Genomic DNA, 144,179 nt, shown 5'->3' with positions numbered 1-144,179 from the left:
TAATTCAGTACATAATGAGAAGCTGTTGTGAACTTTAAAGATCAATTGGATCCAGAGGCCAGCCTTAGAGAGCTCACAGCCTAGTGAAGAAACGAGGTCAGCAAGTGCCCAGGTCAGACGCTCATCCTCACTCATCCCACACCCAGATCCATCTCACCTGTCCTTCTATTGCTTACTCAGAAAAGGGATAAGAAATCCCGTTACATCTTGTTCCCATCGGTTTACCTTCCCTTCCTTTTGGTCCTATTCATATTCTCCCTCATGTAGGACTGAGAAAGATTCTGGTAAAAAGTTTCCTTTCATTCTCTCAACAGAATAGAAGTTTCAAAATTCCATAATTGCAGGAAATAAATAAAGCAGGAATGTGAGAAAACAGGACGCACAGAGAATGATAAATTAGAAGAATTGGAGTCAGAAGTGAGGCCACCAAGATCTAAACAAATGCTGATTCGAGGACCTCTTAAAGCAATGCCAGAGGGCAGGGCTAAAATAAATTTTCACGGGTCAGCCTAGCCACATCTCATGGCCTTTTCTCCATCACAATTCTTTCAGGAAGAAATCAAGTGTGGACAGCATCTTGTTTCAAGGTCAATTCACTGCTTTGCTAAATCAGCAAAAGCATGCTCTACACCGTACTCCCCCTATTGTTACCCTGGAAATGTTTCCTCTGTGTCCTCTTTAAACTTGCGTTTCTGAATTTCATTTCACCTCTTAGTTTGCAACAACTAGATGATGAATCAAGGAGAGGAGTTGCAGAATTTCAGATCTCTTCCATGGCAAGGAGATTTTTCTCTCAGCAAACCCTCTTTGCAAAGATTGCTTTTCTTATCTCAAGGATTCCAAAGCACATGAACGTCTACTTCAAATAAATGAAGTTATTTGACTATGATTGAGAAGTACCAGAGACCAGGGCATTGACAGGCACAGATCTGAATGCAACTTTTGGAACATATCTTCTTAGTGGTTTTCAGATCTCGGTGCAGACATCCAAACACCAGTCAGCTCTGGAAGAACCACTTGAAAAATTGCATTATGAACAGAATGTTCCTTCAAACACTGTCTTACATAATGACTTCTCTATCTCTTTTATCCATTTCATGGATACAGTAATTTAGAAGCACAAAACTATAAAGGTCTATTCCAATGCTTTGTTTAAAAACATAAACAATTTACTTGCCCAACAGTCACACAGCCATTTGAGTGTCAGTGTCAGAACCAAACTGAGCTTTCCAGATTTGACTTTTATTCTCAGAGGACAAGAATGATTGAATCCCACTGATTCGTCTCTCCCACTTTTTTTCATTTCCTCTGCTTCGGTTATCACAAGCAATCTATTCCCCCAAGTTCAGGGTGGTGGAGGGAGGCAGAAGTAACGCTAAGTCGATGAGGTTGAACCAATAGTTTTTGAAATAACATTGTGTAATTGTGTGTGTGTGTGTGTGTGTGTGTGTGTGTGTGTGTGGTGTACCCCATGGTATGACATTCCAGCCATTAAGCTTAGAGCTCTTTGTGTACTCTCATTTAATCCATAAAACAGTGTTCCAAGTTGGGTTTTATAATCCCTAATTGGATCACTGAGAAATATGAGGCTCAGAAGTTTAAATAACTTGTGAAATGTCACACAAAAGTAGGTGGCAGAGCCAGAATCCAAATCAAGGCTTTCTTATTCCAAAGCCCACATCCCTTAGCCAGAGGGGTATTTCCCTTCCACAGAGCCTTTCCTCAGAATCCCAGCCAGCCTACTCGATGACTGTCCCAGGAGGTAGAAGGGTGTGCAGAGAACACCACCATGGAGTGGAGTTGCAGGATGCTCGCTTTCCTAATTTTTATTGTTGTTTTGGTTTGGTTTGATTCAAGAGGGCAATTGAAGAATAAGTGAAATGCCTCAAGTTGGAGCACAGGAGGAATTTGGTAGATCTGATTCATGCAGCTACCAGATTTTCTTCTAGTTAATCTATTACCTGAAGTTCAAGTCACCTTAAGAAAGATTAAAATTTTCATTTAAAAAGTACCCTTGGATGAGACATAAGGTCCTTTTAGATACGTACTTGTGGCTAAAGTATTTCAAGAATATTTTCTTATTTCAATGTTAAAAGTGACCTTTTTTACCTTCTTTTAATAATTATTTTTTTTCATTATTATATTTACTTAAATTTTCTTCAATTACTTGCTGTTGTTCAGAGTGTCATTTCTGTCATCCCTAAAATGACTTCTTGCAACTTACAACTGTACTCTCAAGCTTTTGTGTACCGTGCTCTGGTAGCAAAGCTGTCATCCTCTTCCATTCCTTCAGGTCTTTACAAAGGGCAAGCATGCTCTCACTCTGCCTCCAGCTCACTCATGGATATATCACACCATGCTTCTCACATCCCACCTCCTCACCAATCCTACTCTTAAGATACCCATCTCTAGCCCCCACCAGTATCTCCCTCAATTCCTACAGGTTACTTCGCTCCATTTCTTGGTATTGCATATTTTTTAATAAAGGAAGAACAATTTTGATCTTAGTGAATTTGAATAGTAAAAGCAGACTACAAACAAGTGGCAGAGTGTGAAATGAAGGTAAAACAGATATAAAAGGATTCCTTCCTCTCCTACTAAGACATTGGTATTATGGGAGAAATTACCCAGACTCTAACTTCAGTGCATCTCATCCAGAAAAAGCAGCCAGAATCTGATGAATAAATAGCCAGGCTTTCCAAGCCAAGACTGGAGACACAGAACTTGCTCTCTGTTTTGCTTTGAGTTGGAGGAGTATTTTGTAAAGTGAGCCTAGATTTCCAATTTTTCTTGAGATATAAGTAACTACAGAAATTGGCTTTATAGACACGAGGAGATGGCATTTTCTATACCAATACAGAATTAGTGTCAGGTGACAGTCAGACTTGGTGATTCTAAGTAAGCTAAAAGTTTTTTGAAAAGTAACTTATTTTGGGCAGACACTTCAGTATACAGAGAATAGGATAGAGATGGGGGCTGTAGGATCCAATAATAAACTTATCTCTGTCTCTGTTTTTACATGTCATTTAACTTTCTGGGCTTCAGTGGCAATATGTAAGTCTTTAATTCCTGTTGTCCTGTTTTAAAGGACATTGAAGAAATTATCACTTCAAATATGCATATCTCTGTATAACTTTTATCTTTTTTTTTTGGTTCCAGGACTGAACCCAGGGGTGCTTAACCATGAGCCACATCCCCAGCCCATTTTAATATTTTACTTATAAACGGGTCTCACTGAGTTGCTCACTGAATTGCTGAGGCTGGCTTTGAACTTACAATCCTACCTCAGTCTCCCAAGCCACTGAGATTACAGGTGTATGCCACCATGCCTGGCTGTATAATTTTATCTTTAACTCTGAAACTAGGGACTCAAGGAAACCTATAGACATAATCACAAAATAACTCACACAGGTGTCAGACCTTGGGAAACATTTCATGGTTATATCAATGACTAAAAGCATATTCTTTGGCATCAATCAGCCCTCTGTGTTTGAACTGCCTTTGCCATTTAGTTTCTATGTGTACTACTGAACCTCTTTGAGCCTCTATTTCCTTATATAGAAGATGTAAGTAATTATGATCAGTTTATAGGATTATTATGAGAAATAAATAATACAATGAGTAAGAAGCTATTATCAGAGTAACTAGTATACAGCAAACACTTGGTGTGTGATAACAGTACTTGAATAGTTGTATAATTCTGATTTGATATTTAATATCTGTATTAGCTACTCATCACTCTAACAAAATGCATGAGATAACAAATTTATAAAGAGAAAAGGTTTATTTTGATTCACAGTAGGTTCTAATCCATGATCAGTTAGCCCTTTTACTTTGGGCCTATGGGAAGACAGCACATCACAGCAGAAATAGATGGTGGAACAAAACTATTCACATCACAAGCCAGGGAGTAAAGAGGTAGAGGAAGGGGGGGGGGATCCCACCATCCCCTCCAAGGACATGCTCCCAGTGACCTAAGGCCTCCTACTAGGCCCCACCTCTTAGAGGTTCCACCACCTCCCAATAATGCTACTCTGAGAATCAAGCCTTTTGCAAGTGGGTCTTACTATACCACTATCCAAATATAGCACTATCTTTTTAAAAAATTGAAACTTTCAATAAAAATGTTGGAAAAGGGTGATGAAATAATCTACATAAAAAGAAAAATCACAGCTGTCCCCAACCAAGAACTCTATTAATTTAACCTTTCCCTAGAAGTTTCTGTCTGTGATTCTCCAGATATCCCATCCACGCCTGAGTTGGACAAGCGTTTATTTTCACCTAGTTTATTTAAAACAAATTAAGAAAAGGAATGAGAGATCTTAGATGTCTGGGAAACTATGTCAATTAAGAAATTGGAGACAGAACCCATTCAAGGAGCTTCCCTTAAAAGAATAGACTGGAAAGGTCATCACTGTCCCATGAAGCTGGCCAGATTTCTCTCTTTCCATTCATTGTCCTGTGGTATCCTAGACAGTGGTTTCTGTTTTTATCTTCAGGGAGCCTGCTTCCTAACTCTTATTTGCCTTTTTCCTTTATTGGCAAGGGTAAAAAATTAGGGGTTTTAGGTTATAAAAATAAATAAATAAATATGAACTCATAAAACCAACATTCTGTAAATAAAGTTGAATCTCATGAAACATGGTGGGGCGAGGGTAAAGAAAAGAAAAAACAACCAACCAAACAAAAAAGTGACAGGAACCAGGAAAATTCCTCAAAGAGACAAAATGCTCAGCCACCTGAAAAAGAGTTGTTTAGAAAAAGGATGAGCAAGGATAGAGAGAAGAGGTAGAATTGGAAGGGAAATATATTAACCTTATTATACCTGTGCTATTATTTTAGACACAGAAATCTTGTAGAAATGGGATGACTCTTTTGGTTGATCCTCCAACAAATGTATTTTTCTGAGAAGTTTCACCCCACAGTGATTCCTGGAAGCTCGCCAACTTTTCTTCTCTTCCATTCTCTCCCTGAATTCAGAATTATCTCAGTTTGTCATGTATGTCTTTCTGAATGGCCTGGAAACAGCGGTGCTCCTGAATCCCCCTGGGCAAGGTTAGCCCAATAAAAAAGCATATCCCTTGATCCTCTCTAAGGCCAGCTGGTTGCCTAAACAAAATTTTAAATAAGAGGAGCCACCAATTCAATCTGTATCCTAAAAGCAAACTAAATGCATGGGGTAGGACCCACATTTGTGTTTTTTTCCACTGTATTTCCAGCCTAGAATTGGCTCACAGTAAGTGCTCAATTGAACAGATAGAGGCATGGACAGGTGGATGGTTGGATGATTAAAACCATGGGCTACTTCTGGTCTTGGCAAACATGGCTAGGCTCCTCTTTTCCTCCTGAGAGCAAATGGAATAGGAGATCCTGAATTGTTCTGTAACTTCTATTGCCTAGGTTTCTGCATTGCCAATCTCATTTGAGTAGACTCCTATAAAATTTGTGAAACTGACAATCATATAACTGTGTCATATCTTTGCTTTCACTTCTAGAAGGGTCTTCAATTATCCTCTCAGCTAATTAATACTTTACTAAGGGAAAATGTTATAGAAATGTTTTTAATTATCTAAAATCCAAACGTAAGTAAGAGTTTCATGTGGTCTACTCTTTACAAGACATTCCCATTAAGAAAGTGAATTTTATAAATAAAAATTTATTTTTAAGATTCTAATATTTCCTGATAATTTTCAGTGTTTTATAATCTTAGATAATCCTTTCACAACCAATGTAGTTCTTAATTGTCTTTTCCTGTGTCTCATTTTAAATATCTTTCACATTCTAAAACTCTCTCAACTTTTTCCTCTTTATAACTCGAACTCTACCTAAAACTCATCCAGCAAACTAAATCTGCAAGGCTCTTCTCATTTTGCACCTTTTATTTTTATTCTATGTTCACTCTTTTCTTCTTTGTTCATCCAAATGAATCTGTCTTGGCCACTTCCATTGGAAAGTGCCATCCCTGATTCATTAGTAGTCCCAGCCCTCTTGATAAAAACATACGGCCAACTTGACTGGGGATGTAGATCCCCAGTGGTAGAGCACTTGTCTAGCATATATGAAGTCCTGGATTCAATTCTCAGCACCACTACAAAAAAAAAAAAAAGGCATATGAATGAAGTCAGCATCTACAACATTGTCTTTGAGATAGGGAGTGACATGAGGAAGAGAAAAAGAAGGGCGCTGAATTCTTCTATACATTAATAATTTTTATAAGTCATATATAAATGGGATTGCCCATAAAAAGAGCTCAGGAACAGATGAAGAACAGTGAAAAGCAAAGACAAGAACTGGTGAGGGGCAGTTCACAAAAGAAAATGTGAGTCTTACAAAAACCAAGATGGTAAAGAGAAATGTTTATAAGCCCAGGAATACAGTGGAAGCAGTAATAAAACAACTGTGATAAAAGATGAAAATCTTAGTTGGGAAAAGAAGTGTAAGATTTTTAGGTTTGGTTCATAGAGTGTAAAAATAATCATGATGTCAGAAAACTGATAGGGCACAGTTGCATTTGAACTTGAGAATAGAGGAAACATCTGGAAACTGGCTGGAATGAGTGAGCTAATGTGCATGCAGTGAAGGATACACCAATTATCGTGATGTGATCATTATACATTTGTTTATATGTATTGAAATATCACACTACATTTGTATTGATTAAAATTTTACTTTATTAAGTTGGGCACAGTGGCTCAGGAGGTTGAGGCAAGAGGATCGCAAGTTCAAGGCCAGACTTAGCAACTTAGCAAGTCCTAAGCAGCCTAGACCAAAAAACTTTTTTTTTTAAACTTTTTTTAAAATCACTTGTTTATAGCTGGGAAAAGGAAAGAATTCTCCTTAATTCTAGAAATAGGATTAGGTCATGAAAAACTTTCTATGTTAAGGGTGAAACATTGGACCTGTACTTGTGTAATATTATATTAACTGAGCTGATTTTATATACAATGCTTATCTATGGATAGTTGTTCCTCCAAAACCATGCAATGTGGGAAAATGGCTCCTGCACTTTAAATTATTTATTGATAACATAGTTATTTGAGTGGTTCATATTGGAAAAGGGACCCAGGAGCAACCCTGAAAGAAAGTTTGTGATTTAAAGAGAGAAATGACCACAATCTTGTTAGTGGACATTGTGATGGTTGAATTTGTCAGGGATAGACATACATTGTCTTCCTTTGAGATCATCTTGAAGATTTTATCACAAAGAATTTGTCTTAATGTGAAAAAAAAATTGGGGGGAAAACCTGAATTTTATGAGTCCCTCAGAACTCACTAATCTTCCAGATTACAGTTAAACTATTTTGCTTTAACAGGGAACCCTTTAGTATTTGTAAAAGCTCTTCACAAGATGGGAGACTCTGTCCAGTGGTCCATCACTGCTCCTTGAAATAAATCGGTTCTGATTTATTTCAAGGCAGCTCAGCCCTTTTGCCATTCCACTCAAGAGTTGGAGATCCCCAAGCTGCTCTGAGACTCAGGTCTGTTTGTCTGCAAAGATAACTCCTGGGTTACCAAGGGACAGAGATATATCAGGTAGAAAAGAAGGAAAGAGAAAGAAAAATCTACAAGATACCCACAAGCACCAAGTAGAAATCCTCCTTAAGAAAAGTCATAGCACCCCAGGACCCTCAGTGTATTGTAAAAGTGAAGACTTGTATGTGAAGATACACTATAGCCAAAGAGCAAAGCCTATAGTGAGGAGCTACTACTTACTAAGGGGTGTGTCTTGTTTGTAGCCCCCACACAGCATCTAACCAAGTACTTTGCACCTTCTCTGCCACTCACTAAAAGCCTCTTGAATTAATTAGCAACACATTGTTTTCAGAAAATGAGACCCCTCTTCTCCTTGTTGCACTTTCTCCATCAATATTAGCCTAAGAGAACATTACCTCACAGGTTTGGACTAACATCACAAAACTAGATAAGTTACAAGGGAGCTAATTTAACAAACAGAACTGATGAGATCTCTGGCTAGCCAGCTGAGCCCTTGGAAAAATGCAAAAGGTGCATGGGGTCTAGGATTGGTAATTCAGCCCTACTGTGAAGATGTCTAAGTTGTAGCCAGTTAGGAAGTGAAGTTCTTTTCCCCCCAGGGACCTGTCCTACTCCTCCGTCTAGGGAACAAACAGAACACTGTGGCTCTGTGAATCAAGCCCCAAAGGCCAGCAGTCAGGGCCAGGAGGGTAGATCAGAGAAGAAATTAGAAAAGCAAACATTTGTTTGTGGCAACTCCCCTCTTTGTGGATCTTTGCCCAGGCCTGGCCCCAAACATAGGGTGTCCACAACTTCTGCACCAGGGCAGCATCCTGCTGCAGCACAGCCAGGACCAGGAGTGAGGGAAAACTGCCCACTCTGAGTAGATAATATCTGGAAGGAATGAATATTTGGGAAAAGTCCCAATGTTAGTTTAGTGCCAACCCGCCTCCACCTTTTCCAGCCCCCTCCCACTGGTTCCTCCCCTTTCAGCTGCTCCAATTCTTATAAAAACCCTCAGGCTTTCCCTAACAGCCTGTAGGAGCCTCTGCCTACTGCTGCTGTGCAAGACAGAGACCCACCCACAGCACGCCCAAGAGACCATGAAGAGCCTGCTGCTTCTCACCATTGTGGCTGCCTTAGCGGTGGCAACTTTGTGTTATGGTGAGAAACCCTCCCTGCTGTCTCTCTTTTTCCTTTCTGCCTCTGACTTCTGTTTACTTCCACTTTTCCTCTCCTTTTCTCTCTGAATCTCGGGGGATACCAATCAGTTCCAACAAGTCTATTTTATATTGTAAAATATCCAGGCATTTATAAGAACTTAACAATTAAATCCTTTCAATGGTACCCTAGAGAGTTAGATATTTTAGGAAGAAGATATCAAATTCCCAGCCCCTGCGCTCTCATTTTTAAGACTATGGATTTAGACTTTGGCATTGATAGGCTTAAAGATATTGGTTGAATTTTTTACCTTTAGGAAAACCAGTTTGCACAGGAAATACTAAGTACAGCCCTTTCTGGGGACAGGACAATGTCATGAAGTTGCTACATTTGTTCGGTGAATTAATTTTAAAGCAGTTTTACATTTAAAGTATTCCGGGGGGTGGGGGGGGATCTATTTTGTAACTTTTCTTGTCAAAAAATGAATAATTTTTTTCTGGTTTCTATGTTGTTATATATCTGTGTTTATGCAAAAAGTATAGAAGGAAATTTCAAGTGAAACTGTTTACATAATTCTGCTTCAATTACCTGGATCTTTTAGCAGGTTTAAGCCTAAATTGCATTAACAATGCTAAGCATTCTGCTCCTCACCCTTGAAATTATTCACAAATTTTCTGCATAAAGAGATTTATTTTGTCACCCCCTTTTTAAGTTTTCAAGAAAACTAATTTGCGCATATATAGAGATGTATATATTTATGCATTTTATTGTCTGATTTACCTGCTGTGCTCAGGAGAGCAGTAGAAAGAAGAATCTTCTGCTTTGACATCCTCTGCATTGGCATTGTGCCCCGTACAAGTTTTCTCTGGATCCAGTGGTTTCTGCAGCTGCCAATTTAACACACGTTCCTATGAGGCTTACAGAACCTCTTAGAAACTTGTCCTGGTAAAGCCCAGCAGAGCAAGGGCCCTGGTGCTCTCCTGCCTGGAGAGGCCTGGCTGTTTTCTATATCCCCTCTAACTTCCTTGACCCAATTCTCAAACAGGCTCTGAATAAATCAGAAGAGAAAGCACTCTGGAGACTTCTGTATAGCACCTAACATGTCTTACTTTACTTAAGACCTCATAGAACTTGGGAAATCTTAGCCAAGACAGGCTACTACCTCTTTCAATATCAGATAAACAAGGGTAGAGATGTCCACAGCAAGGACAGAGCTAGGGAAACAGCTCATAAATCCTAGATTCCTGAAATTTGTATTAACCACATGGCTAAATATATTCTTCATATTTTTTTATTCTTTCCTCTCCATCTATCCTTAATTTAGAAAACTAATTATATAATGAAACCTTTTTTTTTTAATTCCAGAATCCCATGAAAGCATGGAATCCTACGAAATTAGTAAGTGAATACTTGACTTCCTTATTTTAAATTTCCTGCATTAAAGAATCTCTCCCTGTTTTTAAATAAACGAACTGGTAAGACATAACAAGGAGGACAAAGAGGGCCTCCTTTGGAAAACTAAAGAAAATATAAAAATCCAATGACTTTAAAAACCACCAAATGAGCAATATTTAAAGCTTGGAATAGTATAATATGACATTTAAACTGCATTCAACATGCTTAGGAGCCATACGATCTCATTTGGAAATTTTAAGTCGGCACCACATCCACCACACAAATTGAAAACTAGGACAAATGACAAATGGTGAAGTACAGAGTGGAAGGCCAAGTCCGCTGAGAGACTATGGTGTCAGCTTTAAGCTGAGTGCTGTTGAATATCTGGACTTACAAAGACTGAGTGTGATATTTGTTCATTATTTTTAGTGTTTAAACTGCTCAGTAATGGTAATCTAAGTTATGTTTTCTAAGTCCTGAGGACAGAGAAAATTTCTCCTCAAATAAATTGAAAACACAGAGAGTAGGATTTACCAAAAGCAAGAAAGGCAAAGTCATTGCCCAAAGACGAACCAAAGAAAAATTCTGTGGCCTGTGTCACAAGTCTCTAAGACACTTAAATGAGTTATTTATTTGGCTCAGGCAGTTTATGGAATAAGCTTTATCCTCTGCTTTGATTTTGGCCTATCTCTGATGACATAAAGTTCAATGAATTTATGAGAAATAAGAAGTTTATTGGGAGCATGGGAGGAATAGATGAACTCTAGATAGGGCAGAGGGGTGGGAGGGGAAGGGAAGGGACATGGGGTTATTAATGATGCTGGAATGTGATGATCATTATTATCCAAAGTACAGTTATAAAGACATAAATTGGTGTGAATATACTGTGTATACAACCAGAGATATGGAAAATTTTGCTCTATATGTGTAATAAGAATTATAATGTATTCTGCTGTCATATATAAAGAAAAAACATATATTAAAAAAGAAATGTATTTCCTTTCAAATAAATTTGTACGGGATATTCATAAAAATATTTTCAGCTACTGTTTTCCTAAAGTTTTATTCATTTATTTTTCTGTTTTCAGATCCCTTCATTAACAGAAGGAACGCTAACACCTTTATGTCCCCACAGGAGAGATGGAGAGCTAAAGCCCAAGAGAGGTGGGTAACAGGACTTGTTGAGGGTCTCCACAAGTATGTTGTATATTTTACAGCGTAGCATCACCTGTCTGAATGGAGTGAGAAAAAGGGTTTTATCACAGAGTTCATCATAGATATTTAATTATGTCTTAAAATTCTTTGATTTCAAGCCAGTCTACAGAAAACAACTGAATAGCTAGAAGACTCTTATGAAAGATGGAGAGAAGGAGGAGGGAAAGGACAGAGAGAATAGTTCTGTTTTCATTTAAAATATGCAAATAAATAAAACTGTTCTGCCTTCCCTCCCTGTTCTGCAAATGCCTCTTCACATTGGGGGAAATGGCTCTCTCCAATATTCCCTGTACTTTCTTTTTTTCACTTTTCCTCTTTCTTATTTCCTGGCGCTCTTTGTGCCTCTCAATTTGGGCCTCTTTCTGCTTTTCCAGGGTCCGAGAGCGCAGCAAGCCTGCCTATGAGATCAATCGGGAAGCCTGTGATGACTTCAGACTGTGCGAACGCTATGCCATGATGTACGGATACAATGCTGCCTACAATCGCTACTTTAGACAGCGTCGAGGGACCAAATGAGATGGGGAAAAAATGTCTCTTTTGTTCTGGAGTCTGAAGCCTGGTTTTATATCCCCCTGCAGTAGCATTACTGAAATACAAAGACACATACACGATGCTCATTTTCTATATAATCTCTTGTCTGGCTGCACCCCTCCTTCCTGTCCCCAGAGTTGTCAGTCGTGAAAGTGCAGTGTGTTAACATGTGTAGTTTTACATAATAAACTTCTGATTTGATAAGTTTCATTTTGTGAATCTGATTTCTTCTGAGAAAATGCTGAGATAGTTGAACCATGGTCCACCTCACCCAGAATAAGGAGATTCTCTTAATCTTGCCTCTAGTGTTGGTTAGAAGCACAATTATATAGAAAAAATAAATAAATAAAACCTAGAAGGCACTGACCCAACCACAATTTACTAGACCCTCTTTACATTGGGATTAGTGAACGACTGTTTCCTATTTTGTGTTTTACAGGATTTTCTAACTGTTCATGTGACAATTATAGGGTTCACTCCATTTGTTGTTTGTCTTTTATACAACAAGGTAAAAAAAAAAAATGTGCCCTCTGTATCAGTAAACTAGAAAGATGTAAAATGAAGAAAAATGATAAAATGGAAAACAAATGGCAAGATGATAGACTTAAACTTACTTTATCAATAATCATATCATATTTACGTAGCCTAAATACCCCACTTTTTTTTTGCTTTGATGTATGCTGTACATTTTATAGTACATTCTTATAATCTTGCTTTAAACAGCCAATTATTTTTAAAACATTTAGATAAACAGAAAAATATCACATACATGTATCTGTGTAGTTTCTACTTCTAGTATACATTCAGATTTCTATCTGGGGTCATTTCCCTTCTGTCTGAAGAACTTCCTTTAACATATCTTGTGATGCAGTTCTGCTGAATTCTTTTTTGTTGTTGTTGTGGTTAGTTTGCCTTCATTTTTGAAAAATATTTTTCACTGTATATCAAATTCAAAGTTGCCAACTTTTTCTTTCAGTTCTTTAAAATGTTATTCCACTGTTTTCTACTTTGCATTGTTTCTGATGTAAAATCTATTGTCATTTATACCTTCGTTCCTCAGTACTACCATGTTTTTTTTTTATCTCTGGCTGCTTTAAGATTTTTTGTATTATTATTGGCTTTAATAAAATTGATCATGAGGCACTTTGGTGTGGTTTTACTTCTTTTTCTTGTTCTTGAGGCTTATTAGATTGTACTAAATTTAGAAACTTTTTAGCAATTATTTCTTCAAATATTTCCCCTTTTTCTCCTTTGGAGGCTTCAGTGACTTGTATATTTGGCCATTTGAAGTAATCCCATAACTCCCTGATGCTATTTTTATTTTGTGATATTTTACTCTCCATTTCATTTTTGGCACTTTCTATTAACATGCTATGAGGTTCTTTAAACTACTCTTCAGCAATGTCTAATTTACTATTCTCCTCTAAGGTCTATTAATCTTAGACACTATTTTTCATCACTATAAGATTGACTTGAATATTTTTATATCTTCCATATTTCTACTTGTCTTTTTAAATATCTTTGATATAGTTATAATAACTATTTTAATGTCCTCATATGCTAATTCTAATATCTGTGTCAGTTCTGAACTGATTCTGATTAATTATTCTACTTCCATGGATCGCAATTTTCTACTTGTCTGAATTATTGGTCATCTTTTACTTGATGCTAGACATTGGTAAGTTTACATTTTTGTGTGCTGGATGGGCTTGTTTTCTTAAATTTTGCTCTAGGATTCAGTCAAATTGCTTAGGAAAAGCTTGATTCTTTTAAGTCTTGCTTTTAAATGAGACCAGAGCAGTATTTAATATAGAGATAATTATTTCCCCACACTAACGTAACACCCTCTCAGTATAGCACCCATGATTGGATGGTAGGAACAGGCAATAATCCTAGACCTAAATTCATGCCAGCCAATTTTCCCACTATTTAATAAAAGATGACACCAGACCAGAACTTACTTTTGAATTTCTTATCTCACATAGGCTCATCCTTCATTGCTTGATGTCAGGGTCTTGAAAACTATTTTTCCATATGTACTTTCTGTTTTATCAGTTGTTTCTGGGGGAGGGTAAATTTCATCCCTGAGATCCTACGTTGGCTAAAAAGCCTATTAATTCAGGCAGGATTATTTTAAATGGTTATCCCAGTTACAGAGTTTCCCCATTAAAAAAAATGGATGAAACATTTATTACAATTACATCAGAGTTCAAATGCCCACTCTACTCAGCCTACTTCTCAAACTCTCTTCTTATGTTGTTCCCCAATAAACCACCTGCACACAAATCTCTTAGAGTCTGTTTCTCAGGGAACCAACTCTATGATGGTCATTCAAGTAGTAAGCAGTGAGACCAAGGTTTTCTATCTCCACATCTCTTTATTTTTATCATCACACAGTGCTAGAGTTACAGTTTTTGAGTTGGAACATAGTTCAGAAATAGTCTAATTCAGCCTCCTCATTTTACAATTGAGGACTTAGAGGCAAACTGACCCTTCAAGGAGCATGCAATATTCTTAAGAAATTTGTTTGTATGGGCCTAATAAAATCTAATTCCTATATTAGAGGATAGTAAAGGTAGCAGAATACAACAGTCACTAATATGGCAGTATGTAAAAATGTGATGTGTAGCCGATGTGATTCTGCAATCTGTATTTGGGGTAAAAATGGGAGTTCATAACCCAATTGATTCTAATCTATGAAATATGATTTGTCATGAGCTTTGTAATGTTGTGAACATCCAATAAAAAAAAAATAAAAAAATAAAAAATAAAAAATAAAATATTTTGCTGATAAAAAAAAAATAAAAAAATAAAATAAAATAAAATAAAATCTAATTCCTTAGATTTTTAATCCAACTTTTTAAAGGGATATGTACAAAGATCTCATATATTTTTACCCATCTCCCAGTGGCACACTTTCCAATCTTATGAAGCTTCACTTAATGCAGTTCCCACCTCAGTCAAAATTTTTCTGTCTTGTCAGTACTATGATTTTATTTTCTATATCCTAGTTTTTCAGAATGAAAACACATGAAATGATAAGTCATAAATCTTTTTTTTTCTAATCCTTTCACCATCTTGGTAAGGCTTTTCCTGGAGTACTTCACTCTGAAAAACCATAGCGTGTTTAAACACGGTACTCTACTACTACCCATAAAAGCAATTTAGCTTCTTAGGAAAGAATTTGAGAATAAAGCTTTGGGAGGTAGTTTTTACCCAAGATTTACTACTTAGAACTGTGTCAATTAGGGCATGCTAATAAATTTTACTGGGCCTTAGTTTTCTTTTTTTAATTTGTTTTACTGTATTATACATGACAGCAGGAATGCATTTCAATTCATTGTACACAACTGAAGCACAACATTTCAATTCTCTGGTTGTACACAGTGTAGAGTTGTACCTCTTGTGCAATCATACATGTACCTAGGGTAATGATGCCAGTCTCATTCCACCATCTTTCCTGCCCTCTCCCTTTCCCACCCTCCCCTTTGCCCAATCCGAAGTTCCTCCATTCTTCCAATGCCCCCCATCTCCTTCATTATGGATCAGCATCCACTAATAAAAGAAAACATTCAGCTTTTAGTTTTGGGGGATTAGCTTACTTCATTTAACGTGATATTCTGCAACTCCATCCATTTATCTGCAAATGCCATAATTTTATTCTCTTTTAATGCTGAGTAATATTCCATTGTGTATATACACCACAGTTTCTTTGTCCATTCATCTATTGAAGGGCATCTAGGTTGCTTCTATAGTTTAAAGCTATTGTGAATCGAGCTGCTATAGACATTGATGTGGCTGCATCACTATAGTATAACTGATTTTAAGTCCTTTGGGTAAAGACTGAAGAGTGGGATAACTTGATAAAATAGTGATTCCATCCCAAGTTTTCTAAAGAATCTCCATACTGCTTTCTAGATTGGTTGTACCAATTTGCGGTGCCTCTAGCAATGTATGAGTGTACCTTTCTCTCCATATCCTCACCAACACTTATTATTGCTTGTATTCTTGATAACTGCAATTCTGACTGGAGTAAGATTAAATCTTAGAGTAGTTTGATTTGCAATTCTCTAATTACTAAAGGTGTTGAACACTTTTTCAAATATTTGTTGATCACTTATATATCTTCTTCTGAGAAGTGTCTATTCAGTTCCTTAGCCATTTATTGATTGGGTTATTTGTTTGTTTGTGGGTTTTTTTTGGGGGGGAGTTAAATTTTTTGAGTTCTTTATATAACCTAGAGATTAGTGCTCTATCTGATGTGCATGTGGTAAAGATATTCTTCCACTATTCAGGATCTTTTTTTCACATCACTGATTATTCCTTCTGCTTAGAAGAAGCTTTTTAGTTTTAATCCATCCTATTTGTTGATTCTTGATTTTATTTCTTGTACTTTAAAAGTCTTGTTTAGGAAGTCAGGGCCTAATCTGACATGATGAAGATTTGGGCCTACTTTTCCTTCTATTATAGGCCTTAGTTTTCTTATGTTTTTTAATCTGCAAAATAAGATTATTCTAGTACCTTATTCATAGTTGTTGCCAATATTAAATAAATTAATACATGTAAATGCATGAAACACTGCCTGGCACAGAGTAAATGCTCAATAAATGTTAGCTATTTCTTTTGTCACTTTCTATCATAATGTACCATTATTATATCTCTGAATATTTAGAAATACAAGAAATCTCTCTTTGGGGATTTCTATTTATACCCTGAGCAACTATCATTGACTATAAAGAGCTGACAGCTGGACTTAGAGCCAACCAGAACCCACAGCATGGGCCAATTTGTACCTGCTCTACTCTTCCTCTCTCCACTACTGGGCCATGTCTAACTATGCTGACCAAGTATCTGTTTTCATAAAAGACTGGGCCAAGAAAGTGTATTTTGGTTTAAGAAAATTCATGACTTAGTTTTATACTCAACTGGATTTGGAATTCTTGCAGCCAAAGTAATCCACATGAGAATGAAGCTTAACCTAAATTCTTATTTGGTAGCAGTGGCAGTAGTATTCTTGAGCACCATTTTCATCCTTACCCTTAACTTTTTAATGAATGAAAACTTTTAAGTAATCTATTGCTTTATCTGACTTTTTTTTCTTTTTTCTTTTTCTTTCTTTTTTTTTCTTGCTCAATAAGTTTATTTATTGTCTTTATCTGAAAAATCTTCACAGAAAAACCTGTTTGGTTTAGCTCACAGCAGCCCATTCCTGACCTCTGAGGAAGCTCACCTTCTTTTGGGCCATCTGATCTTTCTTCTATGGAAAGGACATTTGGGAATGTTTCCACCTCTTCTTATTAACTTCTCTTGGGTTTCTTCTCATAGACTGGATTCTCTCATATAGTAGAAGGAGCTTTCTTGTAAATCTCCTTCATTGTGTCTGGAGTAACTTTGTTTTTTATGTACTGAGAGAATTGTTTCTTGTAAACATCTTCACCTTCTTCCATTAGATAATGCATATCATCTGCAACATTCTGACCCCTGACGTGTTTCTGGTGTACTTCTGCACTGAACTCCTTGTTTTCAGAATCATACCCAGGGAATTGTTTGGTACTGTGAGGGATAGACTAGCCCCTTAGGGCCCCAAAAACTTTATTGCCAGTTGTAGTTCTGGGAAGGCCTGAATCCAAATAGCAGGTGAAGGCACCAGGTTGACCAGCATTGCTTTCCACATTTCCAGTCACCTCCAAGTGACCTTCATAGATCTTATCCATGCCAAACCTATTGAGAAGCCTGCGGGCCAGCAACAGGCCAATACAATATCCTACAGCATAATCTGTTAGACCAACTTTCACACGATATTTTGGTAGTTCACGTGCATATGCTGTGCAGGCTATCATATCCCCTCCTATATGGTCATAAGTAATCTGACAAATGATATTTCTGTTAGTTACAAGAACAGTCATCCTGTTTTTGAGCATGTACTTATTTTTCCCTGAATCACCAAGTGTCTGTAGTATAGTAACAAGTTTTTTCCTCTTATCTTCTTCTAAATTTCACTTGATATCTCTTTCAGTAGGCCTTATTCTTGACAACTTCAACAAACTCCATTCTGCAGAATAGGGACTCATGTCTGTGGCTCAATAAAGACCTGCTGGCCAAGCACAGCTAAAAGGGAGAAAAGCTATTCTGACTTCTTGAGTGCCTTAATTACCAATCATTACTAGCCTTTCCTTCAATTCTTCAATCTTAATACTTCTATTCTAGGTTGCCATAATACAGAACTTGTCATAATACAGAACTCTAATGAAAGCTAGAATATGTGGGTCTGAGAACTAAGGTGTAGAAGCAGAAATTATTCACTTATCATCATTTTAATGCACATGAATAATCTATATTTTTATATCTCTGCAATTCTATTCTGTTGGTGTATATATACCAGTTCATACAGAAGAAACATATTCACCATGGGAAATAGGACAATTCTCATTTAAGCCCTAGAAGCTGCCCACTAACTTCAGGCCCTTCACTCTAGGAAAACAGCAGATAAATAAAGGGGTCATCTTCTCAACAAGAGTAGTTGAGCACGTTCATCAGAAGAACACTTCTGTAGTACCATATAAGCATGGTAAATGCATTTGGAGCCGAGATAATCAACTGGAGCCTCTCTTGATACTTCTCAGCCCAATCATGAAAATAAATGAACAAGTCTATCAGCCATGATCTAAAAAGGGCATAGTGACCAGGAACTCACACAGTCAGAAATGAGACTCTATCTCTTTTATCAAGTTAGGCACCAGGGCCACCAGATGTGCTAAGAGGGAGAGACGTCAGAATGGGTAGATTTCAGAGTGAAACAACATATATTGGTAATGGCCTTGCAGCCAGAGGCAGCAGCAGGGCCACAAATGTTCTGGCTATCCCCTAGGCATGAAGTAGACCTCCAACTTGAGACTCTACCAAAGGTGAAGTCATACAACCAGGAAAGAGGAAATCATTTTTACACTAACACTGGGAAATACATTTCCATGAAACAACCACAATATCCAGAAAGTGTCTCCAGAACCTCTCCATTAGGAATGTTTTTCCAGAGCTGGGGATGTGGGTCAGTGATAATGTGCTTGCCTGGCATGCATAAGGCCCTAGGTTCAAATCCCCAAGCACACATACACACACACACACACACACGCACACACACACACACAAAAAGATTCCAGGAGAAGAGACCAAACAGAAACCCGGAGAAACTGTTTCTGGAACATTTTGAATAAAGGTAATCCAGTGTAGACTGTAATGGACATTGTGTCGCACTGCCCAGATCCCTGCTCCAAGGCTAATATGCTCCTTCCCTCAGAGGCCAAAAACTGGTGGCTCTCCGCTGCCTCAGTCCCTTTCCTTAAACTGTCCTTAGCTGAAGAGAGTCACTTTGCTGCAGTTGCTCTTTCCTTTCCAGAAGCAGCCCATATCCTAACACTGGTCAACATGGGGGTATAAAGACCCTGATACTAGCATTTTCCAGTCTTGCAGTTGCCTCTTCTTTTCTCTACTCACCTTGCTAGCTTCACATTCCAAATTTTGTCAGAATATGTCATGGCTTAATTGCTCAATTTGTGACTCCATATATTTTGAGTAATAGAAAGCAGAAGTAAGATATGGGAACCTCGCTCTTTTTATTTATTTTTTAAATTATTTATTTATTTGTATGTGGTGCTGAGACTTGAACCCAGTGCCTCTCACATGCTAGGCAAGCGCTCTACCACTGAGCCCCAGCCCCAGCCCCTGGGAACCTCTCTTGATAGGCTTCAAATTCATCCTAGGGCCGGAATTGAACTCAAAATCTCTGATTTGAAGATGGAGTCCCCTACCCCTCCTTAAGTACATTGACATATGCAGTGATTACATTATGAGGTTCACATGCTAATTTCTTTAAGTAAATGAACTGGTTGACCTGTTGGGGGATTTTTCCATCTCTCATTTTTCTCAATTCAGTTATTGAAAGCTAACCAGCAAACAAGAAAGCCAGAAACCTGAGTCATCTGGGGTTGTTAAAACATGAGGTTAAGCTTTGAAAAATACTGTTCAAGAACTGTGCTCTTTTCTCATTTAGTTAATGCAGGAGATTTTTATGGTATTTGCCTAGAAACCCTCTGATTCCTTTACTTTGGGTAGAGCAATACACAAAATTTGTCTCTACTCCTTTTATCTAAGGATAATGACAACTCCTTCTGACCACAAATAAAGTAGGAAAATAATCTGTATACATTTAGATAGATGTTTATAAACAGTCTTCGGGGGGAATTTTCCTCATTACAAGGAGGCTTGGAAAGGTTCCTAAAGGATAATGATTTGGGATTATAAAATTATTTGAAGAAAGTTCTGAGTGCTATGACTTACTCCTACAAGTAAATTAGACCTCAAGCATGAGAGTATACCCAAAAAAGAAATTATAGAGCTGAGAAAGAGGCGATAATTTATTCATTATACTAGTAAATACACTTCTACAGAATGGCCACATTATCTAGGAAAATGGAACTAGAACTACGCAGTTCAGTAGAAGCACACAGGCAATTTGCATTTATCTCTTTGGAAATATAAAAGAGAATTAGGAATTGGAAGAAAAGATAGAAAAAATTTAGGTCAGTGCTTTCCAAATAAGTATTCTAAGGAACAGTGTTCCACTCAGTGGTCTGACAGAAGTTGTCCTACCCTCAAATTTTATTGTCTGTCTGTATCTCCTGGTGGAGGGGAAGGGAAGCAGAGGGGGCAAGGGAGTGGGGAGGGGCAGACATAGATCTTGAACACTCTGTGTGGTCCGTCAGTAAAGGAATCTGTTTGAGTCTTATTTACACAGGTTTACCAGATAATTTGGCAATAGAATGTTCTTTTCAAAAGGTATCATCGATCACCATCTTGCAGAACACTATTTAAAACCACTAGCATTTCTAGCAGGTATGTAGCATTTAATAAATATTTAACTTATACCTCCTCTGTGCCATACAATGTGGCCAACATAGCAGATGGTCATTCAGTATTTTTCTTACAAATTCTATATTACAAATTCTATGTTCTGTCTTTAAATAATATTTTTGTTTTCTTACATTGAATTAATTTAAACATTTTGAACTTAATTCTCTCTCAAAACAGAATGAGTCTATTCTACTGACTCATTTCTATTCTTTTCAATCCTCCACCGTTGCTGTGTTGCTTGGTCACCTTCCTACTCCCATGCCTCCTCTTCTGAATATCATCTGTTTATCAGTATCTATCCTACAGGACCCAATTTAAAGCACAACCCATTGTCTGATCATCTCAGAGTGCAACTAGCTGTGATTTTTCATGACCCAAATCTCATTGCGTCCATTGAGAGTCTAAGCTTGCATTTGGTTCTCTTGTGATTGTTCTCACTAGTGGTCTGTGAAAGCCTCCAGGCACTTATAACATAAACTGCTAGTAAGTCATATCTTCCTCCATTCTGACCCTGGAGCCACATTTCATAATATAAATACAAAGTATATTTTATCCCTTTCTAAATGTCAGCTTGTTGAATTCAATAGTCGAGATAATTTTATCGTTCATTTTATTAGCTGTCAGGGATATGAATCATTCCAAGTTTAACGAGAATGACTTCAGTTCTGCCTTGGAGTAAAATATGCTGACCAACATGTATACAGATGTATGTATCAACAGATACATCGGGAAGACAGAGCCAAAAGAGGCAGAGTGAGGGAAGGCCTTGGAAGGCAAGGCCAAGGAGGAATTTTAATGCTTGACATCATTACCTTAGATTAGGTAGAGGGAAGTGATGGGAGGGGAGGGGAGGAAATGTGGGGATAGGAAAGATAGTAGAATAAAACAGACACTATTACTGTATGTATATATGTGAATACATGACCAATATGATTCTGCAACATGTATACTCAGAAAAATGAGAAATTATATCCCATCTATGTATAATATATCAAAGTGAATAAATGCATTCTACTGTCATGTATAACATGTTAATTAAAACAAATTTAAAAATAAAAAATAAAAAAATCCACTTCAAAGTTAACTGTATTCACTACTGTTGAGCATGCATCTTTATTAGTCTAATCTGTTATTCAGAGATCCCAATGCAGAATTAGGAAGCCAATAAACTCATTGCTTGTGTATTCTGAGGTCAGTCACTTGGCCTTGCTCACTCTGTTCCCTTATCATTCAAATGCCTGAGTTACCAGGTGCTACAGAATTAGCTAATACATAATCCAGTACAAACTTCATGAGAACAGAAGGTAGAGGAAAGTTCATTAAAAGTTTATAATGAATCAGATATAGTCTCCTTTATGAAATGCTATTTGTAGAGCACACCATAGGCCAGGCCACACCCAGAGCTTTGAGTCCATGTTAGGCAGATATTTACAGTACTTTGGTAGAAAGAAAATAAGAAGACCCAATCAATCTGATTCCAGAACGATGACAGCAACAGAAATCTTGTCTAAAGAATCCACAGCTTTATTTGTAGTTTGTCTGTGTCTCTTTACTCTCTGCCCACTTATTGTTCCAAACAAGTTACTGTAGTCTTCCCAAGGAGATGTCTTAATTTTTTAACTAAAATTTGGAGAGGCCCGTGTTGACAAAAAGATATTAGTCTTAAATAGTAACCATAAGGGCAGCAAAGCAAGCTTCTGAACAAGATATTCTGGGGCACGGCTCCCCCAAACCCCTTTCAAATCACATTATAAAGTAGGACCTGGGTTAGCAATGTGGAAAAAAGCCTCTTCTTTGCCAGTTGACCAGTCTGCCAGGCTTCCCAAGATGGGAACAAGTGGAGGGAAAAACAGACCCAGACCAACCTGTTCTCTGAGGGATCTCTAGATGAGGAGAAGCTTGAAGTTGATCTGAACCCCTCAGAAGTACTCATTTCTGAGGCCCTTGCCATTTTACAATATTGATAAGAAATCAAAATTGGTTTGAGGGAAAAGCATGGTAGACCCAGCCTCTAGAATGTCAGCTGCAGATGTGGAATAGAAATTGTGTGTGTGTGTGTGTGTGTGTGTGTGTGTGTGTGTGTGTGATGATAAAAGAGGACACCCAATCTCAGTGCAGTATGACCCTCCTATGACCCAATTCGAGATCTCTCCACCCAATCTGCCCTTACTCCTGCCCTAGCAGCCCTAAATGTATGGTATTAATTTTCCATTTTTACAAATGTATCTATTGAAATTGCTGTCACATACACTATTTCCTCTCATTCTAACAACATCTGTAGGGAATAAGAAAAACAAGTATTATTATGCATCATCAAAAGGTGTGGAAACAGAAATTCAGGTAAGTCATGGCAAGATGAAAGCAAACCAGCTCTGAAATTAACTGAACACCCCCTTGCCCACTAATGGGGGGAAGCTTAGAGGGTTATTTTACAAAGGGAAGACTGAAAATGGACAGAGTACACACAGAGTAATCAGACTCTCAACAGAGTAGGAAAGAGAAGACACACTCTAATGCTAGAAAAGTTGTTGGGAGTGGAAACTCTCTGCAACCATCTTTCACTTCCTTGGGAATCACAGAGTTGAAATCAGTGTGAAGAGCGTTTTCCAGTGATGGGGTATCAGTGTCTTATCTAGAACAAATTATATCCTTTGGATAATATCAAATAATTTTGCAAAAGGGAAAAATAAACCTGTTCTTCAAAAATATTTACAGTATTTTTTTTCCTCTTTGCACTCGGTGACCTGGAATATGAAAAGACAGCCCTGAGCCAAACCAAAATATGTCCCATGGTTTTCCACAAGCTGAACTGAGTTTGTAAATGCTGCAGTTAGAGAGCTTCAAAGTCATAACTCAGGACTGTGCCTGCCTAGTGTACACACTCTTATAATTTTGAACAATGGCTTGATTTATTTCCTTCATGTTAAAAGCAAACAGATATTACTTGTAGAGGCTAAGAGCTTGACAGGATAAACTAAGGTCTTTTAGATATCCAAGCACTAGATTTGGCCCTGTATATTCAACAAAATTGTTCCAGTATCCATATTCATAAGCCTCTAGGTTCCCAAAATCTTTTATGACACCCCACTCCACAGTGTTATCTATCAAAGAAGCTTTCCCAGTTCTGCTAATGCTGGTACCCATAAATCAGGCCTTTCAAAGAGAACTGCAAAAATGCCTTCTTTGTGGCCTCAATTGCAAAATGAACTGCAAAATAAGTTGGGATATGGGTGGATGCAATAAACTGAAGGCTTTTGGATGGTCCCCATTTGGTGGCCACACTCTTTGCTTCATTTCCACAATTTATCACCGACTGATATTTTAGGACACGCAGTTCTTCGGGATGGGTGTATTGGAAGGCTTTTATTCCTGAAAGGATATAAAAATGTAAAGCATCTTCACTCCCACCTGGACTTCTCTAATCCTCATTGGGACTGTATTATTATTTTAGTATCCCTTTTATTATTATTATTTTAATGTCCCTTTCCACATCATCTTCTTTTGCCTCAGTTTCTAGAACCAAAGAAGGGCAAAATTATATGCATAGATCTCTTCATTTGTTTGACCTTTCCTCAGGCTGTAACCTCATGTGCCCTATGCTTCCCCTTCAGAAAGCTCAAGTTTTTGTATCTCTTAAGTTGAAATAATTGTCTATATCCTATTCATTTCATGATTCTACTTTATATTCATGAGATGGGCTCTAAAGATTAGGGCATTTTGTCTAGAGAACAGATACAAGAAGGAAAGGGACTTAAGACTAAGCCTGGTGACCTATGGTTAAAGAACTGAGTACTGCTTGACTGGGTGCAGAGAAATCATGCACCGCATCTAGATAGGAACATGCCAAGGTCTAACATGTTGAAAGATTTTTAAAAAATGTTTCCTAAGGGTACAACTACAAAAAAAGAGATTTAAAAAGACAGTAGGAGATATTAGAGATATTATTGACTCAATGAATGTGAAATCTAAACAAGAAGTTCAAATTTGAAAAGGTCTGTAGGAGTAAGCATCTCATCACAAGATAGGTTTCAACAGGGAACAAGACAAACAAATGGAATTCTTGAATTGTCAAACCAGAAGAATCTTAAGTCCTATGATTCTTTTCTATGCTCAAAGGGAAGAAATAGATGGAGCCAATGCTTCCATTTATAAAGCCAGCTGTCAGCTCCCTTCCACTCAGAAGAGGGAAAGAGTCACACAGTATATTAAGCCGCAAAAATAAGCTGAAGAAAGTTAAAAAATCAGGACAGACAGAATAGCCATGTGAGGGTGGGCAAATATGGAGGTGATCGTTACTAAGCTCTAATTGTTTCTGAATTTTAGGCCCACACTTTTATTCTTCTTTAGTGTGCATGGATGACATTATTTACTTATTTATAAAATAAAAGCGGCCCTGAACCCAGGGGCGCTTAACCACTGAGCCACATCCCAGCCTGTTTTATTTTTTTTACTTTGAGATGGGGTCTCAATAAGTTGCTTGGGACCTCACTAAGATGCTAAGGCTGGCCTTGAGCTTGTGATCCTCCTGCCTCAGCCTCCCAAGCCACTGGGAATATAGCCACGTGCCATTACACCCAGTCACATATTCTTTTTAGATAACTGATATAACTCTTTAGTTCTCATTATAACCATAATCCCGGGCTGTAAATTAAATGTGACCAAAAGCTGGTAGGCAACTGCTACATTTTGGAAACTTTAGTATCCTCCAAAGCTCCATATGGTAAGGCTTTCTCCCCGGTGTGGTGTTACTGGGAGGTGATGGGCTTTTAGGAGTCAAGGCTTCAGGTTGTAGGGTTCTTGAAAAGCATAGTAGGAGTTCAGTCCTTTTTCTTTTTCTTTTCTTTTACTTACTGACCGGGAAGTGAGTAGTTCTTGATCCCCACTATGATGTGCTGCCTCACTACAGGCCCAAATGATCATGGACCAATAGAACCAACCAATCATGCACTGAAACATCCAAAATTGTGAGACAAAATAAATATTTTTCTATTTATAAGTTGATTGTCTCTAGTATTTGTTACAGTAATGGAAAGTTACCAATACAATAAACAAGTATTTGATTAAGAAAAAAAGAAAAATTTTCTATTACTCTCTAAGTATCTCTGTGTTTAAACTAACATAAGCACATTTATGCATTTCATTCCGCTGTGATTTGTGTGATGTAGTAGAAATTAAACTGGACTTAAAGACTCTAGACGTAGATATAAATCTCATGCCTTGTCTTGACAAACTAGTTAACAAACTTGCTAAGTATTACTTAGCAAAATCACTTAGCCTGTCTATATTCAGTTTCCTTACCTGAAAAATAAGGATAATACATCCATCCTAACTACCATATAAGTTATTATGAGGAGGGGGGATAGGAAGGGCAGCACAATACAACAGACACTAGTGGCTCTATGTATAAATGTAACCAATGTAATCCTGCAATCTGTACACATGAAAAAATAAGATTAAGATTACATACCCCATTTGAATCAAATATATGATATGTCAAGATCATTGTAATGTTTTGAGCAACTAATAAAAAATATTTTTAAAAAGTTATTATGATGATTAAATTGAATAATTAGAATATTTTAATTACTAAGTGCACATTTAGTATATGAGGGAGGTAAACATGCATAAAGAGTTCCTGAGCTAGGTTAGATATTTTTACAGACACTACTATATACTTCTTGATATAGAACTTACAAAAATAAACACATGTCAACCATTTGTTAGCAAATCAAAAATCTCTTCTTTTTTTTATTTTGTTTTAACTTTTAGTACCAATCCTTAAAATAGCAGCTTCCTATATGTTATATACAGAAATGTGAAAATATATTAATTTATGTATCTCTGCATTTTTTATAAAGCCAACACTTTTTAACTAAATCTGATAGATATCTTTATCAAATAAAAGACCAATTCAAGATAGAATAATAAAATTGCTTGGGTTTCTTCAGTGTCTCTCATTTCCCTTCCCTTGATCTTTCGCTACTACTTTTTACCTCTAAGATAAATGCCACCCTATATCAGCCCCCTCAATTCAAACGCCTTTAAAAACCTCCCTTTGGTAAATAATTGCAATCAGTTTCATGTACTCTGATACATGAAAATCAGTGTAGGAACTTTTCCATAGATAATTGCTTTTTAAGATTTATCTACCAATGTGGCCTGAAAGCTGAGTCTCTGTTTAATTTAAGGAAATTGAGGAAGGTTAGGCAACAGTGAGCAAGTAGAGAAGATCATGCATATAGTTGCTCCCTCCTCTGTCCCTGTTGGCTCTAGAACTTCATAATCTGCACCACTGAGAGAATTATAGTAAGCTGTTCTACTAGGCCAATATGTGAACAATGCTGAAGCTGAACTTTTTGGTGTGAGTAGCTGTTTTCCTGGCCATTAGTCACAAAATGTCAATGTTTATGTAACTACAGTCAAAATCCAGAGGCACCAGTTTGACCAAAACTTTCCTCTCTCAATATTACACTACAGTTTTGTACACAACTTACATGAATGTAGAACTGTGTGGTTATAGCACATTGGCTGGAAAATTATGTTTTCCTTGACAGCAATTAGGGTTTTACCCAAAGATGGCCCAGCCTGAAACAACATTTAAAGGCATATTTTTAAAATTAAGGAAAAAAAATACTGCTAATGAAGCAAGGAAACCATACACCAGATCCAGAACACCTACACTACATTTCAGCCATCATTCTAACTCTTCTCTACAGTTGCAAAATAATTAACACTTTTACATTTATACATATTAAACATGCATTGAATTCATAAATCCGCTGTTTGCAAAATGTTCAAAATATCTTGTAGGTATTTTTCTCTGTAAGAAAAAACAATAGTCTTAAAACATCCATGATTACTTAAAAAAAAGAATTGTCAATAAAAAATATTGAGCAATTGCAGCCTTCAGGAATTATGTAATTTTAAATTGAAAAGAACCCTACCCATTCTGATATTAAATAACTTTTCCTTCTACTCTCCTCTCCAAGTTCTTTGTTAAGCAGTCATCAACTGAAAACAATGTCAAATGAAAAGTGAGGTCCATTTGTCAGGGAACTGAAGTGTAGATAGATGATTGTGATTAGTTTGAACAAATAATTAGCCTATAGGGCTAAGACATTAAACATATCAATTTGAGTCTAGTAAACCTCCTTCTAAGCAATAATAATCATAGTAATAAAAACAATAGTAATAATTGCCATTTACTGAACACTACCAATGTATTAGACACTGTTCTAAACCCTGTACAAACTTTGTCCATTCTGTCCTAATAATGACCATCTGGGATGAACAGTAATTATCTCTGTTTTCCAAAGTATGTGAGGTAAAGAAGTATGCTCAAGATCAACAGACTAGAAGAAGTACAAACAGAATTGAAGCCCAGATCTGCGCCCAGATCTGCCTGTCTCTTGCACAGTTGTGTCCTTTGGTCATGCAGGGACTTGAAAGAGGTGTTGCCATGGAGAATAAAGTCTAAAGGGTTGGCCAAAAGATGCTAAAACCGTGTCTGGAATTCATATAGACTGAAGTAGACGAAAATCATAAAACCTACATACGAGAGTTTGTGAGCTTGGAAAACCCTGTCAAGTTCAAAGAAGTAGCAGAGCCATAAAGAAGCAACTAAGCATTACCATTTCAAATGGCCAAGAATTGAACATGAAGAAGATTGCTAAATGAGAAACAGGCCTGTGACAGCTATTCAGGAAAATATATTCAGAGTGCAAAAGGTCATGAACACAAGTCGGGGATGGGGACAAAGCCAAGGTCAAACATCATCGCTATTCTCCATATCCAGTGACGGGTGTGGAGAGCAAGCCATAGGAAAGGAAGCTGTAAGTGATTTTAGCTCATCAGTAACTCTGGAGCAGTGCTTATATTATTACCAAAAAAAGTGGTGGGGAGAATGAAGGGACCCGAAACATGTATGCTAATTAGCATAATTATCTGACATACAGAAAATATTCGATATAGATTAGTTGCTATTTTAGTATTATTGTTTTAGAGGATCACTTACAACTTTCGATTATTGTGTAGTCTAGTGCAAATAATCATTGACTGAGAGTCAGAACACCTGGTTTGAGTCTTTTGTTGACTTTGTACTGTTCCCTGAGCAGAGTTGAGCAAGGAACCTTACCTGTCTGAGCTTCAATCTGTTTGTATATAAAAATGATAATATAATATCCACTCACAAATTATGGAGAGGGTTAAGCAAGAATATGTGAGAAAATGATTAGAGCATTTGTCTCTGTAACCAAAATATATGACAAGAACAATTTAGGTGAGGGAAAGTTTATTTTCACTCACAGTTTCAGAGATTTAGTCCACGGCTGGCCAACTCCATCGTCCTGGACCCAAGGTGAAGTGGAACAACATGGCAAGAGGACATGGCAGAGAAGGGAAGGGGCCACAGAGAAGATGAACCCTTCCAGAGGATGCCCCCAGTGACGCACTTCCTCCAGCCAGACCCCACCTGTCTACAATCACCACCCAGACGGCCCACTCAAACTACGATGAACTGATTAGGGTTACAGCTCTCAGAATCCAATCATTTCACTTCCTGCTTTAGCACAGGAGGTTTTGGGGGGACACTTCATACCTAAACAATTACCATAGTATTTGACAGGCCTGGATTCACTCATCCACATGAAAAAATATTCAACAAAAATGTATTGAGAACCCAATTAGATGAAAAGCACTATTATAAGCACAGGTGATAGATGATGGAATAAAAGACATGGTTTCTAGCCTCACAAAGTTTACACTCTTGAGAATCCTAATGATGTATTTGTTTGGTGTGCATTACATATTGAATCAGAAGAGTAATATGATTTTCTCAGGACCATAACCCACAAGCCTGAACGTATGAATAGAAACAAGTGGGTGAGGGCTGACTGAAAACGGAAGAAAGGGGATGAGGCAACAAGACTGTCCTTCACTGTTCAGGACAGAAAACAGCACAAGAGTTTTCCTGGTTCTCAGAATCACAAAGTGCACAACTTATCAATAGCCGGTGGATCTGCAAAATTATAATTTCAAACAAGAAAACCCTAAAAAATAACAATAACAACAAAATAAACAGAAATCAATGGAAGTAACAACACCAAAACAGTAAGCACTTAAAATACTACCCATTTCCTCCAGAGCACATGCACTTGAATAAAGATATAGTTAACTTCTAACACAATGAGCTGCTGAGTGTATGAAGAATGAGGAATCCTTTGAAATCACTGGGGGAGTTCAAACACCTCATCAAAAACAAAATTCTCGTGTCTTCTCAGCTTCACAGAACCTAAGTTTTAACAATAAAATGAGGTCAAGTTATAGAGCAAGTGTATTAAAATGATGAGGCTCTAATCATTATATTTATGTAAGCAATAGTAATAGTTCCAAGATGCCTAAGTAAAAGCAACAGAAATTGGAAAAAAAATTATAGCAAAGTCTTATAGCCTAAAGAAGTTTCAGGAAGAGCTAGGAGAAAATTAAGCAAACAATGTGGCATAAGAAGACAAAGAAGTGAAAACACTGAGGTACATGTCCCTGTCTAATAGCTCCAATGTCTGGATCAGCTCTGAGGATGGTTCTGTTGGTTGCTTTCTCTCATGATGATGATGATGATAATGATGGTGATGATGATGATATGTGTGTATGAGAGAGAGAGAGAGAGAGAGAGAGAGAGAGAGAGAGAGAGAGAGAGAACTTCTGATTTACTGCTGGATGCTATTTGTAGAAAAACAGCAAAGACTGAGTAAGTGTGGCTCATGTGCTGAAATGAACACATGTCCTCTGGGGCAATCAGCGCAGGAGTTGAGTCCATCTGGCCAGCAGTTTTAGTTCCTGGGGTTTGGTTTTGTTCTCTTCAGGGCACCACTTCAAACTCCTTCAGCCATGGGCTGCTGTCACCTCGAGCTTGTGTGGGGTCTGAGGTGCTGAGGGCTCTCCACTTTATGCCCTGCTCTCAGTTCTCAGGAGGTCCTGCAACCTGCACTCCAAAAGCAAGGTCGCCTCCACAGCCTTCTCTTCCCTCTGCAGTAGTCTGGGGTTGCTTGCTGGCTCCTTGCTGTGAGTCCTGTTGAGTGGAGGGCCCCTTGTCTCCCTGCCAAACTCTGCCTAGTATCTTTGAGGGATTTGCATGGAAATTTCCCTCCTCTTCCCCCTTCTGCTTTATATCATTACAGACTCCTGATTCAGACCTATGTCCCTTCCCCACCCCCAGGGCACATGGCTTTTTCTTTAAATTGAAAGCAGAATCAGAAAACAGGGTGACAGTTTGAACCCATTTTCATCTCCAAGGAGGAGTCTCTCTGATCTCTTATCCTGTCCTCAATCTTAATGGATATCCAGCAGAACTCATGAGAAAGAGCTTGATGATGACCCAATTCTTCTTGTTCTGGGTTTCCAGCAGATTCTAAAGTATCTCATTAGCCTACCGTTGGCCTTTGGAATTTGTTAAAAATTTAACTGTGTACTTTTTACCTGCCTCTCTATCCTTTACTTCAAAAAGATGAAGACCCTCCTCAGAGGGTTTATCACTGTTTGAAATTTAGTCCACCTGGTTATTCTGTAACCTTGGCTCTTTTTATAGATTCAACAAAATTTATGATTTTGTAGATTAGTTGATTTTTTTCTGATTTTTATGGTGGGAGTTGCAAATTCATAAGGTTTCTCTAGACTAAGTGGAATGATTCAGATAGAGCTGGCAAACTCGAATGCCTAAGGAGTCCAGGTTAAAAATATATATATACATTATTAAACCAATCTAGGGGTTAAAGGTGTGTATTATGCCTCTATGAAGAATGCATGACCTACCTGAAGGCATTTGAACATTTTTAAATAATTTTAAGCATGCTAACCTGAAAATAGCTTCTGAATTAATCTGACAAGTTGTGTGATCCATAATTAAGATGTCAGCAGATTTTTCTGTGCTCAAACCTGATTGAGCAACTGGCTGAAAAGAACTTTAAATTGTATCATTTTCCACCTAAAGGATGATCTTATTGTCATGTCTGGGAATCTCTACTTAAACCTGTACTATTTTTAATATTTTTAAATAAATGTTTCAAATGAAGATATGAAAAGAATAGCATTCCAGTTGTTTTGCATGAAATTAAGCCAAGAGTAATTGTTAATGCACTTCATATTAGGATTCATGAAATCTTTGACAAGCTAAAATAAAGGCTTCATATGCATAAGTGTAAGGTTCTAAAATTGGACTTGATAAATATACTTCAAATTTACAGGTGCATAAGGTTGGAAAGACCTGACTTAATAATAAAAGTTCATCTGGGAATAATTATGATTTCTAATAGGTAAAAATTCAGTGAGTCAAAGAATGACATAATTGTCCAAAAAGAAAAAAAAACTGCTTCAACTTAGGTTATATCAGTGAAAGGAGAGAGTCAAAACAAAAGCCTTTGGTCCCATGGGTTGGTCACATGTGCAGTGTCCTGGGCCACATTTCACAAGGGTCACTGACTTGCTGGAATCCACAAAAAGGAAGATGACCATGCTGATAGTTTGGATTCAGTCTTATGAGGAGAAGCTGAGTCAGAATGTTGAGTCTGGAAAAAGAAAATTTGGAAGAACAGAACAACATCCTCAAATATTAGGAAAAAGCAGTGATGGATTATTCTAAACAACAGTGAATGAGTTGTAACTAGATGAAACTGAATAAGTTTTATTTGATAAGATATTACTTTGAGGGTAATGTGGATTGAAATATTTTCCCCTCTGTTCAGTGGGGAAAAAATGTGGTAAGTAGAGAAATGGGATTTAGGTTTGTACAATTTGTTGCTAGTCAATGCAAGATTTGTAATGTGTCTCAGAGGGAAAAGTGAAAGATCTGTTAGCATAAAACCAGGTAAGATTGTGAATAACATAAAAAGAAGATCAATATAAGTTTATGGGTGAAATCTCATCTCAAACAGATGAGTCTTTGAAAGAAACCTCATCTTTAAACTGGTAGAATGGATTTGACCTCAGATACTCGCAGAACCCAAGAGGAAAACAGCTATAGCATGAACGTAAAACTCTCCACTATTCTCTATCCCCATTCCACCCAGGAACAAAAGGGCTCACTTCCCACAGAAGGTAGGAATGAATGGTGACTTTGTCAGACTTCATCTTTATTTATGGTTTTGATATGAAGTGTTTGTCCCTCAAAGTTTGAAGAGTTAAAGTCTTGGTCCCCAGGAAAAAAAATGTTCAGAGTAGGCTTTCAGGAGATGATTGGATCATGAGGACTCTAACCTCATTAATGGATTAATCCATTTGTTGGATTAATAATTTGAATGGATTATTGGAAGGTGGTGGAAACTATAGGAGGTCGGGCCTAGTTCAAGAAAGAAGGCCACTGGGGGCAGACCCTAGGAGGGTACTTTTTGTCCTGGGTCTCTTTTGTTTCTCTCTCTCTTTCTATCTCTCTATCTCTCTCTCTATCTATATCTCTGTCTCTCTCTATCTATATCTATCTCTCTATCTCTCTTCTTCCATGAAATAAATAGTCAGTAGCTTTCTTCGGCCATGCTCTTCTGCCATGATGTTCTGCCTACCATCAGGCCCAAAGCAATGCAGCTAGCTGACCATGGACTGAAACCTCTGAAACTGACGTAAAATAAATCTCTTTTTCTCTATTTTGTTTTTCACTGGTTATCACAGTGACAAAAAGCTGACTAACCCACCTTCAGCTGATTGACATCACAGAGAAGCAGTACGTGGGTGGAGGAGAAAGGCCTGGGTGGACAGAAGCTACAAATTGTTCAATACAGTTGGTACTGAGGATATTAGAAGTATATTTCTAGGGGATGGTTTGCAACCCCAGGGAAGGAGGGGTTGGATTAAGAGCCATTAGCTTCATTGGGGAAATAGATTAAAGAAAAACTTCAATGGGCAGACTGTTGAGACACACAAAGCATTTACTCATATGATCCATCAGGAAAAGTAAGATTCATCTTCCCTGGATTATACCCCTTTGTCCAGAGTACTGGACACACACTGTGTAGAAATAAAAGAAAGGGACTTAAGACACAGGGTGTTGATATAAACGTGGTAAAAAGGCTTTCAGTTCATTATACCTTAATGAACAAACTGGAAATGCATAAAGAAGGGATTATTAAATATGAAACCATCATACCAAAACAGAAGTATCTTAGTTTCAAAGTAATTGTGCAACTAAGTGCACAACCATTAATCCATGCAATGCAGAGATCTGCTGTGGTTGGTGTCAACCTCAACCCACTCAGCAAGCTTTGTGTACATGAGAAATAACCAGGGCTTCAAAGAAAATCATTGCCAAAGTGGGGAAATGCTGGAGCACTGTGCAACAGAAAACTCTAAAGTGTGTCATATACTGTTGGCGGGACTGCAAATTGATACATCCAATATGGAAGGCAGTATGGATAGTTCTTGGAAAATTGAGAATGGGACTACCATTTGAACCAGCTGTCCCTCTCCTCAGTCTATACCCAAAGGACTTAAAAACAGCATACTACAGGGACACAGCCACATCAAGGTTTATAGCAGCACAATTCACAATAACTAAACTGTGGAGCCAACCTAGATTCCCTTCAGTAGATGAATGGATAAAAAAAAATGTGGCAAATATACACAATGGAATATTACTCAGCAGTAAAAGAGAATAAAATCATGGCATTTGCAGGTAAATCGGTAGAGTTAGAGAAGATAATGTTAAATGAAGTTAGCCAATCCCAAAAAACCAAATGCCAAATGTTTTCTCTAATATAAGGAGGCTGATTCATAGTGGGGTAGGGAGGGGGTGAATGGGAGGAATAGGCAAACTGTATTTAGGGCAGAGGGCTGGGAGGGGAAAGGAGGGGGCATGGGGTTAGAAATGATGGTGGAAAGTGATGGACATTATTATCCAAAGTACATGTATGAAGACATGAATTGGTGTGACTATACTTTATATACAACCAGAGATATGAAAAATTATGCTCTATATGTGTAATAAGAATTGTAATGCATTCCACTGTCATATATAAATTTAAAAAAATTAATGAAAAAAAAGAAAACTCTAGAGTGTGAAGAAATACTTAACTCCAGAATACTATATCATTACACATATATGTACACACACATACACACACACACTCGTTCTTTAAATCTAAAACACAGACATATAAGGAACCTCACTGGAATGAGGCTACAGGGATGTTTATGTGATAATGCTGCCTTCTCCTTGACTCATTGCCGATTTTGTCATCCTAATTCTTCCTCATTCCACCTTTGAAAGCTCAGTCCCGCCCTGAATCCAGACTGCCTCACATGCAGCTTCATGTAGGTGCCTCAGGGGGACCCAGAGCAGAGTGCCCTCATGGAAATGCTGGATCTTCAGTTGCTATTCTCTCATTCTGGAACTTGGGCTCAGACTTATCTAGACTAAGTCTTCCTAGAAATGTAACTTTCAGTACCTTCAACCCTATGTCTTGAAAATTTTAAACCTTTCATCCTCCACTAAAAATTGATGGTCTTGGTACTATACCTCACTTCTAATTGTTATCCTCTCAGTAATTAACCTCATTAATTACATCCCCCTTTGCAAAATGAAGCCTTTTGCCTGCATCTCCTCCCAACTGCAAAGCCTTTGTTACCTAGGGGCTGGACCTTAACATTGCATAGATCTGGGTTCCTGCAAGCTGGGATTATACCTGGTTGGCTACTGCTGCATCCCCAGGGCCTCACACAGAGCTCATGCTTTGCAAATACATTATTAAAAACTGCATAAATGAATGGCACTGTGGTTTGAATATGTCCCCCCCAACATTAATGTGTTAGACACTTCATCCCCAAATGTATATGCTAATGGTATTTGAAGGTGGATCCTTTGGGAGATGATTACAATGAAATGAGGTCAGGAGGAAGGGATCCCTATGATGGCATTTGTGGCTTTATAAGAAGAGGAACAGAATCCAGAGTTAGCATAATCACTCTAACAATACAATGTGATGCCCTTAAGATAACAAGAAGGCCCTCACCAGGTGCTGGCATCATGTTCTTGGATGTCTCAGCCTGGAACCATTAGCTACCTAAATCTCTATTCTTTCTAAATTACTCAATCTAAGGTATTCAATTATATCCATAGGAAACAAGTCAAAACTTATGGCTATCCATCTCTTAGTATTCTCAAATCACTCTGCTCTATCCCAGTTATGAGATTACATTGGATCTTCTAGCACCCACTGGGCCTCCAGAGCTGTGGACAAATCAGTCATAGTCCTTGGACATTTGCCAATCTGTGAGCCTGGGACTCAAAACCTCTTATGGGCCACTAAGAATTCTGTCCTATCTTTCCCAGAAAGAGTGGATGAGTCATGTCTAGTTATTGAAATTTGGAAACATTCATTCATTTGTTCATTCAACACTTTTTTAAAAGATTATTTTAGATGTCGATGGACCTTTATTTTACACATTTATTTATATTTGGTGCTGAGAATCGAACTCAGTGCCCCACACATGCTAGGCAAGTGCTCCACCACAGAGCCACAACTCCTCATTCAACACTTTTTGAATGCCAACTGTTGCATGCAGAGTCTGTGCAGCATAAGTTGTTCTGTCAACAATGTGGAAGAGGACGGTCACAGTTTATAAAAAGTAGAAAATAACTGAGGGAGCTTTGCTCATTTTCATAAGGGTGTTGAAGGTAAATGAGGGGTGACAGGTTAAAACACAAATAACTTTAAACTGTTCTGTCTACCAAACTATGGGGTTTCTATCAGATCACTTTCCTGTGAATAACAAAAATATCTGGCAGTAAAACAACCCTATAAAATTGACACAGATCTAAAGAACTTCAACAAGATCCAAATAAGAACTCAGAGGACATGCCAAGCCTAGGGGCCATGGAAAAAGATACAGTTCCTCCCTGGACAAGGCCCTCTAATGACTACTTTGAGCCATGCTCTGAAAGTAGTTTTAGAAAATTTGTCTGGGGTGTCTAGAATTTTTTTCAGGGGGAAAAGGTATTGAGGATTGAACTCAGGGGCACTCAACCACTGAACCACATCCTCAGCCCTATTTTTATTATATTTAGAGACAAGTCTCACTGAGTTGCTTAGAGCCTCACTTTAGCTGAGGCTGGCTTTGAACTCATGAACCTCCTCCTGAGCCCCTGGGATAACAGGCATGCACCACCGCACCTGGCCTAGAATTTAATCTAGAAAACATTTCCAGAAAATTAGAAAACTTATTCTTAAATAGCTACTTATAAAAAAATAAATAAAAATTTGTTCTCACTTTGTTGGCTACCCCATGAGTTGTGGGTCTTCCGAGTACCTAGCAGAGCATAAAGAGCACACTTTGAGCAACTGATAGTGCAAGTGGCATTAAGAATATTAGGAAACTGAGGAGCAGGTTAAGTAGCTTGCCCAAGGTCAAACATAAAGGAAAAAGGAAAGCCAGAAAATTGAACCACAAATTCTTTCTCAAGAGTTCATGCTTGATTCCCCAACCTGCTTCTGAAATAGTTTGGTCCATGGGCCACTCTGGTGTTTTGTAGATTATTTCAATTTCATTGCAACACAACCCTGAAACATTGGTGTTTACTATCTTCCACTTTTACTTATGGAGAAAATGAGAAAGAAAACTAATATGGCTTGTTCAAATTCACAAAAGCTAGAAAATAAAGAGGCAAAATTCTAACAGGTCTGTACAGATTAAAAGGCTATATCCTTTTACCCACCAAGATAGCACAGATTGCATTCTGAAGAATTCAGTATCATCAAGCAAATGACGAGTGTACCTCACCCGTAAATTAACTAATACCAAACTATCACATAGGAATCTTAATGAGAGGCTTGAAGGCAAAAGATGGGTTTTAATGATGCTAAATATTGTCAGAAAACATTTGCTTTTATTTTAATTCAAAAAATGTATACATACACAACATACATTGGATCTTTTCCCACCCCAGTTGGCTCTTCCTCTCTGCCTTCCTCCGGTTCTTTTTCCCTTTTAAACTTTGGACAAAGGAGTGTTATGAAAAGGTTACAAAAGTTTCTGCTGCCCTCTAGTGGTCTTATTCTGGAAGTGGTGGTCACACTAGGGAAATTAAAATCTTTAAGACAATAATAAAAAGGGGGTGGTGGAACAGCTTGTAATCCCAAACCTCAGGAGGCTATGGCAGGAGAATTGAGAGTTCAAAGCCAAACTGAGAAGGCTGCATTGTGGCTAAGTGGTAGAGCCCTCACTTAGCATATGTGAGCCTCAGCACCACATAAAAATAAAATTATTATGTCCATCTACAACTAAAAATATTTTAAAAAAAACAAAACCAGCCTCAGCAATTTAGCAAAGTCCTAAGCAACTTAGTAAGACCTGAGAGATTAAGTAGCTTGTCCAAGGTTGAATATTAAGGAAGCAGGCGAGTCAGGAATTGAACAGAGGTATCTTTCTCAGGAGTCCACGTTCTCCTTACTATCTGATTTGCTTAGAGACACTATAGTCCATGGGTCCACTGTGCTATTACATTGCCTGATAACACTTACATGATGGCATGCTGTAGTTCAAAGATAAATAAGTATGAAATTATGTGGGAACATGTTTACATTGAAATAGTAAGAGAGAAAACAGTAGGACAAACTATATACTGTACCATTTCAGTTCAGGAGTGCGAGTGTGTGTGAGTGTGTGTGTGTGTGTGTGTGTGTGTGTGTATGTATAAAATCAAAATTTAAATTTCTCCATGTAAGGGGTTATAGATGATTTTTGTTTTTTCTTTTATGCTTTTTAAAATATTCTAAACTTTTGTTAATGAGAAAGAACTGCTATGATTATCAGAAAATATACTAAAAAATACTTAGGTTGCTGAAAAAAATCAATACCAGAATTTTCAAAAACAGGATTTAGCTCTCTCAACAGATAGTGAAGCACCATACACTCTCAGTGAAATAAAACTATTATTGCTTTATATAATATTTTCAACTCTATAAAGTTAAGGAAACAGAGGATCAGCACAGATCACTCATTTTAAATTAGTTCAGCCAGCATTTGGAGAACTAGACTCATAATACAAATTTTCAAGTTCCATGATAATTTTTTTTTTATAATTCAAGTTCTCTCCATAACACCTCAATATCCTGAAGTAACATTTAATAATGAAGAATTTTGAAAGTCCGAATAGAGGTGTAATGTTTAATTTGAATTGTCAAATTAAGAGATGCTAAAGGGCTGGGGTTGTAGCTCAGTGGTAGAGTGTGAGGCACTGGATTTGATTCTCATCACCACATATAAATAAATAAAATAAAGGTCCACTGACAACTAAAAAATATTTAAAAAAAAAAAAAGAGAGATGCCAAAGATTAAAAGGCTTCTGGGTGTGTCAATGAGGACGTGTCAAGGAATGACTGGCGTGTGAGATAGCCAACTGAAGTGGAGGCCCTCCTTAAGCATGGGCAGCACCATTCAGTAGGTTGGAGGCTTGGGTGGAATAAAAGTTGGAAGAACAAGGAAGCAGCAGCAGATGCAAACCCATTCTTCTTGAACAGGTTCTTGATTGCTGCTGGGATCCCCTGAGGTCATCAGACTCTCCTTCATTCTTTCCAAGCAGACTCTGCTAGTGATTCTCCAGGGAGTTTCCAGAAGCCTTTGGTCCTGGACTGGTCCCTGTTGTTCTGGGGCTTCAGCATCATGGACTGTGCAGCTACTGGTTCCTCCCGCTCTCCAGCCTGCAGACAGCCATTGTGGACTACCCAGCTTCTGGTTGTGTAAGCCAACCTACTAAATCCCTTTTTTATAATCAGACCTCCTGTTAGTTCTGTTCCTCTAGAGAAAACTGACTAAAACAGGAGATTTTCATACGTGGCTAGTGGGAACCATCAAATCCAAACAATATGTATTCCTTTGATTTATGGTCATTGTTACGGAGCTGGGGCCTTCCAAGAAACTGAGGCAGCATGAAGACCCCCTCTTCAAACCCCGATTCTTGAGATCAAGTCAGAAAGATTTCCAACATGTTGCCCAGAATAACAGGAATGAGTTTACTAAAGGGATGGGGGAAGGGAAAGAGAACATTCTCAAGGGAGAAAGTGGGTCCTCTCAGAGAAGAGAGACACAACATGCCTCTCCTGCACTCCAGTTTTATTGGAGATCCCAGAGAATTTCCAGAGAGTCCCACCCAGATCCACCTCTTGAGTTTTGGCTCTCAGCAGGGTGATATCAGACTTTCAAGTCCCCACTGTCATGGCAACTCTAAGTCATCTTGGCTCATGCTGACCAGTTCCAATTGGATTCTTAACCATACTATTTTTTTACAGTTTTTGTGGTTAGGAGGAACTGTCCTCATTTCCCAGAGTTTCAGGATCTGGTCACAAAACTCTCCTGGATTGCTCCCACTGACATTATCTTGGGTCTGCATTTCTTTTGCAGTTAACAGGTAGTTTCCTGAGAAATGTGACCCTGTCCACTAAGGCCAGGCAGGGCTACAGGTAAATGTCTTCCTGGAAAAGAAAGCATGTGGGGGGTCTGCACAGTGGGCCCATTTTATAGAGTTATTCTTTTATCCTCAGGTTCCTATCATTCACATCTGTCCGTCCCCTAACATCATCTCTAGAACGGGGTCTTAAAAATTGTGAGAAACGCACAAAGATTTTTGTTCAAAATATATTCACAAGTTGTTGATTATAATAGCACAAAGTTGAAAACTAGCCAGATATGTTTGTCCAAAAAAAAACTGGAAGAAGTAATGATAATTGATTTTATTTATTGAGAAATCTATAAATGCCAGATACTGACTGGAAAGTTATGAACATATCACTTCAGTGAGGGAGATACTGTCATCATCACCATCTAACACAAAAAGCAGTTGGGAGATTAACTGAGAGATTAAGTAACTTGTCCAAGGTTGAATATTAAGGACGCAGATGAGTCAGGAATTGAACAGAGGTATCTTTCGCAGGAGTCCATGTTCTCCTCACTAACTGATTTGCTTAGAGACACTACAGTCCATAGGTCCACTGTGTTATTACATTGCACGGTAGCACTTTTGGAATGCTGTAGTTCAATCATAAATAAGTATGAAATTATGTGGGAACATGTTTACATTGAAATAGTAAGAGATAAAACAGCCAAACTATATACTGTACCATTTCAGTTCAGGAGTGTGAGCGTGTGTGTGTGTGTGTGTGTGTATACAATCAAAATTTAAATTTCTCCATGTGAGGGGTTATAGATGATTTTTGTTTTTTCTTTTATGCTTTTTTAAACATTCTGAACTTTTGTTAATGAGACAGAACTGCTATGATTGTCAGAAAATATACTAAAAAATATTTAGGTTGCTGGAAAAAAAAAATCAATACCAAAATTTCCAAGAACAGGATTTATCCCTCTCAACAGATAGTGAATTGGGAAGTATAAGTGGCAAATATCCACAAGAAAACCCACTGTCTGGAGGAGTTAGGAATAGATGAAGGAAGGATATTCAACGCCTGAAAGCATTGACCGCATGTCTGAGCTAGATTAGCTTTACACACTGAATTCTACCTTTGATTTTTGCCAGCTAGACACAGGCAGTTTTCTGACCATCATTAGGATTCACTGTAGATTGAAATAGAATTAATTGAAGACCTGATGTTTTTAGAAGAAAAAACAGGAAAAGCTATGGACCCCCAAATCTACAATCTCTGGATTGGGGTGTTTCAGTGTACCAAAGAAAAGCTGTGAAAAGAGCCTTCTTTGTGACAATAACCCAAAAGGCATCCCAGGCAGGGTCTATCAGCAGCAGCAGATGAGCCTGACAGAGGCCCACCTTGTATGGCTGGGCCCAGCCACCCTGCACATGCCAATCTTGTTATTCACAATGGGAGCCTGGGACTCAAGATAATGCTATTTGGCCCCATATTCAGTACAAAGAATGCCTTTTCCTGCTCTTCTGGGAAATTTGAGGCAGAACTGCAGAACCTGACCCTTAACACGTCTTTGGCATTCCCCTGAATACAGAATAGGGATTTTTTTTTTTTAATGAAACTAACTTGAGTTCTCTGGAAACCCTTATTTGGCACACACATCTGGCTGTTTCACAGAAATTTCAACTTTGCAAAAAACGCTGGAATTGATTTCTCGTCACAGGAAAGCTGTTAGTTGTTGTTGATCAACAGAAGTCTTAGCACAGACAGAAGCAGAGAAGTTTCCTGTTGAGACTTATTCAAAGAAAACCCCAAAGGAGAACTCAGAGAACTCATTTGGGGATGAAGCTGCCAGTGCAAAAGGGTACTATTTACACACATCTACTGATCAACAGATGCAAGAGGATTCTTCTCCGGACTCCTGTGGCTCCTGGGATGGGGATCTGGCTCCAAGGAGTGCAGCTGCCACTCCTGCTGCTGCTCTGTGGTCTGCAGACACACACCGGGAGTGCTGAGGTATGGAGCTCTTGAAGAGGTGGCCTCTCTAAGGTCAGTGTTCCAATAGGACATTCACCTGGAGGCAAACTCTAAATGACCCAAACCTTGGGCACTTGGGATCTAATTTCATACAGACATTTTAGCAAATGATGATAGGGAAGACTATTGAAAATAATTATTAAAAAATAAAAATTCCTTATAGTTGATAAGTTGGGCATTATGGAAGCTAGTAGTATCATGGAGTTATTTCTTAATTCTCCACCATAATTAAAATACTGCTTCCATAGGACAAATAATGCAAAACCAACCAAATCTTTATGGGTTTAAACTGTATCCTACAGACCAACTTATTTATAAGTGTTCTAACTTGAAGATCTATATGTTGAAAATAACCTCATGTTAAAAGATGACAGAGTACATATTTGAAATCTACTTTTGAAATTTATCAGATCTGACAGAACATGATACTATTGGTTTGGCTTGGCTTGGCTTGGCTTGGCTTAAATAGATTCTGTAAATTTATTTGGAAATCTGCTCTAAAGAGTTATTGGTTAAAATCATTTAACCAGTCTGAAAATTGTGTTCTAGTTTATACAACTAGAACATAAATCACATAGCAAAGGTACCAAATGATGTTTTTGAGTTCGAGTCCCAACAGCCTTGACATCAGATAGAGTCTTCCAATAAGTAGTATTTATTAGAAAAGCATCGTGGCTTTGCAAAGAAAGAAGCATCTATTTACATTTTGATAATTCATACAGGACCCTAAATTATAAACTAATGATATTTAATGAACCTCCATTCAAATCTCTGACTTCAGGTTGCACACACTAGATATCAATAAGTTTAATGTTCAATTGGCTACCCATTAAAAAAGAAAGCCTTTTTCCACTCCTGGAGTGGGAAATAGGAGAGACAAACTACTTCACTGTCAACATTAGGAAGAATAACTGGGAACACACAGTTGGGCTCTGTTCCCTTCCTCCTATTGAGAATGAGTTAGTCTGATAGCAAAGGGCATGAGTTCTGACCTCATCAACAACAAGAATCTTACCTGGGAGGCCTCGGTCCACTACTGCCTGTAACTGAGTGGGCAAGCCTGAATCCTTCTTGAATTTACTCTTCAGAAGAAGCCCACTTGCCATCACACCTACAGATGTGTGCTTCCACATGGACTTATTCAGTAAAAAGAAAGATAATTTGACCTTGATTATTTGTACCTCATTTTATTTTATTTTATTTCAGAATCCGGGTAATAACAGGGTTGTTATTACTGGACTGTCCCATAAAGAAATCAACATCACTCATCACTTAAGACTTTTATTCAATAAAATTCAAAGATTTAATATAGGTTTAGGCATTCATAAAGGAGATGTTCCTTATAACATGCATTAAAGAATACAAAGGGTGAGGAGAGGAGAGGAAACAGAAAGTATAATGAAACGATAAGGTTGAATAATTTTTCTTCCAAGTATTCAGCATGCAAAAACACTATCGTTTCAGTTCTACAAAAAGGGTTATTTCTTCCCAGTGAATTTTTTCACCTTTCAATAATATTTATGAAACTAAATTCAATTGTTGGCACAGATCACTGGTATAGAAATGATGTAGGGATCATTACACTGGATGCAGTATAATGATATTGAATAAAATTCATTTCAGCAAATATTGGTTTTGAGAAGATTTGGCTTTATAAAGTATAGTAAATCTGATTTGAATAATTAAAATCAAGGTGTTTTTTTTTTTTTTTTTTACATTTATAGGTTGCAACTGAAATTGCCTTTGATTTGGCACCAGATTCCTTTGATGATCAGTACCAAGGCTGTAGCGAACAGGTCTTGAAGGAGCTAAGTCAAGGAGATTATTTCAGAAAGGAACTAGATACCCATAAGAATTACTCCAAGGTGTGGCACAAAGCCCACTTAACCTGGCTGAACCAAGCAAAAGATCTCCCCAAGGACATGACAACAACACATGCTGTGGCTCTCCTGGTTTACACAATGAATGACAATATGCGCTCTGACTTTTCTCATGCCATGACCACGGCTGCCAGGTCTCCTCAACAGTACAGACATTCATTCCATTTCAAATACCTACACTACTACCTGACCTCAGCAATCCAGCTGCTGAGGAAAGAGATCCTTGTGAAGAATGGTACCTTGTGTTATGAGGTGCATCATAGCATGAAGGAGGTCAACTTCAAAGCCCCCATAGGTGCCACCCTTCGATTTGGCCAATTCATTTTCACCCCCTTCCTGAAAGAAGAGACACAGAAGTTTGGGAGTCAAACTCTGTTTACCATATTTACCTGCATGGGTGTACCTGTACAAGACTTCTCCCTCGAGAAGGAAGTCCTAATCCCTCCATATGAATTTTTTGAAGTGGTAAATACCAGCTACCATCCAAAAGGAAATTGGTTGCAATTGCGGTCTGCTGGAAACCTGAGCACATATAACTGCCAGCTGCTTAAAGGTAATCTTGTTTGAAATTGAACCCACTCTTGTTAGAATCCTAGAACACTTTTTTAAGATAAAAGTTATCTTAAAAGTAAGCTTGATGGGGAGCTCAAAACATGGAAATTGGTCTTCAGTAATGGTGGAACTGACTGATTAGAGAAAGGCTGCTTTGTAGCTGGTACCCCCAACCCTGACCCCCCACCTCTTTTCTCTTCAACTACCTCTAAAAAAAAAGAATTCATGCAATACCACTACATTAGGTACCTCATCCCATGAGGGACATATTCCAAGAGCCCCAATGGATTCCTGAAAACCAAAGATAGTACCAAAGCTTCTCTACTATGCTCTTCTCTATACAACATACCTATGATAAAATTCAACTTATAAATTAGGCACAGTAAGAGGTTAACAACAATAACTAATAAGAGAATAGGAAGATTATAATAATATATAATAAAATTTGTGCACATATGCTTGTTCTCTCTCTCTCTGAGAGAAATATTTCAAAATATCTTGTTGAACTGTACTCACCCTTCTTGTGATGATGCTAGATGATACAGTGCCTATGTGATAAGATGAAGTGAAGTAAATGATGTGGTCACCCATTAGTCACTAATTACTGTGGAAATGCTGGACACAGGGATGATTCACATCCTATCAGGGTTAGAGTAAGATAGTACAAGATTTCACCACACTCTTCAGAAGGGAACACAATTCAAAACTTAAAAATTTTTATCTCTGGAATTTTCCACATAAAATTTTCTGACCATGGTTGACTGAGAAAAAAAATCACATAAAGCAAAACACACACACACACACACACACACACACACACAAGGGGAAATTACTTAAATATGTGGAAAATTCTAGACAGTAAAACTTGACTGGGAAAGTTAGCATATAAATTATAGCATTTTTATCTTCTCAAGTTTTTGTGTTTGTTTGTTTTGGTTTTGTCATGGTCATTATAAGGATAAGATGTCCTAAAGCTAGGGCAGGAAGTAAAATTTACTCACTGATACTCCCTATACAACATTCTCTATTGTGAGCGGAGACCCTGACAAAACAGAATGGATAAAGCAACATAATTAGCCTGAGAGGATTTTTAGTTTGAGAAAATGAAACATGAACAAAATTATACACTTGGAAATACTACGTGATGCACAAGATGTTGAGCAAAGGATTGTGGCTGCTCCACACCAGGAGGTCTCTGGGGAAACTGAGGAAGGTTTCTCAACAGAGGACCACATGGGACTCACCGTGGAAATGGTGGTTTTTAATGAAAGAAAAGAAATATCATTTCAAGTAGAGAACAGCATATGCCAAATCCCAGGGATTTCAGACAGATTTCAGACAGATTTCAGAGATTCTTTAGGGAATCTCTGAAATTCCAGGTGGCTAGGGTGTAGGATGTGTAGGATAGAGGAGGCAGGCAGGAAAAAGGGAAAGGGGGTTTACTAGGCAGGAGAGTTCTGACTGGGCCTGATTGTACAGGGCCCTGTAATCAATGCCACAGACTCTTAAAACATCACGCTTTAGGTAATAAGAAGTCACTAGAAGTTAAAGAAGTGGAACATCAATAGATCAATATTTCAGGAACATCTGTGATGATATTATAAAAAATGACCCAAAGCAAGAGAAATTAGAACTATTACAATATATAAAAAAAACAGGTAAGTGTTAGAGTCTGTAAACAAGTCAGGATGGCACCTGGCATTTTGCCAGAGGGAGTGGTTTGTGAAGTAACGCCAGTGAGCCATTAAGTGTGGAGATTCCTTATTGGTTGACTGCTGTATCTAGTTTATGCTAATTAAGATAAGCTGTGTGGAATGTATATATACCCCTCCTGTCCTACAATAAAGGGCTCCCACTCCTGCAATATCAATGTACACAAGTTGCTCGTCAACCCCCGGTTATTTTGCTGCAGCCAGACTGGGGCAGTTAAGCTCTTGTAGAAAAATGTGGCTGAATTCATTCACACTCATAATTAATGGCAACCCAACTGCAGAATCTGCCTTTGAAATATTCTCTCAAATCTCTCTCAACTCCATCATTATTGTTACTGTTTATAATTTCAGCTCAGCATTTCTCAACAACTTAAGGCCATAGTGTTGCAAAGTCTTTAGAAAGGCATCCACACCAAGGTCTAGAGCCTGCTCACTCTGGCTTATCTCTATCTATAAACACAGACCAGGGAGAGGCAAACTGCCAATACTTTTATCTCCTCTCTTCTCTCCTCGGCAGCATCAGCAATACCAATGAAATGAGTATCTACCCCACAAACCCAAGAGACTAGGGCTTGTAGAGGATGAAAACCTACAGGAGAATGTGAAGAAAACAGTGAGACCTTGATAATAAATGAGAACATTCATAGTCAGTTTTGATGATTCCTTGGAACTGTACCATGTAGAAAACCACTACATTTTTTCTTATTGTGAATTTGGTACATATCATTTTTCTACTAGGATAATGAGCACAGCAATATATTCATTTGAAAAAAAATCATAGAACATTGATGTGGGAAGTGGGAAACTGAGGGAGAGGGGTATATAACAGAAATTATAACTCTTGTACTACCATTGTATACATATCAAAGAAAAATATTTCAGAACCACTACCTCAACACCCACCCCAAAAATAATGGTCTTTGTTTTTCTGTGGTGAAACTACCCAGGCTTAGCTGGGATAGCCATATATACTACTAGATTATTTCTTGAGTAGATACTTGAAATCAAAAAACTCACATTTAGGGAATCAGAAATCTTATATTATTCCACAAACTCTGCATGGGCAGGATGTTAACCACATAGATATTTAAGAGCTAGGCATGGAATCCAGGCAGTTTGACCCCAAATCCACCATGTCTGAATATACCACTATACCACTTATTAACTCTGTATTTTTCTCAAGGTGCTTAAACTTTAAGTTTTTTTCATCTACATAATGAGCATTATCATAGGACTTTTGTGAAAACAAAATAAAATAAAATGCTAAACTATTTAAAATGCATTTCCTAGCACATAATGAATAGTAAATTAGTGTTAGCTATTAACTTTATTCCTCTAACACAGAGAGGTTATCAGCCTATTTTATTGAATAAATGAATGAATAATGATGAATGAATGAATCGTTCTCTTTCATGTCTCTGAGCAAACTGGGTCTTATGTGAAATGGCCATATAACTCAATTGATTAAAAACAATTCCAATATTTGAAGACATAAAGAAGAAAAATACCAGAGAGTGAGGAACTTTAGTCAGTGTGAATGATCTGTAATGTGATCATTTAGAAAGTAAGCAAACATAAATAAATTTTCCTAGAAATTCATTAGTTAGAAACTTGTACAATCTTGGGAAGAGAACTTGTAAATGGCAGAATAAAAGTATCCCTGGCACCAGGGCATGGTGGCTCATGCCTAGAATCCCAGTAACTCAGGAGATTGAGACAGTAGGAGCTTAAGTTCAAGGCCAGCCTGGACAATTTAGCAAGACCTTGTCAAAGAAAAGAAAAGAAAGAGAGAGAGAAAGAAAGAGAGGGGAGGGAGGGAGGGAGGAAGGAAGAGGGAGGAAAGAAAGAAAGAAAGGGCTTGGGGTGTAGCTCAGTGGTAGAATGGCTCTGGCTTCAATCCCTGTACCAAGAAAAAGAAAAAGAAAAAATTTACTACAAGCATATAAACTGAGTAGGGAAGAGACAGAACAGAGGCATCGCATAATCAGTCAAGAGCTGAGACTGCCATGTCTTCCCAGCCACCACAGCTGTATCGCTCTAGGATAGAATGAAAGAGGGAGAGGAAAAAGCCCCCATGACAGTGAGGACTTGACTTCTTTGAACCTTGACTCAGACAGAAGGTTGTAGAAAAATCTTTGCTGATCACTTTTGCCATCTTACCTACCCAAGCCTCATTTGCCATTGGCTGGTTTTTAGCATAATCACTTTACTTGAGGACAAAAAGACTGTATATTTTTTAATTAATCACAATAATATCCACTTATCTCTATGGATTAAAAAATATATATATTTTCAGTTGTCCCTGCTGTGTTTTTTCTCAACCAGTCATCTCAGAACCATCTGGAACGGTCCGTAAGTCATTTCTGTTATTTGATAATATTCTACTTACCCCACCTTCCTGGAGCAGTATTGATTGATCCATACATGAACCCAGCAGGAGGGAGGTGACGTTTCTTCCTTATCTGAGGGTCCTTCTCTGGGAGAGAGTCAAGTCAGTGGACTCCACCTGGACCTGATGGTCTAGATTGCTGCTGTTGACCCCTTCACTTCTCCCACTAACTCCAGCCTTCAGAATTCACAGATGCTGTTCTGAAGCACTAGAGTCTAACTCCTCAGGAGAATTCTCTCAGGAGGCTGTTTCTCATTCTTTCAGGTTTATGTTTTGGTCATTCTGTTTTGTTTTCACCAGCAAAATCCATAAACTATTGTATGTTCTGTTTTGGTTTAGGTATGAGGTGTCCCCCCAGAAGCTCAAATGTGAGACAATGTAAGAATGTTGAAGTGAAATGATTGGGTTATGAGAGCCTTAACCTAATCTGTGGATTAATCCAATGATATGGATTAACTGGGTGGTAACATAGACCTGTAGGGCATGGCTGAAGGAGATAAGACAGTGCGAGTTTGCATTTGGAGTTTAACTCTCTCTCTCTCTCTCTCTCTCTCTCTCTCTCTCTCTCTCTGCTTCCTTGTTGCTACTGTTCTGAGCTGCTTTACTCTACCACACCCTTCCACCACGATGTTCTGTTGCATCTTGGGCCTAGAGCTGTGGAGTCAGCCAACCATGAACTGAACCTCTGAAACCATGAGTCAAAATAAGCTTCTCCTTCTCTATGTTGTTGTTGTCAGGTATTTTGGTCACAGTGATAGAAGGCTGACTAAAACATGTCCCCCAAAGCCCTAATAAGCCAGTGGATTATGTTTCCTCTCTTGTTCCCCCTTAATTAGAAAGACATAATAATTGAAAGCCAGCATGAAGATGCTCAAAATTAACCAGCCAGGATACTGTATGTAACTCCCCCAGTGGAGAGAGAAGTATGCTAAAGAGCATAGCTTCCCTGTCCTTGAGTTTATGTCAGACTTGGTCTTGTGCACTTGCAATTCGAGTTTGAAGAGTTCCCAGGAATCTGCTGTCTTCAGAGAGTCATGAGGTCAAATTGATGGCATAATACATTCAAGGGAGCAAATTTGCCAAAGAAATTTTGTTTTAGTCATTCTAAACTAACAGCTTTGCCCTGTAATTCTTTCATCACCCTTCAAAGGACCTATACCGGTTGCCATAGAAACATGGTTTAGTGCTTATGGGGAGACTCAAAATATGTTAACAGAATGTTAATTAGTTATTTGCCCTTAAATACTGCTTCTTTCAGCAACATAATCTGTGCCAAAAATCCGTAGACATACAAATACATGCTCTGTTCTGTATCATTGGATTTACAAAGGAGGGATTTATTTGTTAAAATGGTTCACATAATCAAAATTCTTAACATGTTTTGAAACAAATATAGCCAATTGTTTGTGTTTTACATGTAAATGTTGCCAGTTACTAGCAATGATAACATGGGCAAGTGGCTTCATCTCTCTATGCCTCTAGTTTTTTACATGTAAAATAAGAATTTTTTAAATCAACCTATAAAATGAGGAAAAAACGAATTAATATATGTAAAAGTTCTAAGAATAGCATCTGATGGTCAATGTTTTAGCTACTGTTAGTTTTTTTAATTATTTATTTGGTTATCGTACTATTGTTTTCTTGTCTTCTTTTACTCTGGGCTTCAGTTATCTTTCTTTTGTGGCATCACACTGACCTTGAAGTAGACTGTCTCAGATGAATGGATGCAAAAACAAGCAATGAATGAATCTGGAGACCACATGGCATTATAAAAAGTAGATAGATAGGAGCCAGAAAGATCTGGGTATATGTTAGTAGCTTTGTGGTATTATGTAAATGACTTGACCCCTGAACCGGTTTCTTCATTTATAAACTAGAAGCTGTGCTTGCTTTGTGGGAACATTGTGACTGCACTTGGTGCCCGCCCATCCTTTCAAACACAACTGAGAAACTGCAGAAAGTATTTTGCATATAGAAGTGGGATAATGGCTCAAAGCACCAATGTCTGCTTCAGGGAGATTGGCAGTTGAGAATAGAAATAAAAGAGACAGAAGGAATAAAGTTTACTACTTTTTGAGCATCCACTTTTTGCTAGATGGTATTCTGAAAGATTTGCACTCATTACTCTGCATTTTGACATAGAAAGGCAATAGATAACATGTGCCTCAAACACCAGATTAATTCGATACACTACATGTCGATTTTACCTTTTTACACTTTTAGAGTTCAAATATTTACTTCTGAAGCATCTGACATAATTCAGATTCAGAATTCATAAAATCAAAGTTATGATTACCATGCATTTCCCTCAGATTCTATACCCCAAGGTAGAAGTGACCAAAATTAGATTATCATACACCAATAAAATGATACTTTCACAGCAATTTAGCTTACAAAACACTTTCACACATAATATCTGTTTAATTCTCACAACCACCTGTAAGTTGAGCTATTAACCCCACTCTCCAGATGTGAATACTGAGGTTCAGAAAGGTTCAAGTGGCTTATGTAAAATTATCCATGTAATTTACAAATGGCAAATGTAAGACCCTTTTCCATGTTTTCTCACAAGAATTCCAAGACAATTTTCTCTATAGATTTGTTTCAAGAGATTCATTTGTCCTTCTAAAATCTTTCTTAAATTTTATTGAGAAACTGTTAGTAACCAGTCTATGGACTTTGTTTACATGATAACTCAGTTCATATACACATAAATGTAAAAATACACATTTTTATATGACAACAGTTATCCTTTTTTGTATGCAATGTAATGCTAGTGCTTTCTATTCTAACCTATTTTATTACACTATTAAACATTAATCATTGTGACCTCCTAAAATGATATCATAATTTATTCATGGATCACAACTGCCAATTTGAAAAATATTGTAACAGGGTAATGAGAGCAAAAAAGCTTTGACTAGTAGTCTAGTAAAAAAAAAAATGAAAGATAAATACAAAAGTAAAAATAATGTGCACTATCCTCAAATAAAAAATTTTTAGATTGTAATTTATTTAATCAGATATTTTACATGTATTCTTTCAAATATAGTATTCATGTAAAAAATAAGATGAGATAAAATAGCCATAAGAGAGGTAGAGAAAAGTATCAAGAGAGTTAGGAAGGAAAACTTAACTTTAACCTGAGAGAAATATTTTTAAAAAGATAATTTAATATCCTAATTATTATAATATATAATTATAATAGTCGGTTTTCCATTATTGTAACAAAATGTCAGTGAAAAACAATGTGTAAGGAAGAGAGGTTTATTCTGGCTGACAGTTTCAGAGCTTTCAATCTATGGTTAGTGGTTTTGAACCTGTGACAAGTCAGCATGATGTGGTAGAGGAAAACCATTCACCTCATGGTCCTCAAGAAGTAAAAGAAAGAAGAAGGAAGGTGCTGGAGTCCCAATATCCCCTTCAAAATCACACCACCCATGACCTAATTTCCTCACTAGGCCCCACTTACTAAAGGTCCCACCGCCTCCCAGTAGCTCCACAGGATGGTGACCAGGCCTTTAACATGTGAGCCTTAGGGGAACACTTATCCAGCAGGATTAAAAGTTGGGTTTTGGGGGCTGGAGATATAGCTCAGTCTCATGTGAGACATGCACAAGGCCCTGTGTTTAATCCCTAGCACCACAAAAACAAAAACAAAAAAGTTGGTTTTTGAAGGATGAATATAATTAAAGAGTAATATCTGTATGTTTGTGTCTTATTTGAACATCATCATAAGAGCAGTTATAATTCATTCATTCAATCAGTATTTATTAAGCACTTACTATGTCCTAGGCACTATTCTAGGTCTAGGGAACAAAATAGGCAAAAATTCCCGCCCTTAGGGAATTTACATTCTAGCGTGATTATCCAGACAATAAACAAAATAAGTAAATATGTATTATATTAGTAAGTGGTCTGGTACAGAGAGAAACAAAGCACAGCAAGGGAACAGGCAATTCCCTTGCTGTGGGAGGGAGTCACAATATTCAACTGAGTCATTTGCAAAAGCTTCACAGAGAAGGTGACACACAAAGATTGAAATGAGAGACCTAGTCATATGAATATCTCAGGAAAGCAACATTTCAGGAGAGGAAACAGGAGGTGCAAAAGTCCTGTTATAGCTTAGATATTAGGTGCCCCCCAAAAGCTCATGTGTGAGACAATGCAAGAAATTTTATAAGAGAAATGATTGGGTTGTGAGAGCCTTAACCCAGTCAAGGAAGTAATCCACTGACAGGGATCAACTGAGTGGTAACTGAGGCTATTATGATGCAGCTGGGGGAGGTGGGCACTGGGGGCATACTTTTGGGGTATATATTTGGTGAGCTGAGCTTAGGCTCTCTCTCTCTGCTTCCTGAATGCCATGCTCTCAGCTGCTTTCCTCCACCACAGTCTTCTGCCAAGATGTTCTGCCTCACTGAATCCCTGTGGAAGGGAGTGAGCCTTCTATAAACTGAAACCTCTGAAACCATGAGCCCCCAAATAAACTTTTTTGCTGCTGTGACCAGGTCCTTTGGTCACAGCAGCAAAAAAGCTGATTAAAACAGGCCCTAAGTCAGGAGCAATGACAAGAAAGCCAATGTATGAAAGTGAACGAGGGCAGGGCAAATAATAGAGAGTAAAGACAGAGGGATAACATGGGGCCTTGACAGCAGCTGTTAAAACCTCACATAAGCCCGGCATGGTAGCTCATGCCTATAATCCCAGTGGCTCTTGAGTTCAAACCCAGACTCAGCAAAAGTGAGGCGCTAAGCGACTCAGTGAGACCCTGTCTCTAAATAAAATACAAGACGGGGCTGGGGTTATGGCTCAGCGGTCAAGTGCCCCTGAGTTCAATCTGCGATACCACCCCCCCCCAAAAAAAAGACTTTAACACAAATTTAAATCACAATTTAAAGCCACTAGACTGGATGAGAAGATGTCCAAGGACTCAGCACACTACAAATTAAAAGTTCAAAATGAGAAGAAATAAGCAAAGAAACCTAAGAGGAATAGCAGCCAGTGAGAAAGGAGAAAATCAATAGAATTATTGTCTCAGGAACAAAGTGAAGAGTAAGAATTGAGGAGGGAGTGGTTAACTATGATCAGTGTGGCTGACAGTCAGATACAATGAGGACTGAGAATCTAAGCTCCAGGAAAGTCAACGGATGATCTCTTAAATCAGACTTTCTATCCCCAACTGGCTGGGCAACCTGAAGTCAACCTCTTTACCTCTTGACACCTGTTTTATCATCTGCAAAATAAATAGGTTGAATTCTCTTAGAAAAATCTAAGAGAATACTTTTTGAAAAATTAGCTAACTTCAAACATTTTTATTAGAAATTTTTATGTTAATGATTCAAAAAACTAATGAATCAAAGGAAATATGAACTAGTTTGTTGCTGTTGATTTTAGAAAAAAAAAAATCCCTGCTACCTAACCCATCTCTAATTTCCATTTTGTTTTTTTTTTGTTTGTTTGTTTGTTTGTTTTTACAGATTCCAGCAAGAAGTGCATCCCTGCTCCTATAGTTATTGCTTCTCTCTCCTTTTTGGCCAGTGTTATCATCTCTTCCAAAAGCAGAGTGCAAAGGAATCCTGAGGCTCTTTTTTAAATGTACATTATGTAAATGAAAACTTGTGCTGGTTTTTGCTAATAATGGGAAGTTGTTTACTGGAAAGGATGATACTCTGATGCTTCCACTGAACCAGAGCATGTTCTTCTCTTGGATAGTCCTGTTTTGTCTTCCCCATACCCATTTGCCTTTCCCATTCAGAGCACCCTGAGATCCCCTAGGGAATCACTCTGCCCACCTTTCATTTGATGCACAGCTGTTTCGGATCACTGCCTATCAGTTGGCCTATCACTCAGATCTTAGCCATTTCAGCATATTTCTTTTTCATGAAAACAGAAGTTTATGTTGGACTAGAAAATAGCCCAGGGATAGCTTATGAGGTTATCTTATGATAACCTTATGAGGTTATGAGGTACTTTTTAGACACTTGTTTTGGGAGTAGGAGAAGGACCTCTTTTTTGAATGGAGTAAGTATGAGCTTAAAGATGCTAGAAGTTATCTTACCACCAAAGAGGGGACCCCCAACTCCCTGAGAAAGCAGCTAACACAATTAAGGAAGAGCTGAGAAATGAAAAGAAAGTGAGACCAAATGAGAATGTATGACCCTCCAAATTCATCTGGGTCTGAAGCTGAGTACTGAAAGTTTTTTCTTCACATTAAATCCATAAGTAATATTTTGCTTACATAATTTGAATTACATAGTCTATCTCAAACCATTGAAAGAATTCTGATGAATACAGGTTCCCTGCCCTTTTTTAAAATTTAATGATCCTAAATAGGAACAAATCAAAGAAGACTGAGTTATGAAGCAAAGGACAAACTCATCATCAAATGGAAAAGCTTTGAGCCCCAGAGACCTAACCAAAGTGTAAATTTTCTTCAGAGGTTTTCATCAGAATTCAAAATCAAACTATTTTGGTCTCATATGGGAAGAAACACAGAATCCTGAGCAATAAAAGAGAAAGGTAATGAAATATGTTAGTGAAATGTCATTCATTGCCAGTTAACAGGGTGGTAGATACAAGCTCCTAAAATACTTAACCAAAAAAAAAAAAAAAAGTTAAAAGTTAAATTCATGTTAATTTAAGACTTCACATAAAAGTACATTTATTAGGAAAACATGAGGATATGTGTGGAGGTAAAAGAGAGAATATGAGAGAAGAAATCGATTCCCATGCAAGTACCAAAGATATATGTTTCATTACGTACAAACTACAAGATGCAAAGTCTAAAGCTGGAAATGTTCGCCAAACCTTCCCTCAGGTAGTAGTCAGTTTAGATGGGGACATGGGTGATTGTTTCACCTGAGCTCCAAAGACCCTAGTGTTGGGTCAAATGGAGTAAAGTGAGGGCTGTTATGGTTTGAATATGAGGTGTCCCCTGGAAGTTCATGTGTGGGACAAGCCAGGACATTCAGAGGTGAGACAATTGGATTATGAGGGCTGGAACCTCATCAGTAGGCTAATCCATTTGATGGCTTAATAATTTGAACAGATTAAAGTTACCCTAAATCATTTATCTCCATGAGAAATCACAGTTTTCTAAGATCATTCTCTTAAATCAGTGACTTTTGAAGTGGCAACTATGAAGTGGGAAAAAATTGTCACAGGTTATTACAGGACTTGTTTCTATTTTCCCTTATTTTATAGGAAATGGTCATGGGCTTTGTTTTGTTTTCTTTTGGTGCATTTCACCCTTTCCTCTCCACTTACGCTTCATTTGGTTAGGCCAGAGAAAAAATTAGGGCCAGGCATAACACTGAAACTAGTGAGTCTTCACTTTATTCTTCAAAACCCTATGGACTTTAGAAAAGTTAGAGGAACCCAAAACCAAAGTATTTGAGAGAAATGTTACATGAGAGCATTCAGTTTGAGAACAGTACAACTTCCCCCCAACAACCCCACAAGCTCGGAAGCAGACACAGACAAGGAAGCCAGCAGAGTGGGCAGGATGATGGTAGGGCCCAGCGGTGGGGAAATGTCTGAGAAGCACTGTGAGTGACTGCCAGCCTCACAGGAGCCACCAGTACCTAAAAACCACCCATGTTTATTAAAGTGAGCACCACCCACCGATGTTGAGAGCCACGGCCAAAGGGGCCCCAGCAAATTTCCAGCTGCCAGCTGATTGGCTCCTCTGCAGTGATGCTCATTGGGCTGTTTCCCCGCCCTTTCAGACCACGGGAGCTGCTCATTGGGGGACTCTTTTGGCTCCGCCCATGCAACCCAGTCAATTGGCCTGAAGAGAAAGAGGAGTAGGGGGGGGGGGAGGTTGAGAGGCTTGTGGGAAGCCGGTGGTGGCAGTTGGGCCCTGAGGGAATTCCTGAAGAGCTCCTGTGGTGTGGAGTGTGTTCTAAAAATAAAGTTCGTTTCTGCTTGATAAGTGGCTCGTGAATTGTGCCCAGCCAGACTATGGCACACCTCTATTATCTAGTGGCTGCCATTCCAATTGGCATCTAAGGACTTCCCTTGAATTATCACCAGTCATTCAGCCACTTCACTGAAAGGCTCTGCCCCAGGACTTTTTGAGTCTTTGTCCCATTCATGGTTCCCCTCTGCTCTCCTAACATTTTGGGAGGCACAATCCTAAAATCAGAAGGAAGGAAGGTGAAATCCTGGACACATATAGTACAGAACAAGGAGCAAAGTAAGAGACCCACCTCCACCTCCTATTTATATAAGGTGTGATGTTGCTGCTGCTGCTGCTGTTGTTTTTGAAGGTGGGGTAATGAATGAGTTCAAGATTCTCCTCAAAATGAAACAATCATTAGTAGATAGCAATTGCAAATGAATAAGCTTTTAGCATTGCTACTCAGTGAAAATGCAGAGTATTGAAATTTTATCCTTTTTCCAGAGCCTCTATGCTCTGAAATGGTTAACATCCACTTCCAAAAAATATTATGAAGTCCTGTTTATTTGCAGATGGCAGAGGGATTCTTAATTTAAAATGTAAGTGGTAACTACAATGGTGGCCTTGGTTTGGAGTTATCATTACCACTTGTTCTAAGCAAAGTTTCTATTATATATCATGTGAAATAATAGCTCCAAGGGCGATCTTGAGAGTATACACTCACAATGCATGAGAGTCAAAGACTTCATTATTGGCAAATAGACTTTCCTAACTCCTGTTCTAAACAAGCACATCTCAGAAATCCTGCTCCAACAAGTGTAATGGAATGGTCTTTTCTTTGTGAAAGGTTAGAGTACCTCCATTTTCAACTTCTAGTATCTCCTAATCCTAAAACCTCAGTAGGAGACAGATGAGAACAAATTATCTGCTCTGATCTTATTCATATAAGAATTATCATTGTTCTTATTTAGTTCTGAATAAATCATATTTATTTAGTAACTTAGAATAGTCAAAACATTGAAAGTTGGCATGAGTGACAAAAATGGAGGCAAATTATGTTCCCCCCAGGCCTGAACTAATGACAATATTTACGTTTACCTGAACTTCATAGTACAGTAACTGGAAATTGACTTGCCAAATGTGGAAATTAGTTTTGTTGTTTTAATTATGCTTCAAGATGAAATATCCTCAACTATGATTCTATGTTTTTTCAATAACACATACTCCTTAGTGAATGCCATTTCAAGTAGGCTTTCTTTGACTATTCATTTTCATTTTCATGAAGCAAAACTACAGACGACTACCTTCTGCACTTATGGTCTAATGACCTTCATATGTCTGATATCAAAGGGTCTTAGAAAGTACTATAAAAAATCATGGAATCTGAGTTTATTTGTCTAATGGAAATGAATGCAACTTTTATTGCACCCCTACTTGTCATTCACTTTCTTAAGCATAGAAATATCAGTCTCCAGGGTCTTTATGGATTTTTGGAGAACCTGTATGGTTGGTTCCATAGCCTTGATGATTTGTTCCAACTGATCGGCTGCTGACTCCATGGGATTGCTGGCATTCTCAGTTTTTAGTGCATCCTGCAACTTCTTCAGGGTATCTGTTGAGATGGATTTGCAACAATCTGGACTCAGGTTTTTCTCAGATGTGGGAGCATCTGATTTCCCTTTGGTGTCTCCTTTACAGAAATCACTTAATTGAAGACTCATGATGGGGAATGCCATCAAGTGTGAAAAAAAAGATTCCAAATTCTCAAGGATGTCACTACGGCTCAGCACAGAGACAATGGTTGGTGTCTGGATATTTTTAAACAGTTCTTTAGCTGAACGTTCCAAGTCCAGGTTGATACATTTCTCTGCCATAGAACACATAGTTGTTGCAACCTTCGAATACATAGGTTCCTTTTGCATTTTGTTGTACTTTTCTTCTATTACAGATTGCATCTCCTTAAAACTTTTAAGCATTTCTTCAAAGAAATTCTTAATTGTACTATCTTCTTTTACAACCATCAAGGAGATCTGAGTATTCATATTGTGGTTAAGAAACTCAGTAAATGTGTTTGTGAGGGAAACAAGATCTTGTACATGAAGGAAGAACATTTCAGAAGCTTGAATTAGTCTGTTATTTTCTGAGTTTGAAGACATTTTTCCAACAAAGAAGTTTCAGTACTGCAAATAAAGCAGAATCCAAAGGAAAAGTCAAAGTGGATTTAGCTACCATGAAGACACTGAGCATATAAACATAAACATTAACTCATGTCAGGGACAGGAAAGTTACACAAACTTTAAAACAATAATGATTCTGCACTTAAGTAGAAATAATAAAAAATAATTAAAAGTAGAATAGGAGTGTGTCACTGAATTTATACCACATATATATCAAATATTATGTTCTGGATCTTGAACCTATGGATATGTTGACATGTGGAATAACATTACTCTCCAAAATCTTACCCTCAAAAACTATTCAGTGTCTAGGAGAATATTGGATACAGCATTAAAAGTTAAAAATTAAAAAGAGGCTCTCATCTTAGTTAAGATAGCATAGACACACTTCATCTAATCTTTCCTGCTCATTACACCTACCAATTATGAATATCAAACAAGAAGTAAATACCAGAAAATTTGAAAGATAGATAAAGCAGGTAGAAAGTGGATAAAGCAGATAGAAAGTACAGCATTTGAAGAACAACACAATGATGAATTTCTCTGGTTGTTTTGGTTTTGGGTGACTTTGGTTTTGTTTTGATTTTTGTGTTCTGCTTTTCCTACAAACCTGAATAAATTTATATCTCTTAAAAGATTTGCATCTGCAGTTAAACACCTCCCAAAAAAGAAAACTCAGGTCCAGATGGTTTCACTGGTGAATTCAAGCAAAAATTTATAAGAGAATTATTAAGGGGCTGGAGACACATCCCTCAGGGGTACAGTGCCTGCCTGGCATGCATGATGAGTCTTGGGGTTTAATTCTCAGCGCTGATTTTTAAAAAAAGAAAAGAAGAGAAAAGAAAAGGAATTAATAACAATCCTATATAATATATTCCAAAAATAGAAAAAAAATCTTAACTCATTTTAGCAAGAAAACTACAATGTATCTATCCCTTAAGAACATAAACACAAAAATCCTCAATAAAATATTAGCTAATCCAATGCAATATGTAGAAAGACCAACACATCACAACCAATTTGATATTTATACCCAAAAATGAAAGCCTAGTTTAACATTCAAAAAAATCAGACTGATAAATATAAGGCTTTTTTAAAAATTCAACATCCATTAATGATTTTAAAAATCTCTCAGCAAACTACAAATATAAAATATATTTCTCCACCATAGAGGGCTCTTATTAAAAAAAAAAAAAATACTATAGCTGGGCTGGGGATATAGTGGTAGAACATTTGCCTAGCATGTGCAAGGTACGGTTTAATCCCCAGCACCATTTTTTTTTAATGTCAAAAGATATAACAGAAAAAAGACTAAATGCTTCTTCTCTAAGATCAGGAACTTGACCAGGATGCCCACTTTCTGGACGCCTTACAGCAAATGAAATAAGAAATGTTGTCCTAGTCAGGTTGTTTTTTGGGGGTTTGTTGTTGTTGTTATTTTGCTGCTGTGACTAAAAGACCTAATTAGAACAATTTTAGGGGAGGAAAAGTTTATTTTGAGGCTCATGGTTTCAGAGGTTTCAATCAATAGAAGACTGGCTCCACTCCTCAGGGCTCAAGGTGAGGCACAACATCATGGTGGAAAACTGTGGAGGGAAGACACTCACATGAAGATCAGAGAGCAGAAAGAGTGACTCCACTTGCCTGACACAAATATATATCCCAAAGGCCCCCGATTACCTACCTCTCCCAGCCACACCCTACCTGCCTTTAGTTACCACTCAACTAATCCTGTCAGGGAATTAATTCACTGTTGGGTCAAGGCCCTCAGAACCCAATCATTTCTCCTCTAAATCTTCTTGCATTGTCTCACACATGAGCTTTTGGGGGACACCTCACATCCAAACCATACAATTATCTACATTTTTAAAAATCCCAAGAAATCTATACGGAAACTCTTAGAGCTGTAATTAAGTTTAGCAGTTACAAGGTCAACATACAAATATAAATTGCATTTCTGTTCACTAGGGATGAACAATTGGAGCTCAATAACTTGTTGTAACTGTGATTTTCAATATGCTGTTCATGAAATACTCGGAGAATATATCCTTAGATACAAATCCGAGAAAATATATGCACAATCTATATACTAAAATTCAAAATAACCTAAAATTCTGAAGAAAAACATCAAAGAAAACCCAAATAAATGGAAGACAAACCCTGTGAACTAAAGGACTCTGTATACATAAAACATCAATTCAAGTCCTATCCATGGATTGGAAGGCTCTATATAGTTAAGATTATCACTTTTTCCCAAATTGATCCATGCAGTCACAGACAAAATACCATCAAATTCTCCAGAGATACAGAAAAGGGAATTCTAAAATATATGTATAAATGTAAAGAAACAAGAGTAGACAATTCTTTAAAGAAGAACCAATTTTAAGGACTCACACTACCTGACATTGAGATATGATATAAAACTTCAGTAAACCTGACAGTGTGATATTGGTGACGTGTAGACCAACAAAACAGAACAGAAAGTTCAGAAATAGACACACAAGTGTGGTCAATTGATTTTTAACAAAGATACAAAGGTAATTCAATAAAGTAAGTTAGGTGTTTTTCAACAAATGGTGCTGGAACAACAGAACATCCATATGAGTAAATATGAACCTGGTCCGTACACTTCATACCATATAGAAAAATTAATTCAAAATGGAACATAGATGTAAATATAAAAGTAAAACCATAAAATTCAAAGAAGAAAATACAGGAGAAAATCTTGTAACCCTTAGTTAGCCAATTAGTTCTTTGATGTGATACCAAAAATCATCCATTAAAAAAAATGGTAAGCTGAATTTCACAGAATTAAAAACTGCTGTTCTGTTCTGTAAAGATGCTCTAAACAGCCAGATGTGGTGGTGGTACATGCCTATAATCTCAGCTACTCAGAAAGCAAGGCAGGAGGATGGTAAGTTTGAAACCAGCCTCAGCGCTATCTCAAAATAATAAAAAAAAAAAAATCTTAGGATATAGCTCAGTGGTAGAGTGCCCCTGAGTTCAATGCAAAAAAAAAAAAAAAAAAATCAACACTTCTGACAGAAGACTTTTATCCAGAGACCCTTTAGGTATTAGATAGAAAAATTACTTGACAGTGGTTGTGGAAGCATAAACATACACAATGACAAAATTATATGTAACTATACACACACAAATAAGTACCTATTAACCTGGGGAAATCTCTATAGATTGGTGAATTACATCAACATTAATATTCTGGGCATTATGTTGTAGATTTTCCAGATGAGTCCGGCAAAATTACAAGAAATCCCTGTAATAGTTCTTAAAATTTATCTGTGAAAAATTGGTTTAGAAAAATTAAGACCTAATGGAAGAGTGCATTGGTAGCTCTGGACAGTGAAATACATTTTATCATGACTTTTTGAGAGAGGATAAGCCATCCACATGGAGCTGTCCAAATGGCTGGTTAGAGATATGTGCTTGGAGGACAGGAAAAATTATTGACTAGCAAAAATATATTTGGAGTACAGCCACAAACCAGCAATGATAGAATCATGAGACTGAATGAAAGCACCCAGGGAAAAAGTACAGAGTGAAAAGGAAGCTAAACATAAAAACTCAAACACCAATATTTAATAATATATGAATGATGAGACTCCAAATAGAAATTGAAGGAATGTTTGAAAAAAGAGAACCATACAACCCTGAGAAGAAAGTCAATAGGAAGGAGTAGCCAATAATTTCAAATGCTATAAGTAAGACAAACATTGTATATTATATATTCTATTACAATAGGCACTACAATGCCATTGGTGAAGCAAGGGAGCAATGTTGTAAAGCAGTGGGGATAAGTGTAGAAGCCAGATTACAAATACTGAAAAATTAATGGAGAAAATGAAGTAGAGATAATACAGGCACACTGCCAAATTGGAAAGTCTCAATGAGGTGACATAAGAGAAGGTGCAGGGTCAAAAGGAGATGATTTTCAGGTTTGTTTGATTTTTTTAATGCGATATTCATAAAAGCTGAGTTTTGAAACCATTTTTAAAGTGTTTAGTTAATTGAACCAGGAAGATTATTCAGGGATGGAGTCATGCAATTGATAGGTGTCCAATAGAGTTTTTCAGGAAAAGGGAGTGGGCTTCAGAATAAGGAGGAAAGGAAAACATTCTTAGAGAAATTATCAAAAGAGAAGGTACATACAGATACATTTGGATAGCATTGATCAATTCTACTCATTAACCACTATCCTCAACCCAAGCAAACTTGTCCAATCAGCCTTCCTGATCCCTGGCATCACCCTGACACCACTGCCTGCACTAGGAAAAGTTGCCTCCTGCTTAAGAATTGAACAACAGCAGATGAGGTAGAGAGGGATGATGGGTGGGGAGGGGAGGGGGGATAGTAGGGGATAGGAAAGGTAGCAGAATACAACAGTCACTAATATGCCATTATGTAAAAATGTGAGTGTGTAACCAATGTGATTCTGCAATTTGTATTTGGGGTAAAAATGGGAGTTCATAACCCAATTGAGTCAAATGTATGAAAGATGATATATCATGAGCTTTGTAATGTTTTGAACAACCAATAAAAAAATATAAAAAAATAATACACACAGTTAAAACTGAACTTCAGAATAAATACAAATAATTTTTCAGTAAAAAAAAAAGAACTCAAACTATCCCTATTTGCCCATGACATGATTCTATATTTAGAAGACTCAAAAAAATCCATCAGAAAGCGACTAGAATTCATAAATGAATTCAGTGAAGTAGGAGGATATAAAATTAACAACCATAAATCAATTGCATTCCTATACACCAATGACGAATCAGCTCTAAGAGAAACCAGGCAAATGGTACCATTCATAATAGCTTCAAAAACAACAACAACAAAAAAAAAACCTGGGTAATCAGTCTATCAAAAGAGATGAAAGATCTCTTTGATAAAGATTATAGAACAGTAAGAAAGAAACTGAAAAAGACCTTATAAGATAGAAAGATCTCCTATGTTCTTGGATAGGCAGAAGTAGTATTGTCAAGGTGGCCATACTACCAAAAGTGCAATCCAGATTTAATGCAATTCCTATTAAAATTCTAATGACGTTCTTCATAGAAACAGAAAAAACAGTCATGAAATTAATTTGGAAAAATAAGAGGCCCAGAATAGACAAAGCAATTCTTAGTGAGAAAAGTGAAGCAGGAGGCATCACAATACCAGACTTTTAATTATACTACAGAGCTACAGTAACAAAAACAGTGTGGTACTGACACTCAGACAGACATGAAAACCAATGGAAAAAAAAGAAGAAGACACAGAATCATACCCAGATAAATAAAGTAATCTCATACTAGTCAAGATGCCATAAAGTTATTTTGGAGAAAAGACAGCCTCTTCGACAAATGGAGCTGGGAAAACTGGAAATCCTTATATAGTAGCATGAAATTGAACCTCTATCTCACCTTACACAAAACTCAACTCAAAGTGGATTAAGGACCTAGGCATTAGACCAAAGACTGTGCCTACTTGAATAAAAGGTGGGCCCAACTCTCTACCATGTCCTCTTAGGAACTGACATCCTCAATAAGACTCCTAAAGCACAAGAAGTAAAATCTATAATCAATAAATGGAACAGTATTAAACTAAAAAGCTTCTTTACTACTAAGGAAACAATCAAGAATGTAAAGAAAGAACCTAAAGAATGGGAGAAAATCTTTTCTACAAGCACTTCAGATAGAGCATTAATCTCCAGGATATAAAAAGAACTCAAAAAACTTAACACCAAAAACAAACAACCAACAAACAAATCAATAAATAAGCAAAGGAACTGAACAGGCACTTCACAGAAGAAACAATAAGAACTGTCAAAAATATATAAAAATAATGTGCAACATCTCTAGCAATTAAGAGAAATACAAATCAAAACTATACTGAATTTCACCTCAACCCAGTTAGAATGGCAATTATCAAGAATACAAGTAATGATAAATGTTGGTAAGAATGTGGGAAAAAAGTTTCACTTATACATTGCTGGTAGGACTGCAAATTGGTACAACCATTCTGGAAAGAAGCATGGAGATTCCTCAAAAATCTTAGAATGGAACCACTATTTGACCCAGTTATCCTACTCCTTTGTTTATACCCAAAGGACTTAAAATCAGCACACTATAGTGACATGGCCACTTCAAGTTTACAGTAGCTCAATTCACAAGAGTCAAGCTAAGAGGACAATCTAGTTGCCCTACAACAGATAAACTGGATTAAGCAAATGTGGTATATATATATATATATACACAATGGAATATTACTCATCCGTAAAGAAGAATAAAATTATGGCATCTACTGGTAAATGGATGGAATTGGAGAATATCATGCTAAGTAAAATAAGCCAATCTCAAAACACCAAAGGCAGAACATTGTCTCTGATATGTGGCTGCTAACCCACAACAAGGGAGGGGAAATTAGAAGTTCTGGATTAGCCAAAGGGGAATCAAGGGAAGGGAGGAGTGGAATAGAAAAGACAACAGAATGAATTGGACATATCTTTTTATCCTTAAATATGAATATACAATCAATGTAACTTCACATCATACACAACCACAATAACAGGATCCTAACTAGAACAAGTTATACTTATTCTATGTATGTATAATATGTTAAAATATACTCTACTCTCATGTATATCTATAAAGAACACATTTTAAAAACTGGACAAAAAATACAAACAATAACAATGCTGAAGAAGATGTGGATAAAAAGGACCATTTTTACGCTTTGGTGGGATTATAAATGAGAACATCCACTATGAAAATCGGTATGGAGGTTCCTCAAAAGACTAGACATGGAACCACCATATGACCCAGACGTATCACTCTTCTGTATTTATCGTAAAAAATTAAAGTCATCATACTATAGGGATCCATGGATGTACACCCATGTTTACAGCAGCACAATTCACAATAGCCTAACTATGGATAAGAAAAAAGTGGTTTACCCACATAAGAGAGTTTTATTTAGCTATAAAGAAAAATGAAATCGTGTCATTTGTAGGAAAATGGATGGTACTAGAGACCACTATGTTAAGCAAAATAAGCCAAGGGTTATATGTTTTCTTTCAAATGTGAAAGCTAGAGAGGAAAAAGGAAAAGAAAGATGGGGGGGGAGGGCTGAAATTTCACAAAAATCAAAGGGAGATTAGTAGGAAAGGCAAATAGGAGGAAGGGGAGAAGAAAGTGTGCTGGGGGAAATATATTAGTCATATTTTTATATTGTGTGTATGTACAACTACTAAACAACAAATTCCATCATTATGTACAATTGTAATGCACCAATAAAGAATGTAGGAAAAAAAGATTCAATTCTGACTATTGATTTGATGTCAATACTAACTTTAGTCAGGAAGGATATAAAAAGTTCACGTTCTGCTGGGTGCAGTGCCACACTCCTGTAATCCTAGCAACTTGGAGGTTGCGGCAGAAGTATCACTAGTTCAAGGCCAGCAAGACCTTGTCTCAAAATAAAAATTAAAAAGGACTGGGAATGTAGCTCAATGGTTAAGCACCCTGGTTTCAATTCCCAGTACCCACCCCCAACAAAAAATAAAAGAAGTTTGAGTTGGTTATATAGGGGACTCAGTATAAAGTCAATATTTGCTTCTAGTTTTTCCTCTGAAATTCTGAAAAGGAGACTAGTAAAGTGTGCCTAACATTTTTGCATTATTATTGTTCATACCTCAATTATGGCAGCTGTGGTTTGACCTCTATGTGGTGCAGAGAAAGGGGTGTCTGAGTAGGAAGTTAACATTATGAAGAATGGAAATGGAATGTAAAGAAAGAATGGAAAACCTAACACCTTAGGTACGATCTCATTGAACATTATTCCTCAACAATATTCCCTTCCATAACAAAACACAACTGTTTTAGATAGGGCAAATGACAGACATACCTTATCCAGCTACTATAGGGACTAAGTTGGTGAACAAGGCTTTAGTTTCCATACCTACTAATCTAGTTTATATAGATTGACTTTATTTTGTTTATATACAAATATATAACAACAAATTCCATTATTATGTATAATTAAAATGCACAAATAAAATGCAATTAAAGAAAAAAGGAAAGTGAACTTCTTGAAATCCAAACTGCCACATATTATCTCATGATAAAAAAAACCATTGATAGTTCAATATTGTCTAGAGAATAAAACACAATTTCTTTGCATAGCATTTAAGTCCACCTACAAAGTGCTCTCAATTGTCCACTACTCACCTTCTCTCAACTGCTGTAATACCCTGTGCCATCAGCATAGTGGATTCATTTTGTTCCCTGAAAAATATTCTATACATTTTGGTTCAGCTCCTTTGTGCTCCTTCATTATCTCCTCCATATCCCTTACCCCACGCCTTAAGAAACCCTACTTTTCATCCATACCCAGTTCAAATACACTGGCCACACGTACATTCCTTCTTCTCCCAGGCCCCTACACAGTGAGGACCTAGGATACATCAAAGACAAATTGACCCATTGGGACAAAAGTAAAAAACACACAGCTCACTCCTCTTTAGGGCCACAGAGCAGCACCTTTACATCTCATAAGTCTCTTGTCTGAAATATTCATTCTGTGTCCTCTACCCAACATCCCCCCAACAAGGAATACTTCTGTTGATATAAGACAAGCTACCATTTAGTAAGTTTTGTCACATATTAAACCACTATGCTAAGTGCTTTATATGCATTATCTTATTTAATCTTTATGAAAATCCATAAATTATAAACACACATTACACCAATGAAAAAATTTAGAAATGTTTCCCAGGGTTACAAGCTAGTAAATGGTACTTTAGGTACATAAAACCAACTGATTCTAAAGCCTGTGGGCTCTCCACTAAGTTATACTTGTACTAGGTGATTGTCCTGTTTCTGAGATATCTTTGCTATTAAAGAATCAATGAAAATTCAGACTAAATCCAAAGGAAGAAGCATGAAAGTCTCTGATCTATGCTTTTAAGGGAAAAGAATCAAGTTGGTCTTTAAGGTTCTATGTTGACAAGATAATTCATTACAATAAGAAAAAGCAATAAATGGCAGAACTCCTAAATTAAAAGATGATCAAATTTTCTAAAAAAAAAAATACAGTAGACTATATCTGAATTTATAACTCTTAAGAGCCTAAACAAAGCAATCAGCAACAGACAAAGGTACAAATGCAACAGAAGATAAAAGAAATTTAATATCTAAAATAACTGACAAGATGAAATCCCAAAATCTCAGCTGAAACCAAAAGGCCATCTTCTCTAATGAATTGAAATAGTTCAGTTGTGCAGCACCTTTCAATAGTAGAAAGTTCATGAGAGAATAGAAAACTTATTAAGTTTACCACTTTATTGATCTTTCAAATTACATTATTTGATATGTACTGTTTATATTAACATAGGAAATAGAAGAATTCTGAGATAAGCCCTCAGATGCAGCCTATAAACCAGACAGGCAGAGGGACCCAGCAGGGACTAGAAAAGCCTATAAGTCATCACATTCCACCAGAAGCATCCAGATGAAACCAGATGGAAGAGCCCTACAACAACATTCCCCAACAACTAACTGCTGGGACTACGGGCTCAGAAACACAGCAAGGTAAATAATCTGGACATTTCTCTCGGTACTGATATGATACTTGGATCATCAGTATTACAGGGATTTTGTAATAATGATTCATTTTGAATCCTAGCCATAAACAAAGTAAGAACTGTTACAAGAAGATCCCATGGCATATTGTGTGTGTGTGTGTGCGCGCGCTTGTGCGCACGTGTGTGCGCACATGTGATTTTGTCCAAAGATACCAAGGAAGGAAGAAAATTAACATCTTCTAAGACTAAGTCACAGAAGAAGACAAGTAATGACATCAATTTCAGAAAGGATAAAGGATGAAAGGACACTTGTGTGTGTGTGTGTTGCTTACATAGATAGGGACATTTTCTTCTGTCTTAATGTTAATAGTGGCACTTGGTGTCTGTGAAAGAATGAATGTGGACTCAGACTAGTTAATGTATAGAGATTTTTATTACTCTCTAAATTAAACCATATTTTATTACTCTCTAAATTAAACCATATATTTAAACCATATACTGGACATTTTCTGTGTTCCACTTCTTGAGGGTAAGGAATATCTTCAAGACACATAGTAGAGACTTCACAAACAAACATCTGGTAAACTGATGAGTAACCCTGACATTTGCTTTCTGGTTAGGAATATTATTGCTTCCTGGTCAGAAATATTCTTTAAAAGAATTTACATCAGAAAGTATATCATACATCATGATTAATTTTTGTTTTAAATTAGAGGCCATGGTTTTAGTTTGAATCAAATAAAGCTCAGAACTAGATATTAGCTGTTATTTTCTTCTGTAAGACTTCTGTGTTTATACTCTATTTCCAAACTCCCAAGTAATCTAAACTTCCATGGTAGCAGGGCACAGTGAAGAATGGTGACAGCCTGGAGAACCGCAAAACCTCAAAAAGCACCACTGTTATATCCACAAAAGTATCCTAAAAAGTTTTATTCAAAAATATGACAATCATTTTCATCTTATAATGTGGTTCCTTTCTTGAAAATTAAATCAACTATCTACTATCACTAAGTCAACCTTATTTGTATACACAATCACCAATATACTTCTGCTAAGTCTTATATGTTTTTTAATCTTGAATGTTTACTTCTCAATTAAAAAGAAAATTGACAAGGCTGAATCCAATTTAGCACCCATTTCAAGCTAATCTTTGTTTCCATTTTAATTTCCTAAGGCACGCTGACCACAGGTTTCAGCACTATGGGACTTGTTTCCCTATAATTTTTATGAAATGAGAAGTCAAAACTTTGTTTTAGCAACAGAATTCTCTTATTAGATAAAATTTACCCACCCAGGACCCAAACGTAGAGAGCTAGAGAAAACGCAATTGCTTTAGAAGAGACTCAGGTGAAATAAGAATTCCCCCAAAACAAGAGCGCCACCTGCTGGTCAGACATTCCTCAGCCCGCTGCTCCTAGACACTAGAGAACATATTTCATGGAGGGCTTAGGTAAAATATCAGTATAAACTCTGTGCAGAAGTGATGGTAACTCCCCAAGCAGAATTTTTTTCACTGACAGAAAGCACCATCATATGAGAACTAAAATTATATAAAAGTTAAAATTTGCCATACAAAAGTGTAGTTAATCATGGCTGGGTTAAATATACCATGAGCTACCTGATAATGCCTATAACTTCAAAAGTCCCCAGGTTATGATTGAAAATCAAACAAGGTGGGGGGCAAGAACATGAGCCAGATCTCCTCTCAGGGACAGGATTACACATCATCTATAAGACATCAGTTGAAGCTTGCCTGAGTAATAATATGATCTTTAAGAAGAGTGACTTCAATTAATTTCAGGGCTTTTCCTTTGTTGAGTGGGATAATCAATCTGGGATTTAGAACTAAATTTTTTTAAAATATTTATTTTTTAGTTGTAGTTGGACACAATATCTTTATTTTATTTTTATGTGGTGCTGAAGATAGAACCCAGGGCCTCAAGCACATGCTAGGCGAGCGCTCTACCGCTCAGCCACAATCCCAAACACCTAGAATTAAATTTTTAAAGACAATAATGAAGACACTCACTGCACATTTCGAACTATGGTTCTCCATGTGGTGTCTATTAATTATCAAGCACATATTTATCAATTTGAAAGAGTACAAACTGTTAACCTTCCCTGGATGACCAAAGGTCTCTATCTAATCAATGTGTCAAGATACATTAAAGAGCAGGTTGTTTGAAATTTTAAATTTGCACAAGTCAAATACTATCTATAATTTTCTATGACACCTTACTTTCAACTGTAGTCATAAATCTATAAGACAGCAAAGATTTTCTTCTTCTTTTGCTTTATGGAGCCTAGCATACTACCTTTTTTCTTTTGTCCTTTTTATTTTTTTTTATTTGTTCTTTTTAATTATACATGACAGTACAATGTATTTTGACACATCATACATACATGGAGTATCAATAGCTTCTCATTTTTGTGGTTGTACATGATGTGAAATTACACTGGTTATGTATTCATATATGAACACGGGAAAGTTACATCTGATTTATTCTGTCTTTCGTATTCCCATCCCCCCTCCCTTTCTCCTTATTCCCCTTTGTCTAATCCAGTGAACTTCTATTTCCCCCCATCCCCAAACCCCGCTTATTGTGAGTTAGCATCTGTATATCAGAGAGAACATTTGGCTTTGGGGTTTTGGGGTGATTGGCATATTTCACTTAGCATAATAGTCTCCAGTTCCATCTATTTACAGGCAAATGCCATAATTTCATTCTTCTTATGACTAATATTCCATTATGAATATGAACCACATTATGAGTATAAACTACATTTTTTCTATCCATTCATCTGTTAAAAGGCACCTAGGTGAATTGAACTTCTATAAACATTGATGTGGTTGTATTACTGTAGTATTCTGATTTTAAGTCCTTTCGGTACATGCCAAGGAGTGGGATAACTGGGTCAAATGGTGGTTCCACTCTAAGTTTTCTGAGGAATCTCCATATTGCTTTCCAGAGGGAATGCACCAATTTGCAGTCCCACCAGCAATGTAGCATACTACTTTACACTACTCTCTGCTTTTTAGTCTTATTGTTGGAGCCTAATACAAGAGCTTATTCTAAAACAATGGCCTCCTATAATTTTAACTTACCAATTGTTACTGAATTGATAAATTGTGCAGTGTGTGTTAGCACACACCTGTAATCACAGCTACAGGGGAGGGTGATGCAGGAGGATCATTTAAGCCTGAAGTTGGAGGCCAGCCTGGACAACATAGTAAGACCCCCATATCTCAAAATAAAAAAAGGAATAAATTGCTTATAAATAAATTGCCAGGCCCTTCTAATTTCACCTGTCCAAACTCTAATTCAATATTTTCAGTATTTCAATTCCCATCTCCATTTATCTTGAGGTAGACAGATGCACACACCTTTTCTAGAAGATCTGTGTTCATATGATGGCATATGGTAGCTGCTAGAGATATTTTCCACTTTTTCAGAATAGTAAGACCCTCCGGCCTAAATATCTGAATAGGGATGCAGGGTAATCTTCTGAATTCAAAGTTGGAAACTAGAATTTTCTGCCATAAGATCTGAAAATCAAGAGCTTAAAAAAAGTTCATGGAAAATTCATAGGAAAAAAAAAGGAGAAATCAAAGTCCAAATTTGTGTTTATGGAATTGCAATTTGCAACCCATTGATAAGTTTGGGTAATATTTAATAGGTCCTCAGCCAGCAATTTTTAAAAATGGAAATGAATTAGGAAATTTTCCAGATGTTATTTAGCAGAAATTCGTGTCTAACTCACATGTGTGTGTAAAAGAGGGAGAGAGAGAATATCTAGATAAAAGTGAATTTAAGATTTATCACCATTCTACCAGGGAGCTCCTAAAGATTTTCCAAATCTTACATATAAATGGCTATTTTATATTCATAGTTTTTAAAAATGTTCCTCCTTTAAATTTTCAAATTATATCCTCATGACTTGAAAATTTAATTATTTTCATATTTACTTTCTCTAGAGGAAAAAAAATCTTCATTCCTTCATCTCACACTTCTAGGGTTCCCATGTCCACCTAAGAACCAAGTTGCTGGAATACATAGATAAGACCCAAATTAAGCAGATGTTTGCTCAAAGAAAGAATGTATCAGATCCTATACAGAGAATAAAGGGCTGCTTTTTCTTTGATTTCTCCTGAATTAAAAAAGAAATATAAAAAAAAGTGCCAAGTACATAGGAAGGTAGATTTCTCACCCAAATAATCTCAGAGGAGTATGCATTTTCCTTTTTTGTCTAAATGGTACTGTTAAGTACAAACACAAGAAGTCTCCTATTTGGTTTATATTTTTGTATAGTGTAATTGTATTACTTTAATACTTTTGTAAGAAGGCATTATCTTCTAAAACTAACTCTAGCCAATCTTACTGATAGCCAAGTACAATATGAACCACTTAAATGATTTAATCTATAAGTTTTGCAAACAGATTATCATAACTACACTGTCCTCTGCATGGTGCCCATCATCTCCCCAAATTAAATTTTAAGCCAAAGCCTTGGGTTATAATCTTATGAGGAATTCTTTTAAAAGATTATAATTTTATATGTGAGATGCCTCTAATACCCCATGTTTAAAAAATAAATTGCCCATAAAGAGATATAGAGCTTTGAATATTTTAAATGAAGATAACCAAACATAGAAACACAAAAATCATATCAGTAGCCATCTAAACAGAGATCTTAATGTTCTTTTGCCCTAGTAATTTAACCTTAAATATTAGAAAAAAAATCAACATGGAAGATACATTCATTGTAGATGCTAAAGGAGTGGGAAATTAAGAAGCCCTTATATCAAGAGCTACCATTCTGAGTTGGATTCTGTTTCAAAGAGAAGTTCTTAAATATTACCTGGAAAAATCATGTTTGTTTATTAATATCAGATGCTTGATAAACATGAATATTCTCTATCTAGAGAATACTCCCAACACCACAAAACCTAATGCCTTAATCTAAGTATTAATGGGCTATATTCTGCTGCTATATTTTCCATACACTGACTCCAAGTTTCATAAAAATTGCTTTAAAAACTCTATTGAGTTTTCTGAGGAATTCTTGAGGTAGTATATTGATACTTGGTTATGCATGAAGTAAGATTTCCTGATCAGATTCACACAGCAGATATTTTTCAAGACCTTTAGTGAAGATATGTTATTTTATTTTTTCAGAGATCATACTTGAAACATGGCTCACAGTGACTTCCTCTATCCAGAGAACCCAAGGAGGCGGCAGGAAGTAAACCGGCTTCACCAGCAGCTCCTTGACTGCTTATCTGACAGCTTCCATGCCACCAATAAGCTGATAGGGGTTCTAAATACACACTTGGGCTGCACACTGGCCTCCACCGAAATGAAGAGAGATGGGACTATCAAAGAAAATTGTGACATCATCATCCAAGCCATAATGAATATCCAAAATGAACTGCAAAAGGTTGATGAAGCACTAAAAGAAAAACTAGAACCAACCTTGTATAGAAAACTTCAGGATATTAAGGAAAGGGAAACAGAGAAGATTGCAATCGTACAAAAGGTTATTTCAGTCATTCTGGGAGAAGCTACATCTGCAGCCAGTGCAGTGGCTGTTAAACTTGTGGGCTCAAATGTGACAACTGGCATAATTAACAAGTTGGTCACTGTGTTAGCTCAAATCGGTGCTTCTCTCCTTGGTAGTATTGGAATTGCTGTTCTTGGCCTTGGCATAGATATGATCTTCCGGGCCATCCTGGGAGCAGTGGAGAAAACACAGCTTCAAGCAGCCATCAAAAGTTATGAGAAGCATCTGGTGGAATTCAAGTCAGCCTCAGAAAAATATCATCATGCCATTATTGAGGTCACAGATATTGTCAAACACCAAATGAAATGAATAACCTTTTGGTTTGCCACTGGAATATTTTTCTGCTTCCCTCTTAATAACAGCATTTGCTTCTTTGATTTTCCATATGTTTCCAATATGGATATAAATGGGATAAAGAGTTCAGAAAGGGAAACTGGAGATGTTAAAACTAGATTAATCTTGAGTTTTGCACAAATAATGAATGACTGGATCAGCTGGTGCTAGAACCTGTGAGGTAAAAGATGTATATCCCAGGATGTTTTCTCACCCTACTCTACCAGATCTACATAGGAGTAAATGTTATCTCAGAGCAGCAGGTGTAAGAATTGCTTTTTTCTTTTTTCTTTTTTACTTTCCAGTCAAAATCCTTAACATTTACATTGAATGCAGACACTTTCATGTCTACCACTAGCTTCAAACATCACTTAATACTAAGGAGGCATATTAAAGAACTTCTGGCTAGATACAAACCAAATAAAATAAAATAGAAATGCTACCATATTTTTTAACCATTAGATTTAGTCCGGTTTTCTATAGACAGGAAGAGACTGAAAATGGTTTATAATGGGCAGAGGTTATAGCTCAGTTGGTAGAGTGCTTGCCCTGTATGCATAAGGCCCTGGGTTAAATCCCTAGTACCACAAAAAATAAAAAATAAATGGTTTGTAACAATTGGTTTCAATGATGAGACAATGTATCTGTGAACTTCTACTAATTACACAATGTAATCTGGGTGGATTAAAAAAAATGAAAAAAGTTCTGTTTCTATAATTGTAATCCATGTGGACCAACTATGATGACTATGATGACAAAGTGTAATTCAGATATATATATATATATATATATATATATATATATATATATATATATATATATATATATCACCCCAGCTATATATGCATAAAATGTGCTTGGAATGCAGAAAAGGAACTCACTACTCTTTAAATATTTGTTATTTAAAAAAAGACAATTTATTATGAGTTTTCTGAAAAAAAAATAACTTTGCTTTCAATACTAGCAGAAAGCAAGCAGTTGCCTCTGCTACCTGAAACATCACTAATTACTTGATTTTACAAAAATCCAGAGGCAATAGAGGCCTACTGGGTCAGGTGAATTTCTGTAGATACAAGTGTTCTCTAAATCCTTTATTAACTAATAATTTCTATAAAGACTCTTTTAAAGTCTACTTCCAAAATTGTAACACTGTTGATTCAGGAATATGTTAGAGTTGATTCTTACATTCCACTACAAAAAAAAGTCTTGAAATAAAGAAGTCTTCTCAAAAAAATGTTAATTAGGTACGTGAAAGATTAATCTTGAAACCGTACTCCATTTTCTTTCTCTTCTATTATGACTTTTTAATAAATTAGCTGCAAAATATCACAATTTAGTTCATCTCCAAATAAAATCTTTTTGGGGGGAGGTGGTACCAGGGATTGAACTCAGGGGCACTCCACCACTGAGCCACACCCCTAGCCCTATTTTGCATTTTATTAGAGACAGGGTCTCCCTGAGTTGCTTGGCACCTCCCTAAATTGCTGAGGCTGGCTTTAAACTCCAGATCCTCCTGCCTCTACCTCCAAGCCGATGGGATTACAGGCATGAGCCATCGCCACCGCGCCTGGCCTCCAAATGTAATCTTATTTTCCTTTTTACTACTCTATAAACTTTGACTTAAAAGCTCTTGTTATTGATTTAAGACTCAAATTCAGTCTAAGATCAAATTAAGAATTACCTAAAATAAAGGCTGGGTTAGTTTCTATGTTAGGAGCACATTTGAATTTTCTGTCAAAAATAAATGGGTTTCCATCAATGTTTTGAAATATTTATAATTAGAATTTGCCTATATCTGTTTTCTGTTAGTGGACTTGGATTAAGATCACAAATAACAAAGCATGTTTCTTAACAGCAGAATTTTTAAACACTTAACCTACCTTTAAGGAGAACAGATGGAAAGGAGTCTTAAATAAAAAGGTATAGAAGGGAAGGGGGAAGTCTAGACATAAGTAATCCTGAGTTAGTGACCTCATAAAGGGCTTTCAGCTGGTGAAAAGATGAGTTCGGAAGGGAGCCGATACGTACCAATCTCATCACCTGTAAATTTAAAATTACAGCTGTATCCCTACTTGTGCACTTCGCCACTCGTAAATTTAAAACTAACTGCACGTGTGTCCCCACATTTTCTCCATCTTGTAGATTATCAATTTGAGCCGCTAATACGGGCATAGATTTATTTGTTTGAGGCGAACAAATAAACGAACGTTCTCTGTATTGATAAGACTACTGAATCCCAGATGCCCCAGGCGCCCACATGGGATAACCAGAGGCTTACAAAGCACATTAAATTCAGTGGCAAGTGTTATTCAACTCGTTTTCAAATGGCGACACTCACAAAAGATTGCGCCCGTTTACATTATAAGAAATACGAAAATCCAACAATTAACACAATTCCGTGGATAGAAAGAGGCCAAAACACCTCCGTTTTCCAAATGCACCGGAATCGCACGGCTCAACAGACTTGTGGTAATTTAGTCAGAACGCCCCCGACCCGAGAGGCAAAATAAACAGCCAATCAGATATGGACTTTCTTTTTCTTATTCCTATTGGACTATAAAGTGTCAATCGACGTGGGCGGGCTTTTAGCCTATAACCAGCCAATGGGGCATTCTTTTATAGCGGAAAAGCCTCTAGTCCTGTAGTTCTTGAGCGCTATCTACGGTTCCACTACAGAACAACGCTAAGAGATCATCGACCCTAGGGATAGGAAGTGACGTAAGGATGGCGGTGGGGCGCGAGGTTTCAAGATGGCGGTGGCTAGGTGGTTGACCGAGTGGCGGAGGTGAAGGCCCCTACGAAGTGAAAGGGGCCCGGAATCGCCCCCTTCCGGCTTCTCGCAGTCCTGGGAGCCCAGCAGTGCTGTGAGTACATGGGATTGCTTTACTCCGCTTCTTCATCTCTCCGGTCCATTCCTAGGGCCCGCGCGGTTGCCCTGGGGACACCAGGCCCCTTTACCCGGCCCTTCCTCTTCCCAGTTGGGATCTCCCGAGCAGCAGACTGGAGGATTCCTGGGCCTGGCGTTGGGTAGCATCCAGCGGCTACGTGGTTACTTCGCCAGGTGGGTATTGCCGCTTCCTAAGCACGTAGAGCGGTTGCCTCAGGTTGACGTCTTGTACCTCGAGTCCAGTATCAACCGTCGCTATGGTTTCGGCAGTTGCTGCTGTTGCCTCCTTTGGTGGACCTGGACCCCGTCCCTTGAAGCCTCTTTGACTTTTTTAATAATTCCCCACGGCTTTTCGGCCTGATTTCTCAATCGCCTCCACTTTTAGCTTTTAGGCAGAAAAGTTGTGTAGAATAAGGCTCCACGATTTTCTGTAAAAATTCTGTAATTCATATCTGCCCTGTGATCCAGTTGTGGGAGAAGAGGGTCAAAATATGAGCCTGAGGTTTAAATGAGAAAGGAAAACACAAAAACAGATAAAGGTACTCGAAGATATAAGAACTTGTACCATTGTGCTGGTTCCCCCATTATCCACTTTATATTCTCCCGCCCCTTCCCCAGGCCCCCAGTTTTTCTGAGAAGGGGACACTTAACATGGTAAAATAATTGCCGCTGGAACAACTGTGAAACATCTAGCAGAAATAGGAGCAGTTGAACACTTGGTGAAACGTATTAACTGGTCTGACAAAATCTTAAGGGGGCAAAGGGAAGGTAATCAATCCTATTATCTGCCCCAAAATTTGCCCTTTGATCTTCCCTTTCCCACTCTTTAAAAGTGTCTACTTTCAAAAAGAAAGCTAATTTGTAAGTCTTTATTTTTGGAAAGACTAAGTTTCCCAAAGTAAAACTTCATTTTGGCGCGGGGGGGGGGTGTAAAAGAGAAAAAAATGATGTTAATAAAAGGTTTAATTTAGCCGGGCACAGTGGCGCACCCCTGTAATCCCAGCGGCTCAGGAGGCTGAGACAGGAAGATAGTTCAAAACGAGCCTCAGCAACCTCGAGGTGCTAAGCAACTCAGACCCTGTCTCTAAATAAAATACACAATAGAGCTGGAGTTGTGGCTCAGTGGTTGAAGGTCCCTGAGTTAATCCCCGGTACCAAAAAAAAAGTTGTGATTTTAAAAATATTTTCCTTAAACACAGTTATTACTTTTAATTACCTTAAAAAATATAAATCCCGAGTCAAGTAGATTCCAGTAAGAAACATATATCTCAGCGGAGAAGTCTTTGGGATTTCTGTTAATATAATACAATATTGATTTTGGATATTTACATTTTTGGTTATATTTTAAGCTTTTACGAGAGTCAGTTCTATTCAGATTAGAATTAAATCTAAAGTGAATGGGCTTAAATTAATGAGTTTTTATGTCTCAGGAAATATATAGCACATATGTCAAAAAAAGTGGAGAGGGGCAAGGGGAAGATACTGTCTTTAAGCCCAGATTCATTGCCCCCATTTTTCCTTTTTATTCTTTTACCCTACATGTAAATAAAGGAAGAATGTGACAGCTTTTGTTTGTGATTTGTGTCATGTTATTAGCACATTTCTAGTTGATTTTTTTTTCAATTGACAGTGTTGTTATTTATACAGAAAATGTTAATAAGTTAATGATAAAGTAATCTTCAGACTCCTTACCTTTCTAAAGAATAATAGAGATGTAATTTTTTTGTGGTCAAGAAAGTTGAGGCCATCTTTCTTGGGTACTAAAGTCAAAACTAAGAAAAGATCACAGTCTCACAAAATTCATGATCAAAGGGAAGTTTCTTTCCAGAGATAGGAACACTAAAAAGGAAGAAATGTTATCAATATAGGAAAGGTAATCTATTTCTTTGTCTTAACAGGTTTGTTTATTTTTTTTTAAATGAATAAGTGAACCATACATATTGTCAACATGGGACGGAGATCAACATCATCCACCAAGAGTGGAAAATTTATGAACCCTACAGACCAAGCCCGTAAGTGTCTATCAGTGTGGAATGAAGTAGAGGATATCAAAAATTGCAGTTAATAAGGAACCTGTTTCATTGTGACTTATTTATAAGATCAGTGATAGGAGGAGGAAATTGTATGAAATCATCTAGTTCTTGTGGGCACATGATTAAAACTTTAAATTTGCCAATAAATTTCTACCCATATTGACTTGACAAAGTAGAATTGGCTTAAGACCTTTATGTATTCGGAGGAGTTTTGAACCAATTAGGTTTTACCAGCTCTTATTTAGTATTTATGGTAACTTTTTGTTAAGATTCATAATTGTTTTCTAAGAAACTTAATGTCCTGAAATTTTGGGTTGCCATGATTAGTGAGTTTTTCTCAACAAGATTTAAAAATTGTATCTTCTCTCCCTCTTTCCCTTTTAAGGAAAGGAAGCCCGGAAGAGAGAATTAAAAAAGGTATGACTTCAGAAGCATCTTGAATAGCTATAAGTGATTTTTGGCACATCTTTTGAGATTAGTAGATTTCAGAATAACATTTCCAATTTCCTGCCAGAAAAAAATGCTTTATGCTTTTGATAAAAACCATAAAATTTACTAACCAAGATTTGTTTATTGGTAGTAAACTGCAGATAAATTCATGATTATTTATGATGTCATTGTGTATTTTATTATCTTTCCCAATAAGTTGAAAAATGTTTTTGACATTTTTTTTTTGGTACCAAGGATTGAACCCATGGGCATTCTACCACTGAGCCACATACCCAGCTCTATTTTGTATTTAATTTAGAAACAGGGTCTCAGTTGGTTGGGGCCTCACTAAGTTGCTGAGGCTGGCTTTAAACTCATTCTTCTCCTGTCTCAGCCTCCCAAGCCACTGGGATTACAGGCATGTGCCACCGTGCCCAGCAATAATTCTTTTTTTACTGCTTATCAAAACATAATGGCTTTGTTAAAAGCTACTAGATTAGTGAATGGAAATAAATGTGATGCTAGATAGCTTTGTATATTTATTTTCATGATTAAGTTTGCAGTGAAGTACTTCAGCAGAATAGGAAGTGTATCATGTTTTAACACATTGAGGGCACTTAGTTTTTTTTTAATATTTATTTTTTAGAAGTAGTTGAACACAATACCATTATTTTATTTATTTTTATGTGATGCTGAAGATCGAACCCAAGGCCTCAAATGTGCTAGATGAGCACTCTAGAGCTGAGCCACAACCCCAGCTCTGAGGGCACTTTGATTTTTAATAATTTCCAATTGTGGGTTTTTTTTTTTTTCTTTTATGGGTTACTAATAATCTTGCAAAGCTTTTTCCTATGATTTTTTTGATTAAGCTGCAACATTTGTTTTAAGAAAAGTCTTTCTGTTATGTAACTACTAAAGATCTCACAAAGTTAAAAGCAGTATTTGTCTTAAAAAGCACAACTTTTTTACTAAAGTCTTAACATTTTTGAGAGCAAAAAAAAAATAGCTTTGTATCTGGCAATTGAAACAAGTGATCAGAAAACAAGGAGAAATTTTAAATTCTGTTTAAATGGATTCTTGAAATAAAAACTCATGGATGTTCAGTTTCTTAACATTCTGCTTTTCTTTTGTTTTTCTAAGAACAAAAAACAGCGTATGATGGTACGAGCTGCAGTTTTGAAGATGAAAGACCCCAAACAGATTATCCGGGACATGGAGAAATTGGATGAAATGGGTAAGAATTTATAAAAAGTCAAGATTTTATAGCAGCTACAGTTGTCTGATACACACAGAAAAGCAGGTAATGTGTAAAGCAGCATAAGCCTAAGAAAAACAGAATAGCATGATGTCATTTAACACAGATTTAGTTTTAGTGTTAGGGAGATGATATGGAGAGATGGAGTAGGGACTGTTGCAAACTGGAGATCCCATATCTTAAAAACAAGAGGGTAGCCATTATTTAGCTTAAGCTAATTGTGGTTATACAGTAACAAAAGTCCAGTTGGACCAGCTAATTTTTCAAGAGAAGACAAATCTGGTTTATGAAATCACCTTGGAGTTTTATTGTCTGTGACATTTGGTTTTTAATGTTGGCAATTAACCGTATAAAATCTAAATATAGGCAATTATGAATATAAGGCAGTTTCCCCTTTTTTCAATAAGAATATTCAAAGGATAGTTGACCAATCGGTAAGAATGTGGAAGAGCAATAAGATGCTTCTCAACTTATGATGGATTCACGTCCCAATAAACCATTGGGTATTTTAATGTAATCCCATTTTATTATTGGAGCTTTGTTAAAAGGTAATTAATGTCATCATTCACCAGATGACAAAGTTAAAGAGCAGAGAATAAAATTTTTAAAAATCAAGATTTCACAATTAAATGAAGGACCAGTGTAGACTATAAACCCAGATCTGTCTAGTAAAAACTGCTACAGCAGGTTTTCAGCATAGAGGAGTATAAATTGATTTCTATTATAGCGAAATGATATCTGAGAAATGAAAGTGAAATTAATGGCCATCTAAAATGGGTGGAATTTTAGACTACGGGTATAGCTCAGAGACAGAGCATGTGCTTAACATGCACAAGACCGTGAGTTTGATTCTCAGCACCAAAAAATAAAAAGTGTGAATTTTAAAAATATTATAGTTCATTGAATAAATTGAAGAGTATGGTTGTCTGTATTCAATTTTTTTCCAGAAGGTTTTTATTAAATTTTATAATCTATGAATACCTAAATGATATAACCCTTTGTTTATGATTTATAATCTTTTTTTCTTTCAGAGTTTAACCCAGTGCAACAACCACAGTTAAATGAGAAAGTACTGAAAGACAAACGTAAAAAGCTGCGTGAAACTTTTGAACGTATTCTGCGACTTTATGAAAAAGAGAATCCAGATATTTACAAAGAATTGAGGAAGCTAGAAGTAGAATATGAACAGAAGAGGGCTCAACTTAGCCAATATTTTGATGCTGTCAAGGTAATCAATTTCTCTGGAGGAAGAAGCTAAAATGTTGTACTGAAGTTTGATCTAAAACGTTAGAGGGAGAATTAATCATTTTTAAACCTCTTCATATTAGTTTCTTACAAAACTAAACAAAAACTTACTTTTTGAGCCAGAAAATCTAATCCTCTTATGTTTATAGAAATCAATTTGCTTGCCAGCACAATAATAGCCAAAAAACTGGAAATAGACTAGGTCCATAAATAATGATAATGAATAATCAAACTCTAATATACAATGGAATATACTTAGCAATATTGGAATTTTTACTTAGCAACAAAAAGGAATGATCTACTAATACACAGAATAACCCAGGATAAAGAAAGTTTTTTAAAAGAACCTGGATAAATTTCAAAAGCATGAGGTGGTTCTTTTATAGTTATTATTTCATTTGTATGAAATTCTAGCACAGGCAATACTAATCTATGGAGGAAAAACAGTGTTCACTTTGTTTGCCATAGGATGGAGTTTGAGATTGATCAGAAAGGAGTATGAAACATATGCATTTGTCAAATCTTATTGAATTTGTACCTTTCACTGTAAATTTTACTTTTAAAATTGGGAGGTGGGACTAAATGGTATAATTTTTGTAAAGTTAGGTTTGGGGGGCTTCATTTTTTTGCAGATAAGGCAACTTAAGGCAACATGGTTACCTACAGATAATGTAGGGTAGAAACTCAACAAAGCCAAACTAAGTTTAGAACCCAAGCTCTACCACTGGGTATATACCACTTGCTAATTGACATATATTATTGTCTAGAATATTAAATAGGGTAGCTTTGTTACGCTATTTACCCTGTTAGTGTTAACAGTTGAACTTCTCTAAACAGCAGCTATTTCATATCCATAAATAATTAGCTGATAATAAAGGGGAGAAAAAAAAGCCACCAACTTTGTGTTCTTTCAGAGAAAGAGATAAAATATTTCAGTTCTTTTTCTTTTATTTTTTTTTTTCTTTTAGTTGTAGGTGGACACAGTACCTTTATTTTTTATGTGGTGCTGAGAATCAAACCCAGTTCCTTACACGAGCTAGGCAAGCACTGTCCCACTAAGCTGCAACACTAGCCCAATATTTGAGTTCTTTAACACAAGCTTTGGAAGTACTGAAGCTTTTGGTTCTTGTTTTTTCATGATATTTAAGTTGGAAAACAAATTGAGGCTATGAAACAGCAGACATGAAATTTTGATATTGAATTTGTGGATTAGTTTCCTCTTCTACTATTGGAATTTTCTGTGTTTCAGAATGCTCAGCATGTGGAAGTAGAGAGTATTCCTTTGCCAGATATGCCGCATGCTCCTTCCAACATCTTGATCCAGGACATCCCACTTCCTGGGGCCCAGCCACCCTCCATCCTAAAGAAGACCTCAGCCTATGGGTATGGAAGCAGTTACCATAAACAGAGCACTTATTAAAAGCACCATTTGAGTGGGGAGTGCCAAAATTCATGCAGTGAAAAATAAAAGATGATGTGAGTGTCATCAGTGTATTGTTTGATTAAGTATGAATTCCATTTTGTGATACTACCAAATTTTCCTTACAGACCCCCAACTCGTGCAGTTTCTATCCTTCCTCTTCTCGGACATGGTGTTCCACGTTTGCCCCCTGGCAGAAAACCTCCTGGCCCTCCACCTGGTCCACCTCCTCCCCAAGTCATGCAGATGTATGGCCGTAAAGTGGGCTTTGCTCTAGATCTTCCCCCTCGTAGGCGAGATGAAGACATGTTGTATAGTCCAGAACTTGGTAAGGAGTGACTAACTATTCTTTAACTTCTATGACTTTTTCACCATTGTGTTTCATGCTGTCCCTATTTAACATGTTGTTGACCACTCTTAGAACCCTTAAGTTCTATCTACATGCCAATGTGTGTTCACATGGTTAAATCATAGGATCTACCCAAATAAAGGCATCATACTGTATCTAAAGAGGTCCCACTCTTCCTTTTTGTGTATGTGTGCTAGGGATTGAACTCAGGGCCTTATACATGCAAGGCAAGCACTCTGCCAACTGAGTTATACCCCCAACCTGAGATGTCACACTCTAACAATACCTATTTCCCTTTCAGCTGTATTGTCATCAGTTTTGAACATCATTGTATAATCACTGATAATCACTGATTGTGTAGTTATATAAGCATGATTGATTCTAAATAGGATGTATTTTCAAATTTGAACCTTTAAAAAAAAAACTTAAATGACCAAAAATAAGAAGTATTGAAAATTGTTACCTAATAAGAATAATGTCAGACTGTATGAATGACTGAGATTATATGCAGAATTTTTATCTGAGCAATTAAGTTATATTCTGAGGTACATAGCATAATTTTCTGCATTTCTGGGACCATGTAGTGGACATCTAATCATGGTACTTGTTGCTTGCTTTTTTCCCTTTTCAGCTCAACGGGGTCATGATGATGATGTGTCCAGTACTAGTGAAGATGATGGCTATCCTGAGGACATGGATCAGGATAAGCACGATGACAGTAGTGATGACAGTGACACTGACAGATCGGATGGAGAAAGTGAGGGGGATGAATTTGTGCACCGTGATGATAGTGAGAGAGACAATAATGAAGAAAAAAAGTCAGGTATGTACAGATGAACATTCTATATTATTGATCAATAAATGGCACACAGCTAAAGTTCCTAAGATCATCAAGTTATGTTCATTTTTATACTCCCACCCCCACTCCGTATATTCATATGCACTTTTTGGTGGTAGTGCTAGGGATTGAAACCAAGGAACTCTACCACTGAATTACACAGCCTTAGTGCTTTTTAATTTTTGAGTCAGGGTCTTAACTAAATTGCTTTGGCTAGCTTTGAATTTGTGATCCTCCTTGCCTCAGCCTCCTAGTATCTGAGATTATAGCCTTACGCCTACCTATATAAATATTTTGAAAATTTTTGACATGCAATAGTATGTCAATAGTATTTAACTACATACATTTTTTAAAAGTGTAGTTTTTTTGTTTTTTAAGGTATGAAATCCATTTTGAGGTAAAAAGGTAACTATACAGCAGCATAAAGATATGCTATAGGAAAGCATATTGTTGTCATTTTAAAATAAGCTTTTTGTGTGAGAGGGGGTATTGGGTAGGGATTGAACCCGGGGTGCTTCTACCACTGAGCTACATCCCTAACCCTTTTTTTTTTTTTTTAATTTTTAGTTGTAGACACAATACCTTTATTTTATTTTTATATGGTGCTGAGGATTGAACCCAGTGCCTCATGCATACCAGGCGAGCACTCTACCACTGAGCCACAGCCACAGTCCCCTTTTTTTTAATTTTATATTTTTAGACTGGTTCACATTAGTTGCTGAGGCTGGTTTTGAACTCGTAATCTTCCTGCTTTAATTTCCTGAGTCACTGAGAATACAGATGTGCACCACCACTCCTAGCTTAAAATAAGTTTATTTAAATATCTGTTTTGGAATCCCTTTGAATTTTCTATGTTCATGGTATCTTACATGAACCAGGATCATAATTATAATTCAGGTACATTTGTAAGTGGAATCAAGAACCATATTTTATCAAAACATAATATATGTTTTTTGTCAAGAAATTTTTATTATAATAGGTACTGAGCAATGCATAAAATATACTAGTTCTATCAAACCTCATTAGTTTTGGAGCTACTTTTATGGAATTGTTTTTGTAGCCTATAGCACAGTGTTCTTATACAGTATTAGTATACAATGCTAATATTATAATGATGACAAATTTTCTCCTGCTGTTTCTTTAAAAATCACAATTACAAGTGGAAAATCTAGTGAAAAAGTGTTACACCTGACATTGGAAAATAAGAAGATTCTTAGGTGGAAAGATTCTTAGGTGGGAGTTAGTACTAGAAAGTAGAAAACAATTACAACCACAGCTGCTCCCATTTTTTTCTGGAACTATGTGGTGTCTTGCCTTATTTTTCTCTTTTTCTGCCAACTGTTTTTTTCTTATATATGTTCATTAGCACATATTATGAAAGTAGCTATCCCAACTATGATTTGGTACTCTATCAGCTAATTTTTACTGAGTTTTTATTATAAGCAAGGCATTTTTCTAGTCACTAGGGATATAGGATAAACAAACTAAAGCCCTGCTTTCATGATCCTCCTCAAATGTTTACCAACTCAAAATGCTGCTGCTAGTGTACCCTTAAGTATGATGTATAACAATGTCTAGTGGATAGCCTTTGTCAAGAATTCTGTTTTCTAGTTTAAGTATTTTTTTAAATTGTTTTTTGTTTTTCTTCCTTTTTTTGGTCATATGTTTTAAGCATCTATTGGAGTGGCAAGGTGGTTTTTCATTTGTTTCTCTTTAAGTTGTTTATTGTAGTGAATTCAGTTACTAGCTTTTATACTGTTAAATCATCTTCAATTTCTGGGACCATCCCTGCTTGCTTATGATGTATTTTTCTTGTAAAACTTTTCTGGATTCATTTGCTTGTATGTTATGTTGACCAATAGGTTAGTATTGTTATCAAGGTTATGCTAGCTCCATGACTTGGATATATTAATTTATATTTTTATAGAAAATTAATGTATTTTATCCGGATGTTCAGTTTTACTGATAAGATGTTGATAGTATTCTTTAATTTTTAAAATTTTATGAATCTTAAATCATTATAGCACCATTATATACTAACCACCAATTAGCATTTTAGTATAGATATCTCTGTGCACTTATATCCTGACAAGTAATGGATTACAGTCAAATGTAGAACGTTACATGATGTTTATTACATGGTGAACATTTACTGAATGTATTATTGATCCCTATCCACCCCACTCCCACCCTCCCTTGTCCATTAGGTCTGAGTGTACGATTTGCAGATATGCCTGGAAAATCAAGGAAGAAAAAGAAGAACATGAAGGAGCTGACTCCTCTTCAAGCCATGATGCTTCGAATGGCGGGTAAGGCAGGGAAGGAAAGGTGAATCACCTTTTGGTATTTTCTTATGCCATTTGCTTTGTGTGCATTTTTCTATTTAATATCTCAGCACCTCTGAAGTAAATAGTAAATTTATCCTTCAGAAAAATTTAAGGTTTGAAGACATTAGGTAGGCTGCCCCAAGTTACATTATTGTTAAATGATTGGGCTCTGTCTTGTCCTAAAACCAGGGTTTATACCACTGTACTACACTAGCATGGATGAGCAGAAGGCTATTATTCTTCCACATCTAAGTAGTTTATTAAAGAAGACTGTTTGGTTGTTAATTTTAAGAACATATTTATTCAGTCATTGTCATTCTCTAGGCTGCAAACAATAAAAATGTGTTTTAAAAATTTCTTTCAGGTCAGGAAATCCCAGAGGAAGGACGGGAAGTAGAGGAATTTTCAGAGGATGATGAAGAAGATGATTCTGATGATTCTGAAGCAGAAAAACAATCACAAAAACAGCATAAAGAGGACCCTCATTCTGATGGCACTTCTACTGCTTCTTCACAGCAGCAGGCTCCCCCGCAGTCTGTTCCTCCTTCTCAGATACAAGCACCTCCCATGCCAGGACCACCTCCTCTTGGACCACCACCTGCTCCACCTTTACGACCTCCTGGGCCACCCACGGGCCTTCCTCCTGGACCACCTCCAGGTAAGCACTTAAATGGCGTGAATAAGTATTTAATGAGGTTAAAATGGAATCATTCAAAAAAAAACATACATCATTAATATTGATGTTTTCTTGTTTCCTCTTAATGGAATTCTCTTATGGTATGAAGGATTTGCAAAGGATAAATGCTTGTTCATTTCTAAAGTGTTTTTTGCAACTGTTTTTTAACAACCACCTGTTTTTATCGGAGCTCTTCCTTTTTCAAGGTTCTTATTTTGACAGCACAAACTTGTAACTGTGCTTTCTTTAGTATTTTTATTACATATAGTGACCTAATTCCAAATTGATAGCAGGTGGGACTGGGGCACAGTTAGTGCTATCTCATTTTCTTCTTAGGTTATGAATTACTAAATTATAGGTTTTTCAGTTATAGTTATTTCATAGATATAAAGTAATTAGTGTACCAAGTGTTGGCTTAAATGTATGAGATTTGGAACAACATAGAGAACTTCTTGTCTATTTAGAATCTTAGTTCTTCATTCTACAGTCAGTCAATTAAGTTGTCTTAAATAGAGCTAACCTTTTTCTGATTAGTATAAAACAAAATAACTTATCTCACATCCTCAGTGGTCTCTGTCTATATCTTATTGAATTTTATACGGTTTGTAAAGCATCTTGCTTATATTATAACTATAATATATTATATTATAATATATTTCCAGCCCAGCAGAGCTCTGACTACTTTTTTTGGTGGTGTTGGGAAATGAAAATAATGATCCATAACAAATCTAACCTTTTTTCTGGTGCCTTGTATATGTATTTGTTGAATGAATTGTTTCCACATATTTTCAGTGAGCTTTGTAAGTTATCTAATTTGGAGTTAAAGTGATAAGTCAAACAATATTTGAGTTGCCTTTATACCACAATTATTACTTCATGTAATGTTTGACATTAATTTATCATTTTTCTCTTTTCAGGGGCTCCTCCATTTTTGAGACCTCCTGGAATGCCAGGACTTCGAGGGCCTTTACCACGACTTTTACCTCCAGGACCACCACCAGGCCGACCCCCTGGCCCTCCCCCAGGTCCACCTCCTGGTCTGCCTCCTGGCCCTCCTCCACGGGGACCCCCACCAAGGCTACCTCCCCCTGCACCTCCAGGTGAAGCTTTCAGTTTTCTGTAACAAAAACATTCTACTGTAAATTTTATTTGCTTCTAGATATATTGTCACATTTCACTATATTGCAGTTGTTATTGCCCTAGATTGAAGTAGAGTTCTTCCCATGGGTATTTGCATTTGCTTCGGCCTATCACTTGAGGGATTTCTCTCAGCCAAAGACCACTTTAGATTTTCTATTTGAGACTTTTCTACTTTTTGATTATAGTTATAATTATGATGTTGTTCCATGTGTCTGCATGAGTACAAACTTAAAGCTTAAAATCACAGGGAAGATTTTTTTTCCCTCCCTCTACCCAGCAGCAGAATTATACCTGCAGAGTTCCTTGTGGGCTTGTATTATGTGGCAAATTTTTTTTGTTTTGGGTGGTTTGGTTTGATTTTTGTTTTGTTTACTACTCTGAATAGTCTAGTTTAATATAAAAGTCTCCTTTTGAACAGTTCAGCTTAGGCTTTTAATTTCTTTCTTAGTAGAGATAGAAAATTATGAGTTTATATAATCAATAGTATCTTAAATTTGATAAAATATGGTACAATATATTCAATCTTAAAAGTGGTATTTGAAAAAAGTTAAAATCTGCAGGTTTGGGTATGACCATTTTATGTCTAAACCATCAGTAGGACTTGAGTTCTTTTTAATGGTAATGGAATTTGATTAGTAACAGTCTATCATTCCATGATCATTTAAAAGCCTGAGTCATATTTTTATTCCCTTCCCACTTAAGTTGCCTTTTATTTTTATTTTTTTTTTAAAGAGAGAGTGAGAGAAAGAATTTTTTAATATTTATTTTTTAGTTCTCGGCAGACACAACATCTTTGTATGTGGTGCTGAGGATCGAACCCGGGCTGCACGCATGCCAGGCTAGCACGCTACCGCTTGAGCCACATCCTCAGCCCCTTAAGTTGCCTTTTAAGTAAATAATGCAAGGAACAGCAGCCCCTGACCTTGGCCATCTGCACCATATAGCCAGAATAGCATCTGGGCCATCAGATTTGAAGTAGACTTTGGAACCAGTTGGTATAATCAATTTTGCTCAATATTTTCAAGTAGATCATTAATTAGGAAAACTATAAGTACAGGGGCACAGGCTGAAAGTGAAAGTTGTTTTATTCTTTACCATCAGAATATATTCCTAACTTTCAAATAACAGTTGAGCTTATTTTCAGTAAATTGTTATCTGTTTCAAAAAAATTTTAATCCACCTGTGTTTAGTCATCCTTAATAGCATTTAAGTTATATTGGTTCTTGTGTTCATCCTGCCTGTTTTGTTTTGTTGTTTTAGGCATCCCTCCACCTCGCCCTGGCATGATGCGCCCACCTTTGGTGCCTCCACTTGGACCTGCCCCACCTGGGCTTTTCCCACCAGCTCCCTTGCCGAATCCGGGGGTGTTGAGTGCCCCACCCAACTTGATTCAGCGACCCAAGGCGGATGATACAAGTGCAGCCACCATTGAGAAGAAAGCCACAGCAACCATCAGTGCCAAGCCACAGATCACTAATCCCAAGGCAGAAATTACTCGATTTGTGCCCACTGCACTGAGGGTACGTCGGGAGAATAAAGGGGCTACTGCTACTCCCCAAAGAAAGTCAGAGGATGATTCTGCTGTGCCTCTTGCCAAAGCAGCCCCCAAATCTGGTCCTTCTGTCCCTGTTTCAGTACAAACTAAAGATGATGTTTATGAAGCTTTCATGAAAGAAATGGAAGGGCTGCTGTGACAGCTTTTGATGTCAGAACAGGCTTCTGTTCACTACAGTGGTTCGTGGAGCAAGAGGCTCTTATTAAACTTAGGTGAAAGAGCTACTTCCACTGTCAGGGTATTTTCTAATTTCAGTTCAAGGAAAATCCTAAAATACAGCCTTGTTCAGAATTTACTGCACATAAGAGGGTATTTCACTCAGAATAGATTGGCTATTGCAGCAGTGCTGCTAACATCCATTTCCTTTCACACTACCATCTTCATCCAGTTTCTTCCCCTTCTCCAGTTCTTTGGAAATTTGTGATCAGGGGAGTCTTAGTTACTTATTTGTTTTTACTCTCTTCTTGTGTGCTGTGGGCACTGGAGTAGAGATTTCTGAAAACCCAGTTTATTTCATCTTGCCTTTTGTGTTTGAGTTATTTTTAATATTTTCCTGTAAATATTTTGTAATAATTTTACTTGTAGTGAAATGGATCACAATGTCATTTCCTAATACAAAGCAGGATATGTGGGAAGAAAATGTACAATTATTTGATTAAAATTATTTCCCACTGATCTGAACTTTGAGTGTTTCATGGAAAAAAAATAAAATAAATGTTCTACACCAAGGTATCTCTGTGTTAATAGTAATGTTTAAACAATATTAGTTTTATGGGCATAAAAAAAAAACAAGTATTTAAAACTTGAGTTTAAGGAACTATTGTTTCAGGTACAGAATAAGAATCTTATTGAAATCATGGCAAAAAGTAATTTTAAAATTTTAGGGGCTAAAGAAAAAAGTTTTTCTTCAAGAGTATCATATTGGCTTTAGAAAAATTGAAGGGTATTTATTACAAATACTATGACTCACCTTTTATTGCTTTTTTTTTTTTTTTTTTTGTACCAGGAATTGAACCCAGGGGTGCTCTACCACTAAGCCACATCTCCACATCTATTTTATTTAGAGACAGGGTCTCACTGAGTTGCTTAGCACTTTGCTGTTACTGAGGCTGGCTTTGAACTCCTGCCTCAGCTACCTGAGCCATTGGAGTTACAGGCTACCTTGCCTGGCCAGCAAAGGCCATTTTAAGCCATTTCTAAGCTATTAGAAAATCAGAAAGGGTTACTATTTCCTGTTTTGAATGATGAAGTGTATGTGTTTTTAGATTAAAACATTAATTAGAATGTTTAACACTATTAATTAGCATTGATATATATATATATATATATATTTTTTTTTTTTTACAAAATACTTTTTATATACCCAGTAATCCTGGGAGATGACTCAGGTATTTTTAGTATTTCACATTTGAGAGTGTTGCAACTTGAAAAGTGTTCATGATTTATCCAGTGGCCTGGTTGTCGGGGGCTGCTGCTCCTTATATTATTTACTTATGTCCATACTACTGTTACGTCCATATCAATGTTATACACAGACATACCCAATGTATGGATTGTGTTTAGGCTAAATCCACCTTACTTTACTGTATCTTAAATGACTTTTTGTGCAAATCTCATACCATCAAAGATTGGTGGTATCCTAAAAGGTAATGCAGTGATACAATAAGGCTATTATTTTATCATAGCTGATTTCTTCTGAAGCAATCCCTGAAATCTGAACTTCTTCATTCCTGTGATTGGTGTGTGCTTAAGGACAGATAACCTTGCTTGAAATTTATATATCTGGGAGAGATTTCTGTTTCAAGTAATGTAGGAAAGCATTTGGCATTTTAAAGATATTACCTAATATTTTGCAAGTTTTTTCAAAATCATTTTAGTGGTAAAAATCCTACAAATTTAGTTTGTAAACTGCATCTGCAGAGAAGTAGAATCAACAGTTCTAATTCTGGGTAAACTTTTGTTATGGTCATAATTTATATTGTGATTTCACAAGTGTTTGATTAGATCACTGCTATGAAATAGAAGCTGGATACAAATATTTGCTCAGGTATGTGGGTAGACTTGGTACTGTTTCCTTAACAAATCACTGATTTGTTACACAATAATTGTCCCTTAAAGTCATTTTGAAATGACTAACTCTCCTGAGCTGTAAAATGTGAATTAAGGATCCCACAATAATAACTCTGCCATGGCATGAAGCAGCAGCAGACAGCCCTAGATGTTATTCAAGGTACTGTTTAGTTTTCATTCTTGAACTTGTATTTTCTAGTTTGTGCCACTTTTAAAAATAGCTTCTTATTTATTTATAGACAGAAGGGTTATTTAAAAATATTTTTAAATTGTTTTTTATTGTACCCAAGTAATTTCTTAAGACCATTAGATACCACACCAGTCACCACATCCTTCACACTACACACCTGCTTTATATCTGACTCAAATTAGGAGTTATAATATCTAAATCAGAAATTATTGGGAGGATGAGCCTAATGACCTGACTTCTGGGACTCAAAATTTGTCACCAAGCAGAGCCACACATAATTTTTACATATCTAGGTCCTAGGTTCAGGAAGGTATAAATGAGTTGGGGGGAGAGTGCCAGTTATAACCTCAGAAATAAGAACCTTTGACAAAAATTGGAGTTGGAACTTTTATGAGGCCAAAATAACTGCCCACTTAAGTTCTCTCTGCCAGGGGCTTATAGTTTATCTTTGAAGGAAAGAGGACAGAGAGCAAAAGGGGAAAGATGGGGTTTTGCAAATGGAAGGGTATTGCTTATTCAACACACTTTGCAGGGAGGCAATAGCCAGTAGAGAGGGAGAAATTATGAAAGGGTAATTGATGGAATGAGGTACCTGAGGATTTGGTGGGCATGAGCCAAAGTATAAAGTTAATTCCACAGGAGAAACTACTGGGAGCAAGGCACCAGAAACTCAGTGGTGAATGGTGTATCAGGAGATGATACATGGGGAAATTTCAGGGAGTAAATTTAATGACCTGGGGAAATTTCAGGGAGTAAATTTCAAGGTCTGTATCTGTCTAAAACTTTGAATACTGTACTTTTCAAAGTTAATTTTTTAAAGAACTATGTTATAATAATTTTGGGAAAAGGATTGACAGCAATACATGCCACATGCTGGTGAAGACACTCATTTTCTCTATAACTTTGATGTGTTGAATTTTTTCAAAAAATTTAAAGCAAATGGAAACATTTTTTCTATAAGTTTAAGAATATCGGGGCTGGGGATGTGGCTCAAGTGGTAGCGCGCTCACCTGGCATGCGAGCGGCCCGGGTTCGATCCTCAGCACCACATACAAAGATGTTGTGTCTGCCGAAAAACTAAAAAAATAAATATTAAAAGAATTCTCTCTCTCTCTCTCTCTCTCTCTCTCTCTCTCTCTCTCTCTCAAAAAAAATAAGAATATCAAATATATAGTATTGGTCTAATGATGCTTCAACCAAATAGAGAAAACTTTTTGGTTTTGGTTTTTTTTTTTTCTTTCTTTCTTTCTTTCAGAAGTCTGCAAAGAGAAGATCATGAATCCCAAATTTTTCCTTGACATGTTAACCTATACTTGCCCACATTAGACATTTTGACATTTTAAGTTTAAAAAGAAGTGTTGTGATTGTAATTTATTACGACGAATCCAATTTGTAAGAGGTAAATATGCAGGAGAATTAATACTCTAAAAATTATATATATAATAATTCTCATTTAATATTTCATGAAGAAAACAATAGCATTTATATTCATAGAACCTCAGAAAAAATGTAGAACACAAGGAAGAACAAATAACCACACTGTTCATTATTCACTCAGCAAACTTGATCCCAATAAGATGGAGAGTGAGGCAAAGAAAAAAGGAAGGTGAAAGCCAGATTCACACAGAAGGGAGGAAAACAAAGGTATAGCTCTAAAACTCTGTTGGGCTTTATAAAACACATCACCCACAAAAGAAAAGGCCATATATAGTATTTCTATAAAGGCTAAACTTTTTTTTCTGGAAGAAAAAAAGAACACTGTACCTAGCAACTTATTGCAGAGAAAATCATACCTTAAAAAAATATTTGTTGGCTTTCTTAAGTGAGAAGGGAAGCAGAATACACACCAAATACAAATCCAATGTTTCCCAAGATTGTTTTTATTATTGAACAACCCAGATCAAAGGCAGAGGTATTTTAAAACTCACATTTGTACTCAAAAGTTTTTTCATGAGATATATGTTCATTTTTAATAAAATAAAGAATATCATGAAAATACAACATTTATGAAGAAAAATTAGTAGAACAACAGTTATTTAAATAGATGCATGTGGTTAGGGGAATTTTTTATTTTTGTTTCTACTAATAGAATAGAGCAAGGATCAACAAACTTTCTCTGAAGGGCCAGATGGTAAATATTTGGGACTTTGCCAGTTGTAGAAAGTATCTATCACTAAGCTGCTTCCATTGCAGGAAACCACACTGTAAGTAGATGGTCTGCTTTATTCCATGTTTTCATGGCAAAACACCTTTCCTCTTGCAATGCCCCTCCAGTGCCCTATAGTGAGAAAACATCATCCTTACTATAATGCAAAATGCCTGAAGGAATTTCATGGTTATCTCAGAAGGTTCTGAGGCTTCGATCTGGAGCCCAGAGGTAATAAATTCATGACTGGCACATAGGAATATATGAACATAAGAACAAATCAGAGTTCTTTACCTCCACTCTTATAACCTTCTTATAAACCTCTTACCACAGATTCCTCAGCAAAAACAAACTGAATATTTTTTTAAATGAGAATAACATTTTCATCTTGGCTTGATGGAGGTTTTATATATAAACACACACACATATACATACATATGTATACATATATATGTATATATGTATGTATATATATATAAAAGCTAATATAGACATACTAGCTAATACACACACACATATATATATATATATATATATATATATATATATATAATATTTTTTAAGTTTGTGTGTGTGTGTGGTTCTGGGAATCAATTCCAGGACCTCACACTTGCTAGAGGAGTGCTCCACCACTAAGCTAACCCCCAGCCATTTTTATTTCATTTTGAAATAGAGTCTAAGTTGCCCAGGCTGGCTTTGAACTTGTGATCTTCCTGTCTCAGCATCCTGAGCAGCTGGGATTACAGGTATGTACCACCAGACTGGGCAAACGGAATGTTTTTTAAGTTCCTTGTAGGGGCTTAGATACTGCTAGCTTATATCTACTAGCTAATAATACAAACTCTTTTTGTGTCACTTTTCCTCTCAAAAAGTCTCAAGAGAACCCCAGTTGACTGGCAGGCTCCATGTTACAAGTTTGTTCAACAGAAGGAAAAAAGAAAGAAAACACTAAGAACTAGGAAGTAAAAAAATAATAATAATGCTCAAATGAATGATGACAGAGCCAATGGTACTCAGCAAATTAATCTACTCTTCTACATTTTCCAGACTTCCCTGCAGTTAGATTAAGTCTGCCTGGGCCAGTCAATGGGCTGAAGCAAAGAGGAGCTAATGTGATTTCTATTGTCTCCATTCCCTATAACTGGAAAAGACGAGACGTAGTTTTGTATGGCTGGTGAGTGGTGCACAGGAAGAAGGCAGAACAGGCTGGAAACTAAACATGTATTCATTGCTTAAGGACTGCTCGTGAAAGCTTCAGGAACACAGGGATTCCATCTGTCCTGTTTGTTCTTGTGACAACACACTGTACACCAAGGTTTTGTAAGGAGCTAACTTTTCATGCTATGAAAGGTCTAGCAACATTCTTCTCCCATGGCAGGGGGTACCAACTCACATTTTATTCAGACAACTTAGAAGTCAGCCCCTCTAAATCCCCTCTTCACACTTTTCCACCCCTCTCTAAGGTCCCAAGAGGCTAAATTATAGTGATTACATCATTGGACTTTCTTGTCATCTGTCTTCCATTTGGGCCGTGGGAGGGGAGGTGGAATGTAAGAAGGAAGGGAAAGTGAGGTCATGGTCATGGTACTTATACACAAATTTAAATATATATAATTATATAAGTATATACAAATGAAAATATAAGATATGATTGATTACTAGGAATAAATGGAATATAATGTTAAAGAAGCCAGAAAAATCTTATCCTCTATGAAAGCATACATAAAAAAATAAATTCAAGATAGAATGTTCCTTGATGAACATGAAAACTGGGGGTGTTGTTAGAAGATTTAGATATTTAAAGTATGTAAATGTGGTACTAAAATACTCAGACAGTTGCAGGGTGCTTGGACACTGCCAACATTTGCTTTGAGATGTCTTGGTCTACTTCCACTGCTGAGAAATTCCTTTTCTGGGTATCACATTATTTCTTTAGCTACTGAGAAAGGAAAAGCAGCCCATGACAGATAGCAGCTGGCCTGGACTATCATCCAGACCTTGGTGTTGCTAAGAGCTGGCTCAGCATAGCTCACTTTGATGTTCTACAGAACATAAACAGTTTCATAAAATATCAACACCAGAAAAGCCCACTAAGTGACCTTGAAAAATCAAAACAAAAACAAGACCACTCTATAAACATGTCTGAACATAAAAAAGGTAAGAATTATTCAAACCACAATCGATAAATACACTAATGCTGTGCTGTATTAGCATATTTATCAATTATAGCTTAGCGTCACTTCATTCCACACAGTACAGCTTTCCCTACACCCTATTTCCTGACAACTGGCAATCCTGAGCAAAGTCCCCAAATCAACCAACCCAAATCCAAATCCTAGAATAATCCTAATATTCTCTTACTCAAAGATCCCATATTTCTCTACAATGTGTGTTCTCCCTTGGGCAAAGAGCAATAAACACAATTTGTACAGCTACAGGTGTGTTCCCAGTAATCTTTGATTGAAGGACATCGACAAAACCTCAGGTTCAGCTAATGTGCTTCTTATCTGGACCAGGACTTAACTCAAATAAGTGTATTCACATAAGACTGCTTACAATTTTATCTGCATGAGGTGCACCTGCTCATGGCTGGAAGGTGAGTTCATTATATATTGGCTAAAGCGCCTCAGTATTGTTTTGTTTCCCTCTGAAAGAATATCTCTTGGATTTATTTTTTCCAGTACTGGGGATTGAACCCATGTTCTCATGCATGTTAGGCAAATGCTCTACCACTTAGCTACAGCCCCCAGCCCAGATTTTTTTTTTAATTATCTAATTAGATTTGTATTCTTTGTAAAATCACTTTTAGTCTTATATTCCCTATTTCTACAGCTAATATTTAGCGATGTCTATAAAAAGGAACATTTTTAGGGAGAAAGATTGATATAGGTTTAATAAATCCATTTGTGATCTATATTCAAGGGCTAAGAAGTTCAGAAGGGCTCCAGACCTTGGGATAAATTCTGCTTGGGGCCCCATTTCCAAATCTGATTCAAAACAAAAACAAACACAAACAAACAAACAAAAGACTTCTTCCTGAGCCCTGTCTTTCTGTCCCTGAGAACTGGTCTATTTAGTTTTGTCTTTGACTACCTGGCCCCATAATTGATGCTGACTGCCTTAATCCAGCTCTGGGGGTTAGAAGTTATGCATCTTTGCAGAACACTGCATTTGTCTCACTCATCACAATAAAACTACGTCTCTTCCAAGCCAATGCATTTCCTTTGTGCTTTCTCACTATGGTGCTGATTTGTACACTTACCTAATAGATTCAACTTGATGAGGGATATTGTGGAATTGTAGTGACTGCTTGGGAAAAAGAAGAACAGTTCGTTTGAGAAGGACTTTGAAACAGAAACTGAATCAACTCCCCATGAACAGATTTGTTTTGTTTTGCTTGTTTAAAAAAAAGGTAATTTTGCTGAGTGTAAGGTTCATCCTGGCTTTGAATCTATACTTTGAGGTTAAGCAGTGCTGGCTTTTTAAATTACACAGCTTGATAAGAGTATCAAGGATACAAATTACTTTCCAAATGTGCTATAATTCTCTTTCATATATGTATATATAAAAATCTGATTTTCCACAACTAAACTTTCTTTCCTCTCCTGATATAGAGAACTTTGCAGTGATAATTTCATATCTGCCTGAGGCTGGTTGTGTTTCTTATTCTTCTTTGTGTGTTGTTCCTCTTGTTCTCCATTTCCCTCTCTCAGGAAGCTCATCATTTACCTGATTTTAGAAAACAATGGTTTGTCAGCATCAAATTTTTCATGTTCTCAACATTCTAAAATGCCTACATTGTTTTTTATGAATTAGTAAGTTACCAACTTTTAAAACTCCCTTAAAATGAAAACATATGTAAAAATTATATTCAACTGAATGATAATAAAGGATATCAAAGATGTTCTTACCAATATTCTTCTTGACTATTTTTAGTGCTGAGTGTTGAAATCAGGGCCTTGCACATGCTAAGCAAGAGTTATACCATTGAGCTACACCCTCAATTTCTCTTCTTGACTTTTTAAAAAGACATTTTTCACATTTCACTGTTGCCATGGATCCTTCATATTTCTGTATGTAATATAAAAATGTAAAGGGCAAAAATTCATCTCTATTCCAGTTCAATTAGTAAAGTGAGGCAGCTCATTTGTCAGCATGTTCCATGTGTGGAAAACTAGTAACTTTTAAAAGACTATTTTCTAATTATATGAGAAAGTGTAAGCACTAGGAGGTGGCATGGAGTACAGGAATCCAAATTATGAAAAAACAGCTCTATCTCTTGACATTTTCTGATCTGGTTGTCAGCCATGTATTCTCCCCTTCCTTCCTCTGCCAATCCACTAAATCTTTTAGACCCCCCAACCCCCTGTTGGCTGTGGCTATTTTCCATACATTCATTTATACATTTGTACATTCCTCCTGGATGATTTATCTACTCTAGCCATTTTTAGTCAATCCTATTCTTAGATTCAAATTCAAGTACAGATGCCAGGGCTGTAGTAGTAGTAGAGCTCAGTAGTAGAACACTTGCCTACCATGTACAAAGCTCTGGGTTTAAACCCCAGCAACATGCTCACACACAAGACAACTACAAGTTTTGTCTTTTGACCCCTGTAGCTTTGTGCACAGCCACTTCTCAGATTAATTTACACCTAGATCTAGTTCAGATGCCACTCTCCCCACCTGCTAGTGTTGCTACTAGGCTAACACAGGCACCTGTTCCCTGTTCCAGTAACACCCTAGTATCTCCCTTTCTAGTATCTCATTCTTTTTGAGCATGTGTTTCTACAACAGTAAATTTCTTGAAAGATGGCTACCAATCATAGATGTAACACATTAATGTTGCTCAGTTTACATTTTTAATCTGAGTAGATGCACTTTATAAGCCATTAACTCTTTGTCTTCAGGGAAAAAATAAATTCAGGTTCACAAGCTTTAACCATTTCTTACTCTTTTCTGTTATAAACTGTGGATGTTCTGTAATTAGTACAACAGACACTAAAAATGTTTCATAGTTTGCTATCAAAAAAGTCACAGGATTGTTAAATGTCTATTTAACTGTTTCCAGAGATTCCATAAATACTGCTACTCATTTCAAATCGTTTCATATGTAAATAAGAATAGCTAGTATGCATTTGGCACATTTCTATATGGCAAATTTAGTGTCCTCATTCACATCTCACCAAATCTTTCCCAAATCCCCTTGAAGTGAACTATTATTATGTCCATTTTATAGATAAAAGTAAGGTTTAAAGAGATTGAGTAATGTTTCCAAAGTTGGATAACTAGTAAAGGACAGAGGAGATCTGAACCTATGTCTCATTCTAAAGAGCTTGAGTTCTTAAACACCATGGTATTCGACTTTTCCACCACTGCAAGGGGCTTTGGGAAGAATTTGCATTCAGTGTGCCAGTCATCACCAACTATGGGATGAACTAGACCTTTAGATTCTGGGCAGACAAAAACTAAACTGGCCAGTTCTAAGGGACATAAAGTCAAGACTGGCTCTACAGGAAAAACAAAGACTAAACAAATCTCGGCCAAGTCACAACCTGCCACACTGAGTGGTTTGCCTCTGCAGGAAAGAGTATGTGTGCAAATAAAACTATGCATTGTATATCTATTAAAAACCTGAATCCATTCTCATCAGTTTATATCCTAAGTCTTCTTCCATATAGTCTCATGCTTGAAAAATTATTGCCTTTTAAAATAACTTCAAGAACTATGGTTTGTTCATCAAGTTACACAGGCTGAATTGACTTTGCAAGAAAGTATGACTTTTTAACTGCTAGTAAATTGTTCAATTAAAGAAACTCTCAAAAATAGAAATGTTGAGGAGTTAGTTGAATTTTGAGGCTGGAAAAGTGTTTAAGAGGATCCTAAGAATCTCTGAAAGCTGGGTGGAGATGAGGGCAGTTACTATTTTGTATTTTAATCTTGCTTTTTGGGTAACGGGGTTAGGCAGATTGCTATGAATCATCACAGGCAAAGGCAGAGTGGTTTTTTTCTTATAAATGTCTTGATGGCCTTTATCCTTATTTCTTCATAATTTGGTAAAGATCTCTAAGATGCCTCATATCAAATCTTGAGGAAATTCAACTCGAATGTCAAAAAAACTGATATACATTTACAAATAATTGATATTATTTATATATATTATATAATTGCTCTCCAATATCCATAGGTGTTTACTTTCAGGACCCCCTTTGAATACCCAAGTCTGCAGATCTTCCAAGTCCCTTTAACATATTCACATCCTCCTGTATAATTTAAAGCATTTAAGATTACTTATAGTACTCAATACAGTGTAGTTGTTACATTGTTTAGGGAATGTTGACAAGAAAAAAAGTCTTTATGTTCAGTAGATTTTTTTTTCTAAATATTTTCTATCCTCATTTGACTGAATCAATAGATGTGGAAACCCATCCATGAATAGAGGGTTGATTGTGCATGTGTATATGTGTGTGTGTGTGTGTGTGTGTGTGTGTGTGTAAAATTACATAATTTTTTTTGCTTCACTGCCCCCAAGTGGTATCACCGAGAATTAATTCTGACAATTCAGTTTGTGCTGTTTTTTTTTTTTTTTTTTAATACTAGTAGCATGCTTATCTATAACTTATTCTGTAAGTGGAAACCCACCCTTTATAGGAAATGGTACTTCTTTCAATTTAAGTAACTAATATATAGCACATAGTAAGTAGACAGTCTTGATCCTCAAAACAGGTATCATGACTATTTTACATATGAGGAAATCCTTTGAAAAGAAGGTAAGGAGTAAAGTCAACAGCTGGAAATCCTGGAACAACTCATGGTGCCATTGGAATCTATTTCTCAGGTAAAATGTACATGTGACATCTTTGTACAACTCAAAGATGACCACAGGGGAAAAGTAATTCCAATATCCACTCAACAAACAGCAAAAGACACAAGTACTAACCAAAGCTCATCTATAATATTATTTATTTGTTTCTTATCTTGTCCTTAGTACTAAGGGGGGTGGGGAGGAAGGGAGTTCCAAGAGAGTATAAGTCTGGTTGACCTCATTGATAGCTATACCCTCATCACTTAGTACACAGAATGGCACAGATGTTCAATAAGTATTGGGGATGAAATAGTCCAGGAGGGAAAATGGGCAAGTCACTGCTATCCCATTTCTTACCACCCACCCTCCCCCCAGGACTACTTCAACTCTCCCAGAAAAGATGAATCTATAAATGTGAAATCTAAGGTGGGATCTTTTTTGTGAGTCCTGTGGGCCAGTATGAAGCTTGCTCAGAAGGATGAAATGGAAGGGTCAACCCAAGAGCAGAAGAGAATTACTAATGTTGAACTTTTAAGTGTTGAGTCTCAGCCTGCAATGTGTTTTTTCCCTGTATTTAAATCCTGTGGCCTTACTTTTCCTTGCTTATTTATTAAAGTAATGCTAAGCCAGTAAGAATCACAATTCCTACAGGGTTACTGGAATGGGGTCATTACTTCATGGAGAACAGGAATTTTAAGTAAGTTATTTGTTGAGTAAGTGTAATCCTTAAAAGCAAGGGTTTTGTTTTGTTTTGTAATTGAGCAAAGTCAAGTCATTTCCCAAAGAGCATAACATGGAGACAAGACCACTAGGAAGCCAACATTTGAGAAAATAATTTTAAAAGCTTATAAGCATTTCTAAATCCAGATTAAAGATTCCACTGTTATGCAACGTGTCAGGAAAACACTACCACCCTCATGACTCATACTTCTGTATTACACAAATTACTGAATGTTTCCTTCATTTTAAAGAAATGAGAACATAAGGGTGCTAGGTTGTGATATTTGACATCCAGAACATGAAAAACATAGCTATTAAGAAAGAATCTTAAATTGATACCGTGTCACCAGGTCCACACTTCAAAGGGAAGTTACTCCATCTTTTGAAAATTATGTCCAGAAACAACTTCCTAACCGAAACCAGCTCAGCCCCATGATTCTCCTTATAGCTTAGTCTTGATCGCTTACAAATGGCTGAAGCCTTGGAAACGGGAAGTAAAATGCCAGAGTAGGCCGCACCGCACCTAGTCCGCCTCTCCTTTGCCTTAATGCAAGTAGGGGAGATCCCAACCCTGCCATCTCCAGACCACTGGAACCCTCTTGGTTACCCTCATCCTCCCTCAACGCCTCAAGGGGGATCTATCTGCGGATCAGAGCGTTCGGAGGGGCTCAAGCGGACTGACCAGTACCTGCTCCAGAGGTTTCCGGTCGCGCCCCCACCCCTACCCCGGTCATCCGGTAGGTCCCCGACACAGCTCTCTCGACTACTGGATTTTCACCGACTTTATTGGCTCCCGACTCCGGCGGGCTCCTCACTGCCCCTCTCCCCGCTAGATCGTACTGGCCCTCCATGACATTCAGCACAATCAAAAACACTGCGGGACCGCTTTGGAAAGAGCCTCTGCTGGGGAAGTCAGCTTTCCCGTGGTGGCGTCAGGGTCACTTGCTCTTCACCTTCTGGCTCTCGGTCTTCTTGGGCAGCAACACAGCCTGGATGTTGGGCAGGACGCCGCCCTGAGCGATGGTCACTTTCCCCAGCAGCTTGTTTAGTTCCTCGTCGTTGCGGATGGCCAGCTGCAGGTGGCGAGGGATTATCCTAGTCTTCTTATTGTCACGCGCTGCGTTGCCAGCCAACTCCAGGATCTCGGCCGTCAGGTACTCCAACACCGCCGCCAGGTACACGGGCGCCCCAGCGCCTACTCGCTCCGCGTAGTTACCTTTGCGCAGTAGTCTATGCACCCGGCCCACCGGGAACTGCAGGCCCGCGCGGGAGGAGCGGGATTTGGCTTTTGCCCGCACTTTCCCACCCTGCTTTCCACGACCGGACATGTTCCCTTCTCGCCTGAAACTCCAGTGAGAGAAATCACACCAGCAGGATCGGTATGGGAATGCAGCCTACCACACCGAACTGCATCTAGAAACTCTCGGTGGCCACTAGGCAACGCCTTCCTATTGGGCGCCCCGGCTCTGCTGGCCAATGACAGACGGAGTCCGCGCCCAACTAGAGCGCTAGCAAAGGAAACGCCTGCGCCGACTTCCTCCAATCAGAAGCGCAAACTTCTAGTCCTTATTTACATAGCCGCTCTTACTAATACCCCAGGGCCTGAAAGCACCGCTGCAGCGGGCCTGAATGTGCTCAGTGGATGCTGAGTTTTCAACGTTCACGCTTGCTCCCAGGAAGAGAAACCCTTAATAAATAAGATAACTTAGGCTGGGGATATAGTTTAGTTAGTAGAGTGCTTGCCTCGCATGCACAAGGCCCTGGGTTCAATCCCCAGCACCTAAATAACACGATTGGAAACAAAAAGAATCCGAAAGATGTCAAGTTCCTGTGTTCTCTAGGTGGAATTTCTCGTGTAATAATTCAGCATTTTAAGTTGTCATCTGACTCCAAAGCCCGTGCTTGTGATAACACTGCTCCTGCAGCGAAATCACAGACTCTAGCCGAATTCTGCCTGCCCAGTACGGGGTAGGTTGCTTCTTCCTTTATACCAGCACCTTGCTTCCTTTTACCCAACAGTCTGGGGAGCTGGCTCCAAAAGAGGCTTTGTTAGTAGTTGGACATATGAACCTTCGTAATTAAACCAGTGGACACTGGTCTTCCCTCAAAGTTCTGCCGCCCACAGGCAGCCAGTCTTACCCTTCTGAGGCTCTGAAACTAAGAGTGATAGACAAGACAGAAGTGCTTTCTGTACTGGTGGGATAGGAAAAGAGCTACTGGATTTCATGCGAGAGATGCAAGCACAGTTCGGTTGCTGAGGCTTAAAATCTTGGCCTTGGCTTGCTTTCTGTAGGTCCCAACACCTGGGCTCACGTCTTGATGAACTCCGGTCAGGCGACAATAACTTACTCTTATCTACCCAATCTCACACAATAACATTTGAAACAACGTAAGGGTGGGTTTTTGTTTTCATTACAAATTACTTTCTACTAATTATTAAGGTACTTTTATTTACCTTAACATTTGTTACATTTTACAATTACATGGCTATGTAATATTAAACACTTGTATATTAAAATAAAATTTATGTGAATTTTAGCATTCATGTAAAAGTGAAACAAATGTGACTATTCATTGTCCTTCTAAAGATTTTTATTTCGTTGAAATAATGTTTACGTGTATTTATGTATATGTACCTTACTGGCAAACACAATGTTTTTGAAACTGAGAAGTATATTGTTAAGGTTGAGGCGGTCATCCTGCACCAGACTGCCACCTCCAAATCCTGGTTTTACCACTTATCTTTCATAGTTATTTAAGCTCTATACCCATCTCATAGTGTTTTGAAGTTTAAATACATCAGTGAGCATCCAATAACTGTGTGCTAAATTAAAACACATACACATCTGATGCAGATTCAACAAGATGTTCCTGGAATGCATTCTGTAAACTAGCATAAATTTTTGCCTGTATCATGGGAAATTTTTAACAAAATTTTAAAAAATTACTGTGGCATTCCTTTTATTTTGTTAGACCAGGACACAAGAAAAGACCACTGACTCCAATTAAAATCAAATTAAAGCAAGCTTATTATTTCGACCTGCGGGGCTGCCTTTCCCTCCCCAAACGGCGGGAACAAGACAGCAGCCCCACCTTTCCTACAGCCCAGCTTTATAGCCCAGAAAGTTACACAAAAGGGGGGTTACAGATAACAGAACTCTGACAAGCATCACACTAATGGTAGTTTACATTTTTTTTTTCTGGCCCCAACATCAGAATTTATGAAGACCATTAGAGCCTCAGAGAGGGTCGTTGTCTGGCCAGGGAAGGCCAATATTTATGAGGTGTCACTAAAGTTTCAGAGAGGGCTGCTATCTGGTCAGAGAGCCAGGCATGGGTGAGTTCAAGGCATGGGCAGGCATTCCAAGCAGGTTCAGAATTTGCAGTAATTTATAGTAAAGCAGAAATTAGCTTTTCATGGCTTTGTGGCAAGATGGCTCCCAATTTTAATAAAAGATCAGGTTGGGTCTATCAATTTTAGTAAAAGAATTCTAACTTGAGTCAAGGCTTTACAATCAGGTTGTTTAGTTTGACCACTCAGGTTTTTTCCCAATCGTACAGGCAGTGTTCTCAAGTCTCTTTTAATTCATCTTTTAAAGAGAGAGAGAGAGAAACATCAAAATATTTTCACTCTACTATTTTTAAAAACATAACATGAGTATCTGTAAAGTAATTGCTATAAGATGTAAAGTGTTTCTAGTTTTACTTATTTTCACTAGTTCATAAGCATAAGCTTATGGTATCATAAGCATAAGCATTCCGTTTGGAAAACAATAAACAAATAAACAAACAACAGAATTAGCCAGAGCTGAGAAGAAGGGAGAGTCAGAGTCAGAGAACAAGCAAGCATAGAATTCCGTCTGCTTTTTATCTAAGCGGTGAGAAAGGGCAATACAAATTCTATTATATTGTTTAAACCTTCAAATATAACACTGTGAATCCGTCTTCAAATTCATGGCAAATTTTTCAAAAATATTTTTAAAAATTAAAAAATCGGCTTTATTTTGCTAACTACTTTTCTAAAATGGCAGTGATTAAAAGAAAGCTCCAAAGGCGGGGCCTGGAGCCCTCCCACTTCCCTGAGGTCTTCAAACAGGTCCGCTACAAGGAAATATAAACTCCAACCGTGACTCAGACCTGCTCACTGCTGCTCTTCTAGTTTGACCGTGCTGTAGTGCTTTTAAGATGTCTGGGCGCGGGAAAGGAGGCAAAGGGCTTGGGAAAGGAGGCGCCAAGCGCCACCGGAAGGTCTTGCGAGATAACATCCAAGGCATTACGAAGCCAGCTATTCGCCGCCTGGCCCGTCGTGGGGGCGTCAAGCGCATCTCTGGGCTGATATACGAAGAGACCCGAGGAGTTCTCAAAGTTTTTCTGGAGAACGTGATTCGCGATGCGGTGACTTACACGGAGCATGCTAAACGCAAGACAGTGACAGCCATGGACGTGGTCTACGCTCTGAAACGCCAGGGCCGCACTCTGTACGGCTTTGGCGGTTGAGCTGTCTCCACAGCCCCCCCTCCACTCAAAGGCCCTTTTCAGGGCCCCAAAACGTCAAGAAAAGAGCTGTAAACACCACCATGCAAGCAGCAGGTTGGGTACGGTAGAGCGGTGTCTTAGATGTGGGACGTTTGCAGCGGAGGCAATTGCTCTGGGTTAGGTGTGACATAAGTTGGCCAAAAGCATTAAGTCTATGGGCTGGGGTCCCCTCTGCCTTGGATAGCCTGGGAAGTGACTCCTGGAGGGTACACAGGCAACTTGAGCGTAGACGTCCACGTTAGCAGACCTCTGTCTTAAGAGCAGTTCAGCTCTTGGCGCCTCAATCCTCCCTCCTGGAGTATATATAGTGGTTGGTATGTAAATAAGGGTGAGCCGACTTGCCCCTTCCCATTGGATAGAAGCGTCTGGCGTCAGGGGCGGGTTCTCGCGTTGTAACCCACCTGATAGGAGCAGAGGCGAGTGGTCGCGGTGTATTACGGGAAGAAGCCGTCATAACCTTTCAGCGCCAGATGCCACTCAGGTGTGGCGCGTGAAGAGTCTTTCCGGGTGTGAATGTTTTATTCCTTTGCTGAAGTTTAGAGTGAGAGGTGACCTAGCACAGCTAGATGTTAGGCGGCAAAGCGAGGCGAAACCCAAGACCCAGCCGAAGTTCGGGAGTCTCTGCAGTTCCCGTGGGTTAGCTGCATTTTAAAGTCAGCTACACGGCTGGTGGGGGTACTAGAGCGGGCGGGCGCTACGTCTCCTGCGGGCAAGAAAATCCAGGTCGTCTCCACCTGCACTTAAGTTGCCGGGAGTCCGAGGCAACCATGTGCTAGTGGTCAGAACCGCTCAGGAGATTGTCACAGGCGACCCATTGTCGATAGGAGATAAGCCCAGGATTTTGATTGAACTCTTTGCTAAGAGTCTCTCGCGGTGCTCTAGAAGGAGGTGGGCGAGGGAGCTATGTAGTGGTGTGATCCTGCCGTGTGACCACGCGTGCAGCCGGTAAAGCGGTAGCCTGTTGAGGCCGCTCTATCTAGGCTAGGAAAGGGCTGAGCACCCAGAGAACTGCATACGTAAGGGCCAGCAGGGGCCGCTAGTAAAGCGAGACAGGAACTGAATTCGGTGCGGTTTAGTGAAGAGGCTTAGGACACTCGCCCCGCTCTCTTCCCCCAAAAGGAGGGCTTAGCAACACTGAACACATTTCTAAACATGGAAAGGGCCACTTAGCTCCGCGGAAGGCGGATGGCCGGTTGCTCCAAGAGTTTCCCTACCATAGTAGTGACTGTGTCTAACGTTAAGAACGTCCTGGTTCTTGGGCAGCAGATGTTATCTAATCAAGGAAACATTACTAGTGTTCCCCCAGCGGGATCCTGTTTTTACTAGTGATGGGTACACTGAATTAAGTGCTTATTGTGAGCAAGGCACTTTGGAACACGCTGTATTCCATCCCAAATTTATACAGTTTTTGTTTAAATTACTATTTTACAAATGAAATGACTAAAGGCAGTTAGAATTGGAGACAGATTTGAACCCAGTTTGGATTTCTCACGCCTTGTTCTTAACTTTTGTGCCCTTTCCAGAGAGTCCATGTTTGCTGGCTGACATTTCACTTCTAAGTATTTTCTCGTACTGCATAAAGATTCAGATGTATACATGATGCTGTTGATTTAAGTTTTTTTATACTCCATTAAGCTCCATTAAGTGAAATTTTGAGTTACACAGTTGCTTTCCATATAATCCTAACCTCAATTTAAAGAGATTAAATTTTTAGATAGTTGGAATGTCTTCCTAGTTTGTCAGCATTAATTTCCAGTCATAAATTTGGACTAGAGAATGTTATCTATGCAATTTTTTTTCCTTTTGAATATTACTGAAGTTTCATTTATTACTGATATTTGAAAATATCTCATGAATCCTATACAAAGAAGCACAGTATATACTTCAATATATGGCATTGGATTCATGACCAAATTTAGTATTGTTAATTATATTTGAAATAAAATCCATATCTTTTTGTGTGTACTTGGCCTATATTGTACCTGATAGTATTGGGTTGTCTCCTGCTATTTTCAACTCTATTTATCCTCATTTAAAATCAATTGTTTTATAGAATTTGTTAGTTAATATCTAAAAATCATTATTCTTATACTGTAGGTTGTACCTTTTATCAATGTGAAAACCTTCTTTCTTTTTTTTTTTTTTTTTTTGTCTCTTGGGTATCAATTATCTTGAATTCCTATTAGTTTTTTTTGTTTTGTTTTGTTTTTTTTGTTTTTTTTTTTTGTTTTTTTTTTTTTTTTTTGCTTATATGTTGTTTTACCTCAGGTGCTGTTTGGCACCTGCAACCCTTAATAAAATACAGTGATGATCTAATTCAAATGCTTATTATACCAAAATTTTAGGATAATGTATAGAATGTCTACATCTGCTATTAATCAATGTAAAGGAAAATTTAAAGATTTAATGTTACACAAATAACATTAGAAAAGTAATTTATTTGACATGTTATTCATACCTCGTTTATTGAGTCCTTGCCACCTTTCATTATAGTAGTACAAGGGATACAATTGTGACTAAGAGATGATCTCTGTTTCAAGAATTTACAGGAAATTGGTCAGTGGTTCTGAGCATTTTTGATCATGAATTCCTTTGATTATTTGAAAGATTTCCATACCACTACTTTCATCACACACACTCCAAAATGTTGTACACATTTTCAATGGACATATTGGCTAGTTTAATTTACAATTTGCTGTGTTATAAATAAAATTGGATCTGGAGCTAGAAAATCTGCATTTGAAACTTTTCTGATAGTATCTGGTGTAAACTTTGATAAACCACTAAAACCTCTCTGGTTATGTCCTCTACTGAGTGAAGGTAATGCCATCTGCTTAGCAGAACTGATGTTCTATTCAATTAGACAGTACAGGTAAAGAACTTCTTAAAATAAAAAGCAAACTCTTACTAATGGACTAAATTGTCTTATTCATGCTTTATTAATAATTAGTGAGGGGCTAAGGTTGTGGCTCAGTGGTAGAGCACTTGCCTTGCACATGTGAGGCACCGGGTTTGATCCTCAGCACCACATAAAATAAGTAAATAAACAAAACAAAGATACTGTGTCCATGTTCAACTAAAAAATTTTTAAAAATAATTAGTGAAAAACTAAATTCTGATCTCTTTCCTGTTATTACTTTCATGAAACTAATACGGATATAGCTGTAACAGTTCTTGTGTCAAGATTTTCTAATAGAACTGACACTTTTTCTTTGGTATAATTGAATTATTAGTCTGTGTTTCATCATTACTATAAGTCAGCTGAACACTGGCTACTATAGGCTCTGTTTTTTTTGTTTTTTTTGGTGGGGGGGGTTACGGGAGACCAGGGATTGAACTCTGGGGCACTGGACCACTGAGCCACATCCCCAGCCCTATTTTTTGTATTTTATTTAGAGACAGGGTCTCACTTAGTTGCTTAGTGCCTTGCTTTTGCTGATGCTTGCTTTGAACTCTCGATCCTCCTGCCTCAGCCTCCCAAGCCACTGGGATTACAGGTATGTGCCATCATGTTCAGCTACAGAGTCTGTTTTTTGATCTCTTTAAAGATTAAAGCTACATTACAAAACCAGTACACAGTGTATAGTTTCTTACAGGCAAAGTTCAAACCTGAACTATGGAGAGCATCATCAGAGTTACAAAGAATTGATAACAACTGTGGCAGAGGGAGACCAAGAGTTTGCCACATGGTTTGGTGACCCTTGGTAAAGTTTCAAAGTATCATGCATGTGTCCTTGACCCCTGTCGTCTTTAGCTGTACCCTTCCATCTTTCAAGTACCCAACACTTTCACACTTCCTTCTGACAACTCAAAGCCTCTCATTACCCATTTTCAGTGTAGATTTTATGTGTTTCCTGTCATCACTTTGCAAAATTTACAAACTGATGCTTGCCCATAAGTGATTATTTAACAACTGGCATCAAATTTATTATGATAATGATCATGTTCTGATAATTTATTAAATTTAAAATTATGCATATTTTTGAGATTATCTTCCACTAAAGTGTTCCCCAAAATTCACTTAGATTATAATGACCCAGAGTATAAACGGCAACTTTACAATCTTGAAGGTTAAAATACATCAAAACACATCTTCTGCAAGTATTTGTTGTCTTATACATGATTTAGTCAGATATGTGAAATTTGAATAAAACAACTTGGAGGTAAGTTTTAATCCTGAAATTTGATAAACCACTGAACTAGCCATACTAGATGTACAAAAAGGAGATACTTTAATTATTTGGGTTTTTTTTTATTGTTGGTTTTTTTTTTTTTTTTTTTTTTTTTTTTTTTTTTTTTTTTGTAGATGGACGCAATACCTTTGTTTATTTATTTTTATGTGGTGCTGAGGATCAAACCCAGCACTTCACATGTGCTAGGCAAGTGCTCTACCACTGAGCCATAACCCCCAGCCCTCATTTATTATTTAATTTATAAAGAACAAAAATTTTTCAGTTCTGGAAGCTGGGAAGTCTGAGATTAAGGTGCTGGTATTTCTTTTTTGGTGAGGGCTTTTTGGTATTTTCATATGGCAGAAGGGCAAAATACCCACACATGGCATGAAGCACCTTTCTTGTAAGAGCACTAATAACATTTATAAAGTAGACCTCTCATGGCCTAATCATGAGACTATTAATACTATCTTATTGCAATGCCTCAGTTTTGAGGGGAACACATTCAAACCACAGCAACCTGTTCATTTCTCCTTCTCCAGCTAGCACCATGTTAACCTCTGCGGGTAGAGGGGGTTGGAAGGATGTTGCAAGGAGAGGGTTTCATTTCTCCTCTTTTATGGCACAGCTGCCAAGGGTGCTCTTAGGTACTATGGTGGTTAATTTTATGTGTCAATGAGACTGGCCATAGGTACCCACATATTCTGTCACACATTATTATGAATGTTTCTATGAGGACATTATTGGGATGAAGTTGACATTTGAACCATAGAATTGTATAAAGCAGATTGTCCTTCATAATGTCAGTGGATTGTAGCCAATCAGTTGAACATCTGCAGCTTTCTTCAGGCAAGAGAAAATTCTCCAGCAGACTGCCTTAGGACTAAGATTGCACCCTCAGCTTTCCCGAGTCTCCAGCCTATCGGCCTCAGTAATCATGTGAGCCAGTCCTTACAGTAAATCTGTACACAGCATATTGCTTCTGCTTCTCTAAAGAACCCTAAGAGAGAAACCCTCTAAGGCTTACCATCCAACAAGTTTCATTCATACATCAACAGGAGGCTTCTTGCTTACCAGTTCCTGTGTGCCAAGGCCTGATCCACCAGCTGCATGCAGCCCTGGTCCAGAGCAAACCTCCAATGTTTTCATCATTGACTGGGCTGCAGCCATACCATCTGATAGAACTGACTTCATCATAAGGAAGGAGAACCTTTTACAAGGAAGTTCTTTCTTTGAGTACTCATTCTCAGTCCTAGGGTACTGTCTTTCAGTGTAATAGAGTTCTCTGTTAACCTCTCTTGTTTAATTCCATTATCTCTCAAATTAATGATATGCTTGTGTCTCCTAATATGAGACTGACTGTCATTTCTACTATTTTCTATTTGAAGGTTTTTAAAAGAGTTATACCAAATTTTTGATCACCCATTATATATTTTACATAAAAACAAATGACTATTTTTCTTTGTCTACTTCTTGTACCGAGGAGTCCAAATTTATGACATCAGCCATGATTATATTGTATGTTTTACTAATACACTGAGATATTTACAGTAATAATCTACAATCTTAAGAATATGCATATTATTTCCAAATATGTTGACTAATTTTTCAAGAGAATACTGGTGAATACTTGCATAATGTGATTTGCTGTAGAATTTTCATAAGCTAATAAAATGCTTTAATAACAAATCAACCTAAACTGTTTTGGAAATAACTTCTACTAAAGAATCATCATCAGATAGTCCTTTGATGACTGTATAAATTCATACAGTATATAATCTCTTTGCATAAAAACTTCCAAGACTGCAGTGATTTGTTGATTCTGTGATTCTGTGGAAAATGACATTATTTTCTCTGACCTGCCTTAAGTTTCAACTTGAATCTTCCTAGGGTTCTTCCTTTTACCTATTTCTTCCTCCAGAAGCATGATGTACTGTTTTGCGTGTAACTTTCATAGCCATCTCTATGTTTTTCTGTTATGATTCCTTGTTGACATCCAAAACAACACCTTTTAGAAAAGGAACTGTCCAGACAGCATTGTCCCGTGATATTTCCTTGCTGATCCCAGCTCCATTGACTCACTCAGTATCAGTTCTCATACTTTTAGGATTAATCACCAGGTTAATTTTAGTAGGTCAGGGCAATAGTGCTACTGTCAGGGTGCTGTCTTTGGCACCCTGTGCTCTGTGCAGCACTCTTTGAAATTTCATGCATTTATAGACTTCTGAACCTCCAGTGCTGGCAGTTGTAAGGGTTTCTGTTTCACTTGGGAAGTATTCTAGGATTTCAGAATGACATCTTTTCAATGCAGCATATTGATGATACATAACAAACATCTCTGAGGTAAAGAACATTTCCTCCTGACCCCCCCAACTCCTCAGTTCCTCCAGGATCAAATCATTTTCATCTGTTTCTTCTGAGGGAACCCAAAGTAAGATAATCTAATGTTTTATTCTTTTTGACGTGTTATTTTCATTCTCTGCAAGTTTCTTTGAAATCTTCGTTCTCGTCCTGCAGCAAGTGCTGGATCTCCCTCAGGTCCTGCTCCTTTTTGCTCAGGAGTTTGGTCACTGTCACAAACTCAGGCTCCCCAAATTGTAACTGGTCTTCTGACCCCGCCTGGTGCTACAAGGGCCCACTGGGTGGGGCCAACCACCTGGACAGCCCACAGAGGACAGGCAGTGCCCCAGAAGCAGGCATTGATTGCTAGTTGTATAATTTTTATTAACCACCACCATCATTGGCTCTGAACTCTGTTGACCATTAAAGAATAAGATGAAGAAACTGGGGAAAGGACAGGTGTTGCTTGAGTTCAGCATTTTAAATAATTTCTATTGTGTTTTATAGTGGTTTTAATTTTTCATTTAATTAGTCCAACAGTGTGTGTGTGTGTGTGTGTGTGTGTGTGTGTGTGTGTGTGTGTAGCAGGATACTGAAATTAAGCCCCAGGGCCCAGCATATGCTTGCCAAGGGCTCTACCACTGAGCTACACACCCAGCTCTTTTAATTTCATTTTAAATGAGTTTATTTCATTTTGAGAAGGGTTCCTCAGGCTGGCCTTGAATTTTCAATCTCATGCCTGAGTGGCTACGAGGTTATCTTTTAATAGCGGAATTCAGTTTAGTTTAGCATTTATAAACATGATTTTCCCTTTTATCTTTTCTGTTTTTCCATTGTTTCATTTTCTCATTTTTACTGGTTTATCAAGATACTATTTGTGACAGACACTGCTGATGACCCACTTATTCATTCCCTCCTTTGTTCTCAATATCAGCACCTAAGTTTTGCTGGGAGTAGTAAAGCACTCAGTAGAAAAGTTGTGGTCCTGGGCTGAGAAGAATGCCCATGTGGCTGAGTTCTGTATACTTGAGTGGAAGTTGCTAGAAGAGGCCTCTGAAAACCCTTAAAAAGAGGATAACTCTTTTTAAAAAAAAAAACATTTATTTTTTAGTTTTAGGTGGACACAATATCTTTATTTTATTTTATGAGAATCAAACCCAGTGCCTCACGCATGCCAGGTGAGCACACCACCACTTGAGCCACATCCCCAGCCCAAAATAGGATAACTCTTGATGAGAGAAACTTCATAGTTCTCTCTCCTTTTCTCTGCTTGGCAGAAATAATGGCCATATAGCACTCATAGGACGACATTAAAGATGGAAGTAGAATATTAATAGTAGAAGAAGAAGACAGAAAGAGACTAAATCCCCGTGGAATCACAGGCTGGGGTGGTCGACCTTGAGGCATATTTTATATGAGGGGAGAAGTTGTAGCATCTTCTAATCCTGTGGCATTATGGGTTGGAGACTGTATATGCTCTTCAATTTTACTGTATCTCTGATTGTTGGATTCACATGACTATTCAGTTCAGTACCAGGTCTTAACTGATAGTTTTTGTAGATCTTGCAGAGGACACTGGGCCTGGACCTTGTATGGAGGTGGCTGTAGTCTTTTCTCCCTCCTGTAAGCAGCAGTTTGACACAAACCACCTTCCAACAGAGACTATAATTTGCTTTAAACACTACTTCAGAGGTGCAACCCTATCTAAGTGGTCCCCTTGGAGTTCTAGTTTCTCACCAGATGAGAGCTGTGATAGATCATAGTCCCTGCCCATTCGCCTGCCCCATCCCAGTTCAGGGAGGTCTTTTTCTAACAGAAAGGCACAATCCCTTCTCACTCATCACTCACCGTAAAATGAGTTCATTCACTTTAGTGGATTAATTTATCACCAATTAAAAGATGACTCTCAAAGTTTATGTCTCCTACTTCAACCTCTTTTGTAAGTTCCAGACCATACATTGAATGACAACTTTTTGTAGTTTTTTTGTTATTATTTCCGTGATGCTGAGGATTGAATCCAGGACCTTGCACATTCTAGGCAAGTATTCTGCCACTGAACTACATCCCCAGCCCTGTTAGCTCTTTTCTGTTTGTTTTTGTTGTTTATCCTTGTTCCTGGTGTTTATTTTTATTGTTTATACTTGTTTGGAGTCTTGGAGATTGGTAGTGGAAATACATGAATGAACTCAAAGCACACTTGCACTAGAAATTCTCCATTTACTCTTAGTGTTTCTTTTTGTAATTTAATTTTAATTTTTTTATCAAAATAAGAGTTATTTCATCATAAAAATTAATTGTTCTACAAAGTGTATAATGAAAACCAGAAATTCTTTGTTGCATTTCTCCATACCTCAGCTTATTCTCCCTAGAAAGCAATGAGTCTTGACTCCTATATCTTTATATTTCTAAATAGCAATGTTAGGCTAGCTATCTCTAACCCTTTTAGTTTTAGATATTATCTGTTAACTTCCTACCATAGAGGAAGATAATATACCTCTCTTACGTAGCACTCACTTCTACATACTCATAAACTTTTCCAGCCTCATCCATCAGCAAAATTATTTCAAATATTTTAGTTAAATCTGTACTCAAGTATTTATCTCATTATAATTATTCATAACTGTGCTATTGTATGGTTAAAATTTTTGTACCAATTTTTACTTTCCCTGAAGTTTAAAACTACTTATTGTTATTGGTCTCTAAATTCCCCCAAAGAAGTAAAAATCTGTCCTGATATATTTAAACACCATATATTATTATTATTATTATTATTATTATTAATATTTCCCTGAAGCTCACAAGGCTCCTGATTCAATATGGATAGGTTGATCTGTATATCTTTAAGAATTTGCATATTTGAAAAGGTTGGTTTTGTTTTGTTTTTTTCCTCTCCTCATTGTTGACTGACAATTGTACTGAATATAGAAAATTTTTTTTCTTTTAGAATTGGAAAGCATTTTTCTATTGTTTGTTAGATTCTATTTCTATTGAGAAATTCAAAGACATTCTTATTTCTAATCCTTTCCATATGATTTTATTTGCCTGAAAACTTAAGGATTGTATTTTTCTAGCTATGCTTTGAAATTTCTTAATGATTTTGGTGTGAGTCTTTATTGTGTGGAGTACTTGGTAGGCCTATTATTTCATATTATGTATTTGATAATTTTCTCTTTCCTGTTAATAGAAATCTATTATTATTATATTTTTATCTTTTTTTCTCTGTCTTTTTCCTATACTAATGTAAATTTATTAAATTTTATCTCTTTTCCAATTTTAAGAGTTATTGTTTTGGTCTTTTAGTATTTTTAAATAAAAACATTTTTTTCTTGCTTTGGGGTTGCAATATTATATCTTTAAGCCTCTAGAATTTTTAAGTGTTTTATTTTACTCCCTACATTTTTGTTTTTTTCTCAGTCCTTTTTCTGTTTCAGTCAGTGTTTTTCATAATGGAGGCTTCCCTCCCATTCCAGGTAATAATTAAGTTTCCTGTTCATAAGGCACTTTCATGAAAACTTATTGTGAGCTTGGTTCCCAAGTGCTACTTATTAACCAATGAGTCTCTTTGTAGGGTGAGAAGCAGGGACCTGTTTTCTCAGGGAATAATGGTATCTCTAGATTTGCTTTGTTTTCAATATATCTGTCTCCTTTGAAGAGACTACTCCAGTTTTCTGTCTGTAGATTAATACGGTACATGTAAACAAACCCAGATTGAGCTGTGGAATTGAGCTTGAGCTCTGGATTTCAACATGTAGACTTTTGATCCCTACCCCTACCTTTTGAGTCTGGAGCCCTTTAATTCAACCTCTCTGCAAAGCAAATCTGCAGAATCTGGTTGAAGTGAGGGGTGGGAGGGACATTGCAGCCTCTGACTGCTGCTTCTCAAACCAACTTTAAAGGAAACCCCTTTTTTTCAGCCCTCCTATCCCTCTACCTTCAGAGAGACCTTGTACTTCCAATTCCTGACACTTTTGGAGTTCTTCAATATAAATTGGAATTGTGTGTGTGTGTGTGTGTGTGTGTGTGTTTGGCTTGTCTCTGATCTTTCAGTGTGCATACCTTTCATCTTTATCCAACATTCTAAGTGAATTTTCTAGGTCCATGTTTTTTTTTCCAGTTCTCCTCAATTTTGTTGATTTCTCTGGTCTGTTGTTATCTCCTTTCTGCTTCAATTTCATGCTTATGATTTGTTTTGTTTGCTTGCTCATGTTTTGCTTTTTACTCCATGCACTATTGGTTAAGAGAAATACAAAGAAGGAACGGAGGTAAACTTATGCATTTAACCCCACTGCATCTAACTAGTATTTTATACTTAGTTATTTTATATTTTATTTTCCACCCTTTGACATCCCTGTGATCTTAATTTAACATCTTCTGGCAAAGCTGAATGTTTTTATCATTCCCTTCCATTGCACTGAGCTCAATGCCTTGATTACTGCCATGATTACATACTGATGTAGTACACATGCTTGGGCAGGCAACTTTCTCTTGTTTACCTGCACCCAGAATCCAGGGCTGTGCCAGCTACTGATTGATGTTCCTTAAACTTTGTTAAATAAGAAAGTGCCTTGAGAAGTATAACGGGGGAAGCAATGCAAAGACCTGAGTATCCCTGTGCCAAACTGTGTTCAGAATCAGAATTTACAAGTTTCCAAGCTCTTCTCTTCAAACTGCTTTGATTTCCAAATGAGAAAACTGAAGCCTAAATAAGGAAACCAAAGCCTACTACATAATATATGACAGGGACTTTATGTTTTCAAAGCTCCTTGCCTTTAGATTTTCTATACTGTACTTCTTTATATTAGGTAATAAGATTCTGATAACCAGGTATTATCAAATTAATGGCTATATTGTATCAAAACACTTAGGTTTGATTAATCTACTTATATTTGTGAAAAGTGATAGCTATATACAAAACAAAATGAGGTTGGGTTTTTTGTTTTGTTTTGTTTTGGTTTTGGCCAACCAGATAAAAGACTATTATTTAAAATTACATAGTGATGAAGATCTAAACCAAAGTAGCATATAGAAAAAAAGATACATTGATGGCATATATCAAAAAGCAGAAGAGCAACATGCATTAAAGAATAGACAGGATACGAAGGATGTTTGTATCATATTTAAAAAAATGGGGAAGGAATTTTACATAATATTTTTGCAAAATAACAGGGTTTTTTCCAATGCTGTACATAAATTGCGTATTAATTTATTATCTGACATTAAATAATGGATAACTTACGTATTTCACTTGACTAAAATGTGTCTGTAAAAGAAATGACCATTTTAAAAGCTATAAACCCTGATGCTTCACTGTGGACTCTGATACCTTGCTTTATCCTTTTAACTGATAACTTGGTTTCTGTATGCTTTTCCATGTCAACAATAAAAGGGAGATATGCAGCCATCACATCTCCTGGGCATAATGCATTTCAGTATTGTGAGAGTCAGACTTTAGTAAAATGTTACCAGGTAACTCACTTCTAGAAGCTCCTGATCCCTCTGCCTTTGCATCTGGGTAGGAAATCTTAGTGCATATATCCTTTATTTTTTCATTTCTTCCACAAATTTAAGAGCTTGCTAAAGAATTCTTCCTTTCTTGGTTTTCTTTGTATCTCATTTCTATCTTGCTTCTGAGGCTATTCCTATTCCGTCTTGCTCCAAATTCTCTTTTTCCCTGTAGATGTCAGGGTACCCAGATTTCTTTCCTCGCCTGTCTTTTGTTCTGTTGCTGCCTCAGTGCTTCCTCACACACCTCTTAATGGTTCTCCTTTCCAGCTCTAACCTGTGGATTCCAAGTCTTTATTGACAATTCAGACTGATCTTAGCTCCAAACCTGTATTTTTTTTCACCTAGTATCATCTCTTCAATTCCCACAGTCACCCAGTGCTCAGCATATTTAAAATTGAATTCATGATTTCTCCCACAGATTTAATCTTACTGCTTTCCTCCTGAAAGGTAGGAATGGGCGTATGGCATCCTTATTCCTTCCTGTTGACTACCTGACACTTTCAACCTGCTAACAATTCATCCCTTCCCTTTTTTCCTCTAATCACTTCTTGCTTTCTCTCCTCATTGACTTGTAGTTGTAATCATTAACCACATATTTAGGGACAACTCTGTACCCAGCACTGTGCTAAGTACATTATCTTCTTTACTTTGGTTTATCCCCATTTATCCCAAAGATGTCAATAAATTGACAAAAGACATAAAGCTAGTAAGTTATAGGAGCCTCTATTTAAACTCATTAGTTTTATTTCTTAACGAAATTAGCTCCTCTATATAACAGAAGAAAATGGTGTTTGCAAAGCAACTAATTATTAAATTAAATCAACCAACTGTTTTGTGTGACCCCAACCATAAAATAATCTAGAACAGGGCTGCTTGATAGAAATAAAATGCTATTATATAAGCCAACATGTAACTTAAAACTTTCTAGTATGATGTTTAAAAAGTGAAAAGATAGGGTTGGGGTTGTGGCTCAGTGGTAGACGCTTGCCTAGCATTCGTGAGGCCCTGGGTTCGATCCCTGGTGCCATATAAAAATAGAAACAAATAAAGCTATTAAAAGATAAGTTAAAAATGAGTGATACTTACTTTAATAATGTTTTATTTAACCTTATATGCCCCAAATATTAACATTTCAACAACTCATCGATATAAAAATTATTGAGGTGCTGTATTTTACATTCCTCTTTTGCACTAAATTTTTGAAATCTGGTGTGTATTTTACATTTATAGCACATCTCAATCAGTACTCTTAAGTTTTCAGTTTATTTGATATACTTAGGTTTCACAAAATGTATAATTTAAAAATAGTTTTGCACGTCCAAGTTGTTCCAAACAAACTTAAAAGTGTGCAATAGCTGAATAAATGATCAAAAATTATTTTCTTTGATTATATGCATCTAAATTGATAAAACTTGTTTATCTTTAAAGAATTTATTTAGCTTGAAGTAAAAGCATATCAGAAATAAAACTCTGTCCATCCAAGTTAAGAAAATTCACTAACTTGTGTTAACTCATCAATGTGAAATTTTTGAGGGGATAATGCATAAAAATCAATAAATTTACCAATATCAACAAAGCAGTCTTCATATTTTTCTTGTAATTTTATAGCCAATTTCAGTAATGTTGTGAATCATAATTAAAAGCTTCTTTATATTAAATAACATAAGAATTTATCTTTATTGACTTGCATTATGCAAAGATTAATTTCAACATGAGTTCTTGTATCTATGTAACTAGGTCATAAACAAGCTTATTCTTGGTAGCTTCAAATTTAGCTCATTCATATATAGTATAACAGTAAGAAAACATGAATAAGATGGCCAATTTTCATCTCTGAATTGTGAATATCTTTTGCCAAGCATTCCTTTTCTTTGAAGGAAACATTGATTTCAAATGAACTGTATGGTAAATTTTTGTATAGGTCTTCCACAACTCAACTAACAAATATCAGCAAAAACATGCAGTTAAGTAGATTAGTTGTCTTCTAATTCTTTCAGCAATTTCAGAACAATTTCCATGATGCATAGCATTTGTGCATGATCCCTAAAGGATTTTAATTTCACTTGTGACAGTTTTTATAGTTGTTTTTTTTTTTGTTTATTTATTTATTTATTTATTTTAAGAAAACTGGGCATTCATGGTTTCGATATATATGAGAGAGGAACAAAGGAGAACCAGAGGAGAACCATGTTTCATGCTTTAAAAATCAATAAATCTGTCCTTTTAACAACCTCTGCTATTATTGAAACTAATATTTTTCAGGCATACAAAATTCAAAACTACCTATACCACAAGTCCCATTTTTTAGTCTATTTATTAGCTAAATTTCTTTGTACATGTGGATTTCCTTTGAGAAAATATATACTCAAATGATAATTTGACTTATATAAAGAAGCTGAAGAAAAGTACTAACAAGCCCTCAAAGTTTGAATTAATTGATCTGTGATCTAATAAAAAGGTCTTGCATATTATGGGTAATTGTTTGATGACTTGGTTAAAGATAGTTTACCAAAAGTGAAAGTCTCATAAGTTTCTAATAAAATTTCCACAATTGAGTTAACGCATAATTTATTTTCCCATCTTTCCATCTAAAAATTATCTTTTTTTGAAAGACAAGACAGGCTATTTTATACTTGGCTAACCTTAAAAACTCAGATTGCTCGTAATTATTTAAAATATTTTTGTAGACATGATTTCAGCAGACAGATTTATTAATTTTCTTTTTACTTTTGAGAGAATCTTTTCACATTCTCTACATATTTGCTGAAAATGCCTTTCAATATTGTCTACTATAATTATCTTTAATTTTTTAACATAACAAACATTTTTGATTATGCTCTGCCACAGCAAAATGTAATTGCCATTCTTCATGAAATGTGTCCTATATTTTTTCCAGTATCCTTTATTCTTCACTTCTCCAGTTATTTTAGCTTTTGCATCTCCACTCTGCCCTATTATCAATATTATTCCTTTATTATAAATGTAAGAGTTTGTACATTTTTTTTGGTACCAGAGATTGAACCCAGGAGTGCTTAACCATTGAGCAACAACCCAGTGCTTCTTAAAATTTTTTAAAATTTTGAGACATGGTCTCACTTAGTTGTTTAGGGCCTTGCTAAGTTCCTAAGGCTGGCCTTGAACTTCCGATCTTCCTGCCTTAGCCTTCTGAGCTGCTTGGATTTTACGTGTGTGCCACCACACCAGGCTGTACCTATTCTCTAAAAAACAAATTTTTTTCTAAAGATCTAAAAAAATGCAAAATAAAATAAATGAAAGTGGTTGTATCATTCTGTATTCCCACCAGCATGAATGAGAATTCCTATTTCTCCGTGTCTGATGTTTTTAGTGTTGTGGACCTTGACTAGTAGAAGTGTAGTAGGATTTCATTGTTGATTTTCCATTTCTTTTATGACATGACATTAAGCATCTTTTCATGTACTTGTTTTCCATCTCTATATCTCCTTTGGTGAGCTGTCTGTTCATACCTTTTGCCCATTTTTAAATTGGTAATAATTCTTTTTATACATCGTTATTCATTTTTATACATTTTTGTATATATACATGTATACGTTGCCATACATTTTTGTTGGGGATTTTTATATCTATGTTCGTGAAAAACACTGATCTGTAGTTTTCTTTACTTGTACTGTCTTTATCCTTTTTTTAAAACTATAGTGACTTTATTCACTTTATTTTTTCACATTTTCATGCATGTATTTTGTATAATGATGAGGTTCTGCTTTCACCATCCATGCTATTCCCCTTCTCTCTCCCTTTCCCTCCTACCCCTATTCCCTATCTAGAGGTAATCTTCCTCCCTTGCTCTCCCTCCCAACCCCATTTTGAGTCACCCCCTTATATAAGAGAAGCCATTCTGCATTTGTTTTTTGGGGATTGGCTAACTTCACTTAGCATAATCTTCTCTAATGCCATCCATTTCCCTGCAAATGCCATGATCTTATTATTTTTTTATTGCTGAAAAATGCCACATTTTTTTATCCATTCATCCACTGAATGACATCTAGGTTGGCTCCACAGTTTAGCTATTGTGAATTGTGCTGCTATAAACATTGATGTGGCTGTGTCCCTGTAAAATGCTGTTTTTAAGTCCTTTGGGTATAGTCCAAGAAGAGGAATAGTTGGGTCAAATGGTGGTTCCATTCCCAGTTTTCCAAGGAATCTCCATACTGCTTTCCATATTGGCTGCACCAATTTGCAGTCCCACCAGCAGTGTGTGAGTGTACCCTTTTCCCCACATCTTTGCCAGGACTTGTTGTTGTTTGTCTTCATCATGGCTGCCATTCTGACTGGAGTGAGATGGTATCTTAGCGTGGTTTTGATTTCCATTTCTCTGACTGCTAGAGATGATGAGCATTTTTTTCATATATTTGTTGATTGATTGTATATCCTCTTCTGAGAAGTGTCTGTTCAGGTCCTTGGTCCATTTATTGATTGAATTATTTGTTTTTTGGTGCTTATCTTGTTCAGCTCTTTATATACCCTAGAGATTAGAGCTCTATCTGATGTGTGAGGGGTAAAAATTTGTTCCCAGAATGTAGGCTCCCTATTCACCTCACAGATTATTTATTTTACTGAGAAAAAAATTTTTAGTTTGAATCCGTTCCATGTGTTGATTCTTGGTTTTAATTCTTGTGCTATAGGCATCTTATTAAGGAAGTTTGACCTAGCTCCACGTGATAGAGATTAGGGCCTACTTTTTCTTCTATTAGCCGCGAGTCTCTAGTTTAATCCCTAGATTCTTGATCCATTTTGAGTTAACTTTTGTGCATGGTGAGTGATAGGGATTCCATTTCATTTTGCTGCATAAGGATTTCCAGTTTTCCCAGCACCATTTGTTGAAGATGCTATCCTTTCTCCAGTGCATGGTTTTGGCACCTTTGTCTAATATAAGGTAGCTGTAATTTTGTGGGTTAGTCTCTGTGTCCTCTATTCTGTACCATTGGTCTACTAGCCTGTTTTGGTGCCAGTACCATGCTGTTTTTGTTACTATTGCTCTGTAGTATAGTTTAAGGTCTGGTATAGCGATACCACCTGTTTCACTCTTCCTGCTTAGAATTGCTTTAGCTATTCTGGGTCTCTTATTTTTCCAGATAAATTTCATGATTGCTTTTACTATTTCTATGAGGAATGACATTGGGATTTTGATCAGAATTGCATTGAACCTTTATAGTGCTTTTGGTAGTATGGTCATTTTGATAATATTAATTCTGCCTATCCATGAGCAAGGTAGATCTAAAGATCTTTCACCTCTTTTGTTAGGTTGACTCCCAAGTAATTTTTTTTGAGGATATTGTGAATTGGGTAGTTTTCCTTATTTCCTTTTCAGAGGATTTCTCACTGATATACAGAAATGCCTTTGATTTATGGGTGTTGATTTTATATCCTGCCACTTTGCTGAATTCATTTACTAGTTCTAGAAGTTTCTTGGTAGAGTTTTTTGGGTCTTCTAGGTATAGAATCATATAATTAGCAAATAGTGCTAGTTTAAATTCTTCTTTTCCTATAGTTATTCCTTTAATTTCTTTTGTCTGTATAATTGCTCTGGCCAGTGTTTCAAGTACTATGTTGAATAGAGAGGGCATCCCTGTCTTGTTCCAGATTTTGGAGGGACTGTCTTTATCTTGATTTGATAGTAGAGTAATTTTGGCCTTAAAAAATGAGAAGTATTCCCTCTATTTCTATTCTCTGAAAGAGATTATAGAGAGTTACTACAATTTCTTTCTTAAATGTTTGATAGAATTCACCAATGAAGGGGCTGGGATATAGCTCAGTTGGTAGAGTGCTTGACCTGCATGCACAAGGCCCTGGGTTCAATCCCCAGTGCCATACACACACACACACACACAAAAAGAGAATTCACCAATGAACCCCTTTTGGCCTAGTGCTTTCTGTTTGGAAGGTTGTGAATTATTGATTCAATTTTGTCAGGAGATATAGGCCTTTCAGATTATCTCTTTCTTGTGTGAGTTTTGGAAATTGTCTTTCAAAGCATTGGTCTATTTTATCTAAGTTATCAAACTGTGAATATAGAGTTACTTATAGTATTCCTTTATTATCATTTTGATGCCTGTGGGATGTATACGATGTTTTCTCATTCATTTCTGCTATTATTAATTTGTTTCCTCTCTTTTTTTTCTTACAGTGTAACCTTCAAATTTTAAAGTCTTCTGGTCATTTGTAGTTCTCTTAGCTCAAAAGACTTTCCAATATACTTATATTTTCTATCCTATTTCTAAGAAATTTGAATACTTTCAAGGGAGGTTAATTTGCAAAGTTTTGACGCATCATGCATCAGTATGCAATAGTTTTCATTATTTATTTATTTTTCTTTTTGGAACCCTATATTTTAAAATCTTCATAATGAACACATTTTTTCTAATTCTGCCACACTGACTTCCTATACTTCTACTGAAAAAAAAAATAAACTTATTTGAATAGAGATATGAGCTCAAGCTTCCATTTTTTTCCCCATACAAATTAAGCATCTTAAATACCTCTTACTATTCAACTCTTGACAGTTTCCAGAGTATCAGAATATGTTGTTCCTACACTATGACTATAGTGACCATGGTTATTCATTAATTGTATTGCTCTGTATAGGCCTTAATCGAACATTTTAAATTATAACTTATTTTTGTCATCTTTTATATACTCGGGTCCAGTTCTGTCAAAATCAAAGCCAGTTACCTAGGATAAAACTGAGAGTCCCTTAGAATTTCCTAAGAAGGCAGTAGATGGGTCTCCAGAAACTAACTCTGACAGTTCAAACATGAAGAAAGATTGCATCCTTGGTGGATGATAGATAAGAACCAAAGAGACTATGGAAATGGTGTTCATTATTAGCCATGGTCATGAAAAGCTCAGGGGAGCTGATTCTAGCTAGAGAACGCCTGGTACCCCAGAGTAAAGGAAAATCTCAAGAGAGAGATCTAGATTTTCTTCTTGAAATTAATGAAAATAAATAACTTAAACTTTCATGAGTCTTTACCAAAACATGAATTGTAGAGTATTAATAGAAACATTTATTCAAGTTGTGTTTTATATCAGTTTTTATATTTTCTTTCATTAATGTAGATAATAATTTTCTCTAAAATATTATTAAACCCTTTTATGTAAGAGACTATGCTAGTAGCCAAAGCCATAAAACCGAATAAAACATTGTGGTTTTTTTTCTGAATTTTAGTCAATGACTGAAGTATAAAAAAAATAAAGAAAATAAAAATGTAAGAACTGTCATAGTAGCATAGAGTAGAAAGATTTGGCAACAATTGCATTTGATGATATCAGTTATTTTATTTTTTTAGGGGAGCTTGAAATGTGTGCTTGGCTTTAAAAATTAAACTTTTAAGGAATAAAAGAGAAATTAGTATGTATTTGGAATTCATAATCAAGACTAAAAGTGCAAAAAGTTCTTAATTACTTGACCATTTATTGGGTATTTCACAGCAAAGCTTTATAGATTTGCAAGTAAAGAAGAACTAATGATGAATAGAATTTTCTTTGTCAAAATATGTGACAGTTTAATTACTTAATAGAAAAATTGAATCAATAACTATTTTAGAAGAATGTTCTGAATTAAACAGTATTATTGATGGGTGGTCTAGAATATTTTCAATGTGTCTGTTGAGTAAATTGAAAATAAAGAGAATAATGCTTGAATTAGCAGAGGGGAAGCAATTATTAACATCGACAGCCAGCAAAGGTTCATAACTCCGGTGAAACTAATCCCCTGGGGCTTAACTCTGGCAAGAATGTAGTTTCTCTCAGACAGATGTAAGACCATTTTTTTCTGTGGATCCTGGGGAAACAGAAGCTTTAAACTGTGAAAGAAAGGAAGAGAAGTTATGTGGCTCTGACCACTAAGGAAGATGAAGAAACCTGATTATTCTCTGCGTGCATGTCAATGATTGCAGGCCAGCAAAGGTGCTGAAAGCCCTTCAGAACCGATTGTGAGGAGGCTACTTTTTCTCAGAGAGATGCTGGGGAAGGAAGTCTCTTTGGTCAGTGTTTCTTTCTTTCTTTCTTTCTTTCTTTCTTTCTTTCTTTCTTTCTTTCTTTCTTTCTTTCTTTCTTTGTAGAAATATTTTCAGCTTATTTCTGTCTTCAAAGTTAGTGATGTTTACAACAATGTTATCCAAGTGGTATAATTTGTATGTATTTTGTTCAGCTTTATATTTCAAGAGTTCTAGTCTGAATTGCACTCAATTAGTGCTCAAATTTACACAAGAACATGGTACATGAGTGTCCAAAATGTTCATTTTCACCTTTTCTTTCTTGAATCTCACATTGTTTGGACATCTTATAAAACAGTATGTTTGACTTTACCTTCAAAAATTTAAAAAATTTGTTCCACGTATATTATTGAAGTTCCCAAAAGAAATGAACTTCATTTGAGAGTTTTGTCTCCTTGACCACTTCTCTACTGAAAGGTAAAATTAGAGAGCTAGAGGTGTCCCATACCCAGGGAGCTCAATGAGAATTTGCTGAGTCCAGTTAACTGCTTCACCTGTCATGCATGATATATATCAGAGCATGTTGGAGTTAAAATTGGGTTTCAATATATGTACTCAAAGCAAATGAATATAAGAAAAAGGATGTGCTGAACATCTAGAATAAATATATTGACCATGGTGTGAACTTCTTCCTTCCTATGCATTTACTGGCAGAGCATTTGGTTGAGTTATTATGGGAATCTAGAAAATTGAGATAAAATATATGAATAAAACTTGGTTCCACCAAATACTGCATGTTTAATAAATGCTCTTTGATGTGATTTGCAATGTCCTTCTTCAATTCAGTTCAAGAATAAAGAACATTCTTTGTGCCTGTATGTAAGTCACTCTGCTCATCTCCTAAAAGTGCTTGCATGGTCTCCTCCTTACTGCTTCACATGGCACATTTTGTCTTTCAACCCTGGTACAGGTGATGTCAGTAAAAACTCCTGCATCCAGAGTTGGGAGATGATCTCAGTGGATGGTAGATTTGTTCTCCACAATATTTCAATCAACAAGAGAGCAGACTGTCGCCATGAAAATCTAAATGGAGCTGTAACTCTTATCAGAGACTTTCTAAGGGCACACTAAATCCCAAGTAAAAATTTCATATTTTAATATAACATTTTTTCCTTGTAAGATTTTGAAGACATTTCTATCCAAAATAATTAAAATGGACAATTTGTAGTAATTGCCGTCCTAATGTCCATCTCTTACCTTAGTTGTCTCAATATTTAATGCAAAATTATTTGTTACGAAATTCAAACTATTATGTGCCTTGCTTCCCCCTTCTTTGTGGACATGCATTGTGCTTTCAGTCAAGAAACAAAGGATGTCCTTTAAAAAAATCGATAGCTAATTCGGGTGCAACCAAGAAACACATAAGCTAATACTGTTCTAACATCAATAAAAATAACACTTGTAAAAATAACATTTATCCCCCATAAGTAATAGGGGATCTAAAAGGGAAGTTTATTAGTGCTATAGATGAAATTTAAATAAATTTGACCAAAATACATGAAAAGAAAAAAAGCAACTACAGTGTGGGTGATGATAATAACTAGTGCCTGTGATTGTTAGTCAGGGCAATTATAATTTCATGCAATAGGGTCCAAGTTGTGCTCAGTGGAGTAACAGGGCTTTTAGATGACTATATTTCAGATGTACTAATTGTCATGAAATGACAGGGCATAGAAAAGAAGAGTCAGCAAATGCTAAATGACCTCAAACCAGGAATTGTCATTACATTTCCAGTTGGATCTGCCCTTGACTTCTGGGAGGAGCGAGGCTGAGATAGAAGTAGAGAGAGAGAGAAAGAGAGAAAGCATTAGTATGGGCTTAAGGAAATAAGAAAACTAATATCACATATATAATAGAAAAAGAAAAAATGTATCCAGGTAGAAAACCAAAAGTATTAGAGTTAAGTAAGTGTTTACTATGTATGACAAGTAAATACAGAGAGGCTGGGATGCACTAAGAGAACAACATTGTTTCTGCAATCCTAGAATCAAACATTTTAGTCTCCATTTTATTGAAGAAATTGATAAAAGGACAATGTGACTGGTAATAGAGAGCAAAGGAGGAAAACGGCACAAATGAAGTCAGAAGAACAAATAAGATCTAAATTTATATAATGGGAAAAAACTGGAAGCAACCTAAGTTTCTGATGATAGGGATTGATTAAAGGAACATTATTCAGTCACCAAGAATTATAAAACTGATACATGTATGTATATACAAATATACACATACATATATAGAAAACATAATTGCAAACAATGTAATTTAATACTACATTAATTTATAAAATTTAAATGAATATATATATATATATATATATATATATATATATATATATATATTAATGTTTGTAATTTACTAAGTGAAAAAAAAAAGGTTTTGAAATACTCAGGATTCCAGGATTCCAGCACTGAGAATTGAATCCAGGGTTGCTCTATCACTGAGCCATATCCCCATCTCCTTTTATTTCTTATTTTAAGACAGGGTCTAAGTTTTGGAAGCTGATCTCAAACTTGCGATCCTCCTGCTTCAACCTCCCCATTTACTGGGATTATAAGTATGTGCCAGTGTGCCCGGCAAAGATTAATTTTTAAGATGGAAAATATATCCTTTCTGATATGAAGAAAAATATGGAGAAGTCATTTTTTAAGATGACATGTATGTGTCCATCATTAGCTTTTCCTGCCCTTGGAAAATAAGAGTTTGAATATTCTACAAATTCAGATGTGGAAATGACCACCAAGATCTTTCTGAGTGCTAACATTGCATTGAGTGAATGTATGAGTGAGTGATTTCATGAGTGAAGAGGGAATTCTAGAAAACCAAAAACTTAGGTCAAACAGGAAGAAAAGCAAAATTGTATCCTCCACCAAGAAGTTTCCCAGTGAATGCTGTTGAGCAATAACAAACTGCCTTCTTCTGAACTTACCAGTCTCTCTGATACAAAAGCAGCAGCTTCCTGTATTTAAACAGTGGATTGGGGACTGAATCAGTCAGTAAGTAAAGAAAACCCAATTCAAAGTATCTTGAACAATAAGGAAATATACACCTTTACATAATATAACACGTAAGGGTATGGTGGGATCTTTACATTACAGAACAGTGAAATTAAAACCTTATCTCACACCAAATACAAAAATCAAAATGAATTAAAGACATAAATGTAAGACCTAAAACTATAAAACCACTGGAAGAAAACAAAGGAGGAAAGCACCCTTGTTTGGGGCAATGGCTTTTTGGATATGACCCCAAAACACAGGCAACAAAATAAGACAATTGGGATTACATCCAACTAAAAAACTCTGCACAGCAAAGGAAACAATCAACAAGAGAAAACATAACCTCCAGAGTGGGAAAAAAATATTTGCAAACCACAAATCTGATAAGGCGTTAATAGCCAAAATAAAATGTATAAGTAACTGAAACAACTCAATAACAAGAAAACAAATAATCCTATTTTTTAAGTGGGCAAAGGACTTTAATAAACACGTCTCAAAAGAAGACATATAATTGACCAACAGCTTCATAAAAGTGCTGGACATCAATAATCATCATGCAAATTAAAGCCACAATGAAATTTCACATCACACCTGTTAGGATGGCTGTTAGGGAAGAGATGGAAAGTGTTTCCAAAAACGCAGAGAAAAGGGAACTCTTGCACACTGTCAGGAATATAGATCAGTAAAGCCGCTATGGAAAGCAGTATGAAGATTCCTCAAAAAGTTAAAAACAGAATAGCAGTCCCACTACTGGTCATATATCCAAAGGAAGCAAAATCAGTATGTCAAAGATATCTATGTTCTTATATATACTGTAACATTATCCACACTAGCCAAGATATGGGATTGACCTAAAAGTCCATCAGCAGACAAATGGATAAAGAAAATGAAGTCTACATGGAAATGTCACAGTGAACGTGTTAATTGGTACAGCTAAAACATATTAATAAAAAGAAAATAATGTAATCCACCATATCAGAAAAGGAAAGAAAGTGCAGTGTAAGTATACAACAGAATATTATTTGCCCCCCCAAAAGAAGGAAACCCTATCATTTACAATAACATGGGTGAACGTGGAGGACATGATCCCAGTTACATGTAGAATCTAAAAAACTGAACTCAAAAGGATTAGCAGAGCGGGGGTGTTGTTGAGATGAGAAGTTGGTCAAAGATTTCAGTTCAGAGGAATGAGTTCAAGGGACCAATTGTTCATCACTGTGACTTGACTCAATCACAATGTATTACTTTCTTGAAAATCACTGAGAGTAGAGCTTAGGTGTTTTCATCACAAAAAAAAAAAATAAAACAAAATCATATGTATGTGAGATAATGCATGTTTGTCAGTTCTGTTTAGCCAATCCACAATAAATACATATTTCAAAACATGTTTAAAAGAGTTACGTGATGCTTTGCTTGGATCAATAAACTGGGTGGCTCAGAGACTTCTGCAGCGCTGGCTTCATCTCAGGTTGGTGGCAAGCTGATGTGCTGCAGTCAGACATTCCATCTAGAGAAAGTTACATCCAGAGGCAGAAATAGATCGTCTCTTTCCTTAGAACTATTTTAACAGCAAAGAAACCTTTTCCAGAAGTTTCTAAAAGATCTCCCTTTATATCTCATTGAGCATAACTGTCACATGATCATGCCTAAACTGACAATGACAAAGGGGACGGGGCCACCACAGCAGGCTCAGTCCATCAGGAGCCACCTTGGAGAGCTGGGGAGAGGCCAGGCCTCACTGAGCAGCTCCTCTTCAGGACTCGAAGATCCTTGAACAAACTGTGGGGCTGCCAGGAAAAAGGAGTGGTGGGCCTTACGGTTAGTATAGATATCTTTGGCAATAAAGAAATCAAATTTGAATGGCTGCTTTTAAAATTCTGGCAAACTTCCTCTTTCTTGTACATCCTCTGAGGTTTTTACTGTTACTGCCTCCCCTGTAGCTTTCTCCTGCTGCCAACAGAAAGCGAAAGAGTAGCTCAGGGAGGGCCTGCCCCCCCACACCTCATTCACTGATGGGCAAAAGCTGCTCAGAACACTCAGCTGTGGCAATGGAAAGGGGAGCAACTGTCTTCCTTGTTCCCCATCAAAGCTTGCCCAGCTGTGTAACTTCCTCAGGGATCCTTAATTAATTAAACAATCTATTAGAATGAAAATTTTCTGCCTACTAATGGCTTACTCCTCCTAATTAAGAATTGCACAATGATATATATATATATATATATATATATATATATATATATATATATATATAGGATCCCAGAAAATGTAATTTAACTCAAAGAAATACTTAAGGCCATGTTTTGGAAGAGTGGGCTTCCCATGTCCATCAAGTCACACCCCAGAGAAAGATGCCCATCTCACCTGCGGTGTTTACATCACAACACATCAGTCAAGGCAAGGATAAGCCTCATTTAGTTTATGTTGGCACTGATCAAATTATAGTTAATGAAGCTTACAATACTGCAAGGAGATTTCTATTAGAGGTTAGCCAGTGAAAAATATCTAATATAGAATAAACTGCTACACAAGTAGAAAGTATCTTATTTTTCATTGTAACATGTCACATTTAATCAAAATAAGGTAAGAGAGGAGCTTCTGTCGTAATAGTATCATTTATATCATAATAAAAAATTATTGAATTTCCCACAGAATAATTTGCCATGACATCAAGACTTTTATTATTTATCTTAATTTGATACAAAATTCATCTTGTATGTCAAAATAATTTTCTGAGCCATATATAAACTAGAAAACAAAAATTCTAGAAAAATAAGAAGTTTGTCCCATTATTTATAGTTCATATTTTATAATTACTCCTCCACTATCGCAGAGAAGGCAAACAGATGAATATTTGCATGTTTTCCTTATTACAGCCTCCCCACCTCTTTAACCCTCACACTTGAGGAATAGCTTTGCACTGAGCCATTAACATGTAAGGTTAAAAATTGCCCACCAGATCCTGCCACCTGGGGTCAAAAGTAGTTTATTTCTCCATTATTTGAATGCCATATGAAAATTGTCTGATTGCCTCATCTAAACAAGCTATGGGCTAAAGATCTGGAGGCTGCACTAGTCATGAAGGAAGACGAAGACAGAATTCAGTGGTTGACTTCCACTTCTAAGAAACTGGAATAGAATGCTTTTGCCTATTCCTCCTTCAAAACTCCTGGACATTTTATAGAAAATGAACATAAGAGTCTGAAAGGTGGAGAGAAAAAGGACAGATCTATGAGGGGACTCAGAATCCAGAGAACAACAAGGTGGTGAGGTCCTTCTGTTTTCTTTTGCTTCCTACGTCCCAGATTTGTAACTGAAAAGCGGACAATCTGGAAACACTAACCAGTGCAGACAAAACAAGCCCCCAACACAAACCTGCTCTCTTTAATAAAGAGGATCAGGAAGGACGGCTTAACAAGACAAACCTTGTAGATAATAACAGCTCTACTGCAGTTAAACATTGCAGAAAGACCAACCAAACAAACAAAAACTGTCAACCCTCCCACCCCCGGCACCAGCAAAGGCTGAGTGAGAAGCTATAAGGAGACACCCAAACCCACCATCCCAGGGTGGTATTAGAGAAGGCCACATAGGGAGCCAGAAATGTTATCTTCACTGATGTTATCGCCACCTCCTGCCAGGGTGTCAGTGGAGACCAGATGGGAACCTAAATTGCACCACTATGTGACAGTCATCAGGCTCCCCTACTGTTACCCCCTGGGGTGGGGACAAAGGAGCCCTTCTGGAGAATCAGGACTTTTGCAAGCACCAATATTGATGAAACTACAAGAACAGGTTCTCCCTTGGGATCAGGGATATAGTAACAGATTCTCCAACTCCTCCCACCCCAGGAATTACTAGTGTCCTGCTGGAATTTTACCCTTGCACAGAGGAAATGAGGAACTCCCATACTGGATTCAACAGAGACCAGGTGTCCAGACTAGACTTCAACCTCCAACTGGTCACAATGAGGCAGAGCCTCCGCCCTGTCCCTGCCAGAGTGGTGTCCTATGTTTATGTCTCTCTCATCAGAAACATAAAAAGGAGCCAAGTAAGCCTAAAACTGACAGAGGGAAAGAAACAATCAGAACAGAAATCAATGAAGTTGAAAACAAAAAAGACAAAAATCAGTGTAAAAATTGTTTTCTGAAAAGATCAACAGAATTGACAAACCTCCAGCAAAACTGATAAACAGAGAAGACACACAAGTTACCAATATCAAGAATAAAATAGGGGATAGCACTCCCTGTACACATTCAAAAATAATAAGGGACCAACTCTGTGCACACGAATTTGACAATTTAGATGAAAAGTAAAACTGCTTTCACCTGGAAGTTCTAGTTAGTGCAATAAGAAAAAACATGCATATATCAGAAAGATATTAAATTGTGCCTATTTACAAACAACAGGATTATATATACAGAAAATTTGAAAGAATCTATTTTTTTATCCTAAAACTAGTAACTGAGTTTAATAAGGTTACATAATTCACAAACAACACATGAGAATCTATTGTATTTCTATATACCAGCAATATGTATGTGTACACCAAAATTAAAATACAATACCATTTATAGTTACTCCAAAAAAAACGAGGTATATATGTTTAACAAAATATGTAGGTTCTTTGTATGCTGAAAACCATAAGACTATGATTAAAAAATCAAATAAGATCTAAATAAATGGAGAGACATTCCATGTTCATGGGTTGAAAGATACAATATAGTAAAGAGATCAAATTTTTACCAAACTAATGTACAAGTTGGATGTAATTTCTAACAAATGTCAGTAAGATTTTTTTTGAAGGCACAGACAATATTATTCTAAAATTTATGTAGAACAACAAAGAAATTAGGATAGCTAAAGCAGCTTTGAAAAAGAAGTAGAAAAAAATAAACCTTCCTGATTTCAAGATTGATTTTTATAGATACAGTAATAAAACATTTGTTAAAGTCAGAAAGATAGATCTATCCATTCCTACAACAGAACAAAGGACTCATAAATAAGCAGATTTTCAATGAAGATGTAAAGAGAATGCAAGGGAGAAAAGAAGTTTTCAACAAATAGAAGGTATTTGAGCCTTCAGAACCAAAATTAAATTAAATTTGTAAATTGTGAACCTTAATCCACGTCACTTCTTTTACAAGAATTAAATGTATCAATATCAATTGATGGTTATAATGTTGTACTATGATTTTGCAAAATTTTACCGTTGGATAAACTGGGTAAAGATTTATTCGATTTCTCTGTTTTACTAATAACAGAAAAGTAGGAGCAATCAGTCTACTTATTTCAACTTATTATATAACTACAGTAATAAAAATCACTTGTTAAAGACAGAATAGATGTTAATTTTCAGTAATCCATATTAATTCTCAATTATTTCCATGTTAGTTTTCAATTATCTTAAAATAAACAGTCTAATTTAAAAGTTAAGTAAGAACAAATTTTAACATGTTCCAACTGGTAGTTCCTTTAGGCACTGGCAGAAACCAATGCAAAATCTTCTCTGATTAATACGCTTAAAATATAAGCCTCAAAAAAGTCACAAAGAGCCAGGCATGGTGGCACACACCTGTAATCCCAGTTATTTGGGAGCCTGAGGCAGGAGGAAGTCAGGTTGAGGACAGCCTGGGCAACTTAGTGAGACATTGTATCAAAATGAAATGGGGGGAAAAAAGAGAAGACTTAAAAGGTAAAGAGAAAAGACAGAATGAATGTTCAACCCTTGGTAAATCTGGTATGTTCATGATGTCATATTAAATAAACTGTCAAGCTGTTGGAAGGCATGGTACATAATCAATTGGCAGCTGGGTGTGGTGGCCATGCTTGTAATCCCAGCTGCTAAGGAGGCTGAGGCAGGAAGATCGAAAGTTCAAACTACCTTCAGCAATGGAGAGGTGCTAAGCAATTCAAAGAGACCCTGTCTCTAAATAAAATACAAAATAGGGCTGGGAATGTGGCTCAGTGGTGGAGTGCCCTTGAGTTCAATCCCTGGTATGTATGTATGTATGTATAAATAAATAAATAAATAAATAAATAAATAGTAAAATTACATATATATATATATATATGCTATTGTGTAGGAAATCAATTGAAAAAAGCTGAAAAGTAGGGAAACCAGTTAGAAGCCTCAGACAGCATCCCAGGCAAAAGCTGATGGCACAGACTAGAGAAGCAAAGAGTGGACCTTTATCTAGAAATGTGGCAGCAGAGCTGCCTCCCTGTTGGAGGTGGGAGTGAGGGAAAGAAAAAGAATGAAGGACAACTCCATATCCCCATCAATAGGGTGAGGCAAGGATTCCATTTCCTGGCTGGGGAAGGCTGAAAGCAAGGTCCAGGGGGAGGCTCCAGGACTTTGTTCCAGACCTGCTGGGCTTGGGACCTCCATTCCACATCCCAGGAGATGTGTCAAGAGACACTGGAATTTGGATCTGAAGTTTAGAAAGGGATCAGGGCTCACAAGGTCAACTTAAGTTCATTAACCATATAAAGATGAGATCCACCAGGAAGAAAGAATAGACAGCTACTGGCACAATCCAAATAGTTTTTTTGTTGTTGTTTTTTAATATTTCTATTTACATTTTAAAAATAAAAGCTAACTAAAGACACCTTATGTGGTATATAATAGCACCCTTATACATTTAGCACTCAAGTTTTTGCCGTTTTCTCTTCATCTACTTTGCTTTCTTCTATGTTATTCTTGTACACCAGTTTTATACATTTATGTCTCATATTTTCTTATTCCCTTTCTGTAAGCTCTTGCTTTGTTATCTATGTTGGTCTCCTAGGACCTCACTACAGGCCCTTCTAGCCAGCCCCAGCTCCAGACTCAGTGAAAAGACTGAGTAGAAAGACCACTTATCCTAGAATATGGCAGAACTGACCAAATTTGTCTCTACTCCATCATTCATTGTAATCTTAGACCCAAAGACTTTCCTTCCTCCACAAAATGAGATAACAAAGCCTTCCAAAATACAGTTTGGAAGATTAAAAAAAATATATCTAAGGAAAACAGTTTGAAGGATAAGTTTCCAGTAGGTGCTCAATAAATAGCTGTGGTTAATTCCTATGGCATTTGAACTTTTTCTCACTTTCACTTCGGTGGGTTTTTTTTTTTTTTCATGATTTTCCAAGCTCTTATTAGGTTTCTAATAGGTGCTCATTAAATGGCAGATGTTAATTTTTATGGCATTTAAACTTTCTCTCACTTTCACTTCACTGGCCCTTTCATGATTTTTCAAGCTCTTACCTTCAAACCCAGTTGTTTCTAATTTAGTCTAGATATCTTGTTTGTCGGCTACCTCAAATGCAGACAAGCATTAAGCAAACGCTTAGCAGAGGAGACAGAGTCAGCCTGATGAAATCATACTCTCTGTCCTCCAACTGGGCCTCCACAATTGCATTCTCTCCTGTCTCAAACCTTCCCTCAGCTTCCACACTGGGTCCTCAGCTCCTTTCATCTTCTCAACAGTCTTCTTCAACAGGCTCTTTACCTGTATGGATTGGAACTTTTTCTCTTTTTTCTGAATACCATTTCTAGAGGCCTTTCCACTAGGGCACAGTGAATTGGAAATGTGTGTCTCAGTTGCTTGGATCTCTTCCTCTGTTTTTAAAGTTAAACTCAAAAGCACCGAACTCAACACTGTTGTGTTATTCCCAACCATCCTTCATCAAGAACACACAAGACCTTTTTTTTTTTTCTCTTCTCTCCAGTTCTGTGGGGGTCTTGCAGAATGTCCTAGCAGCATCACATGCTCTCTAGCCTGCAATCACACAGCAAAAATACTTGAGAAAACAGACACTGGAAACTTCATGACCTGACTTGTCTCCATTTTCTTAAGATTAATACCAAATCTCTGGCATTACTGTCCTCACTCCTGCTAACTCTATGTTAATGTTTCCATCTGCCCTTGCAGTGTTCTAATTTTTTTGTCAAGAATTCTCATATTCATATCTTCACTATAATTGTATTTTCTTTCCTGTCAATTTTATAACTTTGATAATAGCTTTAGATTATGTTTTGTGGACTCTAAGCTTCCACTTCTTGGGCAAACACCTTAATTTAAATATTCTCCTTTAATTTCACCAGGATGTTGTGGGTGCCAGTATAAATGGGCTCCATTTCTCTTACTATTTTCCATCTTTACTGACCAGGGTCAATCCATTATCATCAAGATCTATGAAAGTTTAGAGAGCTTATAAAGATGTTTGAGACCTGGAGGGAATATCTTAGCTCCATAATACAAAAAGATAACTGCAAAGTCAAATTGATATATCATTTCAATAGTGAAACTGTACAAATCTTGGCAGTTTTTAACAGAAGAATAATATGTGTGGAATGCAGATGCACATAATACAGTTTATTCCATGTCTTCCAGGAACTGGTTTTTGCAATCTTTTTTTTAATTTATTTTTATTTTTTCTTTTTTTTTATTGGTTGTTCAAAACATTACAAAGCTCTTGACATATCATATTTCATACATTAGATTCAAGTGGGTTATGAACTCCCATTTTTACCCCAAATACTGATTGCAGAATCACATCGGTTACACATCCACATTTTTACATAATGCCATATTAGTGACTGTTGTATTCTGCTACCTTTCCTATCCTCAACTATCCCCCCTCCCCTCTCCTCCCATCTTCTCTCTCTACCCCATCTATTGTAATTCATTTCTCTCCTTGTTTATTTTGGTTTTTGCAATCTTGAAGGATTAAAAAGACTTTTCTTGCCCTTGATCTTCTTATCACTTTAAATATGGTTTTATTCCATCAGATATTTGTTCATCCTTCCAATAATTTTGTGAACTTTTAAGCATTAGAGAAATTATCTTTCCTAATCACATCTATAACGTGAAAAGGACTATGTACCACACTGCATTTCAAAACTCTTTCTTCCAAATGTGTTCTGTTGGTTACTAAAACGTCTTTCAGATAATAAAGAAGTATATTCACAAAGGTAGCTTAACCTTCTGTTCCTATGGTTGATTCCAAATACTTGTTTTAGGATAATTTTTACTGACATCTGGTTATATCAGCATTTCTTGAATAAAACTGAAATTTCTTCCCACTAGCATTCTTTTATAATATAAAAAAGAGGGTATATATTTAAACATATCAATTAAATTAGTTTCATTAAATACATTTTTTTTCTTTTTTTTGGGGGGGAGGGTACCAGGGATTGAACTCAGGGGCATTTGACCACAGAGCCATATCCCTTTCCCTATTTTGTATTTTAGATACAGGGTCTCACTGAGTTGATTAACGTGTCGACATTGCTGAGGCTGGTTTTGAACTCCTAATCCTCCTGTCTCAGCCTCCCAAGCCACTGGGATTATAGGCATGCATCACTGCACCCATCTAAACATATTTTCAATTAAAATTAGAAAGGAAATACACAAAGTAGGACAAAAGAAGGGGTAATGGATGCTGCTTCCTAGAGAAGGGCATCAGAGACTAAAGCAATGAACATTTGTTGAGTGCCTACTAGGTAATAGAAACTGAATAACACCGTTTTATAATTTTATTAATCCACAATTCCATACATTGGAATCTGCAATGTTTGAAGCAACAGCAGTAATTTTTTTTCTACGTGCTACCCCTGTGATCATTTCTAGAAGCCCCAGGGCATATCTTGAAAGTTGTCCAAAAATACTACTTGTGCTGGATACTGCTTGAGCCCCCTAAGCATGTGAGTCTCCAGCCGGTGTCTTCCTAGGAAGGTGCCAGTTGTCAGTACACTGCTCTTGCCCAATGGGTACTGCAATGGCTCCTGCTCCTGGCACCTTAGGGTTTGGCCCTTAAGGTGCCAAGCAAGGCTGGGTGGCATTCTTAACCACAGTGGGGAAAAACATCCTGTCCTATATGTGACAGAGCCAGTTAAAGGACCTCTTAAACAATGGTATCTATGACTTTGTCAAGCTGTTCTTCCACTTTTCTCTTGCAGGACTTTTTCTCCCTTGAACTAAGACATGTATCTATGGGTTGAACAAAAGACTAATTTGAATAATATGGCAACTAAACTCTTCAGTTCAGTGTTGAAGTTGATCTTGGGGAGAATTACCTCCAAGATGGCTCTTTAAACTTGAGTAAGTGGACTTGGTCAAATCCCATCAATTACCTGGCATACTTATCCATGTCCAAACTCCAACAGGGGTCATGGCTTAGACTTAACCTGAGAAATGTGTTAGAATAGAAATAAAATTCATTATATTTTATTTGTAATACTTTGTTATACACCACAGCAGAATGTATTTCAATTCATTGTTCAAAATAAAAGTTGTTTTTAAAATGAGAAAACTTAGGGTTGGCAAATTTAGGTCACCTTTTAAGTTCATATGCTTAGCAAACAGCCAAAATAGGTTCAAATTCAGCTTGAAGTTTAATGTTTGTTTGCTAAAGATATCAAACTATCTCCTGGAACTCAAAGAAGCCCCCCCCCCCCCCTTGTCTCACAACATACCATCTTTTAAATGCTTTACAGACTGTCACATTCCTTGTGACTAAAACACTCAGGGTCACTCCAGGGATGCAGTACCAAGAGACAGAGATACCTTTTTCTTTGGGGTCCTGTGACGGCTCCTCTGACCTTAAGGGTTCGCAGAAAGAGAGCAAGAGCACGTGTTGAAGCATTTTATTGAGGAGAAGCCATTCAAATGAGACAACGGGTCAGGTTTCAGGGTGTTGAGTCTAGCTTCATGATGTCTGCTGTTAGCAAGTTGACTGACATCTAGGAAGGCCACACCCAAAGACAGAGCAAGAGAAGGGGACACACAAAGAGAGTTTCCATGGAACTTTTTATCCCAAACAGGGCAAAGGGGTAATATTACAAAGGAATAGGTGAGTGTAATTCAACTCCATGGGTGACACACCTACATCTGATGACACGCCCTCAATTTCCTAGACCAGGACAACAGTCCAGGTCACTATGAAATGTAGTGACCAGTCAAAGCCTCTCGCTTCAGGATGGAAGGCATAAATCATTCAGAGTGGCTCCCCACAACAGACCTTTCCAACCATCTGCTAGGCATGATCAATACAAAATCAGCACTTCGGGAAATAGATCACTGTCTTCTTTCCTCTTTCCCAAGCTATCATTTTAACCCACATTATTTTGAGAAGTAATCCTCCAGCCATTCCCGGGGACAAAAATAAGGGTAATACCTGGCTTTTGTGCAGAGATACATTATGAGGATTGAAATATCAGCCCAACTAACCACTCTCTGTCAGCTAGAGAGTAAGGTGCCTCTGTTTCCTTTCATTGTGTTAAGTAAGGCAAGAGAAAACAGAGCCATTTCCAGGATCCAGAGAACTTTATTACAGCTGAGATACATCACTACATGTCCAACACAGACTTCCCAGAGGGTGTAAACACAGCCACCTAGACAGAAGAGCAAATCCAAGAGTCAACAGGAAATTTAAAAAACTTTTCAGCTAGCTCTGACACAGCAGAATAAGAAATGGGCTTGGGAAGAAGGGAGGAAAGACATTGCTGGTGCATTAAATTAGAGTTGTTCTCAGGATGGGGGAGGAAGGGAATCCAGGAAGCAGGAACACCAAGGAGAAGAGACAAATCCATCCACCTAAGCACCCGAGGAACTGGTGCTAGATTTAGAGGCTCAGCACTCCTCTAGAACAGCCTTAGTTTGAATCCATCCTATTTATTTTTTCTTCATTTTATTTCTTGTGCTTTAGGAGTCTTGTTAAAGAAGTAGGGGCCTAGTCCGACATGATGAAGATTAGGGCCTACTTTTTCTTCTGTTAGGTGCAGGATCTGTGGACTAATTCCTAGGTTCTTGATCCATTTTGAGTTGAGTTTTGTGCATGGTGAGAGATAAGGGTTTAATTTCATTTTGCTGCATATGGATTTCCAGTTTTCCCAGCACCATTGGTTCAACAGGCTATCTTTTCTCCAATGTGTGTTTTTGGCACCTTTTCCAGTATGTGAATTTATGTGGGTTGGTCTCTGTGCCATTAGTCTGTGTGTCTATTTTGGTGCCAAAACCATGCTGTTGTGTTTTTTGTTGTTGTTTTTGTTTGTTTTGTTTTGTTTGTTTTTTACTGTTGCTCTGTAGGATAGTTTAAAGTCTGGTATTGTGCTGCTTCCTACTTTACTTTTCTTCCTTTGGCTATTCTGGGTCTCTTATTGTTCTAAATGAATTTCATGAATGCTTTTTCTAGTTCTATGAAGAATGCCATTGGGATTTTAATAGAAATTGTATTAGATCTGTATAGTGCTTTTGGTAGTATGCCATTTTGATAATACTAACTGCCTATCCTGGAGCAACTTTTCATTTGGTCAATGTTTTGAATTGTTTCTTTTGTTTCAATTTCATTGATTTCAGCTCTGATTTTAATTATTTCTTGTCTTCTACTACTTTTGGTGTTGATTTCTTCTTTTCTCTAGGACTTTGAGTTGTAATGTCAGGTTGTTTATTTGTTGACTTTTTATTCTTTTAATGAAAGTCAATGCAAAGAACTTTCCTCTTAGCACTGCCTTCATAATGTCCCAGAGATTTTGATATGTTGTATCAGTGTTCTCTATTTACCTCTAAGAATTTTTTATCTCCTCCCTGATGTCTTCTGCTATCTGTTGCTCATTCAACATCATATTATTTAGTCTCCAGGTGTTGGAGTACCTTCTATTTTTTTATTTTAACATTGACTTCTAGTTTCATTCCATTATGATCTAATAGAATACAGAGTAGTATCTCTATTTTTTGTAATTGCTGAGAGTTGCTTTGCGGCACAATATATGGTCTATTTTAGAGAAAGATCCATATGCTGCTGAGGAGAAGGTGTATTTGCTTAATGATGGATGAAATACTCCACATATGTCTGTTAAGTCTAAATCATTGATTGTATTACTGAGTTCTATATTTTCTTTGTTTAGTTTTTGTTTGGAAGATCTATCCAGTGGTGAAAGAGGTGTGCTAAAGTCATCCAGTATTATTGTGTTGTGATCTTTTTGCTTCTTGGAATTGAGAATGGTTTGATATACGTAGATGCTCCATTGTTTGGGGCATAGATATAATGATTGTTATGTCTTGTTGATGTATGGTTCCCTTAAGCAGTATTAAATGTCCTTCTTTATCTCTTCTGACTAACTTGATTTGAAGTCCACTTTATCTGATATTAGGATGGAAATCCCTGCTTCTTTATATGGCCATGTGAGTGATATGTTTTTTCCCAACTTTTCACCTTCAACCTTTCACTTTTCCTATGAGATGAGTCTCTTGAAAAGCAGCATATTGTTGAATTTTTTTTAATCTAATCTGCCAGTCTATCTTTTAATTAATGAGTTTAGACCATTAACATTCAGGGTTATTATTGAGACATGGTTTATATTCCTGGTCATTTGGGTTTACTTTGGTTTTTAACTTGACTTGGTTTCTCATTTGATTGGATTTTCCTTTAGTGTAGTTCCTCCCTTTGCTTCTTTTCATTGTTGTTTTTCATTTCCTCCTCATGGAAAATTTTCCGAAAATATTCTGTAGTGCAGGCTTTCTCGTATATTCTTTTAATTTTTGTTTACCATGGAAGGTTTTTATTTTGTCATCAAATCTGAAGCTTAATTTTGCTGGATATAAGATTCTTGGTTGGGTTGTAGCTCAGTGGTAGAACAATTGCTTAGCATGTGTGAGGCCCTGGGTTCAATCCTCAGCACCACATAAAGATAAATAAATAAAATAAAGGTGTTGTGTCCATCTACAATTAAGAAAATATATATATATTTTTTAAAAAAGATTCTTGGTTGGCATCCAGAGCTTGGTATACGTTTTTCTGGGATCTCCTGGCTTGATGGCCTGGGTTGAGAAATCTGCTGAGATCTGAATTATTTTCCCCCATATGTAATCTGAAACCTTTCTCTTGCGGCTTTAAAAATTCTATCTTTATTCTGTAAACTAGGCATTTTCATTATAATGTGCTTGATGTGGATCTGTTGTAATTTTGCATATTTGATGTCCTGTAAGCCTCTTGTATTTGATTTTCCAGTTCATTCTTCATGTTTGAGAAATTTTCTGATATTATTTCATTGAAGAGATTGGGCATTCCTTTGGTTTGTATCTCTGTGTCTTCCTCTATCCTGATAATTCTTAGATTTGGTCTTTTCATATTATCCCATAATTCTTGGAGGTTCTGTTCATGGTTTCTCACCATCTTCACTGTGTGAGCAACTTTATTTTCAAGATTATATGTTTTGTCTTCATTGCCTGAGGTTCTGTCTTCCAACTGATCTAGTCTGTTGGTGATGCTTTCAATTGAATTTTTATTTGATTTATTGTTTCCTTCATTTCAAAGATTTCTGTATATTTATTTTTCAGAGTCTTTATCTCTTTCTTGCAGT

The 144,179-nt window shown here is 36.9% G+C and overlaps 7 protein-coding genes and 1 pseudogene across 8 annotated transcripts; 5 read left to right on the top strand and 3 right to left on the bottom strand.

The window, feature by feature from the left end:
• Positions 1-8,483: 8,483 nt before the first annotated feature.
• On the top strand, positions 8,484-11,983 carry MGP (matrix Gla protein). The gene is made up of 4 exons (XM_081311546.1): positions 8,484-8,637; positions 10,000-10,032; positions 11,118-11,193; positions 11,619-11,983. The coding sequence occupies exons 1-4, from the start codon at positions 8,577-8,579 to the stop codon at positions 11,758-11,760; spliced, it is 312 nt and encodes a 103-aa protein (XP_081167672.1). The 5' UTR covers positions 8,484-8,576; the 3' UTR covers positions 11,761-11,983.
• A 4,980-nt stretch (positions 11,984-16,963) lies between these two features.
• Positions 16,964-17,826, bottom strand: LOC308658643 (large ribosomal subunit protein uL18-like; annotated as a pseudogene). The gene has a single exon. The product of its transcript is annotated as a large ribosomal subunit protein uL18-like (transcript).
• A 23,991-nt stretch (positions 17,827-41,817) lies between these two features.
• Positions 41,818-54,467, top strand: ART4 (ADP-ribosyltransferase 4 (inactive) (Dombrock blood group)). The gene is made up of 3 exons (XM_081311439.1): positions 41,818-42,050; positions 43,796-44,504; positions 54,085-54,467. The coding sequence occupies exons 1-3, from the start codon at positions 41,877-41,879 to the stop codon at positions 54,198-54,200; spliced, it is 999 nt and encodes a 332-aa protein (XP_081167565.1). The 5' UTR covers positions 41,818-41,876; the 3' UTR covers positions 54,201-54,467.
• A 3,470-nt stretch (positions 54,468-57,937) lies between these two features.
• LOC308658357 (uncharacterized protein C12orf60) lies at positions 57,938-58,663 on the bottom strand (the record flags this gene model as incomplete). The annotated part of the gene is made up of 1 exon (XM_081310913.1): positions 57,938-58,663. The coding sequence occupies one exon, from the start codon at positions 58,661-58,663 to the stop codon at positions 57,938-57,940; it is 726 nt and encodes a 241-aa protein (XP_081167039.1).
• Positions 58,664-68,213: 9,550 nt separating this feature from the next.
• Positions 68,214-74,141, top strand: SMCO3 (single-pass membrane protein with coiled-coil domains 3; the record flags this gene model as incomplete). Its single annotated transcript, XM_081310323.1, has 2 exons — positions 68,214-68,277; positions 73,448-74,141. The coding sequence occupies exon 2, from the start codon at positions 73,464-73,466 to the stop codon at positions 74,139-74,141; it is 678 nt and encodes a 225-aa protein (XP_081166449.1). The 5' UTR covers positions 68,214-68,277; positions 73,448-73,463.
• A 2,734-nt stretch (positions 74,142-76,875) lies between these two features.
• Positions 76,876-91,051, top strand: WBP11 (WW domain binding protein 11). The gene is made up of 12 exons (XM_081310205.1): positions 76,876-77,226; positions 78,951-79,064; positions 79,471-79,502; positions 80,655-80,748; positions 81,801-81,997; positions 83,264-83,397; positions 83,563-83,762; positions 84,415-84,606; positions 86,829-86,930; positions 87,313-87,606; positions 88,542-88,724; positions 90,025-91,051. Exons 2-12 carry the CDS (start codon positions 79,001-79,003, stop codon positions 90,456-90,458), a joined length of 1,926 nt encoding a protein of 641 aa, XP_081166331.1. The 5' UTR covers positions 76,876-77,226; positions 78,951-79,000; the 3' UTR covers positions 90,459-91,051.
• An 11,963-nt stretch (positions 91,052-103,014) lies between these two features.
• Positions 103,015-103,670, bottom strand: H2AJ (H2A.J histone). The gene is given in 2 exon segments (XM_081309837.1): positions 103,015-103,209; positions 103,212-103,670. Coding segments are annotated over 2 exon segments (414 nt in total). The 5' UTR covers positions 103,576-103,670; the 3' UTR covers positions 103,015-103,159.
• A 2,741-nt stretch (positions 103,671-106,411) lies between these two features.
• H4C16 (H4 histone 16) lies at positions 106,412-107,029 on the top strand. The gene has a single exon (XM_081311248.1). It carries the CDS (start codon positions 106,433-106,435, stop codon positions 106,742-106,744), a length of 312 nt encoding a protein of 103 aa, XP_081167374.1. The 5' UTR covers positions 106,412-106,432; the 3' UTR covers positions 106,745-107,029.
• The last annotated feature ends 37,150 nt before the right edge of the window (positions 107,030-144,179 follow it).

Source organism: Spermophilus citellus (assembly GCF_964194105.1).
Source record: "Spermophilus citellus genome assembly, chromosome: 10".
In the NCBI taxonomy this organism is placed as follows: Eukaryota; Metazoa; Chordata; class Mammalia; order Rodentia; family Sciuridae; genus Spermophilus; species Spermophilus citellus.
The sequence above is the reverse complement of the archived record's forward strand: the minus strand, read 5'-3'. Positions and strand labels throughout refer to the sequence as shown.

Coding starts and splice junctions, on each gene's coding strand:
- WBP11 (XM_081310205.1), top strand. CDS start 79,001: ATGGGACGGAGATCAACATCATCCACCAAGAGTGGAAAATTTATGAAC. Junction 79,065..79,470: donor GAACCCTACAGACCAAGCCC/GTAAGTGTCTAT, acceptor TTCCCTTTTAAG/GAAAGGAAGCCCGGAAGAGA. Junction 88,725..90,024: donor ACCTCCCCCTGCACCTCCAG/GTGAAGCTTTCA, acceptor TTGTTGTTTTAG/GCATCCCTCCACCTCGCCCT.
- MGP (XM_081311546.1), top strand. CDS start 8,577: ATGAAGAGCCTGCTGCTTCTCACCATTGTGGCTGCCTTAGCGGTGGCA. Junction 10,033..11,117: donor CATGGAATCCTACGAAATTA/GTAAGTGAATAC, acceptor TTCTGTTTTCAG/ATCCCTTCATTAACAGAAGG. Junction 11,194..11,618: donor AGAGCTAAAGCCCAAGAGAG/GTGGGTAACAGG, acceptor CTGCTTTTCCAG/GGTCCGAGAGCGCAGCAAGC.
- ART4 (XM_081311439.1), top strand. CDS start 41,877: ATGAAGCTGCCAGTGCAAAAGGGTACTATTTACACACATCTACTGATC. Junction 42,051..43,795: donor CACACACCGGGAGTGCTGAG/GTATGGAGCTCT, acceptor TTACATTTATAG/GTTGCAACTGAAATTGCCTT. Junction 44,505..54,084: donor TAACTGCCAGCTGCTTAAAG/GTAATCTTGTTT, acceptor TTGTTTTTACAG/ATTCCAGCAAGAAGTGCATC.
- H4C16 (XM_081311248.1), top strand. CDS start 106,433: ATGTCTGGGCGCGGGAAAGGAGGCAAAGGGCTTGGGAAAGGAGGCGCC.